General features: G+C 42.3%; 1 long non-coding RNA gene across 2 annotated transcripts; it reads right to left on the bottom strand.

The window, feature by feature from the left end:
- Window positions 1–66,256: 66,256 nt before the first annotated feature.
- On the bottom strand, window positions 66,257–124,486 carry LOC310841668. Of its 2 annotated transcripts, none has more exons than XR_014562672.1 (3): window positions 124,010–124,486; window positions 97,896–98,079; window positions 66,257–66,376 (listed from the first exon to the last, which is right to left on the bottom strand). It is a non-coding gene; the product is annotated as an uncharacterized lncRNA (long non-coding RNA). The 2 variants fall into 2 exon arrangements; XR_014562673.1 differs by lacking the exon at window positions 66,257–66,376 and adding an exon at window positions 74,983–75,103 and having other exon boundaries at window positions 97,958–98,079.
- Window positions 124,487–144,179: the final 19,693 nt, after the last annotated feature.

The raw sequence follows: 144,179 nt of genomic DNA, 5'->3' as shown, positions 1-144,179 counted from the left end.
AAATCATCCTGACCTCAGCATTCTTCAGGCATCATTAAGGACAGCCTTGCCTTCTAATGCCTATTGCAATGACCCTTCTCTATGCAAACAACCAGAAAGCTGAGCTGGCTGGTGTGAAGTTGCTAATGTTATAAAAAGTGTAGAAATAAGAATACTCACAACAATTATTTTAAAGTAAGAGAGAGCAAGAGACAAACCTTGCTCTCCCATCCTTCAAAATATAAAAGTAATATCTATGCTGCTGTGTTTGTTTATTTATTTTATTAAATTTGTATACCGCGCTTCATCTGTAGATCTCAGGGCAGTTCACAACATAAAAATACAAGCTAAAAACACGAAATAAACAATAAAAACAAGAACAACACCCCACCCCACATACACACAAAGCAATAACGTTCTTCCCCCCACCCCCTGCCACAAACACACATAAAAGGGTATAGGTTTCCCTCTCTGGAATCGTCCATACAAGTGGACTAGGACCACCTCAAAGCAGTGTCACTCACTTCTAACTCACTTCAGAAGGATACCATGTCCAATGGTATCAAAAGTCACTGAGAGTTCAAGGAGAAATAACAAGGATATATTTTTCTTGTTTCTCTACCGACAAAGGTCATTATACAGAGTGACCAAAGCAGTTTCTGTGATAAAACCGGGCCTAAGCCACAACTGAAATCTAGAAAATCAGTTTCTTCCAAGAGCGCCTGGATCTGGTCTGCAGTCACCAACTCAAGAAACTTGCCCAAGAAAGGGAGATTAGCAACTGGCTGGTAGTTACTTAGATTTTCCGAATCCAGGGAGGGTGGTTTTAATTGCCCTAATAAAGTTATTCCCTAATACTGATTATGGAGGAAAGTGAATTCTTTTTTAATCCCCTAGAAAAGCTTCTTGACTTGCAATCTGGCAGAACTAATCAACTCTGGAGGAACTCTTGTGCCTGCAAATTTCATCTGCTTTTGCCCAAAGGGGAAAGGGTTATAGCCATCATATTGCTTTCTCATAAGAATGAATGGAGAATGCAGAGCTTTGTTTTACAAAGAGTGGGTTAGACCTGAAATCACAGGTTGAAGATGACAAAACTCAGAGTGAGCCAGAAACAGATCAGGTTACAGTGGTACCTCGGGTTACAGATGCTTCAGGTTATAGATGCTTCAGACTCCGCTAACCCAGAAATAGTACCTTGGGTTAAGAACTTTGCTTCAGGATGAGAAGAGAAATCGTGCGGCGGCAGCAGGAGGCTCCATTAGCTAAAGTGGTACCTCAGGTTAAGAACAGTTTCAGGTTAAGAACAGACCTCCAGAACAAATTAAGTTCTTAACCCGAAGTACCACTGCATATATAAAAAAGCAGAGGTACAAATACAAGTGGTGCTTGGGGCCCACGCACACCTCTACTAAGTACAGCCTGAGGAATTCCAAGCAAAGGCAAAACGATTTGAAAGGACTAGCAAATATTATCAATGAGATTCTGCACATCTCTCCCTTGGCAATGGATTGTCATGGCATTTCAAGCAAAGGAAAAAATCCAACACATGTGAGTTTCCCAAAGGCATCCCCAAAGATGTTCTTTCTGAGAATAGGATACTGGATTAGATGGGCCTCTGGTCTCACCCAGCAGGGTTCCTCGTATGTTCTTATGAAGTAAAAAAAATCTGAGGAATCTCAATGGAAGCTGAAAGATCAGACTAGATAAAATATAACCATAGTTATCCCTATGTTATCAAACGGATTCACCTAAAGTGAGCATTCAAAATGAATTTGGAGAATCCTTTCAAATAATTTTGAGAGGCATTAAAAGAATTTCAAGAAGATGAGTGTAAGTTTATGGAAGGAGTTAGACATCCCTATTATAAAGCACTTTATGGAATAAATATGCTATATAAATGATTGACAATCTTCTAACAAAACTCCCACCATTATTTTTTTTTAACAGCGTTACTCTCTCTAGGAGCATGAGAATAATGCATGCCACCATCTATTGCTGTCCTAGACACTCTTGCTCTTCAGATCAAATGTGGGAGATCCACTTTAGACAGATTATTTTGAGAACAAGAAACAATCAAGCAATGACAAAGCCATTGATGTTCAGGCAGAGTAGTTATTGACAGGCTTCTATCCTGTAAGCGCTTGAATAATCCTATAATCTATGAAAGGGGATTGAGGTCATCGACTCTGATTTCCAGCCTAGATGTCTTGGCTTAATGTCTTTCAATAACTGGTTGTATCAGTATGGGACTGTTAGCTTTAAATTATGTTTTAACAGTATCCATTTGTTCAATAAAGAAGGCTTAAAGAAAGCCAGGCATTAGGTATGGGTCCCTGTAATACATCTAGGTGAATAAACTGTTCTTAAGGCAGTACATATTCATTGCCTGCAGTCTAGTAGTTCCCCCCCCCCTTTCGATTATGGGATAGCTCTGAACCCTGTGCTCATCTGACTATGTCTTGACCAGTCAAGTACTATTAATTACTCTATTTATTGGTCTTTTTTAAAAGAAAGAAAGAAAGAAAGAAAGAAAGAAAGAAAGAAAGAAAGAAAGAAAGAAAGAAAGTTAAAACATAATACAAAAATTAGGAACAATATAAGGCTAGAACAGAATAAAAACTTAAAACACTGAAATACATAAAGAGCAGTCTCATGCACACCGCCCACTAAAAAGACCACATTATCTAACACTCTCCAAGCTAAAGTCCAAAAGCCTGGCTGAAACATGTTTTTGCCTGGCAAAAAAGAAGCTAGTGATGGTGCCAGGCGCCTCTCCCTGAGGAGAGCATTCCTTAAACAGGGAGCCAACACTGAAAAGGCCTGTCTTTGTTTTGCCACCCTCCCTTAGAAGGGACCTACGGAGAAGAACCTCAGATGTCGAAAGCAGGGTCCATGTTGGTTCATAATGTTTAAAAATGTTGTTGGAATAATTCATTTTACAAACAAAAACAAAACCCTTTATTTTTCTCTGTTTTTCATCCAGGAAGTTGATTTTGCCTGCTTGACCAAGTTCTGACAACATCTGTTGATCTGTAGACATATGGTGGGTTGATATTTCTGCCTTGCTCCACGGTGTTGGGCTCAGTAACAATAACAATACCTATACAGCAACAGCAAATAAAGCACATTTTCAACCCACAGTAGCTACATGCAAATCCTGCAGAACAAATTATACTTTTATATATTTATTTATATATATATTATATTTTATATATTTCTGCTCAATTTCTTTAAAAATCTAAATACATTTCTGCCCATTTGAATCTCATCTTTCAGTATTGTTAATTGCTGGCTTTAATGAATCGCCTTGAATTTTCATCAGGGCTGCCAGCTGATTCAAACAAATTTTACTTGAATAACCATTTCCCTTCAAATCTATTAATTGATTAATGAGTTTATTACATTTAAATCAGACTGCCTTCACTATGGAGGAGTCAGACTGCATGAAGCTGCTGTCTACAGGCATTCCCAGACACTAGTTCACCATTTGGAATGTATATCCTCCTTTTCAGAGGCAGGGAGTGGGCGAAGCCTGAACTTTAGGTTGCCTTTATTAAGGCAATTCATATGCAAAACCATTTTTTCCAGAGCAGTCCAGGGTGCTCAGAAGCTGTCACTGCTGTAGCTCAGATTTGATTCACAGCTAGTGAAGAGCCCTCTTTGCAAAGTCTCCTGGTTCAGTAGCGGAGATCACTGTGTGTATGGATAAATTTATGTATGGGCAGACCCTCCAATTGCCCCTGTTTTCCAAGGACAGTCCCATATTTACAGAAGCCAGCCCAGTTTCTGATTTGATCCTAGAATGTCCTACTTTTCCTTAGGACATCCCTATTTTCATTGGAGAAATGTATGAGGGTATGGAGTTCTCCAACCCCCAAGCCGTCTAAAGACAATCCTGTATAGGGAAGTTTTTTCATGTGTCATGTTTTATTGTGTTTTTATATATGCTGGAAGCCGCCCAGAGTGGCTGGGACAACCCAGTCAGATGGGTGACATAGGAGGCATTTCCTAGGGGCAGTGGGGGCTTCCACACAGTCACAAAAACAAATTAACCAAAAAAGCCTCAAAAACAAAAACACAAAATAAATAGCAAAAACAAAAGCGCTAAAAATTTAATCCATCTGGAAGTTCGTTTGACTTCCAAAATGTTCAAAAACCATGGCGCAGCTTCTAATTGGTGCCCCGGAAACAATAGCTGACAGCCGCATTAGATGTTTGGTTTCCGAAAAATGTTTGAAAACCGGAACCCTTACTTCTGGGTTTTTGGTGTTTGAGAACCAAGGCGTTTGAATACCAAGGTGTTTGAGAACCAAGGTACCACTGTTAATGGATGGCAGCCATCTTTATCCTGCATGGATAGATGGAGCCATGCATATGCATCACCAGCAAATGGCCAGCAATTGTGTGAATCATCTGATCTAGCAAGAATCAAGTCTCTTACTTCCTCTTCACAGTTCTCAAACAGATGATCAGATTCAGCACTAATCTGAATAGCTGGGGGGGGGGCGGGGTGACATAAGATGTCGTAAGGCAAGTTATATTATGTGGGAAATATTCATATCATTACATGGGAGAAAGATTCATATTCTTGCATGTTGCAGGCAAGCTATTGCCTTAAATTAGAATAAATGCTGTGGTTAAGCAAATTAAAATTTAAACAGGAACACACAGTATTATTAAAATCAGTATGCTTCAAATGTTTCTGCCAGCCACTGTGCTTTCTTCTCTCACTTGATTTACAATTTACATGGTTAATTTTACAACCCAAGAGTGGTCTCTAAAACAATGCAAAAAAATTTACTAGTAGCATAAACTGCCCTAATATTAGTATAATAAAATATTTTACTTGCAAATCAACTTCTAAATGTTTTCGTAAAGCAAGCAGTATAATGTGGCTGAAAATTTGATTACAACTTCAAGCAGAGTTTCTCCAGATAATCATTCCCCATTCCATGTGCCTTCTAAACCAATTCCAGAGAACATTATGTTGTAAACCAGGTATGATTGCACTAGGGATTTCATATATAAACCAATATGACCCACAGCTATATATTATAAAAGGAAATATATTGAGTCATCTTCAGAGATGACTTCAGGTCTGAATGGATGAGTTGGGATGAGGTCCCACATTTTCCAGGACTTGCCATGAATTGGCTTTGACTTAAAGGTAAAGGTAAAGGTACCCCTGCCCGTATGGGCCAGTCTTGCCAGACTCTGGGGTTGTGCGCCCATCTCACTCAAGAGGCCAGGGGCCAGCGCTGTCTGGAGACACTTCCGGGTCACGTGGCCAGCGTGACATCGCTGCTCTGGCGAGCCAGAGCCGCACACGGAAACGCCGTTTACCTTCCCGCTGGTAAGCGGTCCCTATTTATCTACTTGCACCCGAGGGTGCTTTCGAACTGCTAGGTTGGCAGGCGCTGGGACAGAGCAACGGGAGCGCACCCCGCCACGGGGATTCAAACCGCCGACCTGACGATCGGCAAGCCCTAGGCGCTGAGGCTTTTACCCACAGCGCCACCCGCGTCCCTGGCTTTGACCTACAACATTATTATTACTATTGTTCTTGTTTGTAATAATAATAATAATAATAATAATAATAATAATAATAGTTTGTATTTTTCCAAGTGCTATACAGTGCTACCTCAGGTTAAGTACTTAATTCATTCTGGAGGTCCGCACTTAACCTGAAACTGTTCTTAACCTGAAGCACCACTTTAGTTAATGGGGCCTCCTGCTGGTGCCACGCCACCAGAGCACAATTTCTGTTCTCATCCTGAAGCAAAGTACTTAACCCGAGGTAATATTTCTGGGTTAGCGGAGTCTGTAACCTGAAGCATAGGTAACCTGAAGCGTATGTAACCTGAGGAACCACTGTACAGAAATTAAAAGGTAAGTCGGTCTCCACCCACCTTCCCACAGCCTAGTATTTATTAATACATTTATTTATTTATTTATTTATTTATTTATTTATTACATTTCTATAACCACCTTCATCTTCCAAGGATCTCAAGTTGGTGTACATGGTTGTCCTCCTTCCCATTTCGTCCTCACAACCACCCTGTGAGGTAGGTCAGACTAAGAGATAGCAACTTGGCCCAAGGTATCTTCATGGCTCAGTGGGGATTTGAACCCCGATCTCCCAGGTCCTAGTCCAACACTCTAACCATTACGCCACACTGGAGAGAGCAGAACCCCACACTTCACACTCAATGAGTGTACCATCTGTGTATTTATGTACAAGTGAGCTGTGCACTCTCACAGTAATTTACACGCAAACTTCACCAAATGTAGAGTCTGTGTTCCTGTGTATGCAATAGCTGCACTGTACAAAACAACAAGCGGACCCTCTGACACACAGCCATGTACATGTAGGGACAGTATGCACCCCTGTTTAATGTAACATGTGAGCAAGCCTGTGGTGACAGTCACAAGTTTATGCAGCTTTAAAAGAGGCGGCTGTGGGGAGATATATTCTTTTGCAGCAAACCTTTGCAAAAACAAAATAAGCATTTCTTTGGTTTAAGGAAGAACGGAAAGCAGAAGAAACAGTGCCTGAATCCGTACCAGTTACGTTAATTAAGCATGCAAAATATTTCAGTCACTTCAGGTAGATAATGCCTTAACAACAAGCTTTTATCTACTTGAAGTGACTGAAATATTTCCATTGCATTATTAATGAGTCTGATCTGCATGTAAGCCTCAGATTTAAGCTACTTTAATTCACTTCCCTGTCACTTCTGTTTCTGCCTTGGGTGCTTCCCTGAGGTTCTGTGCCACTGATCTCTTTCTCCAACAAATGGGGGCCTCCCTAGAGATGCTTCCTGGTCTAGGTCCCCACCTTTGCTCAGTCCCACAGTTCTGAGGTCAACTGTGAAATACAAAGCCACAACCATAAGGGAATTCAAATGGAAATGTTAGCATTACAGTGGTACCTTGGCTCTCAAACTTAATCCGTTCCGGAAGTCTGTTCCAAAACCAAAGCGTTCCAAAACCAAGGTGTGCTTTCCCATAGAAAGTAATGCAAAATGGATTAATCCGTTCCAGACTTTTAAAAGCAAGACCTAAAACAACCATTTAACATGAATTTTACTACCTAACGAGACCATTGATCCATAAAATGAAATCAATAAACAATGTACTGCAGTCACACAATCAATCAATCAGTAGCTGAACTGGGTTCCACACAGGCACAAAAACGCAGAATAAATAGCAAAAACAGACAGACGTCAGCGTAACACTTGAAATGGAAGCGTAACACTCAAAGCAGAGCATGTTCAGCTTCCGAAAAACGTTCGCAAACCGGAACACTTACTTCCGGGTTTGCAGTGTTTGGGTTCCAAGTTGTTTGAGTACCAAGGTGTTTGAGAACCAAGGTACCACTGTATACAGGTGGAAATAATCTTACCACACGAATTAGCCACCATCATTATCCATGGCTCACTTTGCAGTGAAAGAATGTGTTTGCTCATTAACAGGACTAGAATCAAATTGCTTGAGGCTGGACTCCTATATTTACATACTGGGAGCAAGCCTTATTGAACTCTATGGGAGTAACTTGTTTTTGCTTTTGTTTTTTGCAAAGCGTTTCCTCTTCTTTGGCCACCCTAAGCTGAATTGCTGACGGAGCTGGTGAACCAGCAAAGCAGTGACTGACTGTGAGTGGAAATGTTGACCAAGCCAGAAAATGGTGAGCTCCTGTGAATCCACTGTTGGTTTGAAGGCACCCTATGAGAGCCAGCAGACCATGAGAGCTGCAATCATTACAGTTTAAAAATGATCATGTGCAGTTACCCTTAGCAACTAGATGTGAAAAACTAGAAAAATGTGAAAAACTGTCCGTAGAAAAGAAGGGGGGGGGAATCATATAAATACAGTGGTACCTCGGGTTACAGACGCTTCAGGTTACAGACTCCGCGAACCCAGAAATAATACCTCGGGTTAAGAACTTTGCTTCAGGATGAGAACAGAAATCGTGGAGCGGCGGTGCAGCAGCAGCAGGAGGTCCCATCAGCTAAAGTGGTGCTTCAAGTTAAGAACAGTTTCAGGTTAAGAACGGACCTCCAGAACGAATTAGGTTCTTAACCTGAGGTACTACTGTACCCTAAATAGATGTCTGTTAGCAATTAGGGGTTAGGAAAACAATAACTGTACTCTTGCTTTTCTAATTACAAGTGTTTATTTTAATAAACTACTTTTGAAATCCATTTGCCCAAATCCAAAATTAGTCAGGAGTGGGATATTTATTAGATCAAGTGTGTTTTCCTTATGCCATGTATTTCCTTTACCACCAACTCCATCATTTAATATGTATTAAGACTGTCCAGACAGGGAATACACACACACACACACACACACACACAGAGAGAGAGAGAGAGAGAGAGAGAGAGAGAGAGAGAGAAACTGTTCAAAACTCATATCAAAACCTGCATGTCAACTCCACATCATTCCTTTGCAGATCCCACTCATCCAGCTCCAATTGTAAGGATGATTGAATTTTCTGGAATTTCTCGTTTATATTCTAATGGTTGACAGTTATAAATACTGGGCTTGCTTCCCTGTACATGTAATATGAAATAAATATAAAACATGATAAATATGTGAAATAAAATTTAAAAACAGCCCATTTGAGTCTGAATAATTTGTGCTGAGAAAATGGTTGGCTTTGCAACCCAGGATTATGGATTATTATCCATGGAAGTGGCTGTTGGCAGGCCAAGTCCAATACATGGTCTGCTGTTTCTCAAGTACACCACCCCTGAGCCTTGTTTGATGCTGGATTTCCTGTCAAGCTGACTAATCTAATCACCGCTGCCTCAGGCACCACTACACTGTTCAAGTAGCCATTGAGCTCACTAGAACAGACTCATGCAAATGGATGGGTACTGCAAATCCGCACAGCTAGCAGATGAGCCAGTGAGATGTTTCGACCAGCTGTCTGCTACTGTGCTGACTAGTGTCAATGAAAACTCTAGTCCAGGCATAGGCAAACTCGGCCCTCCAGATGTTTTGGGACTACAATTCCCATCATCCCTGACCACTGGTCCTGTTAACTAGGGATCATGGGAGTTGTAGGGCAAAAACATCTGGAGGGCCGAGTTTGCCTATGCCTGCTCTAGTCCAAAACTTCTGGAGGGAACTAAATTCAGCAAGGCTGCTTTAGGAAATTTCTGGGAAAGTACTCATTGAAAACTGGGGGTGGTTAGAAAGAGAAGGACTTCCATAGAAACAAATCCAAGCCTACCCAACTCTTACTAAAAAGATTAACCTGTTATTAAAAATATTAAACCTGCTTTTGTTCAACCAGATCCTGTGCTTAAATGTCACATTGCTGCACAATTGTATACAAAGAGCTTTCACTGCATATAGCATTTCCTTATCGGGAGCCATTCTTATAATAAAAGCATATGAACACCTTTGCATTGCACAGATCTCAAGATACAGGCTAGAAAAGTACTAACTTCTCAGCTGTGTGCAAATCAAAGCACTGTATACAACCTATTTCACTTGTGAGGCACGTAACCAACCTTAGGTGCCCAGGCCACATGGTTTTGCAGCACTCCTGGGTTGACATCAGGCCTGCTGATGTCAACGTGATGGAGGCGCCTGTGGGCTCCATGGTGGCTCATCATCATCTTCTTTTTCCTAGGGCTGATAAGAGTGAATTTGTAGCTAATCTTCTGAATCTTTACTCATATGTTGCTTTTATTAGTGAGTGAGTGTACAGTTTTCCTTTCCACACTAATGATACGTCATTCCCAAATTGAGAAAAGCTCCATGACTGCAGTCACAATCCTAATGAGCCCACATGTTCCTCCAGCCAGTGAATGTCAACGTTATGAGTATGGACATGGGGACAACCCTAAGGTAAAGGTAAAGGGTCCCCTGACCATTAGGTCCAGTCGTGGCCGATTCTGGGGTTGTGGTGCTCATCTCGCTTTATTGGCTGAGGGAGCCGGCGTATAGCTTCCGGGTCATGTGGCCACCATGACTAAGCTGCTTCTGGTGAACCAGAGCAGCGGACGTAAACGCCATTTACCTTCCTGCCGGAGCAGTACCTATTTATCTACTTGCACTTTAACGTGCTTTCGAACTGCTAGGTTGGCAGGAGTAGGGACTGAGCAACAGGAGCTCACCCCATTGTGGGGATTCGAACCGCCGACCTTCTGATCGGCAAATCCTAGGCTCTGTGGTTTAACCCACAGCGCCACCCGCGTCCCTTAGGGGACAACCCTACTAGGGCTTTAAAAAACTGTATTTAATGCAATAGGATACTACTCTTGTAGGTGTGTAGGAGATTAAAAGAGGGACTACATGTCTGCCTGAGATATGGTGAACCTCAACAACTGCAGTCTTGTCATGACTTTTTTTCCTGATTGCTGTCATGGGCAATACTTTGACTCAGTACCGTCATCTCTATCTGTCACATCTGTCCTCTGAACATAGCTAGCAAAGTGACAGCTCGCAGCAGTCAGAGGGAACTGACATGAAATGGACGTCTTCCAAATCACCCCCACCAACCACTGCCTTCTCCACACAAAAAGTGGGATGATGCCACACAACTGAAAATATTGAGGATCGATTCCAGATCTTTCGCAAAAATAAGATTTATTTTCCCCCAGGAAATGAAAAAGCGAGCTTTCGAGTAGGTTTTTTCTGGAATATGAGCTGAATGGCGCCAACTTCATGCGGCCCCATGCCAACCCCCAACCTCCCAAACCAGCAGCTATTCCACTATAAATAGTAAGTGTAGAAAGGCACTCTCCCAATCAAATGTTTTAAGACCACCTTTTCACTTTGCATTTGAAGGCAAGGGAAGTGTGCTATTTTCCCAAATCACCTGTTGGGCAACACAGTAAAGAAAATCTCCACCAATATTTTCATGAGAATTATGAAATTCTCATGAAGTTACATGTGCGATAAAGCAATCTGACAGTCCTTGACCACATTTGATTGTTGACTACCAGAGTCACATTAGACATCCCTGTGACAGTCTCATTATATTGTAGAGAGATTATATGAAATGCGTCATACATTTTTTGTCTGGAAGAGCCGCTAACCATGGAGACAGTGGAATCTTTGATGATGAGGTATTTCCCTTCCTTCCTCTATTCATGAGCCCAGACTTGTGCAAAGTCATTGAGCTTTTCTGACAGCCTCCTTTTGACTGTGTTCTTTTGCGTGCCACATAAGCCCACCCCACGGTGACCCACATTCTCAACCAAAACCTTTTAAACACAAGGCCGCTGGCTGTGCCATTCTTCCCCATTCCATATAGGGCCCTGAAAGAAAGGACTTGTTTTGCTGAGTTAATTCATGTCAGATGTTCACAGCCTGAATTTTTGTGCCTAATTAGTCAAATTAATATAGAAGCATTCCTGGACAATGTACACACCTGCATCTTTTGATTTATTTCTAAAGTTCATCCTCTAACCCCACAAAGTGAGATCTGCTAGAAGTGAGAAATGCTTCCTTGGTGTGTAAGCGCTTAAGAGTTGGCACTTAACTCACGGCTATTAGTAGCCACCTTTGGATAGCCACACTGACTAGCAAAACTCTATTCCTTATTCTGTAAGCAAACAAACAAAAGCCCTTGCACATGTAGCCCTTTTTCTTTGGAACCACTTTTGTGACATACTCCTGGACCAACTGATAATCTAAACTAACACAGTGTTCTGCTTCCAGCAATGCCCCAGAACCAGTGAACCTGGTAGCAAAATGGAACTTCCACATGCAGAGGCAAACTACCTCGGAATACAGATTCCATGGACAAGCAACAAGGGAAGGCCGTCACTTTCAGGCCCTGCATGTGAAAGTTAAGGGCACAGCCCTTCCCACTTGGAGTATTTTGCTTAGTACTTTTTTGTCTTTGCTTTAATAGGGCACTTCCAAAAAATCTCTAGTTTCCAAATGAGATCCACTCATATACCAGCAAATTTGGGTTGTTCAGTTACAGCTGGTTTGGGGACTCTTCTTGCGCTGCAAACATGCTTTCTCAAAAAGCAAACAAACCCTGGCTTTTTGTGATAAGGCAAGCGATGGAGAAATCCACTGTAAAGTGTTTGCTTGATGCAATGCCATCTAACTTTAGATGCAAACAAATGAGAATGAGTAGCTGGCTTCCTCTAACCTCCTCACAAATTTTGTGCAAACGAAACAGGATGAATTCTTGATAAGGAGAAGTGGCCATAGCGTCTTTTTAAAAAGACAAATATTTCATCTAAATCTAGAGCCTTAAAAACACTTGCTTGAAAGCAAATTTGACTGAAGTCAATTTCCCTCTGTGCACCAGTCTGCTACATCCCCTGCCGCCACAGAGCTCTCTCTTTGCAGAAGCTCATGTCCATGTTCAGATTATTCACACAGGTTGACAATGGACGGGGTGTGAACACAACCTCAGTATGGATTAACTCTTCCTGATTGACTCCCCCCACCCCCACAATGTGATTCTCCACAGGGGCGTAGCTAGGTGCTCCGGCACCCAGAGCGGTGGGGGCAGGCCAATCCACCCACAGGGGCAGGGCGGCAATCCGCCCAGGGGGGCCCTGCTGCGAGCTGCCCATGGGGTCTGCCTGGCGGACGCAAGCCCCACACTGCTGTTTCAGGCAATGTGGAGCCCTGAGCCGCATCCCTCTTTCCTATGCCCTTGATTCTCCATTCTCTCATCTTCAAATATCTTAAGGGCTGCCGCATGGAAGATGAAGCAAGCTTATTTTCTCCTGCTCTTCGGGAATCTTTCAAATCTATGATTCCCCTTTTTAATATTCCTTCCTTATATGTGATGATTAGTACTAAACGGAACTGTGTTTATATGAAACACACAGTGGCTATTGCCACCAGAACAAAACATCCCATTGGTGGGCACTTCAAGGTACAGTAGTAGCTCGGGTTACAGATGCTTCGGGTTACAAACTCCGCTAACCAGGAAGTGGTTGCTCCAGGTTAAGAACTTTGCCCCAGGATAAGAATGGATCTTTGTGGATCCTAAAACAAACAGACCTTGATCTTTGTGGATCTTTGTGGATCCTAAAAGAAACAGACCTGATCTGCACTTCTTAGACTTTGAACACAAGAAGATTGCATCTATTATTAGCTGTGAAGGCCATCTTTAAAATGCTTTTAGAAGTTCTTAATTGTTTTTAATTGTTCTAAATTTGTTTTTATTTTATTTTAATTGTGCTATTTTTACTACTTTGTGGTTTCCTGCCCTGGGCTCCTTTGGATGGAAGGAAGGAAGGAAGATCAATAAATGATGTAGTTCAGCATCCTGGTTTTTAGAGTGGTCAATAAGATGCCCATTGGTAGCTCACAAACTAGAGTCCAACAGTGCTCTCCCTGCATAGGATTCTCAGCAACTGGTATTTAGAGGTCTATCATCGCCAGCCGTGAAGGTAGAACATAGCAAATGTTTATCCACTTGCTTCTGTCCTTCTTGAATATTTTGTTCTCAGCTCAAAAAAACAGATTAAAATCTGATTTAAAAGATTCATCATTTAAGGGGAAATGTGTTTAGTAATGCACATATTGACAGAAAAAAATGCATTAAAAAGACATTTAAAATACAAATTTTCATGCAGGTTTTAAAATATACATATCAACAGCAGTTTAACGTTGAAACGGGATGGAACATGAGTGACACAGGCTGAAAATAGACTGGTTTGTCTCTCCTTACTTGAAAGGAGTGATTCTATAGAAATCAATGGTTCTGTCTGTCAAGAGACTCTCAAGGTGACTTTGCAAAGAACTAGCACTGCCCATTGAACTTTTGGTCACCTAGCAGGTCTTGCAGAACAAGACTATTCATGCCATTCCAAATCCCTGAATTACATAGGGCATGATTATGATACCTGCATTAAAAGTGTGTTGAGCTAAACAAATGCTAAGGAGTGTCAAACGTTACACCTACCAAACATGCCTCTCGTCAAATAACCATCTGTTGATTAAGTAGCAGGCAGCATTTCCTGTACACACACTATTTTTAACATGCACATTTTAAATGAGATTAAACTGGTTGGTGCACATTTCTTCCCCTTTCAAAGGCTTATTATTACCCTAATTTGTTCCACAGTAAAATCAAATATTCACTAATATTTTTCTTGTCAAAATGACAGGGTGGGGGGAAATGCTATTTTAGCACTACGGAAAATTCTGTTAAATGCCAGAAGAGTTTAAAGTCTTGTTGTGTAGCTCAAGCTCCCACTTCCAATTAGATCTCCAGTATCCTTATTTTTTTCCAGGGGGTGTGGGAATCATTTAGAGCCAAACCAGCAAGGCATAAGCACAGTGCTTGCTCATAGACCATGGCCTTATTAGATTAATGCAGAACTGTTGAATGTCACTGTGCACAAAATAATGCATCAGGAATGTGGCTCTGCCCTCCCCCATCAATTGTTCATTCCGCTGCAGCATGAATATGCATTGCACACTCTCCTATTCCTGCCCTAGCCAAATATCTGTGCGGCCGCCACAATGGCTTCCTTATTCCACCCTGAAGGGAACAGCTTTTTCATTCCCGGAAAAGAATGGCACACATTTCAAAAGTGCATGGAGATCACCCACAGGGGAAAAAGATTTTGCTTCACAACTTTCATTGCTATGTTGAACTGCAGAAAACTGGGGAATAGCCAATACCAAAAATAACAAGGGAGCCTCCCAGTTTCACCTTAGTCTTAGAAACACCCCTCCTACGATGTTGCTCCTGCAATGGGACCTGCATTTTTTTCCTGAGATGATGATAATGATGATTAGGCAGCTCTCAACAGAATATTTAAAACACGATTAAAACATTAAAACCTTCCCTAAAGAGGGCTGCCTTCAGATGTCTTCTAAAAGTCAGATAGTTGTTTATTTCCTTGACATCTGACAGGAAGGCATTCCACAGGGAGGGCGCCACTACTGAGAAGGTCCTCTGTCTGGTTCACTGTAACTTCACTTCTCACAGTGTAGGAACTGCCAGAAGGCCTTCGGAGTTGGACCTCAGTGTCCAGGCTGAATGATGGGGGTGGAGACGCCCCTTAGGTATACTGGGCCGAGGCTGTTTAGGGCTTTAAAGATCAGCACCAACACTTTGAATTGTGCTCGGAAACATACTGGGAGCAAATGTAGGTCTTTCAGGACAGGTGTTATATGGTCTCGGTGGCCACTCCCAGTCACCAGTCTAGCTGGCGCATTCTGGATTAGTTGTAGTTTCTGGGTCACCTTCAAAGGTAGCCCCACGTAAAGCGCACTGCAGTAGTCCAAGTGGGAGATAACCAGAGCATGCACCACTCTGGCAAGATAGTCCACAGGCAGGTAGGGTCTCAGCCTGCACACCAGATGGAGCTGGTAAACAGCTGCCCTGGACACAGAATTGACCTGCGCCTCCATGGACAGCTGTGAGTCCAAAATGACTCCCAGGCTGCACACCTGGTCCTTCAGGGGCACAGTTACCCCATTCAGGATTAGGGAGTCCTCCACACCACCGTGCCGCCTGTCCCCCCAAAGCAGTACTTCTGCCTTGTCAGGATTCAACCTCAAACACATTTTCATCTCTGCTTTTCAACACAGCGCAGAACAGATCCATCTCTCCTTCTCTCCATTTTATGTTCATTTAGGAAAAGGTTAGACTCTGGCCTGAAATCGCAGCACAGACATTTCATAATTCAAGAACCATACATGTTGAATTAGGAAGGGCAAAGGAACACCAGTCTGTTTCTCATGTTAAATTTTACATTCATGTGAAGACTGTCATGAGCAATTCATGCAGCCTCAAAGAATGACATGCATCTTGCTCTAAATCAATAATAAATGGAACTGAATTTCCATCAGACCCATGAAATATGAAGATGTTTCCAGGGTATTACAGCTCACGGCTATGTGCAGGAGCCAGACATGCACATCTGTTGTTGAGACAAGAGGTTGTCTTGTTTTTGTGGACGTGAGAATGATATGAGCCCCCGGCAGCAATACATTCTTTTAATGGGATTTGAGCAATCTAACTCGATGTGGGAATGCAGCTGAAACCTTTAAAATATTATGTCTGATGCTCCCCTCAGATGATTAAGACCAGGTTGGCTTGATGTATGGGATAATGTTTTCCAATCAAAGATGGCTCAAACCTCAGGCGAAAGCAGAAAGTATCAGTGGAACCAGTTCTCAATATAAGGCATTAGGTGTAAAGGTGTGGCATCAAAGAGACCCAATGCCTAATCAATGGAAATAATTCATAATAACTGAAAATGCATATTCTTTGACTCATTAATTTAGGAAGTGGAAAGTGGTCCCCTATACTCTGAAACAAGTATTAGAGCTCAGGGTAGATAGGGAGGAGTTGACCCATTAAATCTCAGTCTGTTCCAGTTACACATGGGGAGGATACACAGAGCACTCACTGCCTCTGTTCTTGAAAAGGCTATTTGCTGCTTTTATAAAAGGATCAAAAAACAGAACATCCAGCTGCCCACAGTCTGGAATGGCTAGTAGGTTTCACAGCCACAGCCAGGAGCAGTTACCTTGTGCTTTGAATATAACAAGTTCCTCTGGCAGGATATGTTGCTCTCAGGGGAAATTGTATGGCTGCCCTAATGTAAAAATGTATTCAGAAGGGCAAGGAGCTTCGCATGCTAGCAGCAAACAGGTTCACACAGCCAAGGCAGCATGATTTAATCCCCTCTCATCAGCTGATAGGAAGGGGTTAAAACCCTTTTCAAAAGTGTTCTTTGAAACTGCTCCACTCTTCTGCTTAAGCTAGTGGAGAATGAAGACTGTGCAATGCAGGCTTCTTTCTACTCTTCTTTTTTCCCCCCATCACCACCTGCCCTTCCACTTAAAGGAGTATATTGGAGCTGCTTCAAAGAGCCCTTTTGCACAGAGCTTTAAGACAGTCCCATCAGTTCTATTTGAGTCTCCAAGGTTCAAAAACATGACTGCCCTCATGTAAAACATGGTGGTAGGCCTGCTATCCCCATACACTGCCCACTGAAAGTGACAAAATATCATCAAGCCCAGGCATAGGCAAACTCGGCCCTCCAGATGTTTTGGGACTACAATTCCCACCATCCCTGCCCACTGGTCCTCTTACCTAGGGATCATGGGAGTTGTAGTCCCAAAACATCTGGAGGGCCTATGCAAACTCTTCCAGGACTGTATTGTAATCAAAGTATGTAATGGGAGGGAGACACACATGCCAACTACTCCTGGCTGTGGGCATCTGACCAACTTTTTGAAAGGCAATAAATAGCTTTGACAAGGGCAGGGGCAGCCCTGAAAGCCAGACAGCCTTGTAAAAGTCTCCACAGGACTGTGGGTTCTGATGTAGACTCATAATCCAATCATGATATACCTAGATTGAATAAGATGTGTCTTCTTTGGCATCTGATTTTGGCATCCTTAGAGGCACATGACTGATGACTGGTGGAAACAGAATTCTGGATTAATGCACCTTTGGTCTATCCTAACAAGGCTCTTCCAATGTTCCTCCTTTAAAAAAAACAACCAGATTCAGAAGCTGGAAATTCATTTTGTTAAATGAAAGCCTTAATAAATGCATCAGAATCTACAAAAGCAGAGCTAGAGAGAGAAAGAGTTATGGCTGGAATGGTAAACAGAAAGTAAGGGACATGTCACTGTGTTAAATGCCACCCTAACAAGAAGAAAGAGCAAGTGTTATAAGATCATTCACCTAAATGCCTCCCAGGGTGTCTTCTCTGATTAAGGGTTTGCAAGAGTTATTGAGTTTTGAATTAGATACACTTTAATAAAACAGTAGAATGTTCTTATCTGATTGCACCTGTATTGATTATGTTAAGAGGTCTATCTTCAGATCAAGGTCAATAGTTTTGCATAAACTTAGAAGGAAGATGAATTCACTGTTATTATTTAGGATTCCTGAAGTGTGCTTTTGCTCAATGAATTTCAAAAATCATTTATGGAGAATGTAAACATAGAAATTGCATAGCATTCTCTCTCTCTTCAATTTCCCCCCACTTACCCACAAAAGCACATTCTTGCACTTATATGATGTGATCCAGAGATGTGCATGTGCTCTAGAAAACTTAATAGAATCAAAATATCTGCCAATAATGTAATTGTCACTGTCCTTATTGCCTGCATTCATTTCCCTGTGACCTCACTGTTTAGAGCCCTCCCCATACCAGTAAATACCATTTTGAGCATCTAATGGAGTAGATTTTAGACCAAATAACTTGTGCTGTGTATCTAAGTTGCCACAAGATTCTTTGATACTTTATCAAGTCTGCAGTACAGTAGGGCTGCCAAACCTATCCCATTCCACTGTGTTTCCTGAGGCTCAATGGCAGCAAAAGATCTGTCAGTGTGACTTGTGACTCACTGCGGCACTGCAATTAGAAAGAGCCACACTTGATGAACTTTTCCTGCCCACAAAGCTCTGAAAGACACCACAGTCTTCTTGTTCAGCATGGGCTCCCTTCCCTTTCCTGCAAACCCAATATATCATTTCCCTTTGGGTGTGGCAGTATCTCACAAAGTATCTCCACACACACCCCCACCCCACAAATACCAAGGTAAGAGAGCATTTTATTTGTAAAAATTATAGGTCAGGAACAAAGATCACAAATGATCCATTTCAGCCTGTGGGAGTCACTAGCATCCTTCACAGAAATGTCCCTCTCATTTTCTTCAAAGCCTCAGGTGGAAAAATGGTTGCATGGTCCCATCAATATTTAATTGCAGCATCCCATTGAAGTTAATGCTACTTAAGCATTTAAGTGCACCTTTGAGTCCCATTTAATGATGGGTGAACACGTCCTAACATGTCTTGTAATTAATTTGGTTTTTCCTAAGCTTTCTCAGTAAAGCTTGGAAATGACAAGCATTGGGGAGCTTGCCCCCTGCCCTCATCAATCCTTCCAGTGCCACACTTTCCAAAAAAAATTACCATTGAAATGCATATTTTGTTTGTTTGGTTTAATATGATGCGAGCTGTTTTACAATGGAAATATTTCAATAAAATATAAATATTTTAAATAATAATAAATAATAAAAATATTTCAATAAATATACTAGTTGTGTGGAATACAGGCCACAGTACATCTACTTTATTGCTAAGATATTTCAACGCCTGATGATGATGATGAATTTATTTAATATTTGATTATTTGATTATTTAATAATTATATAGTCATCTTCTACACAAATGTTTCATGACTATATACAATAAAAATAGCAAAAACAGTATAAACAACAGATTATGCATGTGTGTGTGTATCTATATCTAGCAATACATAAAATAGACATGATGGCAGAGAACCACTCATCCAATTGCAAAAGCCCATGAAAACAAACATATGTTTAGTTGTTTCCAGAAAGTGCAGACAGTGCACACCTGCTATATTTAAACAGGAATGCACAGCACAGAGGCAGCTACATTGAAAGTCCTGCTTCTTAGCAATTATGAGAATGTTCGTGAGCATTCCATTGCATGAAATAGCCACGCTTAATATTTCAGGATTCTGGGGATTTTTAGTTAAATGGTTAGATGTTGTAATTTATTGTTGCTTTGATTGTTGTTTTGCTATTTTAATTGGAATTTTAAGTCCTCTCAAGTACAGTGGTACCTTGGTTTGCAACCACTTTGGATTACAACCGTTTTGGATTACAACCACGTCAAACCCGGAAGTGTGTGTCCCTTTTTTTGGATTACAACGAATTTGGTGGGGGGGAGGCCCCAATGGTGAAAGCACGCCTTGGGTTACAACCTGTTTTGGTTTACAACCAGACCTCCAGAACAGATTATGGTTGTAAACCAAGGTACCACTGTAGTTGAAGATGCAGGACAGCAATATTTCTTAGAGTGAGGGAGAAAAATAGAAAACAAGTTGCAGGCAACAATCCATTTCCATACGGAGGCACTATTCTATGTATGACAAAAAGGCAGGCACATCTGAGAGAAAATGAATCATTACACTATGGAAATTGCTTCCACAAGATGTGGTGATGGCCAACAACTTAGACAGCTCTAAAAGGGCATTATGTAAATTTTGGGAGGATGAGGATAATGAATACTATTTCCAATGGCTGCATGCTACGTCAGGGGTCAAAAGTCCCATGTCTCAAAATACCAGTTCCTGGGGAACAGTGATGGGAGAGTGCAATTGCCCTCAGGTCCTGCTGGTAGGTTTCCCATAGGCTTCTCACTGAACACAGGATGCTGAGCTACATAGGTTCTTGGTCTGCTCCAGCAGAGCAATCCTTATGTACTCGTGATGGCAAGAAAATCCAGTCACTTTCTATTTCTGTTGCAAGAACTGACTGACTCTAGAATATACTTCTTTAAAGCATTGTGCCCAGTTGTTTTGCCACAATCTTCTGCCCTTCATCTGAATGGAGTTTACAGAGCAACATGACGTTTTTCACACACCACACATTTTCCTCAGATAATATTGAAACTTTGCAGCAGTTAGCCTAGATCATGTGAAACGGAAGCAACAGCTGTTGGTACAAATACGCCTTTCTAAAAATAGAAAGGTGGATGTTTTTCACAGAGGTTACTTGCTGCAGTGTCCTCAAGGGCCATGGTATTGCTCAACAGAGTCGCAGAAATGTTCAACAATTACTTTTGATTCAATTATTTTAATCTGACACAAAAACGGCACCGGGAAAACCTTTATATAAACATCATTTAGAAATGAAGGTTCTGAGGCTACAATCCTATTATGGCATAGTTTTTAAGGTGCCACGCTGTTGGAATTCTGCCTCGGTCAGAGGGATGCGCCAGTCTTCCAGGCACCGGCAGAATTCCTTTCCAGACCTCCCTCCCGCGACTCCCGGCAGGAAACAGACGAGGTCCGTTTCGGCGATTTTTCCCAGACTGTGAGAAAAACACACCACTGCTTCTCCTCCTCCCTGCTCCCCAGGGAGGGGAATCAGACTCAGACAGAAACGTATTTACATGTCTTTATTTCTGTCTTTCGCAGCCATACAGATAAAGATGTCTGCACTCTTCGAACAACAGAGAGAATCTCACTCCACCCATGTACATCCTGTACAGGTCATATGACACACACTGAGCTCACATCCGGTGCTCAATAAGGAGAATGGACTGCCCCTTTGTTCCCATGGCAACAGTCACAAACATCCTGTTTGGCTTTGCAGCCACCTGCAGCTGACTGAGCTGCTAGAGCCTTTGCTTGCTGCAGCATTGCTGCTTTATGGTAACACACGCAAGATGCTTGCAAGTTGTTTCTGATGCAACAGTATAGCCTGGTGAAGAAGAGGTCACCTTAAATAGCTGTGTAGAAAATGGAATTTCTGCAAGCGTTGTTTACAATTCAGTCTGAAATCCCCTCTTCGACACAACTTTTGAAGATGTAGGAACCTTTCCACCCTGCTTCTAGAATGGCTACCCTCTGCAACTAAGCCCTGAATATGGAATTCAACATTGCATTAAGGTGATTGCTCCACCAGTTGAAGTATTCCTGCACGCCTGATAGAATGATCCCCCAACACCATTCTGGGGGGGTACTCCTGACACACACACCCCAGAATGGATTTGAATGAGGCATGGGGACATGAAGGAGGAAAATTCCATTGCATTAGCAAGAATCCTTGTGCTGGCTTCTGCTAGTGCACCAGGTTAGCTGAATCTGTCTCAAAGCTCTGAAGGTAAGCTCAAAGAGGAAGCTCTTCTTAAAGTGTCTTCAAAAAGGACTTGGGCTTTCAAGACTTGCTTTTTATCCACTCCTGCATAATATTCTAGGGTCCATACTTAAGATGTGTATTATAATATCTAAAATCTACCAGCCCAAAGGCATTCCTGAGCACACTCCTTTGCATGTCTGCTCAGTAGCGAGTCCCACTTAGTTCAGTAGGGCTTACACCAAGTAAGTGTGCACAATTGTCTAAAGGTTCACACAAAACCAAGACCCACTGAATTCAATGGGACATACTCCCAGGTAAGTAGGTATAGGACTGAACCCTAAATTAATATGTCATTTTGGAAGATTAATTCATACATTCTTAATATGTTTTCCAGCTTCATGGTGACTCTGCATCTCCTTCCTTCTTGAAAAATCTCCCTCTCATTCCTATCTTTTTTCTTCTTTTTTGCAGTCTAAATATTAAGTAATGCAGAGCAATTAGTTTGAATGTGATCATTTCTATCAAGGAGAAGTGAAGAGCAAGGTGTGGTTCCCTTTCTTGGAAAGAGAGAGCAAATGAAGATGGAGAGAAATTAGGCAGTCCACATAATATTGACGCAAACCAATAAAAATGGGTAAATTTATGCAGATCAGTTTGCCAGCCATCCCCCAAGTTCCCTACACTGTTTCCACAAGTTGGTCTCTTGTTTGGTGTTAATTTTATTAAGGCTTGAAAATATGGATAATGATAGCTAAAATTAGGCTTGCTGCTGCTGTTTTTTTTTAAAAAAAAAACAACAACAGGGGTTTTTTCAGCCAAAACTCATGGGGAACTCAGTTCCGACACCCCTCAAGTGAGTGCCATTGCTATTATAAGAGAACAAAAGAGGCATTCAGGTGCATTCTGGCACCTCTTTTTCTAGAAAAATAGCACTGAAAAAACCTATTGTTTACCTGCCTCCCCCTTTACTGCTGATCTACAAATCAGATAGTGTAATTCACATCCCATTCCCAAATTGAGTAATTCCAGGCAGAGGTTCTTCATTGGCTGATTGTGAATCAGACATCCCAGAAGGACCGAGGAGCCACAGTTGTGGTTAATTTGAGCCTCTCTCCCTGCACTTAAAAGCAGCTTCATCAATTTGTACTTAGATTTCAGTCCTAAGTACTGGGATGAAGGAAGGAAAACAACAGCAAAGACATCCAGAAAACTCTGAGTGATCCTGCCAGACCTTGGGAAGTTAGATCCAACCACATTCAGCGTTTCTCAGAGGAAACGGGAAATAACACAGTAGCAACTTGAAAAGATGTCATCCTGGCTCTTTAAATTTTCTTGTTACAGTTACTTTGGTAGCATGACCTTCTTAGAAACTGACGTATCCAGCTGCCTGCACAACGGGCTCATTCATTGCTTCGCAGAGAAGGGAGTGTGCAGGGGAAACACACGGCAGAATTGCAAATGCAGGAACTGGGAAGCTACAACATGTTCCCAAGGAAGCTTTGTACACCTGCAAAAACTTGACAGAGGGGATCTGCAGCTCAGAGCATATAATAGAATGCAAATGAGAGGAGCTGGGCAGCGGCAGAGCAGTGATGCTTGGTGAAAAAGTAGAGGCATTGTGCCTTTCTTTCAAAAAGGGGGGGGGGCACCACACAGCTCTCCAGGGCTGAACAAAAATAGAACAGACAGCTACTTCCTCTCTCCCCATTTCTCCCTGCTGAATAATTTTTTTCCTGTGAAATCTTGCATATGAAAAAAAAAATTCAATGGACTTCTGAAATCAGTCAGTGTGTGAGTCACCACCCACAACAGATATGAGCATTTGCTTTTTGTTTCAGTTTGTTTGTTTGGGAAAGGAGTGATGGGCAAAAAAGGGGGAAAGAACAATGAGATGATGGGTATCTTTGAGAATGGGCCACTTTCAATTATCCAAGGACACTGTGGCTTTCTGTGGAAGCCTATGTTTGGGCTGCCAAAAAGGAGAGGGTGGGAAGAACAACACCAGGGGAAGGGGAAAAAGGGAATAAATCCAGCTAATTGTAAAAGGCATGAGAAAGTGTAAGCAGTCAGCAGTGGCTTGGGAGCTGGGGGTGGAGGGGAAGGAACTTTGGACAAGTTAACTAGCTTCCAAGTGAAGGGAAGACTGATGTGTGGTGAGAACAGGAGGGCAGTTACAGACATATGTCCACAGTGATTTTTTAAAAAATGAAATTTAAAAATGAAATTAACAGCATAAGCAACCCTCAGTGGAAAACAAAAATTGAGGCTGAAGCCTGATCTGAACATTTTCATGCCGTCTTCCAACCAGATCTCTTGGGACCGTTTTACAGCCCCACAAAGGTCAGAGGTTATTCAGTTAGTAGCCTGTCTCTGGAATGGCTTTGGCACTTGTCCTCCATTCCCACCGGGAGGCTGTTCAGATTTGCTGGGTCGTTTACTTTTATCATACATTTCATGAATTTAGAAAGCCTGAGCGGCTGAAACTGAAAATCTCTGTAAAATGCCCAATCCTCAGCAAAACAAGGCAAGCCAATCCTCTTCTTCAACCCCCCCCTTTCACCATTGAGTAAAGAAGGGGCTGATTCACGTGTTTTGACTTATCTTGTGCAATGTAAGCACTGTCCCTTGGCTGTTGATTCATCAACAAGGACAAAGTGAGATTTTTTTTAAAAAAAGAATGAATGTGTTAATCCTTTTTTCAAGAATATATTCAGTGAGAAGAAGACATTCATTGAGAAGGGAACAGTTAACCCTTCCCTTTCTAGCTATGCCCACCCCTCAATGCCCATCCCTAAACATGTTAGGACTTAAAATAGCATCCCATTGGAGTAAATGAGGTGCTCTTTCATGTCTAATTCATTTAAGTGGTGGGGGGGTAGCAATGAGGGATTAGAGACTTAACCTCTCTTTCCTCTGCTGTGGCCCCTCCCCCACTGAAAATCATTACTCATGTGGCAATTAGAAACCAATGGATTTTTTAAAAAAACAAAAAACCAAGACTAATTTAAACTAGACTAATTTCTGCATGGGGAGGCAAGGCAAAGCATCCAATTGAAGACACCCAACTGAAGCCTGTCAGACTTTTTTGGGAGTATGGGGTTGGGCTGTATCTTCTCCCCCTAACCATAGCCATGCCCCAACAATCTAAAAAAAAAGTTTGCATTTCACAAGATTGATCTGGGGGGGCTCCCTCTCCTCAGCAGTTCCCTAAATTCTACCCAGGATTCGATACAAAGTAAAGCTAAAGGGACTGGAAGGCAAGAATGTTTTAATTTCAGGCGCTCAACCAAATCAGGAGTTAACGTATTAGTTTTATTTTAACAGCCGTTCGGTCATTTGCTTAGCCAGTATTAATGAACACCTTCGGCATGTTTCCCCAGATAAGGCTGTGATTCATGTAGTACATGTGACTCAGAGGCTCAGCGGGGCAGAAAGGTGGCAACGAAGAATTGCTATTTTTCTTTTTTTAAAAATCAACCCAGAATCCACTCTGTTCCTGTGGCTATTTTCATATCAGTAAATAACTATAGGTTTTCTGACCTAAGCAGTTCTGTTTGAGATGTTTGCAGCCTCAACGTTTTCTAAAATGTTACCAAATGATTAAACACAAAATCCTTAAATGAAGAGAGCAGGTTTTATTAAATATCCCAGAGCAATGTTGTTTGCCCGCTCTCTTGCCTAAGTCTGGCTGCTAGCTGATAAACGCCTTCGCTTTAAGATATTACTTATTAGCATGCCTGTATATTTCTACCTCACACAGTCACCCAAGGGTGATTGCTATCTGTTAATTGAATTCTGTGCCAGCAACGACGTCTTTGTGTGCCTGCCATTATAATTTCTGAGGATTGTAACTTCATTTCCTATTTACAAGCTGCAGAGACGTGTGTTGTCTGCATGTACATGATGTGTGGTTCTGTGTAGCGAAAGGGCAGGGGAGGAAGAGACATAGATACATAAAATGTGGGTGTTTCCAGATGGGGGCCTCAGATTGTAAATGGGCATAGCGATCTTTATTATTTTACTGATTTAATGCCTACCCTGTCCTTCTTCCCAGGGAAGCTATGGGTTGTTGACAACAGTTATTTTTTAAATAAAAATATTTTAAATAAAAATATTTATTTATTTTTTAAATAAAACAGTTATTTTTTAAAAAATAAATAAAGTTATTTTTTAATAGCTTTCCCCCAGAAAGATTAAGGTAAAGGTAAAGGGACCCCTGACCATTAGGTCCAGTCGTGGCTGACTCTGGGGTTGCGGTGCTCATCTCGCTTTTTTGGCCAAGGGAGCTGGCGTACAGCTTCCGGGTCATGTGGCCAGCATGACTAAGCTGCATCTGGCGAACCAGAACAGTGCACGGAAACGCCATTTACCTTCCCGCTGGAGCGGTACCTATTTATCTACTTGCACTTTGATGTGCTTTCAAACTGCTAAGTTGGCAGGAGCAGGGACCGAGCAGCGGGAGCTCACCCCATTGTGGGGATTCGAACCGCCGACCTTCTGATCGGCAAGTCCTAGGCTCTGTGGTTTAACCCACAGCGCCATTCAGATTAAAGAGGAGGAGTGATGCAGGGTGGCATTCTGATGCCAGCGATGTCCCATGGATGCTGCAAGAAACTTGCATGTCCCGAAAGCACTGACCACCATAATAAACACCCATCTGGAAGCACTCTCTGTGTGTTGGGAAAGGAGAAACATTACATTTTGGGATAAGCAAAAATAGCAAATATAAAAATATGCTGAGTCGATGAATATTAGGAAAACGAGGCGATCCCATTCCAGAGATGCTTTAGCAGTTGCTCGGAGCTTAATTTGAGCCATGGCTTAACCATGTTGCGCTGAATGCAATGCACGTGAATGACTAATGGAAAATGATGACCTGAAGCATGTTCAGAATTTCCCATTGCAGCTGCCATACACACATCTGGGATTAGCGGCAGAGGCTTCCAGATAGATCTGCCCCCCTCTGCTTCTTTGCCTAGAAACTCACCACTCTGAACACAGTACATGTGGCAAGTTGGTGCTTTTGCAAGCAGGAGGTGCAGCGCTACGGCCTCGAAGGCAGTTAGTAAACTGCTTGGCCGGTGGACAGGATTGATGAAGTTCCAAGCACACTGCTGGAGTTCTCCCTCGATTCAACTGCTTAGCACACCTCATCCATGCTACTGCATGGAGAGAAGACCCTGACATTTTAGCACATGTGCCGCAAAACAGGGAGGTGATGATGGGTGAGGACTGGAGACTGCTAAGCCACCAAAAATGTGTGGTTTGTGAGTGATTTATCTGCTGCAATCAGGGAAGCGTCACATGCAGGGGTTTAAAGCACCTGTGTTGAATGCAGTGTGTCCTGGGTTCAAGCCCTGGTATCTCAAGGCAGGGCTGAGAAAGATGCCACTCTGTGTGGACCAGAGGTAGGAACCTGAGGCTCAGAGGCCAAATGTGGTCCATGGGCTCCTGAATCTGGCCCTTGAAACTCTCTCTAGGCCAGGCTCCTCCCCAGCCCTGCTCCATACCACTTCTCAAGTGCTTTGAACTATGATCGTGTTCCACCTTGCCGGCCTCAACAGAGGATGGTGAAATGTGTGTGATGCATGTGCAGAAACCTCCCACTTTTGGATGGATGGACTATGGCCTCCTTACAATACAAAGAGAAGAGTCACAAAGAAATCTGGGTGTTTTGCCCTCCAACAAAATCTGAGAAAGGAAAATAACGAAATGAAATATTGCAGCCCAGCACTAGTTTATACACTGAGAAATGTTGGTGTTTCATTCTCTGTGTTAAGGTGCCCCACTCCCACCATGCCTGTTGTTGTTTTGTGCTATTGTTTCTATAAGTTTTCAGTTGTCCTTTCATTTCTCTGTTTTAACCATCGATGTGAGCACCCTTGGCAGCCGTTCCACTGATAGAGCATGAATACTTTAATAAATGCATACAAGCATTTATTATTTATTTACTGTTTATTACATTTCAGTCTCGCCCTTCCTCCCAGCCCAGGGCAGCAAATAGCAAAGCATGATCAAATGATACTTAAAAATAATAATAATCAAACCTTTTAAAGCATCTAAAAGCAATCTGAAAACAAGCACATGCTCTCACAGAACACTGTATTTCAGCCATCAAATTCCTCAGTGAATGGAAATGTTTTGGGTTCTTCTTGAATATTAAGAATGAAGGAGACAGGTGCACTACAGCAAGGGAAGTCTTCCATACATGGGGAGCCACTACCAAGAAGGCCCTGCAGTTGATCAGCCTGAACCGGGCAGCACCCGGTTTTGGCACCACCAACAGAACCTCCCCTGCTGATCATAGGCCCCAAGATGGTTCAACAGTAGGGGTCTCCTAACAACTTTCAGCACTGAGACTACAATTCTCAGAATGCTTTGGGGAAATCCATGACTGTTTAAAGTGGTATCATAGTGCTTTAAATGTATGGTGCAGATGGGGCTCCAGTCCAGTTTAAAGATTAAGGACCATAAAAAGAGAGAGCAGGAGCTTTGAAATTTCACATCCACAATTCACACCTGGAGAGATTCTATTTAAATAATAGCAATTATTTCCACATTTGCATCTATGCATATAAATTAGCATACACAAATTTTATACAGATATGTGTCCTCTTTTGTCCTTTTGGGGATGGACATCTGACTTTAATATTGTATTGTTCCTCTTTACCTCTATATATGGAAAGATGGGGTCTATTTTCTCCCGACAAATAGACTTCCGGAGGCGGCGCAAAACAGCAATGGCGGTCCTCTTCGCGCTGTGAAGAGGGGCTCCGCGAAAAAGGGTCGTCCGCTGCGGCAAAGCGGAGACCCATTAAGAAAAACCGCAGGCAGAGCGAGCCTGCGGCCGTGGGACTCGGCGGGCGCCTGGAGCCCCCCCAGAAGCGGGGAAGGAGCCTCGTAAGAGGCTCCGGAACGTGAAAGGGGGAGCGGCGCTGTGAGTTCATCGCTCTTTTCGTGGAAGCAAAGCCGCGCTGCTGCTGCTGATGAGCGCTGACCTTTCTTCTTGAAATTATCGGAATTGGAGCAACATACCCGTGAGTAAGGGACCTAAATTTTTTAACTTAAATTGAAGAAATTTGGCTGAAAACGGGAGGCGAGTAACAGGAAGTCCGCCTCCCGACTCTGCTAATTAGATCAAAGCAAGGGCTCGGAAACGAGCTGAAGTATCTAAAAAGGGATTGTAAAAATGGAAGAAAGGGTGCATTGATAGACTCTGCATTTTGAAGATAAAAAGGAAAGAACTGTGTGATTTATAGACTTTTATTCTTTGGAACTATCCTCCTATTTCTGGGCTAAACGGGGTTGAAAGAGATAACCCCGTCATCGGGCTGCCAGTGCATAGAAAAAGAACTGTCAAACTGCTGTCAAACTGACGACATTGTTGCAGAGATTGAAATTGTTGCATAGACTGAGATATTAACATTAAACATTATCGCATGGACCTATATTGATACCTTGTGGCTGGATTTTAAGAGATCAGAAGTTCTGGAAACCTTCCTCTTGCGTTTGGGAATTACAAAACTTAACATGGGGAATTGAGGAACTTCAATGGCGGAAAATAGTTCCTTTCTTTTTTGAAACTTTGAAATACTCCCCCTATAGGACTGTGGAAATATAGTGGCATGGGAATTGAGTTTTATTGAAACTTTTTGTGGTTTCATTAGTTTATATTTGGGACTTGTTTTTCCCATGGGACAAAAGACCATCTGACCTTGAACAGAGGCAGGTGTGGAATGAGCGGCACAGGGAGAACAAGAGCAGCTAAAGCCAAAGATAAAGAAAAAGAGAAAAAATCTGGGCAACTTTTGCAAACAACTTTAACTCATCACCGCAGATCATCTGTCCCAACTGTGCTGACAGCACAGGAGGTGGAACTAGTGCAGCCTGCTGCAGAAGATATGGCAACTGGAGGATCTGAAACAGTTTTAAAACAAATTTTGGAACAATTGGCAGTTTTAAACCAAAAAGTGGACAATCAAACATCAAAGATTGACCAAGCTACATCCTCTATTGGCAAATTAACTGAACAGGTTTCGCAGCACACTCAGGCAATTGAGAAATTGCAAGGAGCTACGGCAGAAAACTACAAATTAGCTGTGGAAGCCAACCAAAAAGCAGAACAGGCGAATTTAAAGGTTGATGAAATTAAAGGAGAGGTAAGACCTCTGAGAAGGCAGGTAGGGGAACAACAAGCCTACCTGGCATTGGTCGAATTGAAAAGTAAAGATAGTAATCTCAGGATAAGGGCTATCCCGGAACTGGAGCAAAATAATTTAGAGGGATTTTTGACACTTTTGTTCTCCAAATTCTGGGGAATTGAGGAAGAAAAGGACTTTAAAATTGTGACAGCCTTTAGACTGGGAAAATCAGTAAAGAAAGACAAGCCCAGAGACTGTTTGGTTGCTCTGAGATCAAGAGAAGAAAGGGATAAGATATTAGGCCTACATTTTAAGAAATCTTTGGAGATAGAAGGCAAAAGGGCCGAAATTTACAGAGATATACCCAAATATCTCTTGGAACTTAGGACTACCTATATAGATCTGACCAAATTGTTGAGACACAACGGAATTCCTTATAGGTGGGAGTTTCCACAAGGACTTTCATTTACTTACAAAGGAAGGAAAATAAAGATTAACCACGAGGAGGACCTGCAAAAAGGAGCAGCAGCTTCTTGGCCTCCACCACCACCGGGACCACCTCCAAGAGCTATACCACCTGGATCAGGACCAGCATTACCTCTCCCGGGATCGGGCGGAAGCTTAGATACCCCATTGTAGAACCCGTCAATTGATTCAGGATGTCTCTGCAGCTTCTTAGTTGGAATATAAATGGCGGAAACTCCCCGGAAAAAAGAAGAAAAGTCTTTCACATCCTGAAAAAGGAACAATTGGACGTTATCTGCCTACAGGAAACACATGTGACAAGGCTCCATAGAAAAGTGTTAATTAACAAAAGACTAGGCCAAGAATTTATTTCTTCGGACAAAGTTAAGAAGAGAGGAGTGGTGATTTATGCAAAGGAGAGCCTGTCACCGAAATTTTTATTCAAAGATGAATATGGCCGAATTTTGGCGATTGAAATACAGACACAAGGAGAAAAATTTTTGATATTAGGAATATATGCTCCAAATGAGGGAAAGTCGGAATTTTTCAGGAAGCTGCATGAGACTATGCTGGATTATTTGGACTATAGTAACATCATTATGCTGGGTGATATGAATGGGGTTGTGTCTGTAAATATGGATAAGTCACAAAGTGCCAACATATCGAAAGACGGCAGACTACCTAAAACTTTTTTTGAAATGACAGACAATATGGACTTAGTTGACATTTGGAGGGTTAAGAACCCTCTAGGGAAAGAAGGGACTTTCTTTTCTGAAGCTCATCTGACATGGACACGAATCGACCAAATCTGGACAACTAGAGGACTGGCACCTAAGACTAGAAAAGTGGAAATCTGCCCAAAAACCTGCTCCGACCATAGTGCTTTGAAAGTGGAACTGAGACTTAATACAACCGGTTCCTTTAGATGGAAAATGAATGACACTTTATTAAGAGATCAGGAGATTGTGAAGAAGGCCCAAAAAACTTTAAAGGACTATTTTGAGATAAATTTGAATACTACCGTGGAAAAAAGAACAATCTGGGACGCAAGTAAGGCAGTCATGAGAGGGTTTCTAATACAACAAAACACGATTAAGAAAAGGCTCTGGAATGAAAAGAAGGAGAAGATATTGGAGAAAATAAGAGAAGGAGAGAAAAAATTAAGATCTAGGCCTAAGTCGAAGGATGTGTTAAGAGAAGTGAAATTTTTCCAGGCGCAATATTCAAAATTGATAAATCAAGAGGTGGAATGGAAAATTAAACAAATGAAACAAAGATCCTTCAAATCGGCGAACAAGTGTGGGAAACTGCTAGCCTGGCAGTTGAAAAAGAGACAAAAGCTTAATACGGTTACAAATCTAGAGATCGAAGGGAGAATGGTTCAGAAACCCGAGGAAATCAGAAAGTGCTTCCAGGGGTACTTCAAAGAACTTTATTCACAAGGGCCGCAAAAAGCTTCAGAGGTGGATCAATTTCTTAAAACTAATGGATTACAAAAAATACCCCTGGAAATGAGAACAAACCTGAACTGTAACATTACACAGCAAGAAATTGAAAGTGCCATTCAAAATCTTCAACTTGGCAAGTCCCCAGGCCCGGACGGCTTAACCTCCAAATACTATAAAGTTTTAAAGGACTATTTGATACAACCTTTGATGGAGGTTTGTAACCAGATAATGGAGGGAAGGAAGGCACCGGAAACGTGGAAAGAAGCTTTCATCACATTGATACCTAAATTAGAGACTGAAAAGACCCAACTTAAGAATTACCGCCCCATTTCACTCCTAAATGTGGATTATAAAATTTTTGCTGATATTTTGGCAAATAGACTTAAAAAAGTACTAAATGAAGTGATTCACAAGGACCAGGCCGGCTTTCTCCCTGGTAGGCATTTGTTTGACAACACAAGAAACATTATTGACATTTTGGAGCTTCTACAAACAAATCTGAACACCAGAGCGGTTTTGATTTTTGTTGATGCAGAGAAGGCCTTTGATAATATTTCTTGGATGTTTATGAAGAAAAATTTGGAAGGGATGGGAGTGGGGCGGGGGTTCGAAAATGGTATAGAAGCAATCTATACAGAACAAAAAGCTAAATTGATAGTAAACAATGTGGTGACAGAGGAGTTTAAAATTGAAAAAGGGACACGTCAGGGGTGCCCTCTATCCCCCCTATTGTTCATCTCAGTTCTGGAGGTGTTGCTAAATATGATTAGAAAGGATCGGTTGGTTCAGGGAATCGAGGTCGGAGTGAAACAATACAAATTAAAAGCATTTGCAGATGACTTGGTATTAACACTTCAGGAACCAGTCTCCAGCACTAAAAGAGTGCTAGAATTAATTTCTGATTTTGGTCGGGTGGCGGGGTTTAAGTTAAATAAGCAAAAAACCAAGGTTTTAGCAAAAAATTTGACAGTTACAGAAACAGATGAGTTCTCCAAAGAAACGGAGTTGAATGTGGTTAAAAAAGTAAAATACCTAGGGGTGTACTTGACCTCCAAAAATTTGAATTTGTTTAAAGATAACTATGAGAAATGCTGGTCAGAAATCAAAAGAGACTTGGAAATATGGTCAAGATTGAAACTTTCCTTGTTAGGCCGAATAGCTGCTGTAAAGATGAATGTATTGCCGAAAATGTTATTTTTGTTTCAGGCCCTACAGATCGTGGACAAGGTGGAATGTTTTGGAAAGTGGCAGAAGGATATTTCTAAGTTTGTTTGGCAGGGCAAAAAGCCCCGAATAAAGTTTAAAATATTAACTGATGCGAAAGAAAGAGGGGGATTTGCCCTGCCAGACTTGAGGTTATATTATGAATCTGCAGCCTTCTGCTGGTTGAAAGATTGGATTATATTGGAGAACACTGACGTCCTAGATCTGGAAGGGTTTGACAATGCGTTTGGGTGGCATGCATATTTGTGGTATGACAAGGTTAAAGTGCACAAATTGTTTAAAAACCATATTGTCAGAAGAGCAATTTGGAGGGTCTGGATAAAATACAAAGACTTATTGGAGAGTAAGACTCCGAGGTGGCTCTCACCGGTGGAGGCCAAGGCACGTAAGAGACTCAACATGGAGGCCCATTGGCCTAAATATTGGGAAATAATTGAAAAAATTGGAGACAATTGGAGGTTGTTAAGTTTGGAGAAATTGAAAACTAAGGTACGAGACTGGCTGCACTATGCGCAAATTCAAGAGGTATTTAAAATAGATAAAAAAGTTGGATTCCAGGTGGAAAAATCGAAACTAGAGACTGAATTGTTAGAGCCAAAAAGTAAACTACTTTCGAGAATGTATAATTTGCTGCTTAAGTGGAATACACAGGATGAGATAGTCAAATCCGCCATGATAAAATGGGCGCAGGATGTGGGGCACAACATTATGTTTGTAGACTGGGAAAGGTTATGGAACACCGGTTTGAAATTTACGGCATGTACTGCCCTGAAGGAAAATATTATGAAAATGGTATACCGGTGGTACATGACCCCAGTCAAGCTAGCTAAGATATACCATCTGTTTGACAACAAATGTTGGAAATGTGGAGAGGCGGAAGGGACATTCTTTCACCTCTGGTGGACCTGCCCGAAAGTGAAGGCCTTCTGGGAAATGATCCATAATGAACTAAAAAAGGTACTGAGATTTACCTTACCTAAGAAACCAGAGGCCTTCCTACTGGGCATGGTGGACCAGGAGTGCTTAAGAAGGACAGAACCTTTTTCATGTATGCTACCACAGCAGCAAGGATCCTGATTGCAAAATATTGGAAGACACAAGATTTACCCACGCTGGAGGAATGGCAATCGCAGTTGATGGACTATATGGAATTGGCTGAAATGACTGGCAGAATCCGAGACGTGGGAGAAGAAACAATTGAGGAGGACTGGGAAAAGTTTAAGGACTATTTGAAAAAACACTATAAGCTGTATGAATGTTAAAAAATGCACCTTTCAGGAAATTCTAGCTTCAGCAAATGTAAGTTAAAGAAATGAAAACTAAGACACAAGAATTCAGAGGTAAAATAATGAAACAACTTTATTGTGTTTAATACAAAACATATAAGAATTGAGTTACAGTAAAATTGAAAAAAGGGAACATGATAAAATGGAAGTTACAATAAGTTTTGAAATAAGTTAACAAATTGCTGATGTTTTATAAGACAGAGAACGCAGGGTTCGGAGGATGTGGGGAAGTCCTATAGCTTAGATGGAAAAAGAATATGGAAATTTGTTAGTTTTCTACTCTATTTTCTTATAACCACTCTTTATTCTTTTTTCTGTATTTCTGTATTTCTAAAAAGCAATAAAAAATATTTTTAAAAAAAAATATTTTCTCCCGACAAATAAATAAATATTGTCTGAGACTCACAACATCCTGGAACTAGGCTGGTTACTGGAGGGGAGGGGGGAGGAGAGTCCTGCAATGGCAAGGTGATTTGGAAGAAGCAGCAGCTGGGCTATCAATGGAAATAGCATCTAAGGGAAGCCTTATGGGACATCTGTGGGGAGATGTCAGATGCAGAAACACACATTGTTTTGAAGGACAGGTGGCTAGGCTAAGTATGAGGATTGACAGATGCATTTTCTGAATTCAGAAAGAAAGGCATTTCTACAGATAAGGATCTTCAGGCACCCCCTCTTCAGTGATTGCTAAGTGCATGCATATGGTACATTTCCAGCAAGATATTTGGGGAACACCAACCTGCAGCCATTTGCCCCTGTCTTGTCACTGTGCAATATGATCATGGAATCTGTATAGTTCTTGACTTTTTTTTATTTAGTTGATAGATTTAGATCCTTTCCTTCCACCCACCCTTAATAAGAAAGACCCAACAATGCGGAAAACCAACAAATCAAATAATATACAATGAACAGCATAAAAGAAGCCAGGGTTCAGCTTCCCATTGTGTGCAAACCTGGAAACTATGGTTAATGGGGAACAAACAAGCCAGGAAATTAAGATACTTGAGAACTGGCATGTGTATGGTTGATTATCCACAGTTTGGGGGTTTGCATGCAACAGGAAACTCTGACTAAGAAATGCGTCCTGTTTTCTTCAGCCGCCTATATGGAAGCAGAAGCAAAACTCCATGCCCCACCACCCACCCACCCAGCATGTGCACATCCTGGCTTACTAAGTCAGAAATTGATAGTATGAACCAGGTGCAAGTGTGCATTCAAAAAGAAATAGCCGCAGCCCCAGCTCTCTCATGGTGTCTGCAATACATGCATTTTTCGCACTTTTTGTGGTTTGAGAACTGCATTGCAAAACTTTAAGAGGTATACATTTTGAAGGATAACTGTGTTTCTTGTTTTGGAAAAGGATAATTGGTGCATTTGCATTGAAATGTGAACCAACATTCAACTAACCCGATGTGTTAGCAGAAGCCAGTACAAGGACTCCCACAAGCACAATAGGGCAATCCCCTTCTTCTTCTCCTGTGTGCTGCCAGGGACTTCCTCAATGCCACTCTGGGGTGTGGGAGAATCCCCCAGAAAACTGCACAGAGGGAAGAGAGGGGAGATAGTTCCATCTGGCCAGCAGAAATGCTTGTACTGATGGTAGTGTGGTATTGAATTCCAGCCAACATTTCTCTCCCATCTCTTATACGATACCAGCTGTGTACGCACCATACATTTAAAGCACAATCGAAGCTGGTTAAATTTTGTTACAATTAGTTACAACCCGTTAAAACTTGGATACAAAATGGCGAAAACATGGATAACATTCGGACTTTTGGACTAGAGAAAACAAAGTTACAATAATCCCCTAGAGGAGCTTCGGGACATTACAAAGAAGGTCGTAAGTGGAAAAATACCATCGGAATTTTACAGGACTGGTTATCTTCTGGGAAAGCTGCAAAACGGAAACAATATTGTGTCTACAGGGTGTCCAGCTAAAGGAGACAATAGAATTTTCTATTGAAGAAAGGAAGGGACTGAACGCAAGTTTTTGTTCCTGAATAACAATAACCCCTGCAGACTTACTAAATTTCTGAACTAGAACGTTTTAGCAGCGGAACAAGAGGAAACTGGACTACAACTTGGAAAGAACAATAGGGGGAGCGTTATTAAAGATTTGATGCTAAATGGTTTAAAAATAACTCTAAAAATAATTATAAAAAGAAAAAACCAGCAAGGAGTTGGGGGGAAAATGTGATTTATGGACTTTAAAAATTCCAGGCAGACAACATGGATTGGTGGTCAGGGGGAAACTAAACCGGGGACGGGGGGGGGGGGGAGAAATAGAATCCAAAGGCCTGTCAACTATTTTCTGAATTGGTTTTCTTTTACTTACTATACTTTCTATTTTTTATTTTCTTATATTTCTATTGTGTGGGGTGTCTTTATCATTAAAAAAAAGGGAAATTGTGGAATGGAAAGGGGGTGGGCCCTGGGGAAAGAACTTTTCTTTTGTTAGTAAGGGTATTGATGGGGATTGTACAAATTTAAACTTAAATTTGACTAATGGTTTAAACAAACTAAGTTTTAATTAGAACTGAGAGCTTGTGGAGCCAACAATACGATAGGGGAATATGGTAGGGGTGGGGGAAAGAGGGAGTCCCGGAAAGTGGGTGTATGAAAATAAGGCTTTGAATGTACTTTAATCTTTTCTTTCTGTATTTTTGAAAATCTTAATAAATATTATTTAAAAAAAAAATAAAGCACAATCGAAGCACCTACCTTCTCACAGAACTACAATTCCCAGCACTCTTAGTAAATTATGCTTCCCAGGAACTGGGTGTGTGTTTTAAACGGGTGGTGCATACACAGCCACACATGTTTTCAAATCACCCATTTTTCATATTCCCGCTGCGTATTTTGAAGTGTACCTCCTGAGTGTGCACTCAGAAATGTAAAGTGTGAAGAGGACATCAGAGGAGATAGTTCTGTTGTTGTTGTTTAGTCGCTTAGTTGTGTCTGACTCTTCGTGACCCCATGGACCAGAGCACGCCAGGCACTTCTCTCCTCCACTGCCTCCCGCAGTTTGGTCAGACCCATGCTGGTAGCCTCGAGAACACTATCCAACCATCTCGTCCTCTGTCGTCCCCTTCTCCTTGTGCCCTCCATCTTTCCCAACATCAGGTTCTTTTCCAGGGAGTCTTCTCTTCTCATGAGGTGGCCAAAGTATTGGAGTCTCAGCTTCAGGATCTGTCCTTCCAGTGAGCACTCAGGGCTGATTTCCTTAGGAATGGATGCGTTTGATCTACTTGCAGTCCCTAGGACTCTCAAGAGTCTCCTCCAGCACCAGAATTCAAAAGCATCAATTTTTCGGCGATCAGCCTTCTTTATGGTCCAGCTCTCACTTCCATACATCACTACTGGAAAAACCATAGCTTTAACTATACAGGCTGGATGAATTACTAATCTGACTCAGTATAAAGCAGCTCCTGATATTCTAAAATCACTAGGAAGCCAATCCTCTTCTAACCTAACCCTTGCATTCGTTTTGAAAAGAAGGACATTTGAATAATTTCTCATCAAAACTGAATGTTATACATACTCAGTGTGCAGCTTCAGAAAAACCGAAGGCCATTCTGAGCTGCCCCATCTCTTGCAACTCGGTACAGTATCAGCATGCTGTCTACAATTTTCGCATTGCAGGCAATATTCACTCATACGTCATTACAGCACATTTAACATTGCAGACAATGTTTTGACGTTAAAATCTCAGCTCAGTGACTGACTGGAGGTTACAATAAATAAATAAATATCCACATATTTTATAAATATTTGCATAATGAGCTATTTAAATGCAAGAGTTTCTAAGATATGTAAACAATTGGAAAAACTGTTTATCTGCGAGGCTAAAGGAAGCATCAATATATAAAACCATACCCACAATTCCTTGGGGAAAAGCACACGTGTGATTTAGGGGGTTAACCACAGCACACATTGCAAAAGTTTTCTTGTCTTCGGGAACTACGGTTTCTAAATACATGTTGCATTTCAGACAATCATACATTATTTAGGAAAGATTAGCAACTAATGTCATTGAGCTGAAACAAAAAGCAGGGTTGTAATAAATGAGCATTAATTACTCTTCATTGACAAATGAAATTCCTACTGAATTCTGACATTGAAATGCACAGGAAAAGAATTCTGTGGAATCAGTACTATTATCTAGTAGAAACATCAAATGAATTTCTCATTGTTAAAATGATAGGTTATATAGTATAGCTCAAAGGTCTGAAAGCCACTTAATCTAGGCTTGCAAACAGTTGTTGTTAAGCACTGTATATACTAAAAATAACAATACAAACCTGTCCCAGTAGCAATTTGGCCACCGGTGCAGCTCTCTGAATTATACGCTGACCATATCTTACTCCTGTCAGCAATTGTATTGCAGCATTCTGCACTAACTGCTGCTTCCAGATCAAGCACAAGGGAAATGGCGTTCTTGTTATATGGCCAAAATGTTGCTTTGTGTTCCTTGGTAGGATGGCAAGCAGATCTAAGGCAACAGGTGCACAATAGGGTCAACCTTGTATCTGCATTGGAAGAATCGTCCCATCGACGCAGGGAAGATGATGTATTTCAGATGAATGTACAATACCCCTGTGGGAATTAAATTCAGAGGAAAGGGCTGTGCAGTTATAAAGTAGGTGATACAGTTCTGCACCACTAGCTGTTTATAGTTCAGTGATTGAGGGTCTAATTGAGACTGTATAATTATCTCCTCACTGTATAAGGCGAAAAGTGTGTTTACTCAGAGGAGGCTGTTGATGGAGAGCCATGTGGGGAAAGGCTGAAACGTGCAGACAGATCAAATTTATTTTTAATAGCTTTTTAACATTTTTTCCATATATTTTTAATGATAGAAGCAGATGGCAATGAACGCCATGTCAGGTGCTGTGTTCTATGTCATGGATTGTGGTGGCGACTGTTTCTGGTCTTCTCAGTTTAAGAACTTTACACCCGAATATTTTATGACAGCTGTGATACATTTAAAGGAATTTTAATGGTGGGAATGTGTGAAAATAAATATTTCATTAAGGGGAAGAGAAGCCTTTATCTTGAAAGTTTCTGTCTACCTGGAAGCAAAAATAAATAAATAAATAAAAATAATCAATTTGCAAATAACAACAACAACAACAACAACAATTTATTATTTATACCCCGCCCATCTGGCTGGGTTTCCCCAGTCACTCTGGATGGCTCCCAACAGAATATTAAACAGAATAAAACATCAAATAATATGGAAACCAGGGATAAACTTGTCCTAATATGCCACAATAGCTCAGCTACAATGTGGAAATTAAGCTGCCATGGGAATGCTACCTCAGAACAGTCGTACCTTAGAAGTCAAATGGAATCTGTTCTGGAAATCCGTTTGACTTCCAAAACGTTCAGAAACCAAGGTGTGGCTTGTCAGAAGTCAAAATGGACGTTTGGGTTCCAAAGAACATTTGCAAACCGGAACACTCCCGGGTTTGCGGCATTCTATGAGTAATAATAGTAGCATTATTATAATAAGGATGTTTGAAGAATTCAATCTTCCTATATAAAACATCCTGATCTGAACCTCTCAGACAAATGTGTAGTTCCAAACTGAGATTTTCAACAGATTTTTCACTTCTCTCATGTTGGAAGACAGTTCTCAGTACTGAAACATAACAGATATTTTGAGAGAAAACATGTAGATAAATATATATTTTGAGAGAAAATGTGCCAGTAAATATGTGTGTTAGAAGGAAATAGGCATTTAAATACATGTTTAAAGAATATGTCTGCTTTATTTTATTTTATTTTTAAAATTGCAGTTATGCCGAAATGGTACAGAACAGAATGGAATTATAGTTTACATGAGAAAGTGAAACATACAAAAAATAGTTTTGTACATCTCTAAGCAATATAACAGGGACGTGGGTGGCACTATGGTCTAAACCACTGAGCCTAGGGCTTGCCGATCAGAAGGTCAGCAGTTCAAATCCCCACAAAGGGGTGAGCTCCCGTTGCTCAGTCCCTGCTCCTGCCAACCTAGCAATTCAAAAGCACACCAAAAAGTGCAAGTAGATAAATAGGTACCGCTCCGTCAGGAAGGTAAACGGCGTTTCCGTGCACTGTTCTGGTTTGCCAAAAGCGGCTTAGTCATGCTTGCCACATGACCTGGAAGCTGTCTGCGGACAAACGGCGGCTCCCTTGGCCTATAGAGCGAGATGAGCGCCACAACCCCAGAGTCGTCCACAACTGGACCTAATGGTCAGAGGTACCTTTACCTTTAAGCAATATAACAACTAATCATTTATATAGTACTTTTACTGTGCTATGCAATGATCAGGGGGGAATATTTTTCCAAAATGGAAAATTTCCAGGGAAAGGAGAATCCACTGCTATTTGTCCGCAGAAAATTCACAAAATATATTGAATGAATATCATTCAACCCTGACCAAACATAAGGAATAGATGCAAAGGGAAACAAATAGGGTAGTTTCAAACTATCCTTATTAACAAGAAGAAGAAGAAGAAGAAGAAGAAGAAGAAGAAGAAGAAGAAGAAGCCGCCACCCCAGCCACTCTGGGAGGCTTCCAGCAAAATACAAAAAGGCATTACAACATTATACATTAAAAGCTTCCCTATATAGCGCTGCCTTCAGATGTCTTCTAAAAGTCATATAGTTGTTTATCTGTTTGACATCTGATGGGAGGGCATTCCACAGACCGAGCACCACTACCTCCGTTCAGAACAGAATGTCCAATCCTATCTTGCTCTGAAATGTGGGGGTGTTGAAGGGGGCATATTCAATTTAGCAGAGGCTGAGGCACCGCAAACAGGAACTGAGCAGGAAAAGCAAACCATCTCTCATGGGTTGTGGATATTTATGGGAGTATTTATGGAGATCTTCACAAGAGCCAAAGGATGTACTGGCAGGAACACTGGCATGCACAAGCATTACATTGCATCCCCTAAAGTATATGAACAGAATAATAATAATAATAATAATAATAATAATAATAATAATAACAACAACAACAACAACAACAACAACAACAACAACAACAACAATTTATTATTTATACCCCACCCATCTGGCTGGGTTTCTCCAGCCACTCTGGGCGGCTTCCAACAAAATATTAAAATACAATGGTCTGTTAAACATTAAACATTAAAAACTTCCCTAAATATGCACTGCATTTCACCCAATCAGTTTAGAAAGCTATAAATGGACATCTGCTTGGCCACTTAGAGAACAGAATATGGGACTCTTCTCAAGTTTTTTTGCAGAGAGGTGAAATACAAATTATTGTAATCAACAACACAATGACAAGAAGTATTCTGACAACCTCTGCTGCTCCATTATTCTGGTTTAAATATACGTTATGTTTCCACTGATTTTATTTTGTCCTTCATAAATAGATTTTGAAAGCATGAATGCACATTTATAGCTCAGCGTGGCTCTTGATGTCACAGTGAAATGAGTGCTTAATTTGAGCCACATAACTACATATCTTCTTATGACATGGATCTTTGGAATACATTATGTCCTGGCAAAGTTTAGGCTGTGTTTGCTGGTTTAATCACGAATTGTACAGTTGACATTTCCCCTACTTTATTTTCTCAAATAGGCTTATGTCTCTTTGTTTTGCATGAATACATTAAATCTTAGAAGGATCATCAGTGCCCTCAGATCTCCTATCAGATGTTGCTATTAGCTCTGACACCAAATCATTAAGGAGTTGTCATGAGGAGACACAGTGATCAGAAATGTATTGGCCCATATGCATACTTGCATTATGTGTGTAAGTAATTAAAGAGAATGCATGCTGGGAATATATCATGTATGAATAATGACACAAAATGAAATTATTCTGGCTTCCTGGCAATTAGGTACTCTCCATTTCAACTTTATAAACTCTCCAGCTGATGGGAGTGACAGAAACTCCCAGTGCAAAACTGCAGTTACTGCTGCATTTATTTAGTACGGGAGACTGAAGCAGCAAAACGAATATGCGTTAGCTTGCCAACAAGCTTTTTTACTTTTTTTACGTTTTTACTTCACTTTAGGCCTTGCAGGACAATTACTTATTGTCCAAAGAGATAAATGGTATTTTGCTCTTGCCAATTTCAAATCTCCAAGGTTCCCAACACGAAAAGGTTGCCTGCTATTAAAACATCAGCACTGTTACAGAGTGCTGAAGAAAAATAATTAACCTGAGAGTTCTTGGGTTATCTTCGTCCACCCCCAACTGCAAAGGGTAATTATTACCAATCAGTGCACAGGAACAGAGAGTGGGGATTATAGCGCTTTGTATGTGTTCTCCTAATTTGATGTGCAACGCAGAGTCAGGTAGCTTTGGGTCAACATGACAGCCTACTCCCCTGCCATCAGTGGCAAGTGCATGCTTCCTAGCTAATCAGGCTCGTTTCTCAATAACGACTGAAGAGGAGCTTATATTGCCTGCCCTCTCTAAAGTGTCCAAACACTTGTTCGTCCCTGCCAGTGACAGGCCTTACTAGAGCTGCTTCCTTCCTCCTGCAGTTGCCTCGCAGCTACATGCAAATCCATGCTATGTGCCCATTCATTTAGCCTGAGCATATGACATAAGCAAAGTTCTCCCAAATGCAACAGCTGGCTCTAAAGGATCATTCAAAGGACAACTTCTGTGGGTGGTGGCTGTGCAGAGTTACAGAAGATTTGAAACATCAAATCACCAATTTTTATGCCCAGAGACTGGTGTCCGTAATATAGCTTGTACAGCATCAGTGTATGTTACTGGTAATGGCTGGAATATTCCATGCTATCCCAGAATGCAACGTATGTGGCCCTCAGTCCACAAATGTTGACATAATAATATCCTTACTAGTCTTTGAGGTGCCACAAGACTGTTCCTCTCTTTTTTTTTCCCTACAAGAGACAAACATGGCTACTCAGCATCAGTTCTGTGATGCGGTCACACCTAAATAAATCGGCATGTGTCAGAAGGAATGAGTTCTTGAAGCCTCTGATGAATCAATATTTTCAGCAGAGCATAACACGCCAGCTACCTCCTCCCTGCCCCCACTGGCTGAGGCTCTACGCCTTTAATAGCTACAAGTCACTGAGGATTTCAACAGGTACAGTTTTCCAGCATTATATGCATGGGAAATATTATACTACATGTTGGAGAAAATGGAAGTGCCTGTCTACTATTATTAAAAAAATGGGATCAAAATACAAAGTGGGTCTAAATGAATCCCCAAGCGTTCCATTCTTCCATTCCAATCCAGGCCTTTCTTCCTATCTATTAGCAGATAGGTCAAACTTGTAAGCATAACCTAGAGTTATATATAGCATCTGCCGCGTGCATTGCAAGAATCCATTGATAAAGTGCAATATATTATAAGTACAGCACGTGCCTCTAGAGATGGTGTCATGGAAAGGTTTCAGACAGAATGTACTACATCTTTGTAGGGGAAAGGCCCTTAAGTAAATAGAAGCATATAAGCCTTCCTTCAAAATGAGCACGTATAAATTCACAGGGAAGATTTGCTATGTCAATAAATCCTGGATCACCATAAGATTCTGAATGCATAAATGTGGGCAGCGTTTTCTGAAGGCACTCTTAGGGTGGAACAATTTTAAAGTATACAGCGTGCACAGGGTCTATTCTCTTTTCCCCATTTCTAGAGTTGCTAATTAATTTCTTCAAGTTACCATACTCTGTGCCCATTTGGGACATCTATAGCAATCCTTTTAAAAGAAGGCTTGAAGATGAATTAGAATTATTACAGATTTCCCTTACAACTTTGAGATATATGGACCGAGAGAGGATAAAGTGAACAATGGCAAAAGGAGGGGGGTGAGGAATGAGGCTGTTTCCTGAAGAATCCCCTCAAAAGGCAGATTGGTACAATAGCCATCCTTCACCTTTTCAGAATTTGACAGAGATAGCAATCTATATATGAAACACAGTGATTTATTGATTTAGTTGACAGATCTTTATACATACTTGAATTTGCTCCCTCAAAAAGTAGCAATGGCCACCAACATGGATGGCGTATGGAGGATATGAAGTGGGGTAGGGGAGTACTGGTCTTAGTTTGCCAGTAGTAAAATTCTTGCAATGTGTTTTTAGGTTGACAGCAGCCACTCAGTCCAGAAAAAGACTGTGATTACAGAACCAGATCATGGTTCTTGTTGGGGGCACAATACTGTATATATGTAAGACCTCTTGTGTTAAAATTAGTTATCTCTCTGTAAAAATGCTCTCTCTCTCTCTCTCTCTCTCTCACACACACACACACACACACATACACACAATTGTTTTGAATATGAAAGAAGCTTTGTTATAATTTTAGGCACCTTATAAAACAAGTTCTCTAGGCATCATGCAAAGTTATACAGTGGTTTGCTGATAACAGATATTTTAGAAGCACTGAGATAATGCAGCTATGAAAACTGATGAAAAACAGTAAAGATTTGTAAATTCAGTAGACACATACAGTACTACTTTGTAAATAACAAAATTATTTAGCCTTGCATACATAGTTTCCAAGTCATCTCCTATGTCCAGATCTGCTGAGCTTCAGAGGTGGATATACACAGTGCTTTTTTCGGGGGTGGGGGTGCAGGGGGGGCGCATACCCCTAAACATTTTGTGAATCTAGGTTTGGCTTCATTGAGGTATTGGTATTTCAATGAGTAGGAAAATGAGAGTACCCCCAAACATTTTTTTAGGAAAAAAGCACTGGATATATGTACATCAGGCAACTTATCCCCATAGTTTTATTTGTACTGTAAGAGTCATCACCTGTTTGGAAAATATGTTGCTTATTCCAATACTTTCAGTCCTACGGAGCAATGAGCTCTGCTTCTGCCCTTTCATATTTTTCCAGCCCCTGCCCCCTCTCTAATTTCATTTCCCATCATCAGTCCAGAGTGTCCCTTACCTTTGAAGGATTGATCAGCAACCTATTATTTGGGCCCCATGGTAACTTACTTAGTTTCTAATTAAGAGCTGATAATAGGAATCATACCCATGCCAGTACCACGTCAGTGTGACCAAACAACCTGGAGGCCATCTCAGATTTTGTGGCATAGCATAATTCACCCCCCCCAAAAAAAACACCCCACCAATCTATTCTGAGTTCTTCCTTTCCTCCCACAAGTCCTTAGCTCTCAAATCCTGTCTCAAAATAATTTCCGTCCCCCACCTTTCTTTTTTTTTTTTTTTTTCTTTTTTTTTTTTTGGTCCTCTGGATGATTAATGAGAATATGACCCTCCCACGCTCTCAATGCATCACACACATTCCTGCTGAATAATACATTTCTAGGTCTGAAAAAGTTCAAAGCCAGTTTAATTTAGCATCAATTCCCCCTCCCCTCCCTTGCCACCACCACTTAAACTATGCCTTTGCTACAAAACCAGCATGTGTTATTATGATATGATCGCCAGAAGCCCCGGCTCATGTTACCATCCCTGCAAGCTGTCCATGACTTTCAGAGGTCAGGATCATGTTATCCGTCATCTCCTCCTGTCTGAGCAAAAGAAAATTGTGTTCTACTCCGTGCCCAGTTTCACCTCTGCCTGCAGAGTTGGTGGCTGACAAGCACATGTATAATGGGGACGTGATCTACTAGCAGAAACTGCAGCAAACAGAGGGGGGAATGAAAACCTCTGTGGCCATATGTGAGGTTCTTTGCTTTTTCGGATGAAATTGGATTGAAAAGAAAAGCCGCCTGCATTTTTATCTGCAGAAAGTAAAACAGTCAACAGGGGAATGCGGCGAAGATGCTCAGTATAGCTTTTGAAAAAGCACACACACATTTTTAATAGACTTTTAACTGGAAGATATATATTTCAAGCCAACGCTGCCCGGACACCTGGTAGCATGACATAAAATATCTGTACAATAAAAGACCACCTTGAATAGAGAGAAAGGCAATTCTTTGTAGCAGCATATTTGCAAAGGACGTCCAGAAGGATTTAAACAGGGGATACCCAGAATAATGAGCTGCGATATACAAAGGATGGTTAAGGTCAGCTGACAAACAGCAGTGGCATTAATGATTAACAGCCTTAGCCAGGCCAACAGAGGTGAGTCAGTGTGGCCCACAATATCAGGCTTGTGACAATCCTGCATCCATTCTGTTCATTCTAACATTGATTTTAGAACCTGAATGTGATGCCGTGACTCCCTCTTGCTGGGCACCAGCTTCCAATCCAATCCATCTCACCCCATGGATGGTCAGGCTAGGAGCAAATTAATGTCATTCCATGCAATTCTAGTGCTAGTTCCAGAACAAAGTATTGTGCAAATCTGAAATCTGCAATGTCAGCATCTTCACACAAGTTTATTTAAAAGTCCAGATCATTTCCAAGGCTTCAGTGGCAAGTGTTAATGTGCGGTTTCGAACTTTGTACCTTCTTGCCTAAACATCCTCAGATCCAACAGCATCCACAATGGCGAATGTTGTGCAATATCAAAATGTGATGGGCTTTCAAAGCTCTTTAAAAAAAAAAAAAGAGCCCGAGAATACGCTTGAGGAAATGTTTTCGTCCAGATTTGGTTCAACTTTAATCCATTTTGCTTTGAGAAGGTCCGTAAATCAAAGGTAGAAGTGACCCTTTGAAATCAAAGGATGCTGCACTGGAAATGAAGATCATTCAAAACTGTTCCTAATGGCAAGTGTTAAAGAAGAAAACAGGTATTGTCGTGCTGGATCAGATCAGAAAGATCCATTTAATTCAGTATTATGTCTCAAACGATGGTCACCCAAATGCTCAAGACTTCACACATGGTCCCATGATAGAGAAGGACATCTCCTGTCCTTTGTCCCCATAGTCTGATAAACTGAGGTAGAAGTGGGACCTGTAATTCTTTTACAGATAGGTAGCTGTGTTGGTCTGCCATAGTCAAAACAATTTTTTTTTCCTTCCAGTAGCACCTTAAAGACCAACTAAGTTAGTTCTTGGTATGAGCTTTCGTGTGCATGCACACTTCTTCAGATACACAGTATGAAGAAGTATCTTTATCTGAAGTATCTGTATCTGAAGTATCTGTATCTGGCTCATACCAAGAACTAACTTAGTTGGTTTTTAAGGTGCTACTGGAAGAAAAAAAAATTTTTTGTTTTGACTGTAATTCTTTATGATGGCTGAAGGGGGTGTTGCAGATGGAAGGGGGAATTTTATTCTTCTCCTTTGTTCTTACCTTGCAATTAACATCTAGTGAATTTATCAGTAAACCAAACTTAATTGTGCTACCCAAAATTGAGTATATATGTTGCTATTTTCTTTTTCTTTTTTAAAATCAGCTTTCCCAATTAGAGAAGTTGATGGTAATGTAAGTTGTAAGATGGAAAAATATTGAAGTTGATTCTAAATACTCTTACTTCAAAAATGCATTTAAAATATATTCTGAAGGATGGTATTGTTCAAGTGGTTATTCCTTTATTTTCAGTACACAATGATAATTTTGTAATTTACAAAAAAAGGGAAAATTGTTTTATCAAACTTTAAAATAAAGAATCTTTATGACTTGTTTCCCCTTCAAAGAACCTGTCCATTGTTTTAAAAGCAAAATTAAAAGGTTCAGAATTTAAACATTCTGAACATGTTTCAATTTTTAAAATGTGTGCAAAGTTCTCTTTCCACTCTAGAACATTCTTATAAGTGAAATTCAGTCTCCTGGAATCATGCCTCTAGTTTAACCAGGCAACTGTCACAAAACACCAGTGACTGAACAGAAAGTTTTAAGACCTTTGGGAATTTCAATCATTCATATAGTCAGAGGCAAATGAATCATTATGGCAGAAGGATCAAGGGTGGAATACTGTTTAGAAATTACCGTATTCAGAAACGGTGATTTTCAGAATGACTTCAGTGAGAATCAGTCTATAGAAAATTATAGCAATTGTCTACGGCCATTTCAGTTCTTTGTCTTGGAGATTTCTAACAGCAGAAAAGAAGTCTTACAATCAATGCCACCTATACAAAATCTTGCCCTATTTTAAAGTCAACTGTTTGCAAAAGAAAAGAATTATTTGAGCATAATAAACATCATAGACAATAACCTTATAGATAAAACACAACTATCGTCACAGTTTGAAACATATGCATTGCAGTTAACCACTCATATCAAAGCTGGTCTTGTTCCCACTTTCACAATTGCTTTTTATTAAGACATTTGTCCTGCTGCCCTGTGCTTACCAAAGAGTATGTGCCATTGAATACAGCGGTAGTACTAATTTCCAAGTAGCAGAGTTGATACCACATTAAAGAAATCATGCAGTGTAATCTTCTGCACATCTGCTCAGAAAGTAGTCTCATTGAGTTGAATGGGACTTGTTCCCAGTTAAATATGTATAGGATTGAATCTTGGACTGCAATCCTATAACTACTTACTTGTGAGCAAGCCCTGTTTAAACTGGGATTTACTTCTGAGGGGACGTGTAAATGTTTGCACTTTTAATTGGTTAAATTTGGATGCATGTAAGAACAATATTACTGAAGCAAAAAAGGATATTTTCTTTACTTCCAGATGATGAACACACGTGCTTAAAAGATGCATCGCCAGCTGTGTGAAAAATGGAAATGTCTCTTCTGAAATGTGGCATGTCACCTGTAGGTTTTTTGAATGACTTCTTTTTGTTTGTTTTTAAATTTAAATTAAAGGGGAAAATACCCTAGTTAGTTGGACACCTTTTTAATTGTGTGTGTGTTTTACAAGTTTACTCCCAGGTAAACATGCATAGTATTGTATCAGTCAGATAGACTATGCTAGCTTAAAGACAAACTTGCGCCAATGTTATATTCAGTGAAAAAGAAAATGTCACTGCCTGGATGTTGAGACAGCCATATGGATATTGCATGACTTAGTAGTAGCAGTAGCAGCAGCAGCAGCAGCAGCAGCAGCAGCAGTAGTAGTAATAGTAGTAGTAGTAGATTTATTACTTGCCCTTCATCTTCAAGTCCCAGGCTGAGTTACAATAATTTAAAATCCAGGATCAAAAAAGCAGTTAAATCACAGTTGCAGTAATATGGTGGGTCCTGAGGTCAGGGTAACGAGGTGCATCTAAAGCATTCATTGAAAGTTGTGTAGTGAAGAAAACAGATCAAGAAGAATTCCAAAATTTAGGGGCTGATACAGAGGATGCGATCTCCCAGGTCACTACCACCCAGAACTTCTAAGAGAGATGGAACTTCCAAAAGGGCCCCCTCTGCTTGTCTTAAAACCCAGGAGGTTCTGTAGGGAAGGAGGTGGTCTTTCAGATATTTAGAGTCTTGGTCATTTAGGGGTAGGCACTAACAGGAGCAATTAGAATTGTGCCCAGAAATGAACTGACAGCCAATTGTTGATGTCAGCACCGCCCACTTTAATGACAGTGAACGCAAGCGATTTGTAGTGGGATACGAACAGCGAGGCAGACGTTCTGTGAATATGAGTAGTCCCTATGAATGGGGAAAATTTGCCTGAACTGAACTACACATGTGTATAAACAAGAAATATTTCAGGTGGTTTTATCTGGGAAAAATTAAAGTGTAAAACACTTGCAGTGAAACTGCGAATGAAAGATCTGGTAATCAGCTCTGAGCTGCTTAATACTCAGTGGAAGAAAACTGCAGGAAGAGATTATGTTTTCAGCCACAAATAACGGCCCCCTCCCTCAAATTCTCCTTGGAAAAATTAGCCCGCTAAATTGCCATAAATATGAGGTGGTGGGAGGGTGGGGAATCTGTATTCAACAGGAGTGAGATTTATGCATGAGATGCAAATTACTATGTGTTATTTACACATCTGAAGAAAAACAAATCTTGAATGTAAATGTTTAGAGGGCATATTATTTTTTAAATATGAAAGTGGGGAAATTATTATAGTGTTTATAACTCCCACACTGTTAACAAGACATTTAAAATCAAAATAAAAAAGAGTCTTCTTATTAAAACTATAGAGGGTGTACCAAAGTAAGACCAAAAACAAGTTTTAAAATTGCAAGTATTTCTTCTCTTGATAATTGGATGGCACAATTTGTTCCCCTAAGATTTTAGCCAACATAGGGAGAATTTACTTAAGAGTAATTGCTGAGGGAACAACTTGCATAGTTCCACTGTTTCAATTAAACATTTCATCAATAATACACATTTAATAACACCATAAAGACTAACAGATTATGAAAAATGGCAGCAGTCGCTGAATAATTAAGGCCACACAATGTATTTCTGTTGAAGTCTGATAATTCCATGTCCCTGATGCTTTTCAAGAACTTATAGCCAAAACAAATGCAGAACCATACAAAGTGACTTTAACAAGTGTATTTGCTGCATATTATGCTAGGCTGTATCCAGTTGGTATCCTTGTCTTAGTACAATAACATTTGATCCAGTAGACCACTAATGGAAGAATAGTGGAGAAAAATTTTTGCTCATTCCCCTTCCCACCTCAGTGACCCCACCCCTCTTAAAATCTATGGTAGAGGGTTGCGGGACCCACCATAATAGATTTTCTGGGGTCACTGGGGTCTTCAAAAGGGTGGCAGGTTAGCAAAAATCACCCGACGTATCATTAAGCATGCACCTTTGCTTGAGCAATTGGAGTCTATCCACTGATTTTAAATGCGGAAAATTCAGGTTTTTCCCCAAAATTGGTTAAAATATATTACCATTCCTTGAAAGGACTCAACATTTTGTTTATATGGAAAGGAAATGTGAAGCAACCCACATTCTGATTATACTGGGAGAAAGGTTTTGGTTCAAACTGCACCTGCAGCAAAATAAGATAGTAGCCCCCTAACCTCGGTTAAAGAATGGACTGCACCACTTCAGAGTTCAACTAGGGGTCACATTTTTAAAATATTTCCATTGGTGCAGGAAGCTCACATTCAAGCTGTTGCTCAGCTACGAAGCCAAAAGTGCTTTAGAAATGGCAAACAACATTAGATCTTTAAAGATAGGCTACACTCCCATGTGTGACCCTGTGCTTTTTGGAAGCCATGTGAGAGACACCTCACAGTTATAATTTCACTTGGGCCAAATGCTTCCAGTACAATTAAAAATGAAGACGTAAGAACAAATCACTGAAAAACCTATATGCACAGCTAACATTTGATGTCATTATTGTTGTTGTTGTTCTAATTCTTATTACATGATTTCTTTAGTGGATTTTTATGGTATACTCCTTTGGTAGCTTTGCTTAAAAGAAGCCTCTAGTCAGGTGAGAGTTGATAGGAAAAACTGGACTTTATTCATTTCTAATAATTCCTCTGTACTGGTAGTACAGATAACAATACTGTCCATTCTTTATCTAGAAGGTCTGGATTCCACAATGGGTGTGGAATGAAGACCAAAAGCCAAAACTATCATAAGTCAGACCCAGGATCTACTTTTAATCCAAACAGGCATGTGGGGATCCATTTCTTTATTTGCATGGTAGTAATGCTCCTGTTGTGACCTACCTCTGATCAGGCCACAACTCACCAGAGTGCCCCATACCACAAGCTGAAGACAAGCTTGTAAACACAAATGAGGAAATAAACCTCCACCATTAGCATATAACAAGCATTCCCCTTTCTGTTTGTTTTCAAATGTTATGCATTCACACTCACTAAAGGTGAAGTTACACTGTGAAGTGTCTGTTTATACCAGTGTAAAGGTAGAGTATAATCTAATTTAGGCCTGCACAGCACACTGATGCAAACACAGTGCATGAGTTATGTACTGGGAAACACAATCCTTGTCCCAGGCAAGTGGCAAAACCAGGAAGCATCGCAACACTGTTTGTAGGCTAACCACTGAGGATGGATGGATCTGTCAGTTTCAGTTTCTCATTTCCCCCCAGTCTTAAATTCAGTTCTCCACATGTCTGCATCAGTTTACTTTTTTTTTTAAGTCCTCATGAAAATTTGTCAACCTTTAATGCAAATTTCATTTTATTTGTATGCACATCTTGGTCTTTCCCCCTAATATAATGCACTTTGTATGGTACTTTCACTAATGTAAGACTTTTATGCACACTTTCCCTTCGCATAAACATTGTTGTACACGTTATTTGGTATGGGAACTGCATCACAAAATTCCAAGAAGTGTAAATTTTAAAGGATAACTGTTTTTCAGTTCCGATATTCTTTCAGAAGGCGTGAACTAGGCCAGTTCACATTAAAATCAAAACTCAACCAAATTTCTCCACGCTCCCTAGTAGCCTAGTAGCATTTGGCTTGATAAATCACAATACCTAGAACAGCTATCTCATAGGAGCTGTGCAGACACTGGCCAGCAGGTCAACAGTGCTTTCCCGCTCAATGAGTCAGCCCTATTAATATCACCAGAAAGAACTGCATTCATGCAGCAGGTTTTGGTTTACTTTTGCAATTCCTCCAGCTTTTTTGTCTTCAAAATCATCAGAGTTCAAACAGAACTTCAAAGTGATGCAAAGGGGACAACTTTTCCTCAAAAGAAAAGAAAAGCAGCCCTTTGCTCACACAGATGTCCTCTTATTAAGATGTCCAATTATTAAGGTCAGTAAGTCAAAATGCTTGGATTATTGGGTGAAGTGGTTTATAAATTGAGCAGTAAGGGATCTGTGTCTAAACCTTCAGGTTCCATCTTGTGAACTCATACTATACCCCAGTACTTTGAAACAATACTGGGGCTGGATGGGAAGAAGGCAAGATAACAACAGAGATTGATTGTACACCTTTGTTCTCTTATTTTCAGCATCAGACATACAGTTGTGCTGTTCTTCCCCTTCTGTTGCTTGGCATTTGCTGATCATTAGCCTAGGGTCAGGAATCCATCTCTCTGATGGCCCTTCTGTATAGCTAAGGCCTTTTGGTATTTATGCTTTCCACCCCCTGAAACAACTGACATTGATCATTGTCACAGACAAGATAATGAACTAGATGGACCATTCATCTACTTGGAGAGAGCTGATCACGTGCAGTGATGACATCTGTCAGTAACATTTCGTTACAGCCTCCATTTTGCCGTCTTTCATTTCCGCCCTAGTAATGCTCATGCAAAGTGGCATCTGAAATCTGAAGTTCAGGCTTCATTTGATATGTGGTGATGGACACCAAAGTGCCTTTTTTGACATGCTGCCATCCTCAAGTTTGACAGAAAAATATAGCAAATCCAACTGGCAAATCCAAAATGCCCAGAGACTGGAAAGGAGACTTGCATGGATCTGTCCACAACTCAGCCCTTTTCTCGTTCTGAATGTGTAAGTATTGTTTTCATTTAATTTTAGAGCTGTGAGGGATCTAGTCCAACCCTCTGCTCAGTGGTGGATCAGGCACACTCATTTCCTACTTCCTTTGCCTTGCTCATCAGTAGGACTTTAGTTTTGAGTAGCATATGACTTGTGAGGAGTTCTTGCTCAGAATCAACAGAAACAAACCTATGGAGCAGGCCACTGATGTGTCAAAACTGTCAATTGCCCCGTGACTCCCCTTTTTGCTCAACCCTCCTCCACCTCCTTCTCCTACCTTTCATGGTCTCTGGTCCTGCATCTGGGGGCTTTAGAAAGATGGGTGTGTTCCCTGAACTCTGTCCTGCAGGTATTCAATGTAACTGCTATTTCAAAATCTTCGATGACTCTTACCTTCCAGGAACTGCCATCACCAATGAAAAGGTTTACAGTACTTAGTGTTCTGTAAGAATGCTTTCATGCAGAAGATCAGCTTGAACTCGAACAACCGGTTTTGGCCTTTGACAAAGCAAGATATGATAGAATGCAACAAATTCATTTTTAAAAGTCACCATACTTGATGTTTGGTATTACATCTTAGTAAATTCCACACCTGCAACTCATTTTTGGGTGGAAAAGATTTGCTAATACCTGGCATTACAATATCCTGAAGGAGTAATAAAATAAATAAATTATTGCACAAGAACCAATGACTAGTGTTCTGAATGACCAGCCATTAAAAATACAATATCCTCTGTAATTCTTCAAAACCAATGCAATATCCATTTAAATATTAGCTTTTTTAAGAACCACCCCCCCCCAATAAAGTTAATGTATTCTTGTTACTGTTTTTCTGATCTGCAAGGAAGAATGTGATTACGGAATACAAAGAATCTATCAAGAGATAGTAAGAAACTCCTGCTTTAATGGTGCAATCCTATCCCTGGTTACTGCCTAGTAGGGCTTAATAGAGCAATGGGACTACCACTGCATCTGCAGACCTGCTGCACGCACTGGCCAGGGTCAAAGATGTGGGGAGGAAGATGCAAATTGTTCTGTAAGCCTGGAGCTGGTACAGCAATTGGACCCAGATTGGGCCTGATGGAATCTCATGATGGTAGTGGAGCTGGCTAAGGGCCCAATGGATCTTAGGCCACTTCAGGCCACTGTTACCCCCAGAATGATCTATTTGGGGGCTTTCTAGTGGACAACCTGCAGGTATCACTGCCAAATTCCTGTATGTTTGGCAAACAGAAGAGGGAGCTCCATGCTGGAAGAGTGATGCTCCATCCCTCTGCAGGCAGAAGTTGGCAGGGATTGATGAAGGTACACCTCCTTCCAACCCAACTGCCAGCCAGTCCAATGCATTGTATCTTCCATCAATATTATTGTTTAAAAAAATTGGACACAACAATGCATTCATCTACTTGTGGTGTGAATCTTCTAGCGTTCCTTCCTTGATTTTCGCCTTGTGTTTGGGTAAACCGTGTCAAATATCTTCCATTATATCGAATGGAACTTGTGGACCAACATATAAATATCATAATGAGAATGCAGCAAAGACCTCAGACAGTCCGAAGTCAAGGTAAAGTTAAGGGAGTCAAGGGAGGGAAAAGCTATCAGTGGCTACCCATAATGGCTATGTTCTACCTCCAGTATGGGAGCTGATATGCATCTGGATACCAGTTCCTGGGAATCGCATTTGGGGGGAGTGGTGCTGAAGCCAGCTCCTGCCTGTAGGTTTCCCATAGGCACCTGGCTGGTTGCTGTGAGAACATGAAGCTGGACTAGATGAGCCAGCCAGCTCTTATGTATGTTCTTTGGGTTGTGTTGGTCATGGCCAAGACACAATTGGGGCTGTGGCTTTTGAAGGTGAAGCTGGTACATTTTGAACATTTTATGAGGTGTCAGTAAGACGCCAAGGAGGAATTAGCTGCATGCTCACATTTTATATTGCTACGATTTGTTTATTTTTTAAAAGCTACTTGGCTTTCTGTTTGACTCCATGCATGTTGAATGATTTATTGGCTTGTTTCTATATTAACTGCTCTGTTTCCAGAGCTTTCCCACTAGATTCCAGTTTGCTTTGTAGCCCTTTCTGTTAAATAAAAAAACCTGAGCAGGTATTACACAATTCCGGCCACAGGGTACTACTGACTGTTTGGCAAACATAAGAAAGAACAAAGGAAAAATACTATAGTTTTTCAGGAGCTCAGATCATTAATCAACCCCTCATAATTTTTGCTCTTAGGATGGTAAGAGGCTTCATGAACACATCTCTGAATTCATATTGAAAGGCCAGGTATAAACTTTCTTCAGTAAGACAGGCTGGTCCAGATGCAGTGACCACCTCAGGCAGCAGATCCTGATGTAGATCTTTCTTCTCCCGTAGTTCCTGATGTTAATCCTCCCTTCTTCCCCAGTGGGGAGGGGGCACCATTTTGTGGTTCGTCTCGGGTGCCAATGTGTCTCGGGCTGGCGCAGATATTATATCTCCTAATATCTGACTGACCCTAAGCAGGCATCTCTTGCTTAACAAGTTCAGATCTGGTTTCAGAACTGAATCGACCTTGGTTGCCCTGTTGGGTGGTTTTTATCATGAGAGAGAGACAGGGGAAGTGTGACCCTGTCACTTCTGCTTAAATTCTCAGCTACTTTTGATACCATAGACTATCTTTCAGGACTGATTCAGTGGAATGGGTATCATGTCACCATATTATGGTGTTTGCAGTCTTACCTTCAGAGCCATATTCAGAGAGAAGCACCGGGTGAGTACTCATGGGCCCATCACTTCTGTCTTTGCATGGGTTCCCATACGGATACACAGGACAGTGCTTGTTTTAATTCCAGCTAAAGATCCTTTTTGGGGTGACCATTTTGTGACAGTTTCACACAGGGTCCCCAAATGAACATGTCTATCACCCCTGTGTTAACAGAATAAAGGAATGCATGCAGCCTGCACATCTCACCCTCCCACTTCCTTGCTGCCACACTGCCTCCCTCTTTTGACAGACTGGATAGTTCTGGGTGTACCCAATCTGAGCCAGGACAATTTGCAGCAGTCTCAACCTGATCCAGCCAAATCAGCCTTGATTTGGTTCAGGATCTGGGATGCAGCCAGATCCAGTGCACAGATCTAGTTCTCAGTCATGCTTATTTTTAGTCCAAGTCATTGTTTGGGCCCATAGCAAAGAACCCATAGCCCCAAGAGGATTCCAGAGACCAGTGGAAAAGATGGCCAATTATGCAACATCAAAAAGAGGAAATTCATCGTAAAAAATAGGGCACAAATTTCCATAAAACTTCCTCATGATAATGTATATAATTTCATATCAAATTCCATGTAATTTCCATATCACATGATACGCATTGGTGCACATTTAGAAATAATTACTATAATTTAAATAGAAACGCATTATATCTCATCATAGAAGGAAAGACTGCAACCAGGTAACCTGATACTTCTGGTCTTCCTTATGGCTCTTTAAACCAGACTTGGCCAGACAGCCTTTCAGTTAGACAAGGGGTAGTTAACCTGTGGCCCATCAGATAGTGAAGACTGGTTCACTGGGGCTAATAGGGCACAACCGTCCCACAGAAAATGTCAAATTCTCCCTAAACTCTCAAAGTGACATACTCTTTCCTGTCCCACATACATTTTATATTTACTCAAAGCTACAGAGGTATTTCTGTTAATCTCCTCTTCTCTTGCCAATCAGCTCTCTGCACCAGTCAGCCAGTCCCAGTCTTGAAGTAGAGGTATGTGAAAGAGGTTTCTCCTATGCACCTCGAAGCAGAAAAAGGCATGGGATTAAATGGGCTACCTGAATTGTAGCCCTGTTAGGAAGGCTCCTACTCCATCTGATGTTATGAGGCCTATCCAGCACAGATATGGGAGAAATTAGGACTGCATCAAGAATAGATCCATGTAGCTTTAAACTATAGCATGCTCAGAGACGTTTCCTTGAAGTCTGGGATTCCCCATAGGTAGCAAAAGGGAGCATTTCCTACTTTGAGGAGCTTGTTTTGTTATGCTTTGCATTTATTCATTCATTTATTTGGAGGAGAAATAGTGGGTGGCTTGGGTGTGTGTTGCAACAACCTGTATTAACCATTTCCTGACATTCACTCATTAAAAGCTGCAGCAGCTACTGGGTGGGGACAGAGCAGCTTGATTTGAGCCACATGCAACTCCAGACTATTTTCCAGAGTATTTCCAGGAAAGGTGTGCAGATTTGCTTCCAACAAGCTGTTCCCGAGCTTAAACTCAGAGAATACCTCAAATACAGAGAAAATGCTGTCACTATTATTTCTAGCTTACTTAGAATCATAAAATCTTAGACTTAGAAGGGACCCCAAGCATCTTCTAGTCCAGCGCCCTGCAAGGCAGGAATCTCAGCTCAAGCTTTCCTGTGAGTTTGTCAGTGAATTTCTAAAATGAAAAGTTTGGGCTCTGTGCCTGTCTGGTTATGACTTCTGATCCTTCCCCAAACCTGGAAAGATACTCTCTCTAATCTCAGGCAACATAACAGAGGCTGGTTATGATTAGACTGATGCGATACAGAGATTATTGCTTCACATTTTTAGGACAAAGGTATGCACTGCAAATATGTTCTGCTGTGCTCTGATGTGCCCTGACTCAAATGAAACAATCTTTTTTTTTGTCTGCTGGTAGGAATACTTTATTCTTTTAATTTAGAGGGGGAAAGGTGATTTTGATAACGGAAAGTGAACTTGATTTTCTTTGAGGGAGTGGAAGAAAACCGCATGGATCTGGAAGCAGGTTTTCCTCACATTTTAGAGGTTTTTGAGTGTTTGTTTTGATTTTGGCAATGGATATGTAGGTGTATACAATACACGGTTCAAAAACCTATGCCATGTGTCAGGGCAGGTTGCTGTCCCACAAAATCTGGAAGGCTGTCCTTATGGCAGCTCTACCACATAGGAAACTTTCTATCCCAGACTGATCACATTCAGCATTTTAGGCAATGACAAGCCCAAAAACCTTAGAGAATTTTTTTTTTATATGCCATGGCTGCAGCCCAAACATTGGTGGCAATGAATTGGAAAGGGGGAAATGTTCCAATTATATTGGACTGGCAAAGCAAGCTTCAGGAATATATAGAAATGGCACAATTGACTAACAGCCTGAGGGGCAATTCAAGGCAAATATTTGTTCAGAAGTGAGATAAGTATAGGAGATATCTACAAAACCACAACAACAGTATAATGTCTATGGCAGCATTCTGTTGACCCTTGTTTAAAGATATATATGAGAAAAACGATAAAAGGCACAAATTGTTGTAAGAATGTATTAATAAAAATACAAAGAGCAAGCTAATAACGAGATGTACATTCACTATTAGAAAGAGAATAAGCAGGAAGTATAACTTTATTCTTTCTGTTTAATTTATGTTAACAAATAGACAAGAATATAAGAGATATCAATATACAACTTTAATTTGATTTCTGTAAATATCGTAATGGTATGAGATTTTTGTTTATATGGTTGAGATTTTTGTATATGTAAGATGATGTACAGTATATGTTATATATGTAATATGAAAATTTCAATAAAGCATTTCTACAAAAATAATAATGAAACTTTCTATCCCAAACTGATCACATCCAGGCATACGAAGTGTGCGAAAGAGATTTAAAGATATTTTCAGCTGCCGTGTGTAAAAAAAACCCCACTGTCTCCTTGTATTGCAACAGTGGCAAGACGGAGAGCTCTGAATAGCACACCCTTGTGAAAAATGCTAATCATTTCCCTGAAAGCATGTGCTTGCATACAATCTGTACAACATTCCTGTACTTGTGAGGGCATCACAGCGTGTTCCAGTCTAAATAAAGTTGCCGTGGAACAGATAAACAATTACACTTCAACACACCCAGATGCACACTCAGAAATGCTTTCTTATCAGGCCCGAGATAATAAACACAAGGAGGGCAGCCAAGTGAATCGGACCTGATTGACAATGCATAACAGATTGCCTAGCATATTCTTTGAGAGAAGGAGAACATACAATTAAATAAAACTCGTGATTAAAAGGCAGAACCCCCTGAAAAATAGATGTCAAACCCACAGCTAAACTAATGTGGTACTTCAGGTGGAAAATTGAGTGGACTAATAGGAGTAATAGGAGCACTTGCTCCTGGTAGAGCCTGAAAAGTGTAAATATTGCTTGCCACAGATGCTGAGGAGTTGATGAATGTATCAAAATATTAGCATCCAAAGCATATCGGAGTAGGTTTGCCGATGTGTCTAAGCTCGCAAAGGGTCTTTGCCTTCTTCCTGTGGCTATGTATTAATCTCTGGGCTCTGGCTTATTCTCCTGGGGTGGCATGCAGTATAATTAGGGGATAGAAGTACATGAAGGGGGGAAGGAATGGGACTAATTAAGGTAAGCTATCTCAAACCTGTCCTCATCCTTTTTAAACAATCTAAAAATACACACATGGTGTGGCTGTTCAGCATACTGCCCTTCAAGGGGAAAGGAGCCAGACGCAGTAATTGGGAGGCCTGGACTCCTGCTCCTGGGGTGCCCTGCTCTTCAGGAAACCTATTTTCCACACCAAAATTGATCCTGCAAGGTTGTTATCTTATAATGCACACATAGAGAGAGATACTTGGAAGCCTCGAGGTATAGAATATCAGGGCCCTTAACAACTTTGGCAGTGCATTATGGGATGCCATACCCCAATCTTGAGCGACTTGATGCTGATATGGAATTAACATGAAAAAGAAAACCAAATATCTAAGCACCAGTCCTTTAAACACTGGGGGAGGAGAACCTGAACAAAGTAAACATGTAAAATTAGGTTTCATGACATCCAAACTGAAATTAACTCTGGCTTTCTCACCACCTAGGTATGTTTGGGACAGGAGATTGGAATACAGCTAGGACTTTTATTTAACTATCCCAAGCCCACTTTTGCTCCTCAGCAGACAAATTCCAGGCAGGCTGAATAAATAAAGTCATTTGTACATAATTGCAAGTGCTTCTTTGACATTTCCCCGTACATTTTTAAGGGCACTGCCTGCACGTTTGGGGCCAGTGAATAATTTAGTGCTGTTTGACATAAATTCCGTGGGTCAATTATTCAGTAAGTGCATTAATGCCTTCTGACTTTTAAAGAAGCGTGTTAGATTTTTGGCAGGCGTATCGCGTTACATCACTTCTTCCCTCTTCGGCTGCGTGGTGGAGAATGCTAATGCGATCCAACAATGTCACTTGACAATGTTATCCAAACAACAATTGAACATTCCTCAAAGCTTCTTCACAAACCCTGATTGTGTATCCCTAGACCTGTATCTATCTAGCAAAGCCTTGACAAGTCTTGTTGGCTGATCCTGATGGGAGTTGAGGTCCAAAAACATCAGAAGGTTGGCAAAGGCTGATCTAAGCATTTATCAGAAAGAGAACACACCACAGTATTTGACCAGCCTTTACAAATATGACAGATTTAACATAGTCCCACCAATCTTATCTTGTCCTAATTTTAAATAGCATCCTCAAAGTACATGGAAGGGAAGGTGTCTCCTGATGCGAAGCAGAAATTCTCTTACATGGGACATGTTCTGAAATGCACCACAGGACAAAGACACAGATCCCCTGGTTTTTTCTGTAACTCTCATCCCACCCACTCTGTGCTTCTCAGTATTTTTAATTGTCAGGATTCCTCCTGACTGCCATCATAATGGTGGCTCTGACTCACAACAGATTGCCTCCAAACTAGACTTAGCAGATGGCCTGTCTCTAGGCTGAAAGAGCTTGCATTTGCAATTGCTGCTAGTGTGAGAAAGAAGGGAACAGTGAGGGAATAGTCATGCCATCAGAAATGTCCGTCTTTTCTCTTACCCTCCATTGTACGCTGTAAAAACTATGGTGTCATCCTAGTGCTGACATAACAGGAACTGTGGCAGGGGAAAAAAGGAGTGTGAAATTATCTGTACATTTCATCAGGTGAGGCCAAAGAAACCCTGATATGCAGGGAGCTGGTTGGCAGTTGCTAACTTCTGTCAATGCTATGGAGATGATGATGACGATTGTTGTTGTTGTTTTATTATTTCTACCCCACCCATCTGGCTGGGTTGCCCCAGCCACAATAGATAGATAGATGATTGATAAGATAGATGATAGATAGATGATAGATAGTTGATAGATAGATAGATTATCATCGATGATAGATAGATAGATGATAGATAGATAGATAGATAGATAGATAGATAGATGATAGATGATAGACAGATAGATAGATGATGATGATAGATAGATAGATGATAGATAATAGATAGATAGATAGATAGATGATAGATAGATAGATAGATGATAGATAGATAGATAGATAGATAGATAGATAGATAGATAGATGATAGATAGATAGATAGATGATAGATAGATATAGATAGATGATTGATAGATGATAGAATAGTCATCAATTAGCATGGGGGTGGGGGTGTTCACTAACAAATCCAAAATGGAGCAACCATTGTTAGCAGCACCAGCAGATATCACTGCTTGTTATAACAGTAAGAAAATACTGCATTGGAGTGATTGCCTCAATTAAGATATGAGGCATAGATCAGTCACCATGAAGCTATATGTTCCAAATAAGTTTGCAAAAGGAGAAATCCATTTTAACCCATGATTAATGGATTTAGTGCCCTAATCAACTGAGGTTTTAGCATCAATATTTTGTAACTTCATTGCCAGTGAGAACTGCATCATATTACATACTCAAGAAAGAGACAGAGATGTCTCAATCCAAAGCGCTGTAGACCTCCAAAATGAAGAGTTTCAATTCAGTTCAGCTCCAGAAAACTTCTATGTACACAACCAAATTTGTGCATGGGGTTTTACAGCAGGAGTGGGGAACTCTCCAGATGTTATGCGACCCCCAGCCAGCCTGGCTGATGGTCAGGAGTGATGAGGGTTGTACTTCCATACATGTTCTGCATGATAGTGAAACTAATGAACACCTCCCACTGCATTGAAATTGCTATCCGTACATTGAAATCTCAAAACTACAACATTAAACGTTCACATAATGAAAGAAGTTCATTAACGAAATCTGTTTATTTTAATGTATTGCACACAAATCCCAAAATATTGGCTAGAGGTTGATAGATTAGCACACCAATCTAGGCAGATGTATGTCCCATTATTCAATTGGATTTTGTGCTAGATATAGGATTGCAGATTTAATGTGATATAACTTTAGAATAAAATATACGTGTATTAAAAAGCTACTCGTTTTTTCCCCAAAAAGTATTGTTAATTTTTAAAATATTTCCTTGCAGTGTGGAAATTTAGAACACAACAGCATTTTTGACAGATGGCATAATCAGTAGCTGAAAGGCCTATAGATTCTTATTGAAATCAACACTAGCGATTTTCAAGCATGGCTATCTTTTTACACAAATACCAGAACTCACAGCAAATATACCAACTAAATTTTCAAAAAAAAACATTTAAATGGCCACAATCCAGCAAAAGTTAATTACTTTTATCCCCCATTGATTTCTATGGCAGAGTTAAGCGCACATGCATAAATCTCTTGTATTGGAATCAAGGGGGCTTAGATTGCCTTAGCATTTGGAATTGTGCTCCATAAAAATGGAAAGAAAGTATTTTAGCACATTAATTTTCAACTGAATAAATTCTTCATATGTAAATAAATCAAACAAATCAATCCTATATTTTTATTTTAAGGTAATTTAAGTTGCCTGGTTTGGCACAAAACACACCTGACTTCCACATTATGCATAGATTTTAGTCCATCTTTCATTTTAATGGTGTTTTGTTTCTCAATTCCTTATGGATTTAAGAAAAGAAAAACTCTTCGTTCACCCACCCACCCACTAAGTTGCTTCGATTTAAGGCTGCATCACTCAGCTAAAACATTTTGAAAAGATCGTTGTAATAAAAATAACCAGCAAAGATCAAAGCAGTACTGAAGACTTAATTGACACATGTAACTTTATCTCCTGCTCTGGTTATAGAGGAAGAAGCCAGCTTAGGAAAAGAATGTATTCCCACTGGGTGCAAAACAGGGAGTGTGACAGGTGCAAGAGGCTTATGAATCATGGTATTTCTAGGCAAGCAGATCCCTTTTATTTCAGGACAAAACAAGCAGTTTTGTTTAGTTCTCGAGCAAAGAAAACAGGAAATTGTAAAACATTAAGCTTTAGGACAGAAAATAGAAGTTCCTTCGCTTCCTCCTCCCACATGGCTTTTATGCATGGTGACTGCAGTTTCAGAATCGGTGGTGAAGACACAATATGAGTGGACTATGTTGTGCTATTCTTGCAACTGTTTTTGTCACACACACCCAGGACATCTGAATTGCATTTCATGTATTGCAAATACTGCAAGGTTTTTCTGCCAATTAAATTTTACTTAGGCACTTCCAATCAGTGTAGAGCAGGGAGAGGTTTTCAGCACAATACTACATCCATGCATTGACTTGGATGGAATCTACAACACATATAAAAAACCATTCTGAAAATGCTTTTTTTAAGTGTTTTTTTTATAAAAAAAAATACATTGAATTTCCCATAAGGCTCGCCATCGCCATCTAGCGTCACATTGTATATTGCACTTAAAACACACTTAAAATGTTTTATTTGCAGCTGTATAGCTGAGTCCTTGGTCTGTGTGAGCATACAGAGCTGGTTCACAAGGCCCACAATTTCTTATCATTTGATCATGCCCATGCCTGAGGACCCCCAGATGTCTTTGTGAACTGAATCTGTAGAACATTGTTGTGTTTCATGGAAGGGGAGCGGGTATGAAATTTCTGTTTGTGGCCTTTTATTTGTGCTGGTTCATTTACATGTCACCACTTGGCGCTACATTCTTAAAGTGGTTATTCTGAATGTGTGAGGGGCACTAGCCCACGGCTTCAGTAACCTGTAATAAGAGTTGTTAGTGCAAATCAACACCATGTTTTCATCTTCAGCCAATTGACAGGAGTACACTTTCCCCTTCGGATCACTGATAGTGTTTTGGCATTTCTCTCATCTTTGACACCCCAGAATATGCCAGACCTTTCCCTTGGGGCACACATGTGTCCATGGAGAGATGGACTGACTTCATTCTTGTATGGTCTACCTCCTACCCACCCAAGAGCTCCTATTTGGGAACTAAAAATACATATCAATTTCACTTATTTATAGTTTCAATGTCCGACTGCTTGCAGTCATAATTCATTTCATAGGGACAAACCTCAGCATGTGCCTCAAGGATACTTAAAAGACTTTGACCTGTCACAGTGACACCTTTTGCATTTTATTTATCTTCTCATCTGTGAATAAGAACAAGCAGCTTCAGCAGCGACTACGGCACCAACTTTGTGGTGGAGCATCCAGCAGCAACGTTTAGCAACCATCGTTTCCACATCCATTCCTTAAAAGTTAATTCTGTGACAAGCAGGGCCAGCAACAAAACATTGCGGCCTGGAGTGCAGTAGTTTTTCTTTCCACTTAGTTCTCTCACCTCACCCCTGTCAGTCAGCATTTCGTGCCCTCCAAGCATGCTCAGTCCTCATTGGTCTGTTATCCCCCTAAAGTTTTTCACACTTCTTCTAATCTGGGATTCCTCCACGCCTGCTAATGCCTTTAACATTCTGTGTGGGTGGTACCTTTTGGCTAGGTAGGCAGTGACACTCAGCCTGACTGTTGGAAATAAAATGAATTTGCTAGGACGGTATTTCTGTGTACACCTATCTGAGAGAGGAGTATTGAACTATTGAACTAATGCTTCTTTTTGAAACGTGTTTATGATTTGAAGGGCAAAGTTTTCTTCATATGTTGAATATGCCACTTTCAGGACAGGTGCATCTCTAGCCAGTCCAGAAGACTAGTCCATGTGCTTGCAGCCCTTCCAACTTTGTATATATCATAGAGCATATCTGAACATTTGTTAGTCTTGTTCATGAGTGCAGATAATTGAGTGCAGGTTTGAAGCCAAAATAACCAGAGCAGGAAAGCTGGAAAATTCAAAAATTAATGTATACTAAAGATCATTAAATTAAGGGTTTGTCAGCTTTTAAATGCAAGGGGCAGGGAGAATAAGGTTTGTGTGACTTTAATAGCTACATGGCAAGTGGAAATTCAACAGCTGAATCTTATCCTGGCATGCAGATGCAATAATGGGGTAGAAATTTCAGCAAGTCACACAGCTCTGAAAAGCACAGTAGTCCTGACAGAAGAAGAAAAAAGATACCAAGCTTAACGTAAGGTGACATTTCAGGGCCCCTCCCCAACACCACATGATGGAAAGCTCTTAGAATGAATACATTTCCCACTGTAAGAAAAAGGTCCCTCAAGTTTAAGGTCATATCAGGACCTCACAAAATGATACAATAAATAAATACATTTGTCACACACTCAATATTTTGAGTGCAGTGTGATTTGTTGCTAAAGGAAAACTGTTTCAACGAGTTACTCTCTTTTCATTTCACTGACCTTTGAAAAACAACAGCACATTTTTGTACAGAGGTCACTAGCATGGCTCCTATTGTGTTTTGGTTTGATCTAAAGCCAACAAACAGCCCTTGAGAAAAGATTAAATATTAATCAGTATTTAATTCCTTTTATGGCTTGGTGATGAGAAATGTTCACCCCACCTCAAATTAGTAAGTAATGAATGTGAACTGAGACTGCCAAATGGCACCAACTTTCTTTCAGAGAATCCAGCAACATACAAGTTCATGACGGAGCAGTAAAAAACAGGGAGTGTATTCTTTCCTCACAGAGAAAGCTGAAAGTTTGGTGAGTCAGCCCAGAGCAAAATGGCTGCACTGCAGTGTCGTCTAATATTCCAAATGCAAAACCAGCTGTCTGTCCTTCAGCACATGAAGCAAGTTAGGATACGGCTCTGCGGCTGAACAGACTTGAATGACAGATAGGCCACTGAGAAAATATTGTTTTATTTATTAATAGATCACTACACCACACTTCATTGTATATGTTGAGAATAGCTGGTTAGGGACAGTCTGGTAAGATGAATGCTCCTCTCTGCCTTTTCTTCGGAGAGAGAACTGCAGTTTCTCACTTTTCTTCCAGGAGAAACCATTCCACTAACTGCAGTTCAGAAAAGGAAGGAAGGAAAACCCTTCTGTGACCTGCTAGTGGCTGATAAAGGAACAGAAGCTGAAAGATACTGGATGCTTGCCATATCTAACTAATAAAGCAGGTGCAGCTGTTGCTCTGTACCCTTCAGGATCAGGCCCTCAATCCAAATGGGAATAAGAGACTTCAAAAAGTTGTGCAAGCAATACCATAAAGTTTGCCAGTTTGTAAAATTTACATGGCATGTTACATTCTCAGTAGTAGTAGTAAGCCACCCTTCATCTGAAGATCTCAGGGTGGTTCGCAACATAAAATGACAATATAAAGGTAAAGGGACCCCTGACCATTAATTAGGTCCAGTCATGACCGACTCTGGGGTTGTAGCACTCATCTCGCTTTATTGGCTGAGGGAGCCAGCGTACAGCTTCCGGGTCATGTGGCCAGCATGACTAAGCCGCTTCTGGCAAACCAGAGCAGAGCACAGAAACACCGTTTACCTTCCCGCTGGAGCGGTACCTATTTATCTACTTGCACTTTGACGTGCTTTTGAACTGCTAGGTTGGCAGGAGCAGGGACCAAGCAACGGGAGCTCACCCCGTCATGGGGATTTGAACCGCCGACCTTCTGATCGGCAAGTTCTAAGCTCTGTGGTTTAACCCACAGTGCCACCCGCGTCCCAAAAAATGACAATATAATAACTACAAAATTCATAGTAAAAATAAGAACAATAACCTAATAATATTCCCCCTCCCAAATCAGTTTTTTCTCTCTCAGTATGTGTCAGAGCCACCCGAGGTCCCAGCTCACAAGAGACCAAAATCCAGTCCAAGTTATATACAAAAGGTTTTATTGAAGAACATTGTTGTCGTTACATCCAAGCTCCGTGGCTCAGCATCTGTTACCCTTAGACGTTAGAAGTCCCCTCTGAGTCAGTCCCGCCCCTGCACCAGCTTAAGAGGCTTGTACTGCTCCACCTTTTCCTCTCCTTCCTTTTCCGCAGGGTCTTCCTGCCCCCCTGTGCTCCCTCCCTCCGGGACTCCCCCGAGGCTGAGTCTTCTGACGCCTGCTCCCCCCTCCTTCGTGCTTTGGGACCAGGCTCCTCCTCAGGGCTCTCCTCATTTCCGCGCGCCTCCACATTTGAACTTGGCGCGCGTACGTTGCCTCTGACCTTCCTTTCGACCGTTACGCTACTCTCGGTACTACACTCCTCCCCTTCCGGCAGGACGTTCTGCTCCGAACTCCTTCCCCTCTCTGCTTCCTGTTCTGCTCTTTCTGACACACTGGCAACTCCACCCCCTTCACTCCGTTCCGACGGAGAGGCCGGTCCCGATCTCCAACCCCCACTGGGGATTCCCTCTTCGTTCCCCTGCTTCTGACTGCTTCCCTCTCTACTGCCCCTTGGCCTGACCAGGGGGGCTCCCTTTTGGGAATCCTCGGATTCACTTGACGGACTCACTGACAACCTCGGGTCGTCGTCGTCCTCTTCCTCGTCGCCCTGGGACCCCTCCCCCTCGCTCTCTGTCCCTGAAACCCTGACATCCATCCCCCCCTCGAAGCCCCCCTTCCCCCCTCCCGCCCATCGGGTGCAGGTTGTAGGAGCTGCAGCTCTTCGGAGGTGGATGCAGGATACAGGTTGTGTACCTCCATATCCTCTGCTTGCAGTTCGGTGTATGAGTGTTCGAATTCGGGTTCTTGACCCAAAGTGTTCTCTTCTCCCTCTTCCATTGGTACCTCGTCTGGTGCTGCCGGCCAAGGTCCCGTCAGCCATTTCCTGCGCCAGTCCTCCTCTGGTTGCTCGTCCCACCAATAAGAGGGTTCTGTGTCCACCCCTGAGCACGATCCCCTGGGCGGGCTAGATTCTGGCGTTCTCTCCTCGGCTGAAGAAAAACCCCGGAAAGTACTGTCTGAGAGTGTGGGCGTAAAGAGCCAGTCATCAAAGTACTCGGCTGGCATGGGTCTATGCGGGAAAAGGGCATGGAACTCGTCTTTTAGAAGAGGTTCGTCTAAGGCGTAGCCCGGCACCCAACCGTTGGCACTGGCTGGAGTGCCCTCTGTGGCTAGAAAGTATTCTACCCCCTCTTTCCCCCATCTCGAGTCCAGGATTTCTGTGACCTCGTTGAGTGGTTCGGCCCTAGGCGCCCTCTCCCTCTCCTGTGACTTAGTGTGTAGTTGCGGGACTGTTTCAGACTCCTGAAACCTGTGCGGTGCCTTGTAGGGGGTGAGCACCGACCTGTGAAATACCGGATGCACTCTGGAACCTTCGGGGAGGGCTAGTCGAAAGGCTACAGGGTTGATCTTAGCCTCCACCTGGTACGGCCCTAACTGCCTGTGCCCTAGCTTCTTCTTGGCCAACGACTTGGCTGGCATCGCTTGGGCCGCTAACCACACCCAGTCCCCCACCTGGATCTCCTCCCCCGCTCTCCTGTTTTTGTCTGCCTGCACCTTATATGCTTGCTTGGCCAGCTCCAAATGTCTCCGCAACTCTTCGTGCACCTCCTGCAGCTCCGCTGCAAACTGGTCGGCTTCTTGCGGCACCCCCTCTCTCGGTGCCCCGAACCCCGGGAAGGTTCTGGGATGACGACCGTTGTTCGCGAAGAATGGCGTCACCCCCGTGGACGCGTGCTTCGTGTTGTTGTAGGCAAACTCTGCCATCGGCAGGTAGTCCACCCAAGCTGCGGGTCGCTGATTGGCGTAACATCTCAGGTACTGCTGCATGATCGCGTTGACCCTCTCAGCTTGGCCGTTGGTCTGTGGGTGTCTCGCCGACGTCAGGTTGATCTTGACATTCAGGATACCTAAAAGCTTCTGCCAAAAATTGGAAACAAACTGGCGCCCCCTGTCGGACAGGATGGACTGCGGCAGCCCATGCACCTTGAACACGTGATCAATGAAGAGTTTGGCAGTCTGTTCCGCCGTCGCCACCTTTGCGCACGGAATGAAGTGCGCCATCTTGGTGAACAGGTCCACAACCACCAGTACCGCCGTCTTCCCTCTGGAGCTGGGCAGGTCAGTAACGAAGTCCAGGGCTACCCTCTCCCACGGTTGCTGTGGCGTTTCCAGCGGTTCCAACAGCCCCGCTGGCTTCTGGTGTACTGGCTTGGACCTTTGACAAGTGTCACACCTGGCGACGTAATCCGCTACCTCTCCACGCATCCGAGGCCACCAAAAGTCCCTTGCCACCAGTTCTATTGTCTTCTCCTTGCCGAAGTGGCCCGCACTGGGGGCGTCGTGCAACTGCTGCAGAACCTTTGCGCGAAGCTCATCGCTTGGCACGTAGAGGGCACCTTTGCGAGTTAGCAGCCCGTCGCGTAGTTGGAAATCTTCGCCACTCTGCACACCTCTGCGCAACTCCTCCATCTTGGACTGTGCGAACTGATCCACTTGCAACGCGCGTCGCACCGCGTCCAGATCTACTGTGATGGCAGCGCACGACCACGCCTGCGGTGCGAAAATGTGCCTGGCTGCTACTGGTGTCGCTTCATCGAGATATTGCGGTTTCCTGGATAGCGCATCGGCTATAACGTTGGAATCTCCGGGGATGTACTCTATCCGAAAGTCGAAATCCGCGAAGAATTCCGCCCAGCGCATGTGTCTCTGGCTTTGGAGCTTCGCCGTGCGCCAATACTCTAGGTTCTTGTGATCCGTGCGGACCTGTACTGTGTGCTTGGCTCCTATGAGGAAGTGTCGCCACGCTTTGAACGCTGCGTGAATGGCCAACAGCTCTCTGTCCCATATGGTGTAGTTTTGCTCCGCCTTGCTGAGCTTTCGGGAGTAAAAGGCACCGGGTCTCCAGTTCCCATGTGGATCTTCTTGCAGGAGCACGGCTCCAACCGCCCTGTCTGACGCGTCGGTCTCTACTCGCATGGGCCTGCCTGGATTCACGTGCAGCAGCTGCTCCTCGGAGGCGAAAAGGCTTTTAAGCTTCCGAAAAGAGCGCTCCGCCTGTTCCGTCCACACGCACCTCTTCTTCTTGGAACTCAGAGTGTCCGTGATCGCTGCCGTCTCCTTTGCAAAACCTCTGATGAATTTGCGGTAGAAGTTGGCGAAGCCGACGAATCTCTGGACTTCCTTCCGATTGCGTGGGCTCTTCCAGTCCAACACCGCGCGGACCTTGACGCTGTCCATGGCCAGCCCCTTGTCGGACAGCTTGTAGCCCAGGAAATCCACCTCCGTCACATCAAACTGGCACTTCTCTAACTTGGCGTAGAGCCTGTTCTCCCGTAGTCTTTGCAGGACTTCCTTTACGTCCCTCTCGTGGGCCTCTTCCGTCTCCGAAAAGATCAGGATGTCGTCGAGGAAACACACACATTTCTTGTAGAATAGTCCCGCTAGCACGTGATGCATAAAGGATTGGAAGACGTGAGATCCATTTTGGAGACCAAACGGCATAACTCTGTATTCATACGTGCCCAGAGGCGTGAACATGGCCGTTTTCCACTCATCGCCCTCCCGGATGCGTATGAGGTTATACGCTCCACGCAGATCCAATTTGGTGAAGATCTTCCCCTTCCTCACGGTTGCTAGGAGATCATCAATCTTAGGCATGGGGAAGGCCTTGGGTTTGGTCATACTGTTTATGGTTCTATAGTCCACAATGAGTCTCTTTTGGGGCGTGTCCTTCTTCTTCACAAAGAACACAGGACTGCCCCCCACTGCTTTCGATTCCCGGATGAATCCACGCTTCAAATTGTGCTCTATGAACTCCCTGAGCTCTTGCATTTCGTCCTCAGACATGGAATACAGCTTTGCAGTCGGCAACTGTGCCCCCGGCACCAGATCGATGGCACAATCATAAGGTCTGTGGGGCGGCAACTGGTCAGCTTCCTTCTCGCAGAAAACCTCCAGGAACCCTTCGTACTTGCTAGGTACTGCCTGCACCATGCCAAGTCGCAGCTGCTGCTCAGCCCCCTCCTCCTGGCAGGACTGGATGCAATTTTGAGCACAGTACGATGAACAAAAGGTGATCTGGCGTTGGTACCACGCTACAGCAGGACTGTGTCTCTCCAGCCAACTCATGCCCAATACTATAGGCGTGTCAGACAGGTGGGTGACATTGAAGCTAATGACTTCTCGGTGATCTCCAATCCGCATCACCATGGGAGGTGTCTGTTGCACAACTTGCCCTCCTAGCAATTTCCTGCCATCCACCGTGACTACGTTCAGAGGCGTTGTGGTGGGCAGAAGCGCTATGCGATGCTGCTTGACGAATTGCATCCCCACGAAATCGGCGTTGCTCCCCGAATCGATCGTGAGGGGCACTTCTAGGGTGGTCCCATTTGGCAACTGAAGTGTTGCAGTGAGCTGCACCGCTGGCTTGGGTGGTAAAGGGTCTGTGGGTTGCAAAGACGCTGGGGACTGTTCTACAGATTCGCCTGGCTGAGCCCCAGCAATTCTGCTTCCAGCCAGGCATTGTCGTTTCCCTGAGGTTCCTCTTCCTGGATCACTTCTGCAGCTACCGTCGCTAAAGCTGCAGTGTGTTTCTGGAGCCTCTGGGGGCACTCTTTCGCCATGTGCAGTGCACTGTCGCAGATGTAACACTTCCTGGTCCCTCTAGGAGGCTTCGCCTTTACTGCACCGGAAGCTGGGGCTCTGGCTGTTGCTTGAGCCTTAGCACCACCAAGTTCCATCGGCTCCTCCCCCTGCCTCCCCAGCGGCGAGGGATGTGACTGACTGAACTCCCTGGGGATGAAAGAAGACGTCCTCGCTGGTGGACGCACCTGACGTTCTTCCTCATTGTGCCAAGGACGTCCCTCGTGACGTACCCCAATCGCCAGAGCCCTCTGCACCACCTCCTCCAGGGTCTGAGGTCTGTCTCCCCTGGCAAGTTCGTCCTTTATGGGACCGCTGAGACCCTCCCAGAACAAATCCCTCACAGGTGTGCAGTCTTTCTCCCAGCGTAACGCAGTCAGTAAAGCAAAAAATCTGGAATGGTACTGATGCACAGTGGCTTTGCCTTGCTGCAGTCCAAATATCTCCCTGCGTGCAAGATCCAAATCTACGGTTGACTGGAAGCAGGCATCCATCGCTTTAATGAATTCATCAGAATCGCGGCGGGCAGGGCCATCTTCACGCCACAAATTGCGCAACCAGTCTCTGGCCGGCCCATGCAAGTGAGAAACAATAAACCCCACTTTCTCCTCCTCATCTTTAAAGTCATGACGAAGCAAGTGCAATGCATACAAAACATCTGCTCTGAAACTGGGGTAGTGCTTCAGGTTCCCATCGAAGTGGGTGACTAGGCTGCCCCCCCGCCTTCCAAGTCCAATGCCCTCTGATCTGGACCCTGGGAACCCTTCCCTGTTTGCACGCTCCCACCTTGTTTGCAGGTCCTGGCAGCGCTTCTCCATTTCGTCATGCTTCTTCTGAGACGCAAGGACTGCAGCGGTGAGTTCGGAAACTGTAGTTCGCAGTGCTGTCAGCTGATCCTCCGCACTCATGGCTGTCACCGTTTGTGAGCTTTGCAAAAAAAAAATTTGCGTTCTTTGGGAGGGGACTTACTGTCAGAGCCACCCGAGGTCCCAGCTCACAAGAGACCAAAATCCAGTCCAAGTTATATACAAAAGGTTTTATTGAAGAACATTGTTGTCGTTACATCCAAGCTCCGTGGCTCAGCATCTGTTACCCTTAGACGTTAGAAGTCCCCTCTGAGTCAGTCCCGCCCCTGCACCAGCTTAAGAGGCTTGTACTGCTCCACCTTTTCCTCTCCTTCCTTTTCCGCAGGGTCTTCCTGCCCCCCTGTGCTCCCTCCCTCCGGGACTCCCCCGAGGCTGAGTCTTCTGACGCCTGCTCCCCCCTCCTTCGTGCTTTGGGACCAGGCTCCTCCTCAGGGCTCTCCTCATTTCCGCGCGCCTCCACATTTGAACTTGGCGCGCGTACGTTGCCTCTGACCTTCCTTTCGACCGTTACGCTACTCTCGGTACTACACTCCTCCCCTTCCGGCAGGACGTTCTGCTCCGAACTCCTTCCCCTCTCTGCTTCCTGTTCTGCTCTTTCTGACACACTGGCAACTCCACCCCCTTCACTCCGTTCCGACGGAGAGGCCGGTCCCGATCTCCAACCCCCACTGGGGATTCCCTCTTCGTTCCCCTGCTTCTGACTGCTTCCCTCTCTACTGCCCCTTGGCCTGACCAGGGGGGCTCCCTTTTGGGAATCCTCGGATTCACTTGACGGACTCACTGACAACCTCGGGTCGTCGTCGTCCTCTTCCTCGTCGCCCTGGGACCCCTCCCCCTCGCTCTCTGTCCCTGAAACCCTGACAGTATGTTTGCTTTTAAAATAAAATAAAAGGAAAACAATACATGCTTCATGGGTTCAGCCAGATTTTAAAACCAGAAGGGCTCCTTAGGGCAATGGGAGGGAATCAGTAGCCCTCCAGGTCTGGCTGGACTTCATTACCCATCTGCCCCAGGCAATATGGTCAGTAGTCAGGGATGACTGGCTTTGCAGTCAAGCAACTTCTGGAAGGCCACAGATTCCCCATCCGTGTATTTTGTAGAGGAAAGAACAAAATGAGACTTGCTTCTCAGTTGTCATGCCTAGGATTGTAGTCTAAATCTGTTTCCTTGCCCTTCTCCCTTCCTCACATGCCAAACATATTTTCCCCCTTGCAAAAAGACACTCCTAATCCTAGGATAAGAATCATTTAAAAATAAATATATTATGCTGGTAAGAGAAAACATCTTATGCTTAACACACATACACACACTACATAATTCCATCTAATGTTTTGATCACTCTCTTATTTAAACAGATTTAACTTGGCAAAATGGCAAATACTCGATGTTCTATTAATTGCAAACTTATGACTAGGAAAAGTGTTAGCAGCTGCTTTGAGGTAAAGAGCTCCCTCCCTCTCTCTGTGTGTGCATGTGTGTTTGGTTTCCTCAATGGCAGCCACAAAACATCCTAGCAAAAAAAGAAAGGAAAGGAAACTGTCAAGAGGCAGTCTATTTATTCATACCCAAACACAAGTTTCCATGGGAATAAATTTAGTACTTTGTGTGGAGACTGAATGATCCTGATTATAATATACAGTATACTACTACTAAATTGTCCATCACAGCAAATATTATGCCACAAATATTTCCTCTGCTTCCTTCCCAGTCCCACAATGGAACCTTCCACTGAAACATTGGGGTTGCCAACTGATGGAGGGGAATTATCAAAGCCTGCTTGTATACTTTTGGCATCCTATTGATATGTAGCAAAAAGCAGATAAAGATTCAGGTAGGTACCCATGTTGGTCTGCTGCAGTCGAAATAAATGAACAAAAACACAAAATTGTCCAGTAGCACCCTAGAGTCCAACTAAGTTTGTTCTGGGTATAATCTTTCATATTTACATCATCATTATAAGCACAATTATTGCCTGGAGACCCAGTGCTGTTATAGGCATGACTAGAGACCGGCAGGCAGAGTGAGACATATGCCTCAGGTGGCAAATTTTGGGTGTCATGATTATTGTTGTTTAGTCGTTTAGTCGTGTCCAACTCTTTGTGACCCCATGGACCAGAGCACGCCAGGCACTCCTGTCTTCCACTGCCTCCCTCAGATAGGGCAGCAAATTTTTACTTATTTGATTTCTTGTTAGATAATTGCCTGGAAGGAGGAGAGGTGCTTGTGGGGTTTTCTGCCTCAAGTGCCAACATGACCTTGGGTATTATGTGCCATGACTTGGTAGGGGCAGGGACGGACTTTGGTAATTGTCAGGCGTGCCGTCAACAGTTCACTGGCTATCTGCCTAGTGAAATCAGAGAAGCAGAGAGAGCTTTTCAGTTCTTTAATTTTAATCCACAGGTACACAGGAAGACATGGAAAATACACCCTCTTCCTTGAGCCGACATTGCTCAGAGTGCCGCTCCAATCCCCAGCAAATACATCCTAGCAATCAGATCCCTCCTGCTGCCTGCTAAGGACAATTCTCTTTGGGGCTTTCTGCTCTGAGACACACAATACATGTCTTGTCCTAGGGAAAAGAGGTGGCTCCAGAGACAGCATGTCACTTGGCTGATGTACTGTTTCTAACTCCTGTCTCGGTTCACCACTACCTTGCTCCTGTTTGTCGTCACCCATTATTTCCCAGCTCCCTCTTTTTCCTCTGGGGTGTGACCTGTCTCAAACCACCACTCCATACTCTCTCCCACTTCCTCCTCTCTAGAAGGCTCTTGAGGTGGCGGTCTCCACCAGTCCCCCTCATCTGCCCAGTCCCTGACATCAAAATGGCGCCCTGAGCAAGGGCAAAATTTGGTGCATCCCCCCCCCCCATTTTTCTTTCTTTCTTATTTTCACAATAATTTCTTTTGGTACAGCTGCTTTTTCCTGCATCTTCTCAGTAGGCACCTGTATAAACATAATTTGCTTTATGATTGTTGCTGTTATGATTATTGTTATTATTAGTAGTATTAGTATTATTATTATTAGTATTATTATTAGTAGTAGTATTATATTAGTAGTATTAGTAGTATTAGTATTTGCTGCCTCAGGCAGCAAAAATGTATTGGGCCAGTGCTCTCCTCCACATCCCCACATGCACTACTTGTGGGATTTCATGCGACCCCTTGTATAAAACAAGTTTTAAAAATTGCAAATCCAGACACACACACAACAGCACCTGTGGGATTTCATGGGCCTGTAACACTAGCTGTGGGACCCTTTGTATGAAACAAGTCAATAAATGATGCGACTCATAAACATAGTGGATGCAGAGAAAAAAGCACCCATTATTGCTTGAACCAGCTCTTCTGACAAGCAGCATTAGCAAATGGTCAAACTATGTAGAGGTTTACCTGACTTGTTCTGTGCTTTAAATGACAGCACATGTCGAGCCTTTAGGGCAACAGCAGTGATATGCCTATTAAAGCTGGCACATGACAGGAGGAGAAATCTGATGACCTAAGATCAGTCGGGTCACATGAGAACTCATGGTCTGTCTACTCCATTGGATCAAAGGGCTGTAATTTGACACTCTAAGACTTTTAAGGAAAGCAGTGTGGGTGTGGGTGTCAGGGGAGAAACTGTTTAGGAATCCATTATTCAGATGCTTCCACACACACCGTTTTGGGGTAGCAGTCACCGTAATGTCCTTGCCTTGCCTTCCAGTAAGGTAATTGTGTAGGACATCTTCCCAAATATCACAAATGAAATGCTTAATTTATTCTGTTGCATTTTCCAAGGCCTTAAGTTCATAAGGTCCATTGTTTAAAGACAGTGGGGCAGAGTGATGGTAGTCATGACAACAAAGAACAGTCAGGTGACAATGCACAATGAACAAAACTGCCAATCCAAAGGATGATTATCGTTAAATGAAAACATTTTACTAAATCTCTACTGTACCTCATTCCCGGTGTGCATAGGTCATTTTTAGATTTTAAACCTGTGGGAAGGGCCATGTGATTTTCAATTCCTGGTGTGCAATGCCTAGTAATTTTAGGGACATTTCCACCCCCACCCCCAATAAGAGATGATGTTGATGCCTGCAATCCACAAACCGATTATGCCAGTGTGTTTCGACTGAAGCCAATCAATCGCATTGATCAGTTTAATGGGACTAATTCTACTTAAATTCAAGTACTTTAGCTTAGCCGAGGGAAGGATTTAAATCAGTATTCTCCTTAAAGGCTGCCATCATGTGCACTGATTTTGGAGTAAGTACCAGTGAACTCACAGGAGCATGGAAAGCTGCCTTAAACCAAGGATGTGTACACATTACCAGCTTAAAACAAACTATGTCAGAAAATGGGGTGGGGTGGGGTGGGAATGCTTCAAAATATAAAGTGTAAAGTGATGTATGCTGGGACAAAAAAATCTTAATTTCACATATACGTTCATGGGGTCTGAACTGAAGGTGATGGACCAGGAATGTGACCTTGGGGTGGTTATAGCTTGATGAAGATGTCAGCCCAGCGTGTGGCAGCTGTGAAAAAGACAAGGGATCATTTGGAAAGGAATCGATAACAAAACTACTGATATCACAATGCCATTATACAAATCTGTGGTGCGACCACCTTTAGAATACAGTGGACGCTTGGGTTGCGAATGTGATCCATGTGGGATGCACATTAGCAAACCCGCAGTGTTCGCAACCTGCAGCATCTGCACTCACACGGGTTGCGATTTGGCGCTTATGTGCATGCGCAAAGAGCAATTTAGCACTTCTGCGCATGCGCGACCCCCAAAACCCAGAAGTAACCTGTTCCAGTACTTCCGGGTTTCAGCGCGTCCGTAACCCAAAAAAACACAACCTGAAGCGTCTGTAAACTGAGGTATGGCTGTACTACGTATGTAGAGTTCCGGTCACCTCACCTGAAACAGGATATTGTAGAGTTGAAAAAGGGTTCAGAAAATGACAACCAAAATTATCAAGGGGATGGAGCAATGATCCTGTGAAGAAAGGTTGCAGTGTTTGGGCCTTTTTAGCTTTGATAAAAGATGAGTAAGAGGTGACTTGACAGAATTTTATAAAATTATACATAGCCTGGAGAAAGTGGATACAGAAAAGTCTCCCCCCCCCCCATCTCATTACAGTACAACACAGCCAATGAAGATGCACATGGGAAAATTTAGGACAGATAACAAGAAAGCAGTTCTTCATATAATGTATAGTTAAAGTATGGAACTTGCTCCCGCAGGAGGCAGTGAGGCCACCAACCTAGATGCTTCTAAAAGAGGATTAGACAAATTTGTGGAGGAATGTTGGCTGTGCTCTGTTTCCACAGTTGGAGGCAGCAATGGTTCTGAATACCAGTTGCTGGAAACCAAAAGAGGGGAGAGTGCTCTTGTGCTCAAATCTTGCTTGTGAATTTCCCACAGGCATCTGGTTAGTCACTGTGAGAACAGGATGCTAGACTAAATGGGCGACTGGCCTGAACCAGCAGACTCTTCTTAAGAACATAAGAATCTTATGCATCTCTCGGTGATTTCAAATAATAGACTTTCCTTATCCTGCCTGAAGATGCCAGGCACCAAACCTGACCTAAACCCTGTGCCTAAAGAGGACCTTGACAGAGGTTATTCTCATGTTTCCAATAGATGCCACTGCCTGCAAATCATATGCTCTGTTGCTGAGCTATAGCAGCCATGAAATGATCAGCAGCTACACACCAGCCCATCCACTACTTTCTGCAAGGGGGCATATGTGCCCTGGGCAGCTGGTTGGGGAGTGACTTCTGCAAGTCCCATACAAGGCCTATTCAGAGAAATTTCTTTTGGATTCTGCCCAGTCTCTCCAATATAGTCATTCACAGGAAACTCTGTGCCAACCATTTCAATTAGAGCTTTAGCACTGGCTTCTATAGATGGAGCATTTTGTGGCCACCCCCAGGGTGAACATGGCACGCACCTGATTTTAACAACCCAGCTGAGGCACCGAGATTTGGTTCCATGGGGGAGTTTGTCTTTAATGGGCATATTTTTCTTATTTTATTGGAGCAGGACAATCCTCTCTCTTCTGATCAGCTTCCCCAAATGACTTCTTTTCTTTATTGATTTGTTTTCCGGAAGTATTTTCTTTTCCTTCTAATGTTTTATTTATATACCAATGTTCACATTTTTATCCCTAGGAACCTTTTTAGGTCTGCTTTGTTTGCATTTGTGTTTCTCTATTGGAAGTGGGGAGGAAGTTCAACAACTTGAATTTCTATGGTAATTTTTTATAGTTCCGAACATCCCAAAGTGCTGTACATTTAATTACGCACTCACAACAAAGTGACTGCATGACAAATGTAGCCTTTGGGCTTTCCATGGAGGGAGAGAATAACAACCCCTTCCTGCAGTCAGGCGAGAGAGAGAAAGAGATGCCTGGCAGCCTTCTTGCAAATGAACCACAGTTCTTGGGTGCAATGCACAGAACAAAAATAAAACCTATTATCTTAGGAAAATCAAAAGAAGAGCATAAGGGAAACACCTTTTCATTTCCCCAAACAAAGGTAAAGCAGGAGGTCGACATCTGGCATTTGCCAAAGCTTAATTCAAATGAATGCTAAACAGTCAGCTCTGTGCTCATTCTTTTCCTCCAGCTGTACAGAAATGAAGGCAAAGTTAAAGAAACGCAGGGGCCTGCTCTAAGCCAAACCTTGGCTTAGTGTGAATCAGAGGCGCCAAGTTTCCCCCTAGATTGAGGGGTGTGACATGTGGCACATGTGTGTGACATCACACGTGCGATACACACGTGTTGTCTCGTTGTTTGGAGAAGGCTGAGCGCTCTGGAGGAGCCAGCCAATGAAGCTGCACTGCACTCATCTCCATGCTTGCCCTCCACTTCCCCCTCAACATTGAGGGGGTCCTGCCCCCTTCCAACAGATACTGAGAGGACCGAAGACACCTCAACCCCCTAGAGTTGGCATGCTTGGCATTAACACACAAACATTCTAGTTCTCAGGGAGGAGATCGTGGTCACTTTGTTCCTCTGTGGTCGTTTTGCTGCTGGGATGCCCTGAGCTAAGTCACTGCTTGGTTTAGCATGTCATCTAAACCCAAGCTTTAGCTCTCCCAAACCACGAGCTTTAACTACCTCAGGAAAGTTCATGCCAAGTGTGGTGGCTGAACCTACAGAGAACAAACAGACAAACCATTTCCCAAAATACATAATAGATATTATAGTGGAGTTAGGAAGCATTTGATCCTCCCACTTTGACGCATTTCACTGGTAGACTGTTGGATGTTATGTTAACATTCTGTACAAAGGGAGAGTCTGAGTGAACAGATGTAAAGTTTTGTATGTCTTGCTTGCATTATCCTTCACACCAAAAGCAAACACTCCATATTATTTGGGGTCTGTTAGTCCAGTTGTATTTTACAATGGGTCTATGGCCGTATAAATAAATCCAATCAGCATCTTCGTTCTACATGAATGAGCTCCTGAAAGGGGCTCATGGGTAGAGTAATCAGAAGTAGATAAGAAATGAAGTGATATAGACAGCTATCAATCCATTTGGTGAGGGGAATTCAACTCATGGAACAGGGTTCTCTCCTTTTTTAGCTCCTCCTTCTCTCTGCAGCCCCTGCAACCCTTGAACACTTCCTCCAAGGTGGGGAAGCTTCAGGAAGAAGGGGGGAATTATGAAAATTATCTCTCTCTCTCTCTCTCACACACACACACACACACAGAGAGAGAGAGAGAGAGAGAGAGAGAGAGAGAGAGATTTATGCACATTCACTCATACACTCTCATTTGCAAAAAGCTTTAAAGCATCAAAGCCTGGATGGAACTGAACCTTCTATGAATGGATGGGTGCCTCTGGAGAACAGAAGACCACCTTTAACTTCCATCTATAGTGTTTTGAGTTTACAATGGCCACATTCACACATCATACACTTAAAGCACTATGATACTGCTTTAAACAGCCCTCCAAGAATTCTGGGAGCTGTAGTTTGCTAAGGATGCTGTTAGGAGACTCCCATGTTGGCACATAAGTAGAGGAGGGATACAGAGAGCCAAAGGGTTAGCATGTTGGTACCTGATTTATCATACCAACATTGTTACATCTGAACTGTCTCTCGCTCTCACTCTCTCATTCTCTCTCACACACACTTATTGTGGGTCTTTTGACTGTGCTTTGAAAATCTGTAACTCATGTTCGAACTTGCAGCAACAACTCATTCTTCTCCTATCCATCTGAGATCGTTCCTACATAAATTAGAATTTCTGCTTCATTTCCTCTAATTTCATACCAATTTTCATATTTTTTCATCACCTCTGCAGTAATGATCTCTATCCCCACGCCATTATTACCAGACCCCAATACAGTATGTCTTCCATCTCTTCAGCAACGATGCCTCTTTTACCCACAAATTCATTCTAATCAAGACTGGAAGCCAAAATGTTGGATCTAATAGAGACGGTGATATTTTACCAAGCTTTTACTTATATGCTGAAAATCAATGCGGCACAGAGATTGCTCTGCTAAGGAGAAAGTGTATTTGTGGCTTGCCTGAGCCAAAGGAAAGTGTAGCAAAAAGAAGAAAGATTATGTAATCCAAATTGTCTCAGCTACCTTCTTTATCATTGTTATTCGCTCTGATTTCTCCAGGGGTGGAATTCAACATGGAATTTTCCATCTTATTTTTCATGAAACTTAGAATCATTTTAAAGAACAGGGTTCATGAAGGATACTTCAGTCACTTATAAATCTTGAATAACAATTAGACTGTGTTTTACTTCTGATGAATACCTGTTTCAATTCAAGTTAAAAATGATAATCAGGAAATTGACTCATCATCACTGACACATCAGTTTTTAAGGGATTATTTTCAGGGGCCTTACAAACTTGTAACATGAGCTCCAACCTACATACATACCACAGGGGGATGCGTCCCATTTTGTCAATGAGACGAAATGGGAATGTGCCCCCTGCTGCTTCCCTGCCCCCTTGCTGCCACCCCACTGCTGGCAATGCAGCTCTCGACTGCATTGTGTGGTGGCACCTGCGAAGTGGAGGTAGTGCCTGTCTGTGAAGTACTAGCAGCAACAGCAGCTTCTGGCAAGATCTCATCAGATTTTGCCAAAGTCTCACGAAGTCTCACAAGAAACCGGTGCCGCTGCTGCCGCTGCTTCACCACTGGCAGTGGAGGCTGCAGGGCAGGTGGTGGAGGCAAGGAGGTGCCATCTCTTAGGTTTCTGCCACTTGAGGCAGGTGCCTCACCCTGCCTCATCAGTGGGCTGGACCTGTCACCAAGGCTGTCTTTACCTGGGGGTCCAAGGGGTGCGTGGCACCCAGGTGTTGAATCCTGGGGGGGCGCCGGGCGCCCATCGCTGAAGCCACCTAAGCTCTTAGCTATCTACCTGTTATGAAATAATAAATAATTTTGATCAAGCTAGAAAAACTATATATATATATATATACCTAATTATTACAGAAACGTATACTTACTGTTTCACTAAAGGACTTTTGACTTTGTGCGCTCATTTACCAAAGACTCGCCGTGCCAGCAAAGGCGCTTGTCATTCACAAAGGCACCGTGCACGCGAAATTAACTCTTACATCAAACTATTATGTTATGTATTGTATTGAGCTGCTATGCGGCAGCGGAGTCAGGAGCAACTTTGACATGACTGATGTTTCTCCTAAGTAGGTGCCTAAACAATGCTTATAAGTTTAAGTGTGGTGGTGTTGTATACTTAAATATAAGTCTATTGTAAATAAACTTTCTTTCGCAAACAAGAGATAAGGCGTAAGCAGGTGTCTGACATAAGCATAATAAAAGTTAATTTTGGGGCTAAACTAAATTTGGGGGTGCTGGGCGGATCTTTGCACCCTGGCGCCACATATCCTAAAGACAGTGCTGCCTGCCACAATGCCATTCTGTACACATTCAATCTCAAAAGTCCTGAAAGAAATTTTTCTATTTTAATTCTGAAGCTACTGGGGCTTCTCTATTACGTCCCAACACATGCCTGCTGTCTCTCTCTCATGCTATTTTTGTTTAACATAACATCTAGCCTGAATATGAGTTTACAGACTACCTTGTAATTTGTTTGCTCCTAATAAAGGTATGATTATCCTGTTAAAGTTTTGATTTATTTATTTTTTTAAAAAAATATTATACTATTGCAGCTGCAAACCTTTTATAAATAAACAAATGCACTGTAAGGCTTGGGCTTTCTGTCCTTCACTGCAAAATCATGGATTATTCCCCCCAAGTCAGTTTTCCTTACAAGGTCAGATTTGATAGACAAATAGCTAGACAGCTTAACTGCTCTTGCCCATAGTAGATCTCCTGTAGTATTTGATGATTTCTAGTTTGCTAAAACTCCTTTTAGCTTCTGCCAGAAACACTGGCAGTGTGCAAAAGATCTGTAGGTTATGCACACTTCACTAAAAAAATAGTTGTAATTATTATTTTTATTTTTCTTTCTTTCTTTTTTTTGCAAATCTTATTCCAAAGTAGACTTCATTTTGTTTTAAAATTCAATATTTCACAAGGAAACCTCTCTAAAAGAGCTGTAGGATATTTGCGAAGTAGATATCTTGAAGGTTCTTCCATTTCCCCAGCCTCTAGTGTCACACATTTTAGGACTGAACTGAATGTAAGACAAATTATATGGTTGCTTTAATCTACCATTCACCCTCAGTTCTCCTTCCATTGTAGTGAAGTGGCAGCTTGGTTTTTCAAGATCTCTAGGCTTTGGGAAAATGTACCCTTCCCACATCTTTGGATTCTGAGAAACTCTTTTACCAACAGTAAATCAAAGGACAAGGAGAACCTTGTTTTGATATGAGGTTTTTTTGGCACAATTCTTAATGCAAGAAAGTTTAAAATGAAGCTGGAAATAATCTGTTTAAGATCATTTATGTTGTATTGTCAAAGGTACAAATGCTCTGAGATTCTTCATTTTGTGTTTAAGTGGGACCATTTGGTTTAGTTTAAAAAGCTCTTTAGAAAAATTCAAGACAATGTTCTGCACTATCAAACCCAACACATCTTTTGTCTGACCATCTCTCCCAAATTTATCCTTGGAGCTAGTAAGACTCCTATTCATGAGATGTACTGTAGCAGTTGGCACCCTTCTCAAATAAATGTTCTTTTCCCCGCCCCCAAATCTCCCTCCCTCTGTGTGTGTGTGTGTGTGTGCTGTAGTTCTAGGGATGCAGGTGGCGCTGTGGTCCAAACCACTGAGCCTCTTGGGCCTGCTGATCAGAAGGTTGGTGGTTCGAATCCTTACAACAGGGTGAGCTCCTGTTGCTCTGTCCCAGCTCCTGCCTACTTAGCAGTTTGAAAGCACACTAGTGCAAGTAGATAAATAGGTACCCCTGTGGCGGGAAGGTAAACAGCATTTCCATGTGCTCTGGCTTCTTTCACAGTGTTCTGTTACGCCAGAAGCAGTTTAATCATTCTGGCTACATGACCCGGAAAGCTGTCTGTGGACAAACGCCAGCTCCCCCGGCCTGAAAGCGAGATGAGTGCCGCAATGCCACAGTCGTCTTTGACCGGACTTAACTGTCCAGGGGTCCTTCAGCTTTACTTTTACCTGCTGTAGTTCTGTTGAATTTTAAGGCATTTATTTGAGAGGTTTCTAACCCCAGCACAGGGCTGCATGCCGGCAACTTGTAACGCAACATTTAAACAGGTTTGAAATTGTATTAGATTTGTACTTTTGACATGCCCTGAAAAGCACGATAATTTACTGTCCAAATGGATTATCCAGAGGCACTGTTGACTTTACTGGATGTAATGAGAGGCATTGGTACTATTACCCTAGCTTTAAATATTCTGGCACTCCTGCCAGTGCTTGGAAGTCAACACCATTGATTTCAGGAGAATGCTTTTCCTGATGCAAGTGTACTTAGGATCTCAGCCCATGTTTCATAACCAAGTCATCAATAAAAGGGGGGCGGAATCCTTTCCATACTCCACTCACTGTCCTACAGCCGAAGCCATCTAAATGCTGATTGGAATTGATTCTGACACAAATTGAATGCTCCTGATCTCGCATCTCAGTGGTAGCCTGGAAAACGGGAAGATTTAAGAGGCTATTTTTAAAATTTATTTTTTGGGAAATTCTTATTATACCAGAGTTCAATACCCTGGCAATCCATAGTCACCCATCTAGGCACACTTAGAACAAAATGTCCACTGCATTGATTATGCACGGGACTGAATAAATCAGTTTAAAGAGTGCACTTACCACTTTCCCACAGCCATTTGGCATATGTTCCTTTTACGTTTTTGACAAAAAGAACCCTCTTGATGGATGAATTCATCTCATAAGTGGGCAAAACAAGGCCCGTTTCTACAAGAGTGGAGTGTGGTTATGAAGCAGTCCCTCCAATAACTAAATCTGATGCACCACACTTGGTCATTAATCAACAGACAGCATCTCATCCCTACAAACGCATAACAGTAATTCATCACCACCCTGAAAGACCCATTTGAAGTTTCTCCTGCTTATTTAGTCATAGTGGAAGTCTCTTTTTAAAACTTCTAAATGTCTTCTCAAGTGACCTTATAATACCAAGGGGCATGGATCTTTCAGCCCAGCCCGGTTTGAATATTATAAAAGTTAAAAATGTGGTGGAAATAGAGGAGATACTCAATTCAGGGGGGGGGGGACCTGTTTTGCAGAAGTCCCACATTATCCTGTGTTGAACTCGGTTCATTTTGCCAGGATTCACTTAGATTCTCTGATCCCTCCAGACCATATAGGTCTTTTAACCATGTTTATGCTGCATCAGAGAGATCAGGATACAGAGAGATCACACAGGTATCCTAAGGTCTACAATATTCATAGCCTGTAGGGGCAGGAATTAAACTCCACAAACAACTGTTTTATTATCACATTTTTGTATTGGATTAGATTGCTGTAAGGTGTACATTCTTTGTTTCTTCAGCTTGGAAACTGCCTTGAGTATTGTAAAATAGAAAGACGGTATACAAATTAAAAGTGAAATGAAAAAAATTAAGCCTCAAAGTCCAGTGCAATGTTGCAAGTGATGAACCTCACACTCAGGTCATATCTGCATTATACATATAAAGTTGATATTCCCTCAGAGTCCCTTCCAACTCTATAATTCTATGACCCTACTTTAGACAGCCATGGCTTTCCCCAAATAATACAGTGGTACCTCGGATTACATACACTTCAGGTTACATACGCTTCAGACTCCGCTAACCCAGAAATAGTACCTCGGGTTAAGAACTTTGCTTCAGGATGAGAACAGAAATTGTGATCCGGTGGCATGGCAGCAGCAGGAGGCCCCATTAGCTAAACTGGTGCTTCAGGTTAAGAACAGATTCAGGTTAAGAATGGACCTCCGGAAGAAATTAAGTACTTAAGCCGAGGTACCACTGTACTAGGAAATGGAGTTTGCTAAGGGTTCTGCAAATTGCTAGGAGATCCCTACTCCTCTTATAGCATGACAGTTCTCAGGGTGGTTTAACAATCAACCCCTCTTCCCAGGGAACTCTAGGAATTGTAGCTTTGTGAGGGGAACAGGTGGCTCTTAACAACTCTCAGTCCTTGACGTGCCCCAGGATTGTCACCTTTCTGCCCTCTTTTCACCTTTTCTAATGGTGGGACACTAGCAGCAGAGATACTTTCCTCGACAGCTAGGAGGGGGCTTCCTAGGGCAGACCACCACCCAAAGGGAGAGAGATCAACAAAATCTCTTTGGTTCCTGAAATGCTTTCTGAGGAACCATAGGATTGCACTTTGAGGCATGTAAACAGCTAATTTCTTCTGAATGCTCTTGACAATTTATCCTTTCATGAGGTTTGCTGCATCTAATTGCATTTTCTTTCTCATCTGTTAACCATCATTATGTCAACTGTATTGCCTGTATTTATTACTACTAGCACAATTTTAAAATAAATATATATGTATATATTACATTTATCCTGATAGAGGTGAGATCATAGTGAGTCCATAGAAGCATGAAGCAGAATCCAAGGAAGAGGCTGTCGAAAGAGTTTGCGAGTGGAAACATGACAGGCCTATTAAAGAACGTGAGTCATAAATGGAAGTCATGCAGCGCTGATGTAAGGGGGGGTTGGACACAATGTATTGGGGGTTTCCACACCAGTAGCAATATGTAGGAACAGATTTACAGGATAGACCAAGAATCCTGTCAGATTTAATGAGGAACACAACAGAGTGGCGCCTGCAGCTTTGTACAGCCAATGTATTTGCTTATTCACTCAAATGGGAGCTTCTTCTCCCAATGCAAATTGCAGGCATGGGGAACTCAACCCAGAGTGGGACCACTGCAGAGGATATATGTATTTTTATGTATATTTGTATTTATCAGTAGATGCTAAATAGTGACACTAAATAGCTGTTGATTATGAGGGTTATAAATTGTGTAAATACAGACATAAAATATTTGCTTCAAGCTTATTAGGGGCTAATTTGTTATGTTTATCTATGGGGCAGTACATAGCTGCTTTATCAAGCGAGCAGAAGTGGAATGAAATGTAGATCAGGCCTGGTTCACACCCTTAGCAGTGCTACAAAGCTGCCTCCATACCCTTCATTTCACTCTACAGTTTGGGTCCCCAAGAGGGATGAAGATCAGGAAATAATTGATTGCCAAAAGATCACAAAGGAAACTCTGCTAATTATTCAACCCAAACACTGAACTCTTAATTTCCTCACCACTATCGCCCTATTCTTTCAGATGACTTGCTGAATCAACACACCGGCGAACGAAGAGCCAAAGAGTTTCAAAATGCTAAAAGCAAAATTGCCTTAGCAATACTCAGTGGGTGGCCACTAATAAAGTCCTAGATGGGACCAGACAGTTGGACCTGGGACATGCAGCCCTCCTGTGGGCTACGTTCCTGCAATGCTTAAAGTGTTTTTACTGCTAGTTTCCTTCCTCAAGCAGAGCACCAGCTGTAAGACTTGCCACCCACTGAGCATCACTAATGCAAGTTAGTTTCAGATGCTAGCACCTAGCTTATTGGGCTGTAGCTGTCAGAGGTGACTGGGACACACAAATACCTTTTCATCCAATGTAGCGTTTCTTATTTACTCATCTTAATTCTGGGTGGGTGGGGACAACCTCACAGAAGTAGACATGTTTCAATGCCATTCACAAGGCATCGTCCACTTGATTTTAGCTCCCTTCTCCCATCCACATAGTTCACATGCTTTTGAAAATTATTCAGATATTTCCATATGTGTACATATATTACATAAACAAGCACATCCCTTGATGAAAATCAACAGAATAATTTCACCCTAGTTAACAATTCTTCTGAATCTCCAGTGGGCTAAAAACTAAATCCAGTTTTCCATGTATGAGTTTATTTCCCTTCCCTCTGGAAGGCTGCAATCCTATATACATCAAGGTAAACCTACTGAATTCCATGGGGATTATATCTGAGTACATAAATGGGTAAGTTTTGCCACCAGCAATGTAGTTCATCCTCCTCCTAGCCCAGCTTCACTAGATAAAACATAAGAACATGGGGAGCTGACTTCTGTTGAGTTGGATCATCTAGCTCAGTTTTGTTGGTGTTGATTGGCAGTAGCTTTCCAGTAGATGGGGGTCCATTCTAAGCCTACCTGCAGATGGTGGACATTAAACCCAGGACCTTCTGTGTGCAAAGCAGATGCTCTACTAATGAGCTATGGCCTTTCCCCAGTCTGGTGGTACCTCGGTTTAAGAACCGTCTGGTTTAAGAACTATTTGGTTTACAAACTCCACAAAACCAGAAATAGTGTCTTGGTTTGAGAACTTTACCTCAGTATAAGAATGGAATCAGAATTGTGGAAGGGCACTGGCGGTGGGAGCCCTCATTAGGGAAAGCGCCCCTCGGTTTAAGAACGGTTTCGGTTTAAGAATGGACCTCCGGAACAGATTAAGTTTGTAAACCGAGGTACCACTGTATTCTGTTTAGATTCTGTTTCAGTCCTGGATTTTAGGAACAAATTAATCATTTATTTTTCATTTTACTGTCTCAAAAGATTCCTTCATATAACATAGAAGAACTATTGGATTTAATGAGAACTTTTGGTCTGTCTTTTATTATCACAGTTATAGCTTGCTGAAACCAGACATTTTTAGGGCAGGCCCACCAAATATAACCATTGTCTGCCTGAGGTTGTCCAAATCTTCAACAAGGATTATTTTGTATAAGATTATAATAATTAATGTTTCTTTATTTACTGCTTTTCAACGAATGCAGAGAGCCCCAAAGGGCTGATGATATATACGTATCTTTCTTGAGCTAAGAGCTGTTTGGTCATTGTTTCATTTATTTTTCATTTTTCATCATTTAAATTGTTTTTCTCTTAAAGCAATAGCTATAGACTTTTTAACCTCTTGAGTAAATATATACATATATCCAACATGATATTATAGTTCAGTTCCTTCCCCATTCAAGTGTAAATTTATGTTCAGCTAAAGATTTAACCTTCAATCCTAAGATACTTTCAATGGGCCCAGCCATCCCAGAGGGTGCTAGAAACACTAGATCTCCAACAAGATCGTCGCATTTCTATGAATCACAGGCAGGATTTTAAGAACTATGTGGGACGGAGCATAACAGGAAAGAAGATTGGAGAACGGTGAGAAAAGAGGAAAATTACTTATGACACAGTTAAAAAATGGCGTCTCGCCATGACAGGCTTGCCGGAAAGGAAGGAGGACTGGGGGAGGAGATTCAGGATTGTTTAAATGAGAAGGAATGTTGGAATGTAACTTTGACCTGACAGAACCCCCAGAATCATTTGATTTATTCGGTAAGCCTGAGAAAAATAAAGGACAGATCGGAGATTAATTTTGTTTATGGAAGCGTTGTACAGAGGCTGTCCCGGATTGATATGATTTTTGGAAGAGTACAAAACCCACATAGAATGCCAGCTTCTAACCTGCTTGTGAAAATCATCAGAGATTGCAAAGAAAGGAATTTATGATAACAACAAGAGAAAGGAAGTAACAAAGGACTATCCGGATCAAACTGGACAGAATTGTTTAATTAATGCAGTAAGACAAGTGATAGTTTTGGACTCGAGCTGAGCTTGATGTATGGGTATCCCCCCCAAAAAATTTTTTTTTAAAATTTGGCTGTATAATTTGGAATCAATGTGATGTGGATAATGTGATGTGATTGGCCTGTTAATAAAAATAATTTTTTTAAAAAAAATAGAAACATTAGATCTCCTTCTCTAAGGCCACAAAAAGTTGTTAAACTCTAGAGAAGGACAGCCAGTGTTGGATGTCTCCTCTTCCCTACCACCATGGTACTTTCAGGGGCCCTTGATCTTCTGTTGGAGCATCAATATCAGTAAGGCAGAAAAGCTACATGTCATGGGCAGATAGAGGGCATGTTGGTGGGAGGCAGAACAAAAGTAGGCAAGGATGCAAAGGATCCAGCGCTTTCTGGGTCTCCCTGACCTGTGGGAAGAAGTGAAAAAAAACCAATGGGCATTATTTACAAATTAAAATACTTACACTTCACCTTTGGAATCATGGAATCCTCAAGCTGCCTTGAGAACAGAGAAGTACATAATATAACTTTAAAAAATACATAGCATTATATCCAGGAAATAATCAAACCAAATGGAACAACCCCTGCTCCCTGTCCAAAGAACTTCAAAAATTCTCTGACATATTGCTGCCTTTCCCAGGTATCTAAAACAACAGTAAAAGAAGCTGGATGAACAACCTTTGTGAGGGAATTCCATAATTTTAACACATAACTCATCATATATATAGAACTACCTCTTATCTTAGAGTGCTCATTGAAGATATTATCATTTTTAGAGATAAATCAAAAGCAATTTTCTGCTTAATCTCATCCAAGTTCCAAAATAAGAAATATAGTATTAGATTATTATCAATATTCATTAGTCTTTTCTTTTGCTCTGACCATGAATGTGAATTCCAAGGGTATCCCCTTACCTTTTCATTCCACAGATCAACGATATCTAACCCAGCATAATAATCCAATATATGATTGCCACCAATTCCAATTGTCAGGAATATTCAAACTCCTATATTGATTTTGCAAGAATTTTCAATTCTACCCCCTCCCATTATTTATAAATTTAATACATCTTATTCCATTTTTAAAAGCATATTTTATCTGATACACTAATAGGTAATGTGGGAAACAGAAAAGGCAATTTCAAAGGGCCATTAGATTTTACTACATCTATCTGAGCCATCCATGATAAATTCATCTCATTCCATCTCCTGATATCCTTCTTGATTTCTTTACTATAGATCATAATTATTCTCAGAGTCTTTAAATCCACAGATAAGTTAATGCCAAAATGTTTATTTGAGACTTCTTTCCATGGAATTGAACAGGACTGTCTCCTGGAGCTTTTTGTATCGCAATCCTAGCTTTTCAAATTTGGTTTCATTTAATAAATAGCATGATGCTTTGCTATACTGGCGGAAGACTCTACTAGTTCTGTCTGAAATTATCGTCTGAAATTATCTGTACCTTTATCCTATCTGCTGCCTGTTGCCTGCTATAATTCTTTTTATTTGAGATTATATATATATATATATATATATATATATATATATATTCCTGCTAATGAGTTAACAGTCAAAACAAATAACACAAGGAACAAAGACCACTGTTTCCCAAACAGTCACGCTCTCTAAAGTATGTTTAAATAACTAACCATGTTGGGATTCAGAATTAGACATATTTACAAGCCCAGTGGAATGAAAAAGTAAAAGTGCATCTTTTTCTTTTCAGCTTTCAAATCATGGTGGTTGTTGTTTTTTATACACCTGTACATTATTGAAGTGTACCTTGGTTAGATGTGTGTTTAGCAGAGGGGTGGGCAACCTTGAGGTAATTTTGAAAGCTTTCTACAAGTGATTGGTTCAGATCTCCAGCAAGAGTGATCTGTTTCTCTTCCAGCAGTCCAGACAAAGAGGGAGAGCCATCATACAGCCACCATAAAACAGGAAAGCAGAACATGAAACCTCCTTTTTAATTATGAGCCTGTTACAATTCTGGAACTTCAGAGTCAGGGGTCGTTATACATATGGGAATTAGAATAGGCTAGATTTGCATTACAAACAGTTATAATTAACTGGTTTGGCATCATCATCACTGTACATAACTTCAAGAAATTGATGGGCAAGTGTGAAGAAATAACCAGTCCTCAATACTCTTCCATCAAGACTCCTTCCTTGTTGCCCTTCCTTCTGCCAGCAAGTGCAGGCTTTCCTGCTCCAACAGGTTTTGGGGAACTAATTGGTTTTAATGAAAGGGCTCATGCTTTTCCTATGTTTTTAGCTATTCTTGTTTTTATCTGTAAGCTGCTTTGAGTCCCTGTTAGGGGAAAAGGCAGACATTTTAAAATATAAAATTGTCTCTCCATTGGGGTGTATGGGGTGTTAGGGGACATGTTGTGCTCCTTTAGTCCCCATCCAACACTCAGCTCTCACCTGTGGCTCTTAGACACTGTCAGCATGTGACAGAAGCCACACCCTGGGAATGGATTCGACTGGCTGGCTAAACCAGGTGAGGGTAGCCGATGGGTCTCAAACACTCAGTGAGTTAGGGACTCCCCAAGCTCTGGAGGATTAAGCAGACAGGATTAACAGTGGGTCCAATGTTCAAGAAAGTGGTTTCTACACATGCTGCAGAGGGAAGTGAGGGGCAGATGAGGTCATCAACCCGGGAAGGTGGCTAATCTAGAAGAAGGAAAACTATAATCCTAAACCTCCGCTACCTCATGGGATATCTCTGGGAGAAGAAAGATCTAACCAGTAGACGCTACACAAATCCGGAATGGAGTCTTAAGATGGTTGGATGGCATCTTGGATTCCACCTCCTAACAGCTCCTGCAGCCAAGCTGGTACCAAACATATTGCTCTGCTTTCCTTTGAACTACATCAGCAAGGCCAAAGGGGGCAGCCCAGGACCTTCATACACACTGCCAGGGCTTCTGCCACAGGGACGTCACTTCAGTACTGCTAACACAGCAGTTTGACTTTACCCCTGTCTTTCAAGATAGATAGATGCCAACAGCAAAGATCTCTCCATCCCCTCTGCCTTTATTTATTATTTTATTTATTAAATTTGTACACCAGCCTTCAGCCTGCAGATCTCAGGGCAGTTCACAACATAAAAATATGGGACCTTTTCCCACCAGCCATCATCAACTGGACAGTTTTCTGTGTGCAAGCACAGGGAGTGGTGAGTTTTGAGAAACCATGGCTATCAAAGCCCTGCTTCCTCACAACAGTTGCTGTCTTCAGCTGCTCCAATTTCATGCACCGACCTACAGCCCCTGAGCCTACCTTCAGTTGCCAGAAGGGCTTCACGGTAGCTTGGGAAGCAGCAGGGCAGCTAAGCATAGCAGCTGTCGGAAAGCAACAGGAAAACAGAGGGGAGAATTCTAGGGACATGACTGAGTTGTAATTGTGATCAGGTTGATTAGCAAGTCTGCCACACCTGCTGGGACCAGACGTGTCAGCAATGACTGTTCCCCTACCACACACACACACACACACACACACACACACAAGGCTTTGTCCTCTGGAAGCTCATCAGCTTGGTTTTATTTTTTGTGCAATGTACATCTTTCCAAGGATATCTCACTTAAAAATTTGCATCAGTGATTTGCAGAAGGTTGAGATTCCCCAAAGAATCATGGTTTAATTGCTGTTATTATCTTCATAAAGCTGTCCAGGGTGCATGTGTGTGCTTTTATCCCGTGGTTATTTAAAGCTTATCTCAAAGACATTGATAGCAGTGGAAGGTCTAGTGGAAGACTGCAGTCCTGGATTTCCACTAGCAGAGTTATGGTAAAAATAATAGGACTCCTAAATCAATCATTGGCTTTCTCTAATTTATGGCATTGTTGTATTTTCAGGCCCAGCCGTGGCATACACAGCACATCATTATGGGGGAAAGCAGTTACTCGATAATATAAAAAAAGATAACTGCAGAGATATTTAGTGTCAGCCCTCTGAAGAAAAAAATAAAATACTTAGACAACGGGTAGAAAGTCAATATTATAAATTGAAATGACAAAAAAAACCACCCTGAGATGCCTTAATAAAAAAACAAAACACAGCCCCCCCCCCAAGCTTTAAGAGTTCACATTAGTTTTAACAAGTTGCACAATGCAGTTGATTATATGATACATAGCAGAACTTTCAAAAGCGAGATGAGATGTTGTTAGACATCTTGAGAGTTTTGTGGTGGTAGGAAATGCCCAGCTCTTGACAATGGACCCATGTGTTTTGGTGGCACCCAATTCCATCCCTCACCCACAGAGTATTTCTGCCAGATGGTGGATCTGCAGTCCACCAAGAGCAAGAACTAGAGATCTAACCACTCAAGTCAAACTTCCATTTGGAAAATGCTTTGAAATTTCATGAATTGATATTCATTAAATTCATTTCAACATTATGGAAGGTGTTGTATCTACTGCTCAAGCTGTTTTGCTAATGCCTAATGGAGCTGTGTCCATGATGTTCCTTCAAACATGTTGGATGCTTGAGCATTCCTCCAGGCCACCCTTCCTCCACCTGATGCCTTCCAGATGCTTTGATCTACAACTTCCATCAGCCCCAGCCAGCCCAGTCATTGCTTCAAGCAATGACTACCTCAGTTGTTATTCGGGAATGAAACCAGAAAGCTATCTGTGTCCAAATGAGAAGCCGTGATGACTTAAGGGTTTTCATGACCATTCCAGCATATTTGGGACACTTGGAGGGTATGAAACTGCATCACAGCTGCACATTGACAAGGAGCCCTCTGTGACTTCTAAACAAAGCACTTGCTGCTAGACACCTTGGTGTACAATATAAGAAGCCAACACTCTCCATATGCAGACCAAAGGGAAGCCACGTTAATGAAGATGGTTCTGTTTTGGGAAGCTCTGCATTGCACTTCTTCTAAGCCTAATTTCCATAGGAAATATAGGTCTGCAGCACTTCTGGGAGAGCTTCTGATTAAGTCAGTGCAAGACTATGATTTCAAAAGCATTTAGGACTATGCATTTGTTTCTTTTGCTTCTTTACATATACATTCGGATGCACAGATTTTATGGAAATTTGCATCATGGACGCATGCCCTGAGCCCTTTAGGTATTTAACAATGTTCCTTGTCACTACTGGAAGGCGATTCCTGTGGTCACCAGCTGCCTCATCTCAGACGGTGGAGCTATCTGAAGAACAGCCTTTGCCAATCATCTTAACACAGGGGCAGACTGATGTAGGAACTTCAGTACCTAAGGCTGAGTACAAACCACATATTGAAATTAGATTGAAAGCACATTTCCCCTCCCAAAGAATCCAGGGAACTATAGTCCACCCTCTCAGAGAGCTACAGTTCCCAGCACCCTTAAACTACAGTTTCTAGGATTCTTTGGGCTGGGCGTTCATCAGTATGTGGATGATACCCAGCTCTACCTCTCTTTTAAATCAGAACTAGTGAAGGCGGTGAAGGTCCTGTGTGAGTGTCTGGAGGCGGTTGGAGGATGAATGGTGGCTAACAGATTGAGGTTGAATCCTGACAAGACAGAAGTACTGTTTTGGGGGGACAGGAGGCGGGCAGGTGTCGAGGACTCCCTGGTCCTGAATGGGGTAACTGTGCCCCTGAAGGACCAGGTGCGCAGCCTGGGAGTCATTTTGGACTCACAGCTGTCCATGGAGGCACAGGTCAAATCTGTGTCCAGGGCAGCTGTTTACCAGCTCCATCTGGTACGTAGGCTGAGACCCTATCTGCCTGCAGACTGTCTCGCCAGAGTGGTGCATGCTCTGGTTATCTCCCGCTTGGACTACTGCAATGCGCTCTACGTGGGGCTACCTTTGAAGGTGACTCAGAAACTACAACTAATCCAGAATGCGGCAGCTAGACTGGTGACTGGGGGCGGCCGCCGAGACCATATAACACAGGTCTTGAAAGACCTACATTGGCTCCCAGTATGTTTCCGAGCACAATTCAAAGTGTTGGTGCTGACCTTTAAAGCCCTAAACGGCCTCGGTCCAGTATACCTGAAGGAGCCTCTCCACCCCCATCGTTCTGCCCGGATGCTGAGGTCCAGCGCCGAGGGCCTTCTGGCGGTTCCCTCATTGCGAGAAGCAAAGCTACAGGGAACCAGGCAGAGGGCCTTCTCAGTAGTGGCGCCCGCCCTGTGGAACACCCTTCCAGCAAATGTCAAAGCGATAAACAACTACCTGACATTCAGAAGACATCTTCAGGGAAGTTTTTAACGTGTGATATTTTAGTGTATTTTTGGTTTCTATGGAAGCCGCCCAGAGTGGCTGGGGAGGCCCAGCCAGATGGGCGGGGTATAAATAAATTATTATTATTATTATTATTATTATTATTATTATTATTATTATTATTTAAATGTATGGTGTATATGCTGCCTACATCCCATGATGTGTAGGCCTTTAAAGGCATTTCTATGAGGTATATACTACATCTAAAAATCCAGCTCTCTTCCCTGGCACTGTCAACTTACCTGAAGCTTCAGAACAGTATGCATCAGTCTGGTTTGGCACATAAGCATGTAATTCGTACAAATGGCTCATGAGTTACCAAAGTGAATTTAAAGTGGACGCCATGAATTGTGAGATTTATTTATAAAGGTCTCCTGATGAGGTAAGAATACGATATCAGGATGTGAGGTAATATGCAAAACAGAGGTTCTCTGCATGAGATGAAAGAAGAATCTTAGCACTAACAAAATGGCAAACAATATGAAAAGTAAACCCCACTGAATTGTTCCTAGGGCTGCATATAAAAAGCATCTGAGTTGGAAAATCTGCCCGTGCAATCCTCTGCAAACTAATCTGGTAGTAAGCCCCCTTGAATTCAAGGGGGCTTATTTCTAACCATGTCTAGGATTTTGCTGTTAGGCTTCAATTCTGCACCTGGTTTCTTGGGGGTAAGCCCCATTGGACTCAATGGGACTTCATTTTAAGTGGGGGTATATAGCATCACACTGCTAATCTGCAGTTTCTTCTTATTTGGGGAATTCCTTTAAAATTCTGCTTCTGTTTGGGTTTTTATTCTTCCCTCCTCACCTTATTGTTTACAATCTCACTTAAAGTGCCCTGTAATTCATGAGGCCCTGCTTGGATTCTTGAAGGTCACTCGGGTCTCTGTATGTAGTCATACAATTCTGTTTTTCAAAGGTCAGCAGGGGGGGAAAAAGCAAAACTCTCCTTTTGGCCTACTCTGGCTCTGGAGTAATCTGATACTCTAGGAATCAATATATTCTCGAGACAGCGTTCCATGGAAAATGTAAACCTTAATGTTATCTGATATTTGGGTTGTACAAACTCAAGCAAATTGCCGAAACTATAATCCCAGGCTGTGAGTCGCTGGTCCAGATCTAATCAGTAACATGCTCTTCTGTCCATCAGCAGCATTTCTGGTGTAGCAGAGGAAGAATGGCTTGCGCGGTACTGCAGTTATGTTTTTAGCTTTAATAAGATGTGTAGAGGACTGAATAATGCTACATAATATTAACAAATTATTAGAGCATTTTAAAGCAAGTAAACTATCCTATACCGTTAGCTCATCTGGGATGGTGATTAGCTTAGCGGTAGAATGCATTCCTGGACTGCAGGAAATCCCAGTTCATTCTCTGATAACTTCCATTAAAAGGATTGCAAGGTTTGGGAAGGCCAGAGAGCAACTTCTACTCAGTGTAGATTGCACTAGCTATGGGGGAAAGGGAGGGGGAGAGAGATGGATAGGGAACTACTGGCAGATTGCTGAATACTGTAAAGCAGATTGGTAGGGATTTTATGAGTGTTTGTGACAAGGAGTGCTTGTGTCATGGGCCAAGGGGAGATGCCTTGGTGAGAGTGGTCAGACAGGGAGAAATGGGACAAGACTGGAGAACTGAAGGGACTCAACCCAGGGGAGGGGACCAGCAGAGTGGGGGGGCAGTGAGCAGAACTCATTGGTGATCTCTGACCCATGGCAAGGGGCAAATAGGTTGCATTGTCATTGGATACTCCAAGTGCAGCATCCCAGCTGATCAAATGCTGCCTTCAGCACCACCCCCTCTGCCAGTAAAGAATCACCTTTTTCAGTGGAGAGACTAAAAGATAAATCTTACAGTGAGATGGTCTCATCGTACCTACCTCCATCATCAAGGACAAGGAGACAAGTGCACCAGCACAGACTGCCTCCTCCACACACTCACCCTACTTGGCAGGCTGCTTGCTTGCCAAGATCTGAGCCTCAGGACATCAGCCACATGAATGTAGGTGCCCACTCTGCTCTTCAAAAGGGGTGTGGGTGGGTGTATCGGGCGAACAGTCATTGCTGATGTCTGGTCCCAGCAGGTATGACAGAGAGAGAGAGAGAGAGAGAGAGAGAGAGAGAGAGAGAGAGAAATGTTGAGTCAACATCTTAGCTTCTGCATAGCCATATACTCTAGAGCTCCGCCATACTTTTTGACTTAGTAACCTGTGATCAGACTTACATTTGGACACTAGCAGATTGTGGAATAAAGCCTTCTGCATGAGTGAGAACCAAGACAGCTTGCAAAACACAGGTAGGTTTTCAGGACAAGAGAGGTGGTGTTCACCTCTTTGGGGCCTATTCAGGTTCTCCTGAATATTCTTCTGAGAGGACAATGTTGTGGTGATTGTATATAACCCCAGCCAATGATACTGATTCATTAAATATGTCTATCATGGGAGAATCACTATGCAATGAGAAGTGATGATAAATGGTGACCATCAGTCATGACATTTCATCTGTTGACTAGCAATAGGGAAGCTTGAAGAATTCAATAAAAGTCAACTCTGATGCAAAGTGACTTGATCTATAGCTCCTGGAATAATGTGTGGATCAGATCATAATTACGCTTTGGATTTCATTCTTTGAATGTTGTGGTGAACAGATCTCAACTCAAAAAATGTACCAAAATGTTATTTAAAATGTGTATTTTAGAATGAAATAGGTTATGAATGTATATATTAAGATAAGATACATATCTGAATGCATATTTTTGTGAGACAATGCATTTTTTTGAATTTTCGTGCAGATTGATTCAGAAATGGGATGAAACAGATTTGTTCATCACTAACAGCAATAGCTGTTTCACATGCTGGAAATCATCACTTGATATTGTCATCATTGATGGATGGTTTTTCATGTTCTAATTCATGCAAATTGTGAAGTCATCCGACTTTCAAAAGTGAAGTTCCTTTGAGCTATAAATATAATCAGGCTATCAAAAATAACCAGATGGAGACATTCTTTATCCAAGCAAACAAATACTAGAAAAAACCAGAAACATGCGCATATATATATATATATATATATATATATATATGAATATGCATTGAGCACAGTTTGAGGATGTTCTTAGAAACACCTGGCTCCTGCCAATAATTGCATTTGTGGACCCTTGATTGTAAAAATTGACTGGTCTGAAATCTGCTGTTGTAATTATGGTCTTCCATGGTTGCATGGATTCTCAGCAAGCTCTTTCATTTAAAAATGTCCCGCTGAAGTCATTCTTTAAATATTTTCATGCTTCAAAGAGGAAAGTGTCTTGGAGCCAATACTTTTTGGGAAAGGCTACCAGAATGAAGGCTGTGTGATTTCATAATGGGTTGTGCTTCCAGACAGCAGGAATTCAAAAGGTCCTGGGAAGAAGCAGAAACCAAAGATCTGATGAGATGAAAGCATTAAAAAAACACACACCCTTCCAAAGTGGAATAGTTCAATATGTATTCCAATATGTATTCTTTTTTAAAGGGGTGCAAAAAAATTCTTGCCCTTACCTAAATCTGCTCTTGGAAACTGAATAGAGATCCCTAAATCAGAACTACTAAAGTTTGGTTTGTAAGGAAGAAAAGTTCAAAGCTAAAATATTTCAGTCATGATGAATTTAAAAAAGGAAGAGTTCAGTATTTTTTCTGAATTAAAGTGAAAATTCACCTGTTTGGTTTTTGTCTGGTTTATTTCTTCTGATAGTGTCCCATTTCACAAGATAGATACTTAAGCAGGGAACAGAAAAAGAACCCACTAGCTGAAGTATTTTTGGCCATCTTCATCAGGCAGAAGCATGACTGCTACATGCTGAAGATAAGTAGAACATACACGGTAGGCAATGCCTGCCTGCCTGCTCTACAAGTCCTGGGAAAGACAGAAGGTGACAAGGATCTGTGAGCAGTAGATCTTTGCAAAGCCAATGTGAGAACTTTAGAAAATGAGGCAAAGCAGGAATACGTGGGGCCATCCCTCCACAGTCAATAGTTTAATTTTCCATAGTCAGTTTACTAAGCAATTGCCATTGACATATCTAACACAGCTACACAAAATTAACTTAGTGATTTTTGTAGTCAAATTGCCCTAAATAAGTTTTCATTTCTCAAAAGTGTACACGTACTGCACTCTCTCTCTCTCCCTCTCTCTCTCTCTCTCTCTCTCCCTCTCATTTGTATATACAATGGAACCTTGGCTGTCAAACGTAATCTGTTCTGGAAGACCGTTCGACTTCTGAAACGTTTGACGACTGAGATGCAATAGGCGGTTGGCAAATTCCATTGAGAAAATGGAGAAACCCACCTCAGAAGCTGTTTGACTTCCGAGGCGCATTTGAAAGCAGAAGCATTCACTTCCGGGTTTTCAGCCTTCAGGTTCCAAATAGTTTGACTTCTAAGACGCTCAAAAACCAAGGTTCCACTGTATATATAAAGTATATATAAGCATTCCAAAAACTGGAATATGCTGTAGATTAGCTTGGAACCAAAAGTCTGGGTAGGATGGAGAATTGTGTTCAGATTCCCTAGCCACAGGTGGTGAAATGTGGAAACAGCAGATTGAGTTTGATTATATGACTGAGAACAGAAAGGAACATTGTACAAAATGCCTTGTATGGGTAGAATAAAGGATAGAGGCCACAAACTGTAGATTAAAAAGAAGGCCCCTTTCAGATATCTAAGACACAGAAATGCTCCATCTGGAGCAGGACTCCCCTGTCTTTTACTGTTTGTGATGAAAAAGTAGGGAATGTACTTGTATATGAAATGCACATGTGAAAAGCACAGAAGGTAAGTTGTGTGGCTGCTGAACACCCCCCACCCCAACGCAAAAGCATCTAATGCAGTTTGCATTTGTTCATCTGAATACAGTCCCAGACTTTTCATTCTGGAAGGAACTGAAAAGACTGTTTATATGTGCTACAACAGCTGCAAGGATGCTCCTTGCCCAGAACTGGAAAGATGACAAGATACCTACCAGGGTGGATTGGCAGATGAAATTATTGGACTACGCAGAGGTGGCAAGATTCACCGGATAAATCAGAAATCAGGAGGATCAAAACTTCAGTAAAGAAGGGTATAAATTTATATCATATCTGAAAGATCACAGTAAACACTTGAACTCTTTGGCAGGTTGTAAATAATTCTTGCAATGATATATTGACCTTGGATACAATGGAAGATTGTAAATTAGATGGACTTATAATATGCAGTTTAAAAAGCTTCCTGAAGAACCCATGGAGGGGAGGAGGGAAGTCTTGAGATTCAGAAGAATCTTGTGTAATTTTTATTATTTGTGATTATGAATGTGAATGAATTTGTAAAATCAAATAAAAACTTTTTAAAAAAAGAATACAGTCCCAGACAACAAACACTTCAGGCGTAAGGGGGCAGAGACAGCTAATGATTAGCAAAATTTGCAGACTAACATCTGATGACACCACTGTGTAGATTTCAGCCACTGACCTCAAAGTTTCCAGCACTACTTGCCAATCCCCTGAAACAGAGGTTCCCAAATTGTGGTCTGAAGGCAGCTGCTTTGTCACATGATGCTGGCTCCCTTCTGCACTTTAAACTGGGACATCATATCATCTAAAATTACACCAAACAATTTTTGAATACCTTTTTTACATATAACCAGCTAGCCACTGCCACAACAGCAGTGGGAGTGCGATTATGAAAATGTCCAGGTAGGCATCATGTTTCTCATTACAGTGAACAGATATGAGATTGCTTTCCCCTGCTAACCTTGTAACACCTCAGAAATGGATCAGGGTTCTTTCCCAAAACAGATAATTTCCCTATGCAACCTGAGACTCAAGAAAACATCAGGAAAGGAAAGGGTGTGTGGGATTTGGTGGAGGCCGAATGAGAGAGAAGGGAAAGAGAAACCAAGAACCCTTTGCCAGATCAGTTTTTATTCCAAGACAGAAGAATTCCAGTACTTGTACATACATACATACATGCATACATGCATACATACATACATACATATATACATACATAATTTTATTTGTATGCCATCTTTCCACAGTTCAAACCATGCTCAAGGTGGCTTTCAGCATGAAATAATGCGTAACTACAGCATAACAAAAGGTAAAAGGTTAAGGTAAAGGGACCCCTGACCATTAGGTCCAGTCATGGCTGACTCTGGGGTTGCGGTGCTCATCTTGCTTTATTGGCCAAGGGAGCCGGCGTACAGCTTCCAGGTCATGTGGCCAGCATGACTAAGCCACTTCTGGCGAACCAGAGCAGCACACGGAAACGCCGTTTACCTTCCCACCGGAGTGGTACCTATTTATCTACTTGCACTTTAACGTGCTTTCGAACTGCTAGGTTGGCAGGAGCAGGGACCGAGCAACAGGAGCTCACCTCGTCGTGGGCATTCAAACCGCTGACCTTTTGATCGGCAAGTCCTAGGCTCTGTGATATATCCCACAGCGCCACCCATGTCCCTTTTAACAAAAGGTAGTCATAAACAATAAATAAAACATTGAAACAATACATAGCCAAACTGAAACATTTCCACATAAATCACAAGAAGATCTAAAATAAAGAGACAAAAAACGTACAGCAACTACAGCAAACAACATTACAGCCCAAGAGTCTGTTCAGCAGCCTCAGGTTTTGTAGATGGAGTCAGTCCAGATCCCCATTTTTGCAGGCCACATGGGAAAAAGGCCTGCAAGGCATGGATCAGGACTTCCAGACTCACAGCCAAGATGGTCTCACCTCGTTCATGGCTGGTTTTTTACTAAGCACCAAGTTTCTTCTTTGAGCATAGCCTGGAAGAAATGCATAGAACCATAAAACTGTAGTGTTGAAAGGGACCCCAAGGGACATCTATTCCAACTCCTTGCAATGCAGAAATCAAAACTAAAGAATCCCAGACATATTACCGCCCAACCTCCATTAAAAAAACCTCAAATGAATGAGTGTCCATCACCTTCTGAAGTAGTCTGTTCCACTGTTGAACAGTTCTCGCCATCAGAAAGTTAGTCCCAACATTACCGTAAGTTAGAATCTCCTTTCTTGCCATTTGAATCCATTGGTTGGAGCCTTACACTCTGGAGCAGCAGAAAACAAGCTTACTCCATCTTCCATGTGACAGCCCTTAAGATATTTGAACCTAGCCATCATATTGCCACTCAGTCTTCTCTTCTGCAGGCTAATTCATTAGCATCTCTAAATAGGGAATTAGAAGACAGGTGCTAAGGAGGATGTGGATCTTTGAAAAATCCAGTCTGGTGCACTGTCAAGTCTTTGAGGCTGCATTCCTAAAATTGTATTAAAATGCTAGATAATGCAGCTTATGAGACATAATGCCATAATAAATTAGTCTGTAAGGTGCTACAAAACTGGTTGGTGTTCCTGTCAACCCATCAGCACTTAGTGCTGAAAGTGGGACAGAACGGAGTCCAATGTTGCCTCGCTTTGTTTTAAAAAGACCCAAAACCATCTCCCTTGTTTTCAGATCTGGTGTAACCTAAAGAAAAACCGCCCCACAGCCCTCCTCCATTCCACTTGGAGCACTGAGACAGGGCCAGCCCACCCATGAGGCAAGGTGAAGTGACCACCTCAGGCAGCAGGATCCACAGGGGCTCTAAATCACAGAAGCTTCTCTAATACACCAGATGCCAGATTATTATGAAGCAGCAGTTAATTTCTATTCTGGAAGATGCTATAATTCAGACGTTGCTGCACCTTGTTGCACTTAACCAAAAGGCGCTCTGCACATACTCAAGGATGGCTTTGAGCACTTCAGAAATCCAAAGCTGAGAAATAAATCCTGGAACTAAACCCAAATAAACTGGCTCAGATTATGGACAGTTATGAAAGTGATTTATTTGGAGTAACAAACACCATGAACATCACATTGAAATATAGTCCTGTTCCGTGGATGCCATGTCCAAACAGGCTAGGATCTTTCAGAAGCCTGAATGGTGATATCATAGACCACAGCCTGCTGAGGAATGCTGTGGGGCAGTTCCAAGGCAATCTTAGACGGGAAGCAGGGCAAATAAAGCTCCCTTTGCATGGTTTTTTGGTAAGGCAGCTGCATGGAGTTCAGCAGGAAGCTCTTTGTACTGCACGCTCCGGTCACAGACACAAAGAAAAAGGTCAAGAGCTTCTGCATCTGTATGTGTCATATTTATGTCACCAGAAATCAAATGCTTACAAGGGGAATCTGAAATGAAGCACATGTGCTGCCAATGTGCCCCGGAGAACTAAGAATCTGGAAGGAGCGAAGGTGTGTGTGTTAAACCTCCCCTTGCACTTGGAGAAATTGCACAGCTAGAGAAACAATGGCTGAGGGGTAAGCTTTCAGCAAGAAGCACAGATGCGTATTCAGCTGTGCAACTTCCATTAAGGCTAATCTCCTTGACAGCCTGCCTTTAAGGATCTAAGAGGGCAAGGCAGCACAAGTGAGGAAGGGCTATTCTTCTCCACAAATCTAGCAATGGGAAGAGAGGAACAACAGTTGAGTGGTCATCCGAGAGAATTAGGGCAAGAGGCATTAAGATTCTCCAGGGCTGTTGTTAGAAATTATTCTACTTGCCACGATAGATTTAAATACTGAATTTGATCCAATTTGTTGCTTGTGGAATTATTACCCAGATAGGTTTGAAGGGATACGGAATGGTGGAAGTGAGAGATTCTGAAAGTAATGCCTGTTGCGCTCTGGGAACAGGTCCATGGAGAGAACACATTAATTCTATTTAGATTTCTAAATAGCTGCCCCATAAAGTGAAGGAAAGAAAACCCTGCCAGGGTCATAGGATGGGGCAGCTGCAGGGAACGTCTTCCACCTCCCTCCCAGAAGAGAAATCTGTCGTTACAGAAGCGGAGACAAGAATAGGCTAGAGGGAAATGAGAGGTGGCATCCTATAATAATGCTTTGTGCGTTAAATATTTATGCCCCGTCTCATCATCATACTGACTCATAAGGTGACTAAGAATCATAAAAATGCATAAAGCCACTGACGTTTCTGCAGTAGAAAGACCTGACATGTTATCATATGGATTCAGCTGCTGCAGTAAACGGCGCTGAAGGCCGCGGGGGGAGACAGTGGGTTGATCCAACATTGCCTCTTCATTTGCAAACAGGTGTTGGGGTCAGAAGAAGGTCCCATTCGTGGAAGGGGGCAGGCAATTTTTGCTGATCCACGCTTTCCCCTGCAGCCACCTGCACACCCCTAACAAGAATCTGCTCTGGAATGTTGGGGGACCCTCACGAACAGTGTGGGAACAACCTTGCTAGCTTTAAAAGAGGATTAGACAAATTAATGGAGGAGAAGGCGATCGAAAGCTAGTACACATGATGGTTACTATGTTCTGCCTCCACAGTTGGAGGTAGCCATGATTCTGAATACAAGTTGCTGGAAACCACAGGGGGCAACAGGGCTCATTGGCCCAATCCAGCAAGCTCTTCTTATTTCCTTAAGTGGAAAGTGACACAGAGGACAGATGGGGGAATCAGTGAAAACTGTCATCCGGTTCTGTTAGGAGAAGCCTCTGTGGGATCCAAGTCCATTCTGTGAAATGAAGAAGTCCTCACAGGTCCTGTGTTGTTCTGAAGAATGGCAAACAGGGGGGCTGGGGAATGGATGGAGGATGGATAGTCAAGAGGCCAGGCTTCACAAGACTGATTCTTTGTTGCCTGCCACCTACCATACCTCAGAAGGTGGAGAATGCTCCAAACATTATTGTAAGGGTTCATAGAGGAATAGAACAGCAGGTTATCCTGGTCTCCAGCTGTTTAGGGCATGCTTTCCATATCACCCTTAGAGCCAGGGAAAATTCAGGCAGGCCTGGGGTATTGGTCAGAGGAGCAATAGCTGCTGTGAGCTTTCTCAGCCTCCCACTGAGGGAGAATTCAGAAAGCATTCTGTCAGAATTCCACCTGCCCTGTGGCTCTATAAATGAGGGGGAAAGACAGGCTGGCTTCTGTCACTGGTCAGAGGACTAAGAGCTACTGGAAGGTTACACCACATTCCTTTCAGTTGAGAATATGTGACACAACTGCCTCAACTGGCATTGGCTATTTAGGGAGGGGGGTGTCCAGAAATATTCAGGGAGATTCCATTTCTTGGTTGTTGTTTTTCCTTTTTTTAAAAAAGAAACACACAATTTTAAATATTTAAGTAAGCCACTCAGAGCCTTCAGGACGGGAAGTGGGATATAAATCTGATAAATGAATTAAAAGGTTTAGAACGAGCAACGAAACATTAAATAGCAATCCAATAACACCAGCTGATTAAACTATCCATTAAAATACCACATACTGTATGCTAAAATAGAACTGAAATCTCCAGAGAGTGAGACCTACTTAGTTTCTGCTAGTAAAATGTTCCAGTAAAAGGGAGGGGACATCACTCAGGGACAGGGAATATGAATAAAGTCTTTGGCATCCCAAGTGAGAGGCTCTCAAAAAGTACCAATACAGCTAGCTGAGGATGGCAGGCAATTGTAAACCAGGCCAGATTTTATGGTGACACCCCCTCTTCCCCAATTCATTCTGTCAAACCAGTCGTCAGCATGGACTGCAGATCTGAGATTTCGGTTACATCCACACCATACATTTAATGCACTCTTGTGTCACTTTAACAGTCATGGCTTTCCATCAAAAATCCTGGAAACTCTACTTTATTAAGGGTACTGACAACACTACAGACCTACAGGTCTCAACACCCATTACAAACTACAGTTCCCAGGATTCTTCTTTTCTATGGCATGAGGTACAAAGGTTCATTAAAAATATATTGTGTGGAAGTGATGTTAGTCATCAGATCTTTTGGAGAGCTCGTTGAGTTACAGGATGCACTGAGGGCTGTTCTGTATTCCCCCTCCTGTATTTATAGATGGGAAGCTGCTTGGAACAGCTTCATAGAATAGTAAACATGTTTTTTAAATGGTGCAGGAAGTGACCACATGCCACTCCTGTGTAGGGCCACTGAACATACAACAAAATGGCTGCCACCAACTGTACAACATGGGGCAACATTTTGTTACACATGCAATGGTCCTTTGTTCATAGAATTACACAGGAAGTAATGTACAGTCACTTCCTGCATCATTTTTAAAAGCATTTTTTTACCTGGCATGGTGGAGGTGCTGTGATCTGAAGCTGCTCCAAGTGCTTCACACTGTTAAAAGGGTTTTTTTTAAAATTAAGAACAGCCCTTAGTATACCTTATAAGTACTCCTCAGTTGAGGCAGGGGAGTTGACCGTTTTTATGTGCAGATTTGTTCCACACAGGAACAGAGCAGAACATAGGTTAAGATGTCAACAACTAACTGTCTCATATAGAATCAGACCCTTTCCTAGCAAAAACCACCCTGCCTCTGGAGCCTGTTTGATCTTCTAGAACAGGCCAGGCAATCTGTGGCCCTCCATATATCATTGAAGACCAACTCCCATCAGTTCCAGCCAGCATGACAAAAGGTCAGGGATGAGGGGAGTTGAAGTCTAACACAATATGGAGGGCCACAGGTTGCCCACCTCTGCTTTATATAACCTTTGCCTGTCAGGGTAGCCTGTACTGGCTGTGTGGGCAATTGGTCTCCTTGTACCTCTGAATCCAAATATGCTGGACAAAGAATTGGACACAAACTAGAGAGACCTGTGTTGAAATCCTCCCTCAGCCACAATAAAGCTTACTGTGGGTCAAGAGGACCTTAGACCACTCATTCATTTTCAGCCTAATCTAGCTTGCAGGGTTGGTATGAGAATAACATGAGCATTAATTTACCGAAGGATGGGTGGAATAAGAGCAGAACTGATAAATACAGTTTGGCCTACACATATCATACTGCTTGAGTTCTTCAGCGGCACAATAAATATAGGCTGAGTTGCTTGCTGGGTATGTGATGAAACTCCTACACAACAGCTCTGTTCCATATTTAATTCCAGCACAGACCCACTCATCCCTCATTCTCATCAAAGCATTTGCTTATGTGAATTCCCCTGTAAGGTCCCCAGAGCAGCGGCACTGACAGTCAATTTTGTGATGTTGGTCTGAACCAGCAAGTAACCACCTACTGAATTAATATCTGGTGTAGCAGTGGGGACAGGCTATAAAACCAGCCGCTTATTTGACAGTCCTACTTCACAAAGAGCTGCAGCATAACGAGTCTGACCGGAATCAGAACCCAGTGAAACAAATAATAAAAGTGTATTAAGATGTGACTGAAGTTAAATGGGTTATAAAATATCGTACAGGGTTTGTTTGTTTGCTTGCTTGCTTTTTGCTGTTGCTGGATTATTACATTTTGAGCTTTTAAATTTGTTTTTCTTTCATTGCTTTATAAATTTCACCCTAGCTGCTTATTGTACTTCTGCTGTGGGACTTTTTTCATCATTTGGTAATAACAAACATTTCTAAAATAAATCCCTTTAGAAAAGATCTGGATACCTTAAACCATTACAGAGGAGGAGGACAAGGAGGAAAAGGGCTGGAGGACCTCGCTCTTCGATTGTCCCAATACTTGAAGAGCAAACAGTGCAACCAAAAGACACGTAGACCACTTGAAAATTGCCTGCTGTAGCAATTGTAATGTTCTGTGCTAGAAGTGGTGTGATATTTTTTTTATTGTATTTCAACAGGCATGTTGCGGGCCACCTGAACAAAGCTTGCAGATTACTGGTGGTCCACAGATCACTTTGGGAACCCTGGCACTAGAGCAAGAAGTCATATCTCAAAGGGGAGATCATTCCACAGACAAGGTGCCACCACACAAAAGGCCCTGTTCCAAGTTTTTGTGAGATGAACTTCCACAGGCTACAATACAGCAAATAGAATATCTTCTGAATATCTTAATGGATGGGCAGGTCTGTATGGTGGGGAGATAAGCTTGTGCCTAAATGTTTGGGACATTAAATGTCAGCAAAAAAACCCATAAACGTTTTGGCTACTTGGCAGCCAGTGCAGCTCTTTCAGCACAGGTGTCCTATATGTACAAGAGGATGTTCCACTTAGCAACCTGCTTACTCTATTCTGCACCAGCTGTAGCTTTGGAACCAACCTTAAGGGCAGCTCCATATACAGTGCATTGCAATAATCTGGGCCTGGGACTGGCCATGCAGGGGTCTGCGTGGCTAACCAACTCTGGTCCAGAATCAGTTTTAACTGGGGAATTATTATGTCTTAAATTTGGGGGAGCTACTGCAGAAAAGACTCACCCCTAACTCCTGCTGTGGAGAGGGCATCAGTGCCTTCTCCTGTCACTGAGGAGCCTTGTTCTTCTGGGCATGTGACTGAGTAAAACAGGTGTTGGGCTGGCACTGACATCACCTCTGTTTCCAAAGATATGGAGATTCCACAGTTAGAATGGGCAAACCTCACAAAACTAGCCTACACCAAGGAGTGTCTATTTGTTTGTCCAGTCCCAGGACTCTGGCTGCATGCCATGCTGAGAGCTGTGCCCACCCTGCTCTTCAAATGGAAGGTGAAGGTGAGGAGATGCCGCTCATTGGATCAATGTCTTAACTTGTGCTTAGCCATGTGTTTATACCTATGATGTACCTGCTGCACCTTGTAATCTGAGCCTTCGCTAGGTGCTGCTCTGATTTACGCATTAAAGCATTTTGCAGAAACACAGGTGGGAGTTTGAATTCTTTGTCTGACAGCGATGGCCAGGACACAGACCAGGACACAGACATAAGGGCAAGAAGTGAGGGATACATTCTAGTACACAGACCTGTAAGATAGCCAGAGAACTATGGGAACCCCCATTCTTTCTAAAACACCGATTTCTGTGACATAACATGAACTCGGAGTCATTGTTTATGCAAACTCTTTTACACATTAGTCCAATTTATATTCCAAGAGACAGAAACCAATATCTTCTCTTGTATAAAACACATTATTTTGGTTCATGTGGAAACTTTACAAATGTGCGTTGTTATATTTTGAATGATGTGAATTTTTTAAAAAAATATAAAAAATCACCTTCAAATAGAAACAGATCAAATTCCACAGGAACAGCTATAAAATGCCTCAGAAAAGTGAGAGTAAGCACTGATAATTGAATTTCCTCTCAGTTTAGAAAATGAGAACAGTGGAGAAAAGTGATGAGAACATCTGGTGTGTTCAGCGGGGTCTTGCTGCCAGAGTTTAATTGTGTTTCTGCTCCAACAATCAGTTGCAAAGCAATACATGAGAGCATGATGGGATACATTAGATATCCCATCATACATTATATATACATAATAGGCCAAACAGGCTCCCCTTGTGTTAGTAGCTAAGGTTGCAATATGGATTCCTCCTGCCCCACTCAGACCCACGGAAGCAGCTGCAGCTGCAGACAATAAGGTTTCAATATGGTACTCATTTACTGAAGAACAAACCCTACTACAGTCAAACCTCAGCTCCCAAATACATCCATTTTGGAACATTTCAGTTCTTGAACACCGAAAACCCAGAAGTAAGTGTTCCAGTTTTCAAACGTTTTTTGGAAGCCGAACATCCGACGCCGCTTCCGCTTGAGTGCAGGAAACTCCTGCAGCCAATTGGAAGCTGTGCCTCGGTTGTCGAACATTTCGGAAGCCGAATGGACAACTGAGGTTTGACTGTATCCGGCTTTCTGTGTTGGGTTGCACTGGAAATCTGATAATTTGTAACACTTCAGAGGTAGCAAAAAAGATTGGATTGTTGTTGTTTTTTTCTTTCTTTCTTTTTTCTTTTTCGCTGAACTCTGAGAGATTTGGAGAACGATGTCCTGGGGGCCAACATGGTTTTATACTGTGGACCTGGTTCACCAACACATCTAAAGCCCTAATCTAAGTCGTTGTGAGCCTCCTCTGAAGATCTTAGTGAATGGCAGGAGTGCCAACTAGGCCCCACAACTGTGGGTGCCATGTAGCATGCATGACCCTGGCACTGAAATTTGTGGATGCCCGGCTCCTTCATAGGGAACTTTGTGGGTGCTCGGGCACCCAGGGCCACAGGGAGTTGGCACCTATGGTGAATGGACCGTGCAGTGGGGAGGTATTCTGTCAGGTAACCTTTTCCCCCAGGCCTACAGCTGGAAAAACTCCTGTAAACACCAGAATTCCATAACAGGTGCAGCTGTGGACGGTGGCTCTCAAATCCACAAACTTTGAGGTTGGCCCATCCTGAATGGGGTTGCGCTCCCTCTCAAGGAACAGGTATATAAATGGGTTGATCCTTGTTCCATCAGTGTTGCCAGATGCACAAGTTAACTCAGTGGCTAGGAGTGCCTTCTACCTTGGCTGTTTGTAGAATGCTCTCCCCAGGGTGGTTCATCTGGTGTCTTCATTACATATCTTTCGGCGCAAGGTGAAAACATTTCTTTTTCACCAGGCCTTGGGCCGATTGAGATCCTATATTCTTTGAAATGTGTTTGTGGGAGGAGGGGATTGTTGGTTTCTTCTTGTTCTTGCTCTTGTTTTGTGTTTTTATTTTGTGTTTTTATCCTGAGATTTTTGGATGAAGGGCAGTATACAACATAAATAAATAATAATAATAATGTCTCTTTGGGACTGTTTCTAGAATCATTATTTCCTTCATTTCCCAGTTCTCTGAAACACAACACAGCCTTCTTTCTTTCTTTCTTTCTTTCTTTCTTTCTTTCTTTCTTTCTTTCTTTCTTTCTTCCGTGAGAGGAGCAGGGAGACTCTCTTTCACCATTCAGCTCTCAATTCCTCAATGGATTTTGCAGAACACCTGTGATACACAGCATATGTAGTGTACTGATTAATCCGGACTTGTTTGGAGGTTCACTGGTGCAATTTATTAGTGAGCAAAAAGGATGTGTCATGTTCAGAAATCCTAACTCCACTTTTGTTTATGACAATTTCATTATGACAACATGTTGAGTGCAGGGGGCTGGCCTCTAATTTATTACCATGCAAGTATTTTTAACCACATCTACCCCATAGTAAATTTGCACAGGCTGGACTTTTTGCATTACTGCCATTACGAAACTGTGCAAAAAGGGGGGGGGGGAGACAGCAAATCAATTTCATAGTCGGTGCTCACGCAGCAGGAGACAATTCATACTGACATTTGATACCTGCTGGCTGCTGCTTCCAATTATGCCAGATGCCGGGAGAGCAGGGCTGTCGAAATAACAGTGTCGACGGTGCAATCAGGTTGGTTAAGATTCGGGGAGTGTGGTTGCGCTTGGTTCAGCATGTCGTCAATTCCCCACCATAAGCAAAAGAGTGACACCTACTCCTTTATTTTGTTAACTTCTTAACTGGCAGAGAGACACCCATTAATTCAATGTAAAGCTGCATCTTTGGCTAGAGAAGTGAAATCTGCCCAGAGGCTAACAATCAAAAAGATTGGAGGAGATGTGAATGAAAAGTGAAATAAACATGATAAAAAAAGCTATAATAATACAGGCCTACTAGACGGTACAACAAGAGTGCATTGCAGCCCTTGAGGCAAGATCATGCGAAACACTTGTCTGGCGGCTCACAGAACACAAGAGAATGGCCATGTCATCAAATCAGATTCATTGTGCATCCCCAGCATTGACTTAGAACTTGGGTAGTAAGTAGGCAGGACGGAAAGTTGAATACAAGGGCAGGAAACTGCTGGGGCATTCACTGATCTGCTGAGACAGAGCAGGGCACTCATCCCTTTGCAGCAGATGCCTCAGCATAAGTTGGGAAAGGAGGCCAGCAGGGGATGTTTGACAGGAAGCATGAAACTGCACAATTCCCCTGGCTTTCTTCCTTCCTCACTGGTTTTGAGTTAGAAAAGAACAATGGAGCTGTAGAACGAAACACAAGGCCATTGTTAATCACAGCACACAATGCTTCCCTTAATCAAGCCCTTCTCAGGTGCAAGGAAAGATAATGGTCTAAGCTAATGGCTGTGCCAGTTAAGCTGGACCCAAGCTCAAAAACGTCCCCTAATTTCACTCCCCAATTCCTCTTTAGCTTCCATTAGAGTAGACCAAAGGGACGTGGGTGGTGCTGTGGTCTAAACCACTGAGCCTCTTGGGCTTGCCAATCAGAAGGTCAGTGGTTCGAATCCCCGTGACAGGGTGAGCTCCCATTGCTCTGTCCCAGCTCCTGCCAACCTAGCAGTTCGAAAGCATGCCAAAAAGTGCAAGTAGAAAAATAGGTACCGCTCTGGCGGGAAGGTAAACAGTGTTTCCATGCGCTGCTCTGGTTTCGGTGTTTCATTGCACCAGAAGCAGCTTAGTCATGCTGGCCAAATGACCCGGAAAAACTGTCTGCGGACAAACACTAGCTCTTTCAGCCTGTAAAGCAAGATGAGCACCGCAACACCAGAGTCGTCTGCAAATGGACTTAACTGTCAGGGGTCCTTTACCTTTACCTTTCTTAGAGTAGACCAAGGGTCAAGCTGGATGACAGGAACCTGATTCAATTTTACATGTCACTTTTAAAAAGAGGAAATAGCAGACACAGAGGGGAGGGGCAGTCAGGATCAGGACCACAGCATGGAGAAATGGGAGTTGGACGGGATATAAATATTAAATAATTAAATTATTATCTGCCGCAGCCCTTTTGAAAATTACTGCCCCTGTTCCTGAAACTATTTGTTCTGGGATGGAATCTGACCTTGGGGTAAGAGGCAATTTCTCTCCCAGGGCAAAGAGCAAATTCAGGAGCAGTTTTAATTGGGACCTTGGCATAGATGAGAGGAAGTTTTAACACACACATACCTTGCTATGCTCCATGGTCCTGAATGTGATTAATCATACCCCCCAGAGAAGGGGATCATTTTATCTGGCAAGCAGAAATGCTTGTGCTGATGGAGCAATTGCCATAGAGCCATACTGAATTCCTCCCTTGGATGTAACCTTAAGTGTGTTTTCAATTATCAGTTTTTACTAATGCCAATTTTGAATGGAGAGTTGGTCAATCAACTACAGTGGTACCTCGGAAGTTGAATGGAATCCATTCTGGAAGTTTGTTCGACTCCCAAAGCATTCAGAAACCAAGGCACAGCTTCTGATTGGCTGCAGGAAGCTCCTGCAGCCAACTGGAAGCTGTGGAAGCTGTGTCGGACGTTCGGGTTCCAAAGAACGTTCACAAACCAGAACACTCACTTCCAGCTTTTTGGCATTCAGGAGCCAAAACGTTTGAGTCGCAAGGCATTCGTCAACCAAGGTACGACTGTAGATCTATCTCTGTGAACTCATATAGTTGCACCCCACTCCAATCTCTGAGCAGTGCAAAATTCCAGGGGTTCCAAGTGCTTACCCATGATTTGTGTTTAGTTTTGGAAATGAGGCACAGTGGTGACTGTGGTGTCTTTATGCTTTAAGGTTTATTTACATATATATACAACCCGATCCTGTGTTGGAGGGGTTCACAGCATGAACACTCCAAAAGGGTATTGCTTCTTCCATAGCTATGGCCTTGTATTCAAAGAGAAATCTGCCCTGCCTTTCCATCCTGTGGCTTTTGCATCCAGCTTCTAGATCACATCACTCAACTCCCCCCTCTGACCTTTTGTCTTTCTAACTAGCAGACAGTTGAGAGAGGGAGGCCCACCCATTTGTTCTCTCCCACTAAGCCACTTCCTTTGTTCCCTTACCTTACTGACCCATGTTTCACAGGCCATTATCAGGATGGTCCACTTATTCCAGCAATTTAATCTGTGCCAGATCCAGGAATTAGAAGTGGCTACAGGCATTCAGCCTAACCTCTCCACACACTCAAAACAATATGTTTTGATATGTAGTGGTGGGTATTTTTCATTAATGAACAAATATCTGTCATATTAGATCTACATTAAATGAACAGTTGGGACTTTCCATTTAAAATGTTACTTTTAAACTCAAACAATGAGACCTATGGCTAATTCTAGCCCATAATAAGCCTCAATGGCTGTCACTTTGCAATGCATCAATGACTCAGTTGCAATTATACACTTGGGAAGTTTCAGTCTAAGAATAATTGGGGGAAAACAAAGGAAATCAAGCTTCTTTCCTACCAGAAGCTGAATTCAGAAATTAGACCTTAAATAAATATCAAATTTTATAGATATATTTGTTTTGCAGGGGGAACAATGCCCAAACACTTAATTGATATGCATGTTAGGGACTTTAAAAAACGGTATTTAGCATGAGCTGTCTTACAAACACTTTATACAAACATTGCTTAGGCTGGACTATAACATATTCCTTGACGTCAAACAAAAGGAAGGTTAGTACATCTAACTAGCTGGCATCTATCCATCTGCAACCCTTGTAATATTCTTCATCCCTGTTGGAATTCAGATTGTGATCTGCTTTGGACATAGGCTTGTCTTTTTTCATTTATGGTTGCCAACCCTTTTAGGTCCATGGACACATTTGGATTGTTTACCAAGTGCTGTGGGCACTACCCATTCTGTGCATTTCTCCCCGCTCCAATCAGTCTTCCCTCCATGAGTGACAGAAATAAAAAACAGTGGTACCTCAGGTTACTGACACCTCGGGTTACAGACACTTCAGATTACAGACTCCGCTAACCCAGAAGTAGTACCTTGGGTTAAGAACTTTACCTCAGGATGAGAACAGAAATCGTGCGGTGGCAACGCAGCAGCGGGAGGCCCTATTAGCTAAAGTGGTATCTCAGGTTAAGAGCAGTTTCAGGTTAAGAACAGACCTCCGGAATGAATTAAGTTCTTAACCAGAGGTACCACTGTACACACATACTTAGTTTGCTTTTCCAAGGGTTCTCTGTAAAAGCTGGATTCAGTGGAAATGATCTGAGCCTTGAAAAGCATATGGAACTGAAAAAAGAAATGGGAAAGAGTGTCACTGGGACAGAGCAATGGGAGCTCACCCCGTCACATTGACTCGAGCTGCCAACCTTCCGATTGGCAAGCCCAAGAGGCTCAGTGGTTAGGACCACAGCGCCACCCACTCCCTTCATACAGAGAGAATGTCATGGGAGTCGACAATAATTAGTCACTTTGTTATGTATTCAGTGGTCTGTGTTTGCCTGAGCTTGAGTCTGGACTAAAGATTCTGAGCCCCTGTGTTCTGATTTGATTCATGATATCCAATCACAGAACATTTCAAGGTTTGGGCTACTGGCATTGGCTCTTAAGCCCTGAGTTACGATTCGCATCTTGGGAGTTTAGACAGCCTATCACATTGAGAGAGAGAGAGAGTGGCCCAGGCCTTCAAAAAAATACATAAGCAGTTGCTTTGCCCCTGTTCTTCTGTTCTGTTAGTTCAATAAAGTCCCTTGCTGTTATCAATGTGTCTCACCTCATAGAAACTCACATACACTTCACAACACTCTCACATGGGTTACTTGATCACAGTACTTTCACAAGGGTAACTTGATCCCAAAGATCACTTGATGTGCTTTAAACTCTGACAAAAGTATTCACCAGTGCATAGCACTATAAATGTGTGCAGTTTATTTTTTAGAAGAATCATAAAAGGTTTAACACAGAACAACTGACTAAAGAACCACACAGGGGCCTATAATTCTGTCAATTCCAAATTCCCCTCTTTTTTCAAAGACAGTTTCCCATTTAGTTGCAGGTTAGTGGGCAAGGTGGACATTATTTCATGCTGATCAAATAGCACAGAAATATACTCTGGAGTTCAGGAGTGGTGTGTGATTCTCAAAGTAGGAGGAGGATCTCTAAGAAAGTTCCAAGAACTGATAAGATGGTGCCATTTTTTCCTTACTACCAGCCCCTCCACATACCGTACATATCCTGTAGGCATGCGAAGGGAAATTCCATTTGGTTCACATTTTAATGAGACCCTACCTAATTTGCACTTGATATGAACTTAGACCATTGATTTGGCCCAATTAGGTACCCTCGCCCAGGAGTTAAGCCCCAAACTCTCCTTCAATAGTTGACCCATTAGCTGAATCAACAGAGATATAAAAAATGAATTCATTTAGGCCTGAAACTCAGGAGTTCAGCTCTGGCATGGCAAAAAGCCTGATCAAGTACATGTCAAACATGTTGTACATTAACAGAACTTTAATTTATTTCTTGAAGGAAGGTCAGAATAAGTATTGTGCAGTATAACTGATTGTGCAGGTCCATTCCTTCACAAGCATGTATTCATGATGTGCGTTCATCTATTTTGCATTAGCTTGCAATCTGGCTTAGTTGCACTGATGCATTTAGGCGTAAGTCCCATGCTCCAAGAGTGAGCAGATTTTAGGCTACAGCAGGCCTCGAAATGAACTAGACAGCTAGCAAAATAGAGCCCAATATGAAACAGCTGAGATGGATGATGGAAATTTTGCCAATGTGGCCCATGAAACAGTTCATATTCTACCTGTCTGCTTGGAGCTTGAAGTCTTGTTGCCTAATTTCAACAACACCCTTGTTGAATGTGTGCCATTTCTTACTTTGTGATTTGCAGACTCCCTGGGGCAGAGAATTTGTCACTTCACTGCTCTGTGTACTGCTGCCAAGCATACTGTTAACATTCAGTGCATGTCAAGTACTGTAATATCAGCATTTTCAATAAAATACATGGTCTACATTTTTTTCCTTTGAATAATTTTTTATGGAATTAACCTTATCTACTATGTAGAAATTGGTCAGTTATGTTTTGTTCATAATGATAATTTCACTGAAGGTCATCAAATGCAAAATCATTGTACATCACAGTACCACATCAGCAATGTAGAATTAACTATACACTCTTCCTCCACCCATGAAATGAGAAACTTGTTATGTCAATCATTTTTTATCTCATTATATTTATATAAGGTGGTACCTCAGTTGACAAACATTGTGGTTTTTGAACGCCGTAAACCCGGAAGTAGATGCTTCAGTTGTTGAACTCACCTCGGAAGTCGAACATGCCACATGGCTTCTGTACTGAGTTTTCAGAACTCGGACGGTCTTCCAGAACGGATTACATTCAAAAACTGACCTACCACTGTATCTACAAGTCACACTTTTTCTTAGATCAAGGATATATTTTTCAGGAGAGCTCAAATGTATGTTTTATTTTGACCAAACACAATAAGATGTTACACTGGCATGGTAATTCTATTATCTGACCCTTTGCAAGGGCAGAATTTGTCTTTAAAGGGTGTGGGATACAAGAAACCCTTACACTGTTTTCAGAACTTCTCCATCAATGGAAGCTTCATATACCTAATGCACCCCACATATTCAACAGGGTTTTTTTTTACAGGGCAGATCAGTGAGAAGTATTTTCCCTTTCCTCTCTCCCTTGGATTTGAATGTTTTCCCCGGAGTCTAGTTGAGGAAATACAGGTAAGTAGGTGGAGATGTTGTGTTCACTGTCAATTTCAGTCATTTGTGTTTAAAACAAGATAGTGATTTCTGGCCATGTCACTGAAGCAGTTCAGCCGAGAGATTAAAAGCAAACAGTGCTCAAATTCTAATGTATTTTTTCCTGTACAGAGCAAAAGTCTGCCAAACACATTTAAGTGAAATTTTTGTAGCATTAAATGTGGAACTTTTCAGCATTTCATTTGTTCGCATAGAGGATCTTTGAATTGTAGCTGAAGTTCAATCAATTTTAAATTGATTTAAAAACAATATAATATATTAGCTCTTCTACATGCACATGCACACACACACATTTTTAAAGATTTATTGCTGTGTCTTATGCCCTTTTCTCCCCAATCCTGCATCACCAGGGGGTATAGAGCACAGAGAAAGAGAGAGATGTGGAACACGACCTTTATGACCATATTCCATGCTCTTACAGAAAAAATTAATGTCTCTTAATAAATCTGGGTATGGAGCTTCAACTGCACATATATCACTTCATATGCTGCTATAAACGCATTACTTTATAGTAAGCATGAGATCTTGTGACCTGAAAATTGAGCCTTTATGGTGGGAAATAAATGTGCCGAGTCAGATAATAGAATTACCATGCCAGTGAAACATCCCAACATGCGTCATCATTACTGGATGCAGTGTAATGGCAATGTAAAGCTTTTATGCAGACCTGGAAGAGGCAAGGAAGCAGTAAATGGGCAAAGTGTGTTCTCCCTAACAGAGAGCACGTGTTGCGGTTGGGGGAACAGGCCACTGTGTCATGACTAGGCAAATTTGGTGGAACCCAAGCCTTTAAGGGGTTAATTGGGGTGCTGGGGATTTTTGATTGTTGCCAATTCGGAGGAGGGGTCAGAGGCTTTAAATATAGGGGCCAGACGATGGGACGTCCTCTTGGCCGTTTTGCACCGGATCACCCTCCCTCCCTCCCTTTTATAGGGTGGTTTTTTGTTCACTTGACCTTGCTATGCCTGTCATGGGGTCATCCGCCTTTGAGCGGGAGCCTGGTAGGAATTTTGCCATTTGGCTGATTGGCTGTTGCCATTTGGTTTTTGCCTACTGCGTAGCAAATCGTCACAACTTGTAAGGTTGGCGGTTAGGCATTGGTTAAATTGGTGCTTGGAGGGGTAAGTGCCTATCCCTCCAAATGATGCGGAAAGGGAATTCCGTTAAAGGAATCCAGGGGCTTGCCATTCTTTCATCCTTGTCCGTGGAGCCGGACTTGGGCTGTGCAAGCCCCACCGGAACATGAGGGTGAGAAGTGTTGGTCTGATTCCCAGCTTCATTTCTCACCCAATACTTGTTTCCCACGCTGGCTTCCGGTGGTGTCCGGAAGTGCCAGCTCTGTCCTTGGGGGGCAAGGACAGATAGTCATAACCAAGGGCCTAAGCAACCACTCACATTTTTTTGTATTTGAATAAAGTTGTGGCCAAAAATTATGCCAAAAACCTTAAAAATTGAAGTGTGAAGTGTGAATTATTGGGGGGTGGCACTGTGGGACTCAACATGCAAGACGTTCTGAGGGCTACAGAAAACCTACCTATTCTAAGGCCTTCTAGATGTTGAGCCAGAATGGCTAGTATTGCTGTATGCAACTATGATACCGTATAAAGCTGTATAGTGTAGGATGCTGCACAGCAGACTTCCCTAACCCAGGACTCAGCTAGATTGGTAAAGAAAAAGTGCTTTATATGTGTTTTATATGTGATACCAGACAGCGCTGTGGAGTTCCGTTTTTGCCAACGCGATTTCTCATTATAAAGGTTACAACACATTTCTCTGAAGCACTTCTTTGATGTGTCTAGATCTAGCCCCGGTATTCTACAGATGTTTTGAACTTGTATATCTCTGCCTGGACCTAATGCATATTGAACCTTCTGCATGCAAAGCAGATGTTCTACCAATGCAATACAGCCTCAGTTTGCTAGAACCCACTGCTGTACTCCCTAACTTTTGCATACTTTGACTACAGACTCTGCAACTGGCAAGCCAAGACAGGTGCCCTGTGTGCTGTCACTATGCAAGAATAAACAGACGATTAGAAGAGCCCTGCTGGATCAATGCAGATGCCCATCAAGTCCATCATCCTCTTTCCAACACTGGCCATCCTGATTTACTTGCAGTCTTGGACCAAGATTGGTATAGAGCCCATAATTAAAGCAGGAAGGCAGCCTCCTTCCTTGCTGTTTGCCTCCCAGCAACTGGTATTCAGAGGCCTATGGACTCTGAACCAATCAGCTGTCATCACTAATAGCCCCTGATACACCTCTCCTCCATCAATTTCTCTAATTTTTCTAATCCCCTCTCAAGATCATCTTTGCTAGTGGAGCGGCCATTATTGTCTTGTGGCAGCAAATTCAGAAAGTTAATTATGTGGACCTGTGAATACGTATTTTTCTTCAAATCCAGTGCTACTCAATTTCATTGGGTCACCCTAAGGTCTAATATTATAAGAGAGGGAGAAGATTATCTATTTTTCTCCACACCACACCATGCATAAACTTTTAAACATCTATCACATCCCTTCTTTAAATACTTTAACCTTTCATTGAAGAGAGAGAGAAGAAGCCTTCATCTGCCCCAACTGCAACAAAACATGTCTCTCCCCTATCAGTCTCTACAGCCACAGCAGGTCTACAACCTTGCAACAGTTTGACTTCATCCCTAACGGTGCACTCCTCCATTGTCTCCCAAGACAGACGGATGCCCACAACAATCCTTGCAGAGAAGATGTCCCAACCTCTTAATCATCTTGGTTACTCTTTTCAGCATTTCCCCCAGTACTATGCACTGTATACCAGCACTAACTAAGACCCTCCAATAAGGTAAACACACACACACAAAACAACCCTGCTGTTGCTTAATCTTGATGCCCAAACAATTATTTGAATCTTGGATCTTGAATATTGACCTACTATGGTTTTGTGATTTGAATCTTTCTTACACAACTTCTAAAGTGAGAAACAAGATTTTCTTCCTTGGTTTTTTTCTAAATGCTAATCCAGGCGACATGGATAGGGGTTGTCCCCATCTTTAGCCTGTAGATGGCGCTCACGTGTATAAAACCATCACTCAACTGACATTTGGAAGAATTTACTAGTGACAGCAAGCCAAATTGCATTCTGTGCCCTCAGATGACCACTGACTTAGACAAGCTGCCAGTAAAATGGAATCTGGACCCAAAAAGGAAGTGAGGAAAGTAGTTGTGCAAATTGGCCCTCTATGACTATTAAACTGGTAGGTAAAAAGGTTGCTGAGGCAATATTTATTTAAAGATAGCAAAAGAAACAGGCAGAAGCATTTACCAGATTGCTCAAATACCTTCCTGTGCAGACGGAAAGTGGCAGAGGATCCAGCTGTCCAGCTGTCCTGGCTTTAATGCAATCTGAAGCTTCTCAAACAACTTATTTGCTGCGTCTAAGGGTTTTTCTTGCTCGCTGCTAGGTTACGTGTGGGATTCGTTTTAAGATCCTGTTGATTTTTAAAGCATTGCTCAATTTGGACTCCCCAGTACAACTAATTGAGGTTTTGGTTCCTTGTTGCCCAGGTCATGCTCTGCACTCTGCAGATACTGGACTGTGGCTTTTACTGTAATTCCAGACTGCTGGCATCTTTTTGCAGCATGTCCTTTCACCGTCACATGTCTCTAGGAAATACAATCATCACACATTAAATGCTGCAAATTCAACATTTTGTGCTAATTTAGGAATAGCACACACAGTACAGCTGGCAGATGACTACTTCAATTGTGTCACATGATGGTGATCACTTCTGCATTGTAACGAAAGAATGTCGGCATCTGGTTTTTCAAACAACAACAACAACCAAAAGTATATGAATCCAAAAATATTTTAATATAGAATTTATAATAAAGCATGAAAACCCCACTGCGTCATTACTTTGTGTTTATGGTCAGAAGTAAGATGGCATCCGATTGACCTTGATCCACTTCCATTCTTGAAAATATTCATGGTTCATTGTGCTTTTTCAAAGGAGGGGTGGTGGGTGAAGCAAAGAAAACTATGCCGGGATGATGGCAGCATTGGCAGGAAGAGAAAGATAAGGAATGCCTGCAGAGGGGAAAGCACTGTTGTTGTTGTTGTTGTTGTTTAGTCATTTAGTCGTGTCCGACTCTTCGAGACCCCATGGACCAGAGCACACCAGGCACTCCTGTCTTCCACTGCCTCCCACAGTTTGGTCAAACTCATGCTGGTAGCTTCGAGAACACTGTCCAACCATCTTGTCCTCTGTCATCCCCTTCTCCTTGTGCCCTCCATCTTTCCCAACATCAGGGTCTTTTCCAGGGAGTCTTCTCTTCTCATGATGTGGCCAAAGTACTGGAGCCTCAGCTTCAGGATCTGTCCTTCCAGTGAGCACTCAGGGCTGATTTCCTTCAGAATGGATAGGTTTGATCTTCTTGCAGTCCATGGGACTCTCAAGAGTCTCCTCCAGCACCATAATTCAAAAGCATCAATTCTTTGGTGATCAGCCTTCTTTATGGTCCAGCTCTCACTTCCATGCATCATAATGAAGACTAAGTTACATGGCATCCCAATGTTAGAGGAAGGACCATAGCTCAGTGGCAGAGCATCTGCTTTGCATACAGAAGGTCCCCAGTTCAAACAATGGCATATCCAAGTAAGGCTCAAAGAGACCCCTGTGTTGCATGCCAACCCAACCTCTGAGCGGTGTGAGATTCCAGGGGTTCCAGGTGCTTATTTCCTTTGAATAAGGGACAGCGGAGACTGTAGTATATTTAGGAAATATGGTTTGTTTGCACATGTATACAACCTGAGCCTACGATGCAAGGGGTTCACAGAATGAGCACCCCAACAGGGTCTTGCTTCTCCCATAGCCACAGCCTTGGCTTCCAGCAAAAATTAGGCATGCTTCTGTCTCCCAGCAGCCTTGCTTCTATCTTCTAACACACACACACCTCAGCTCTCAGCACTGGCCTTTTTAAACTACCGGCGAATTGAGGGAGCGGGACCAACCCAATTGCTGTCTGGCACAGAGTCATTCCCTTTGTTGCCTTAATGGCCCATGCTTAGAGGGCCATAACCTGAACCAGAAGCTAGCCTGGCTATTCTATGAATTGAATGTTTGCTGGATTCGAGAATTAGAAGGGAGCTCAGACATACAGCCTATGCATTTCCATTCCCCCCCCCCCCAAAAAACCCTCATAACAGTTGTGTGAAACCTTCGAGTATCTTTGTAAATAATACAGAGCTAAGTCTGATAAAGCAGTCTTCTATGGTCCTAATGTCCAAGCCAACCCTATAGATGCGCTCAAAGCTTCTAGTTTCCGCACCTGAATTGATATCCTCTGCAGCCCCTGGCCTTGGTAGATGGTTATCCTCTTTCTTATTGATTTATGACCTTCAGTTTCCCATCTTTCCTCTCGCCTTTCACACTACAATACCCAAGGCAGCTTTTGAGGCAAACTTAGTTTTCATGGCAACGGCTCTGCCTTCTTTTTACTCATTGAGTTTGGCTGCTCCTGAAGTCTGGTGCCAGAACTGGGAAAGGATTTGCTGACTACTGAAAGGCATTGAGTCATCCCTCTGCAGGACTTCCACAACAAGCTGAAAAGAATACCATTTCCGGCCACTCCCGGTGGCAAGGCATTTCTAAACCCAGGCTTTATTTCCGATCAAAACCAAGACTCTGGACATTTTCTTGCACTGACACAAAGACATTTCCAACGAGCAAGAAAGAATGCCAAGGAATACTTACTGCACGTAGGCCTCACTCCAGCAATAAGAGTATCAAGCCAGATGCAGTCTGCAGGAAGTCCTCCGTCTGTAAGTGTAAAATGCCAAGTTTAAAGAGCCAGGCATTTTACTAGTTTTCTTCCCTAAATGAACTTGGCCCAGATTGGTGAATTGTAGACTTGAGTTGGAAAAGTGCTAGAGAGAGATTGTCAAATGAACCAGAATACAGAACAGCAGAAGCTACTTGGAAAGACAATTACAGGCCAGTGGAAGAACTGGGGGAAGACACCATATGGTGAAGAACCCTGCCAGTTCTGTTTCAATGAACAAAGACTGAAGACAACCAAGTTATTTTATTGATGCCTGGCCCTATCCAGTTTTCCCTTGAATCCAGACATTAAGCCGGCAACTTCCTCTGAAGGATATCCACAAATGGCCCCTAATCTCATCCCAGGGGCAGCTAGAGTGGAATAACAATAGACACTGACATCTGTCCAGTGGCACTCAACAACCCACATATCTGCTTCCGGAGGTAGAGAGTCAGCCTTGCCAAAGTTAAAAATAAGAGTCATTTCCAGGAGGAAGTGCAGAGAGCAATAATAAATACATCGGCTCCATGCCAGAGCCAGGCAGACATACACTTATGAGCTCAAGTCTAGAAAGGGAATTGTATGCCTCCCACCTATACAGTCCTAAGCCCGATGAGTCAGAGAACGCGTGACAGAAAGCAGCCCCTCCCACATGCGCATCTCCATTTCCCTATAAATCACCACCTTCTCCCCTTTGAGGAGAGACAAGAGTGCCACTCCGATTGAAACAAAAACTAACAAGCGCATGCCTTATTTGAATGATCCCTGCCTAAATTACCTTCAGCATTAGCCATAACAGATGAAGAGACAAGAACAGATTGTTCAAATTAATTTGATTCTTCCGTTTCCAATTTCAGTGCTGCAGAGACACACTCAGAGGGCCAGGGAATGTTGTTTCCCGAACTTCAGTTGAAATGGTGATGTACATCCATAATTTGGAATTAAAATCCTATCCGCTCACAGAATTCATTGCACGGATTTGAGCTAGTCAGTAAGCAGCTTCACTAGGAGGGAAAGGCGCTAAACCAGGGCTTCCAGTTGCCAGTCTGTATGCATCCCTGCCTCTTCTTTACACCTTACCTCCTGGATCTGGTCACTCAGAAAACTGGGGAAATTCTCAGGGCAGAGGTACTCCACTGCTAATACGTAGACTGTACTGGACGCATGATGACCGCATGCCAAACATACAGGCAACCCCCATGTTAAATGTTCCGAGTCACTGCATACGTTAGTGAAATTGTGTATATTTGAAACGCCAATAAAAAAAACCTGCAAACACCCCATTCCACCTCCACCCTGCCCTGCCCCGTTCTGCCTCTTTTTGTAACATTTTTGTGACATTTTGGGGTCACTTCCAGGTTCAGTGCAATGCACATATACAAAGCCATGTTCATACTGAATGTGCGTATGTGAGGGGGGGGTTGCTTGTAAAATGAATCTGAGGGCTGTATTCAACTAGCTTTCCCAATGACCCCTCCCCAAATGTGCTCCGGAGATTTGAGGGTGAACCCCTAGAACAGATTTAGGCAGGGCATGAGCAGATTAGGCTCTGTGGATCAAGACGCTGAATTTTATACCTGAATACAATTATGCATTTATTATTATTTGTTAAATTTCTGTACTACCCTTCATCCAAGGATCACAGGGCAAGTTTACAATAAAAATGAGATGCGCCCCCCCCCCACAGTCTTAATACTGTCAGCTGGCCTATGAGCCAATTGTGACATGCCAGGCCTTTTTGCCCCAAAGTCAGATGACTCGCTGCCTCATCTTCTTGATCTGCTTGATCCAAAACCTGATCACCAGCCCGTTTTCAATGATGCCATTGGCTTCTGGCCCTTTGATCCTCAGGCCAGACCTAAGGGCCCAGTTGTGGTCTCTGCACTGTGATTGGAAGGAGAGGAAACAGTCCACTCTTCAGAGATTGGTCTCGGAAGGGCATAGTAAACATTTTCCCTGCTCACCAAAGCATTGTGCTGGGTGACTAAGAACCTTTTATCTCAGGCCAGCACTGCAATGGGGAGGAAAATACATCCCCTGCTTCTCTGATAATGTGTGCTGTGTGTGTCTTATTTCTGGTTCTGTGTGTATAGAGTGTGTGGTGAGTGTGCACATGTGGTTTACAGGGGTATGTAATCCTTATGTGTTGTGACAGCCATGTGACAACTGTGGCCACAATCGCCGCTGGCATGTGGCCCCAGAAGAACTGGCCAACCTTGAATGCATCCCTCAGGCTGTAAAAAAAATGTTACCTCACCCTTGATTTGCATGCCTGTGAAATTGCCTCATCCACCAAAGAACATCTGCATATGCACTCAAGCACTTGTGTGGCTTTGGATTGGGGTACAAGGATAGACATGATGCAGCAACATCAGTCAAACTCCGTTATTCCAGTGCTACTTTATCTGTGTCTGGTATACAGGAACTCATTAATATCATTGTCTCTGTGCAGACAGCCTTGGATAAACTTGCATGCCGTTTTTCATACCCGCCCATTCAGAACACCTCCCCACACAGCTAACCTTACATCGGGGGCGGGGGAAGCCAAGCTCCACACTGGTGCCAGAAGTTTTCAATTGAGGCTATTTTCATCCAGAAATCCCCTTTGTGGTTGTGTCAGTTCTAATTTAATGTCAGCAAGCTCATACATCTCTCGGCTTCCAAGTTGTATTAAAAAAACAGGAAAAAAACGCACACTGATTTAGATGAGCTCTGACAGAAAATCAATCCTCAGGACTACGCTCTGACCACACCTCCGCACGGTTTGCAAGGGGGAAGTCAGTACTAAAATTAAAAGTGTTGTTAACTTCCAAACTGTGCTCTTTGTTGTTTTATGTTTGGAATAACTGACCAAATGGGACATGTTCACTTTTAATGCTGTTTTATTTATTTTTCCTACAATATTTCTTTAGTGCTTTTTCCTTTTATATGACATATTAATACATAATTCAGTGGTTTTTATGTCTCCCTGCACAGTCTGCATGATTTCTTGTGCTAGTGAACTCTACTATTTATGATCAAATGGCCCAAATGTCTTTTTTTATTATCAATCTTTTTTTTTTTTTTTTGGTGGTGGTGGAGATTGCTTAGTTTAGGTTTCCAGCCATTTTTCTAAACCCGCCGAGAATACTTAACTCTTGAGATTCCAGCATGGCTTTTGCGGAAATAACCACCTCCTGCTCCTGGTATCAGAAGAAAACTCACCAGATGAACCAGAAGCTGAGCAAAAGGCTTGTGGTTGAGATTATGGATTTGTTTGGTGCTATTTAATAACCTCAGTGCTGCAAGGTGCTATGGAAGTGATGTGGTCTGCTCTCTCTATAGGGACTGTTAACCATTCTAGTGTTTAACTCAGATAATGCATGTTAAAATAGCTAAACTATTATTATAACAAATTAAAAACAAATTGTCCAGTAGCACCTTAGAGGTATCTGAAGAAGTGTGCATGTACACAAAAGCTTATAGCCAGAACAAACTTAGTTGGTCTCTAAGGTGCTACTGGACAATTTTTTAATTTTTTTTGACTGCGTCAGACCAACACAGCTACCTACCTGAATCTATTATTATAACACACTCTGATATTATAACATACTCTTGGACTGCTCTTGGGTCTGGCCCAGAAGCTTCAGCCAAAGTAGACTGCTGATGCTAGACTGGTGATGGAAACAGACTACAGACAACACCTGACACTGGGGTTAAAAGAGCTGCATTGGCTTCTCATCTGCTACCATGTCAGGTTCAAAGTTCTTATACTAGTGTATAAAGCTGTGAATAATACCTTAAAGACCACCTTACGTACTAAAGGACTCTATTGTAGTGAGGTAGGAGAGCTGACAAAATATTCATCTGGCATCCAATGTACCCCTTTGGTTTCAGATAGTACATGGGTAGACAAGTCTAAAAAGCCCGGGACACAAATTTTCTCAGCCCTCTAGCGTTAACTCTGGAAGTGGATATTGTGCCCTAGGAGGCTTAGTTTGGTCAGAATTGAGTATACACTTCTAAATACATTACTTCTGGTAAATGAGCCACTATAGCCACTAGAAGGATGAAAAAATTGATGTCCCAGGATTTTTAGACTCGTCTACCCATGTGCTATCTGAAAGAAAAGGGGCGCATTGGATGCCAGATGTGAAATGTATTGCCATTATTTTCAGCTCTCCTGCGCTACTATTGCAGGCTACAGCACATAATAATATAATAATATTTTTGTTATGCCCCACCCATATGGCTGAGTTACCCCAGCCACTCTGGGCAGCTTCCAGCACATATAAAAACATAATAAAACATCAAACAATCGTAATAATCTGATCCACTAAAAAAGGTCACAATTACTTTAAAATAAGGAACTTATATCAAATAAAGCAATATTCAATACTCCATTAAAATCTGATAGTAAACAGTAAAATTCATCAGCAAATAATAATTAGATAGTTTGCACTTATCAGTTACAATAAAGAATTACTAATCTATAATCAATAAAAATAACAGCAAATCATAATGCATAAAATACTACAAAGCATACAAAACCATGTAAAAGGATCAAATTGAGAAACAAGGACACACAACATGTAAAATTATTTTTAAAAATATATCCCTGAACTCTTCTTTTCCCAGCTGCCTCTGCTGTTCTCAAAGTCATGGTCAGGGAAAGGCTCTCAACGGTTGGAGGATGGGGCAAGGCAGGTGGAGAAGCCATTGCCTGGTGGCCAGCAGAAATTCTCTCTCCTCTTACAGTTCTTCCTCTGGAGCAGCTCTCCTACAAAGCCTCCCAGGGCTGGATGTTCTCTATATGTCCAGTGCAGCAGTTGTTTTTCTCTCTTTCTACTGAAATGAATGACAGCAACTTACTTACGGAGGACCAAGGGATGTGGTTCAGGGAAACATGGGTGTGGGGCCTGGTCCCCGCCCCTGCTTCCTCCAGCCATTGAGAATCAGCCTGCCCATTTTCCATAGCCTGTTTTCCATCTCTTCATCTGAATAACTTTGTTCCTTCATCACGCTGGAATCACTTAGCTGTGATTCCTGCATTTCAGGGGCTTGGACTAGATGAATTTGGGGTACATTTCACCGCTACAATACTATGATTCAGGAGGTGGATAACATATTAAGGATTTATTATGTTTTCTGAATGTATTGGAAAACATATAGAAAGGTTTATTGTTTTGTGTACATTCAATTGTAAGATAAAACATATGCAAAGGGACTTGACAGGAACTCAAAACTGAAGAAAAGATTTTTTAAGATAAAATGGGGAAAATATTTATTTTCATTATTATCATTATTATTCTTTGTGTGTGTTTTGTATGGGATGTTTGGGAGGAAATAAGATGGTAAATAACAAATAACAAACAAAATATTGATGTATGTAATTTTTATATCTCAATTGTATTTTGTAGTAGTATGGTTGTAATTTTTTTGTAATATAAAATCATTCAATATAATTTTTTTTAAAAAAATACAGTGCTATGATTCTGTGCAAACAGAATATGAAAATGAAGAGCTTTAATGACGAGGGGGACAGGGGCAACAGGACGTTCACACACACCAAACAAAGCAGGTATATTTGAGGTTGAAAATAACAAAGAAAGGGAAGCAATTTTTATCAATTTCATATTTTTTCCCCTTCTTGGCTCTTATCTTATCCATTTTTATTCCTGTCTCTACTGCATTTTATTCTTAAGTATCACTCATAGTTTGACTTCACCCCCGGAGGCGCACTCCATTGTCTCTCGACACAGATGGATGCCAGCAACAAATCCCTCATAGCTTTCTTCCATGGCATCTGATATATAAAATAAGTAAGAGAAAGACATATTTTAGCAAAGTCTTTCTATCCTTCTTTAGATACTTTTAAATAGCAGCCCAATACAAACCATTTGCTGCTCAGAAAGAGTTGAAGCTAGTGTTGCTCTGGCATGATCTGAATGAATGCCTGCTCTCACAAGCTTAGGCTGCCTCACATGGAGGGATAAACAAATCTCTCCATTTTAGTTACTCATTTTTCTAGTCTTGAATTCACCTCGGCATGTTTCAGTATTAGTTTGCGGAGAACTATTTGATCATATTTAAATGAGTGGATATAAGATTGAAAACAAGATGATAATTTGCTTGGAAAAACTTTTTAACAATGTAAGTGGGAGCGGGAGACGTGAGGAAGTCCAAATGAGTTATGGAATTTTGTGTATGACATAAGCATGTTGTTTGTTATTTATGCTTTTTTCTTATAAAAATCTTTAATAAATATTTATTTAAAAAAATAGTTTGCAATTGGTAATTTTAAGAAGCCGTCGCCAAAAAAGGGGCATCCTTGTATTGCACATTTCCTCTGATATGCACATTTTTGGATGCCTAGTATACCAAATTTGCAATCAGTTTCCTGTAATGTAATGCATCTCTGTATGCTACTTTCACTGACATATACATACTTAGGCACACTTTCCTATGATATGCACATTTTGGGAGAGCAAAATTTGGAGAAGTTAAAATTTCAAATTTTGGTTTGTGTATTGTTTTGGGAAGTACATATTAGGAACTGAATCTCTCCCCGTCCCTACCTACACATGGTGAAAACGAGCAACTTAAAATAACACCAACAACTTATATTTATTTATTTATTTACTTACTTATTTACTTATTTATTTATTTATTTATTTTAAATGCAGTCTGTCAGAAGACTTTCTGCTTGTATTCTTAACAATAGATTTACTGGGGAAGGAGCTTACCACACCTCCAGTTTGTACCCCCTGTCACTACTTATGAAAGCAGGAAGTCTCCTCAGAGACTGCAAATCAGTCTCAACTGTTTCCCATTTTGCTCTTTCCTCTGTTGTCCTCTCTTCTTGATTCTGTTATAGATAGCCCAGTGGTGTGGGTAACATGATGAATTGTGGTGGTAAAGCTCAGAGGATACACTGAATCCTCTCTGAGGATTACTGGTGTGTAGCTGCTACAGTGAGAGGTATCTGGAAAGCGCTGCTTGGCACCTTACTCCCCCTCCCCATAATGGAACGGCAATTTTTAGCATCCTGTGAATGTAGCTTTATAGTGTTGGCAGTTCAAAAATAGCTACAGCAAGAAAGGTAAGCTCCCAGGGACGCAGAAAGGTGGCAGCTGGCTATATAGAGAGGGACAGCCAGGCACCTGGAATTTTATTTCAAACTCCAAGGACTGAGCCCAACTCCCACTGCCTGTGAAAAGTCCTAGCATCCGAGACCAGAAAACCCATCAGTTGATTAGAAGTCTTTGCAGTTGTCCAAAGAATTGGTTATTTGCTTCTTTAATGGGTCACCTTTAAGAGAAGCAAGCAAAAGGCTGTCTGGCAACGTGCTGTGTCAGTGTGCAAGGGGAATTCAGAACACCAGGAGCCTCCAAATTAAATTATGTCTTCATCCTTTTAGAGGAAGATAGTGAATGCATTAACATGATTGTGCCTGGCTGCTAGCGCTTTTACTGTTATTGGGAAGCCTCCAGTAGTTCCCAAAAAGAATTTTCTTTGTCGATGAAAGTTATTGTGGTGCTCATGAATCTTTTTCTCTCTTTTGTGGGCACAGGCATACATATGCTCATGTGCATACAATGGAGACCTTCTAAGAAATGGCCTTATTTTGATGCCCCCAATGGGTCTGCCTCTTTTTCTTTCTTCTGTCATAAACTGGGAACATGATGGAACAAAGATGCGCAGTCACAGTAATCACAGATAAGGATTTCCATCAGGCCTTGGAGAATGTGCAGATCTCAACTGCATTTGCTACACTTACCGGGTAAAAGGCACATTCTCCCTTAAGTATAATTGTCTCCAAGAAAAATGCCTCCCCCCTCCATTTATTTTTCAAAAGTGCGCCATCTGTGTTCCCCAGGCTGCTTTTGGCATGCTGTGTAATCTTACATAGCTCACAACAAACACTCCCATTGGGCAGCTCAGTAGCAGGAAGAAAGGGCCTAGCTAAAGATGGACTTTCTTCCACCATCCAACCCTGTTCTCAACACTCTCAGCTGGGGATTTCTGGGAGAAGAAAGTTTGAAACCATCCCTCCCCCTCCCACAGTTCTGATGAAAACTGTCCCCACCTCTGTTGCCGTTAAGGTTAGGAAGAAGCTTATAGTGGCATGCAGGGCCGGCCCACCCATGAGGTAGGATGAGGCAGCCACCTCAGATGGTGGATGATCAAGAGGCGCCCCACTGCCTTTGAAGCCAATGGAGAAGCCAATGCTGGCTTCTGGAGAGATTATATATATATATATAGGAATAGGAAATAGGGAAAAATGCATGTTTTTAGAGACTATGCGTTCTGACCAGAGAACGTGTCTATTGTAGATCCTCAGAGAATCTACAAAATGCAATGGAGATGTGCATATTCCTCTGAAGAGAAGCTGTTTAGCTCTGTCCTCTACAGCCAGCCAGTGAGGCACCCTTTTCTGCCTCCAAGTCCAAGCCCCTCCCCATGGAAAAGGTTGCCTCACTGGCTGTGGAGAGGAGGAGGAAGAATAGGAGCCACCCTCACCGCCCACAACATGGGCACAAGATATCACACGCACACACTTGCACGTCATGTGTGTCACATCACAAGCACGACGCGCAGGTGTGTGATGTCACACGACTGCATTGCAGTGGCAGGGACACCCACAATCCCAAGGGCAAGATGGAACCCCTGTTACATTCCCTTTAGTTCGATATCATCTGGGGGTTGGAGGGCACAGGTTCCCACTTCAGCTTCAAAGCCCTCTCTGAAGGACTACCTCCTCTCATATGGTCTTGCCCACTTCCTTTAGGGTGAGAATATATATATAGTAGGTAGATAGCATTGCAGTTTTGTGCCACACAGCAGGATATTTAATGGTTATATTTTGCCTTATGAATCAGTTAAGCTCAATTCTGCACAGAGCATAAACCATGCCACTCAAATAAAGCCACAAGATTAATTCTGTTTGCCTTTGTGTATTTCAAGAAAGCAAATACACACTGATCAGTCGTTTCACAATGTGCCCTCCCTGTATGGCACACCATTACTTGACAAATACTATCAAACAACTGACTTGTGTTCTGGCACCTTTTTCTGTTGTTCACCTCCTTAAAATGCTGTTTAGAAAGGCACTTGCACTGCTATAATTAAGGTTTGTCAATGCCTCCATTAAAAATACAAACTTCCAGGGGTTTATAACTGCCATAAAAACCCTGCCTCAAGCTAATTTAGATAAGAGGTATTTTCCCAAGTTGACAGTAGTACGTTGACTTCAATTTAGCGCAAGTGTCACAGCCTGTCTGTGCTTTGACGCCATTTCCTCCTTTTCTCCACCTCTCATTCTCGCTTGCCCACCAATTCACTGATTTATTTATATCAGATAAAAATTCATTTTGCCTGTTTCAACTAGCAGGAATCAGTCGGTCCTGCACCATCGCTGAAAGCAAAGGGAAATGGCCAGATATGTAAAACCAGCAGTGTTGGCTGAATTATACAGACTCTGTTTGGTATTAAAACTGAGGTAGCTCATCTGTGGTCTACCAGATGTTGCTGGACCACAATTCCCATTATCCATGACGAGGGGTCAGGCTAGTTAGGGCTTATCAGAGTTGGAGTCCAAAAATATCTGGACAGTAAAAGTTCCTCACTCCTGTTTTAAAACCCTAAATATAGCCTACAAGCAGAGTATCTCAAGGATTACCTCCTCTCATATGAGATTGTCTGCTTCCTTTAGGGTCCTCAGATGAAGCATGACTAAGCTGCTTCTGGCAAATCAGAGCAGTGCACAGAAACGCTGTTTACCTTCCCACTGGAGTGGTACCTATTTATCTACTTGCACTTTGAAGTGCTTTCGAACTGCTAGGTGGGCAGGAGCTGGGACCAAACCACGGGAGCTCACCCTGTCGTGGGGATTCGAACCGCCAACCTTCTGATCAACAAGCCCTTGTTGTTGTTGTTGTTGTTTAGTCGTTTAGTCGTGTCCGACTCTTTGTGACCCCATGGACCAGAGCACGCCAGGCACTTCTGTCTTCCACCAACAAGCCCTAGGCTCTATTTATAATATCCCCAGCCATATTCTACACCGCATATTAAACATAACCAGAGTGGCCATTTTCTAACTTTCCCACAGTCCAAAAACCCAAATGGGCAATTTTCTGTGAAGTCAGCTAAAACCTCCTTTCTCTGTGGCTTCAGATCTGTTTCCCGTTATCTTCAAATTTATTCAGCTCTGTGTACATTTTAGTGCCTTGTTTGGCAACCTAGAAAACAAAGACGAGCCTGCTGTTAATGTCATTTTTCAGTCTAGATGAAAAGCAGCGATATTAGATGTTACTTTCCCCCTTCCGTTGCTTGAAGGCTACCTCAGTTCCTTAAAAATAAATGGGGGAAGGGAGGGGCTGCGCCACATCTTTCAGGCACACTTTAGTGCCTTCTGAATGATATGTGTATTTTTTTATGTTTATGAATATACCATCTAGCAAAAAAAGGAAAAAAAGACCAGCAGCCTAATACTTTGACATGAAGGTCATTTGAAAGTTTTACTGCCTGCGAGGCAGATCCATTTTGTTGACAAAGAGCTCTCTCAGGACTCTTTATGCTGGCCCAGCCTCCTTTCCTTTCTTTCTGTCTAGCATTTCTCTCCCCCCACCCCTCGCCCCCTCCCTCCAGACTAATTATCAACTCATTAAAGCTGTCCTAATGAATTATGTTACAGCATTAAGGAAGGACTCTGGGAGAGACGCACATTTAAGTGTAGGGAGGTAGGGGACAGGGAGATCTCGACTACTGTCAACACTGGCAGCTTCAGCTAACTTGATCTGACTGAGCCGAACTCCGGCGCTGCCCCCTCCCTTCCAAAAATCATAAATATTTCAGCCAAAATGAATTTTAGATTGATATAAACGTGCTCTTGGGAGGAATTGGCTTCCTAATGTTCCTTGGCTCCACAGAAACTGAAATTCTCCAGAAGGTTATGGCTTGCGAATGTCTGAGTATACCGCTCTTTGAACTGTGTTCTCTGAGCGTGCGCCTGCATAGATAGGTATTCGGATGGCGTGAAATGAGGTGCCCAAAAGGAACTTGTACAGTTATCAAGCGCCGACAAAGATCAAGCAACAATGCTTCATCCTCATTCTGTCCTTGGGTATTTAAAATTGTCTTGATTTACATTTGGATTAAAATGAAATCCACTGTGAATATCTCTACCTGGCATCCCATTGAAATGCATAGGAATTGCATGGGAGCACACAGTGAATAACTCTCATATGCATCACTGGACCTTGTGCAGGAGATAACCCCTCTGGACAAGTGCCCAAAGTCTGCAGTTCAGCACACTGCAGCAAAGGTCAGTTCCACATGACCTGTTTATTGAGCATTCATCCTGATTTGCCTGTGTGGACATTAGTCAGACTGTTTATAGAAAGGTTAAATGACATTGTGTGAAGCAAATGTTATCCCACGCTTTCCAGTGCCTTCCCCCGTCACTTTCCTTAAGGCAAAAGTCTGAGTTTTGGAGGAAGAAGTGGGTCTGCTGCACAAGAGCAGCAAATCAGCTTTGATTATGCAACCTGAATTTGTCAGCATGTGATCGGATCCCATCCGAAAATAGCGACAGTCTGAAAGCACCCAAAATCCCAAGGATGTGGTTGGAATTTGTTGTGTATATGCATATATCTATCTGAAACAGTGAGGATTATAGCCAAAGAAATTAGGATTCATGAGTTTGCATAGTCCTCTCACTGATATTAATTAGCTGTCCCTTTTTTCTATTAGCATTGTCCAGTTGCTGGCAGCACTTTTATTTGATTTCCGTATTTATATACTTGGAAGGAAGGCTTTCTCATTTCAAATACTCATCAAATAGAAGAGGCTTTATCCCCCTTAATTTATACTAGCGGGAATGTGGATTTATTACTTTGCATCTATTAAAAATAAAGGACAATGGCTGTATTTTCAACATAAATTCTCCTCCACCACCACAAATTAGAACTGTAATATGAAACTATAGCCCTTTTTAAGCATTGTGAGCGGAATTCAACATTGTGCTAAGGCAATCATTCTGACAATACAAACATTTGTGCTTTCCAGACAGTACAATCTCCTCTCTCTCCCCCCACTGTTCTGGGGGTTCTCCTGGACCCCCCCCAGCTTATTTGGGTGCACATGGGGTAGGAGAGTGACAGAAGCCACACTGTGTTAGCAGGACTCATTGAAGGACACTGAATAAGATTAATGTTATTATTTATGAGCAGCTCCCAACAAAATATCAAAAACACAAGTGCAGCTATTTAGTTGAATCTGGCCCTATATATGTGTGGAGAAATGAATATACACACAAATGGTCGTGGTGGTGGGAGTCCATCCTTGTAGCCACCATCTCAACTTAACCAGATTTTGTATCAATACCTGAAAACAACTTGTGTCTATACTTGTACCATCCAATAAAACATTAGTGCTTTTTTACGATTGGAGAGGTGGGGGTTTTTGAGAATAGAGAACCATGAAAATCTGGGAGTGTGTTGTGTTATGGTAGTGGTACAGAGCAGAGTATGAAGCTTTTTGAGATTTCTGAAATGAGGGTCCATTGGGTATACTTTGTCCATTGGGTATACTTAAGCTGATTAAACAAACTCCTTAAAACTACAGAGGCCTCCTATCTGCAGATGGTTGGGAGCAGATGAAAAGGTTATAGGGTGCAATAACTAGAAGAGGCAGGGCTCTTGCTTAAGAATATGTAGTGTTGCATATCAGAAAGGACTCTTACCTTACCTGATGTCAGGGAATAGTTTGGATCTGAAGATGGGGAAATGCAGTCACAGGCAGATCAGCTTCTCTCAGAAGAGGAGGGGGAATATTGCCCTGCTCCCCGCCTCCAGTGTTTTCAGAAGCAGAGAGACAGGCAGACACAGAAACTGAACAGATTAGGGAGGAGCTACCCAGCTACGAGATAATGACAAGAGATGCAGAAAGGAGGGGGCAGTTGGGAGACAGATCAATTGAGAGTGTGGGGAAAAACCCTTCCCCATGGACTCAGAGGTCCAAACGTATCAGGGAACAAAGGAGCAAGGGGGGGACAACTTCTCATTGGTGCGCTCTTGCTGCGGAAGTAGGGAATCAGATTCAGAGTAGAGAACTGCCCTCCTTGCGGAGAGCTGTGTATTTTGTGACCGCAACATGAAACTGCAATAAAAGGACTAAAAACCTATCAACTGCTCATTAATTATTACCTGTGAAGTTACCAAAGGGAGGAGAGGACTCTCCGAACGTGACAACTTACTAGTTTTGTACAAGTGACTAGCTGTGTTGAGCATGCAGTGAGGTGTTTGTAAAATCCGGAGCTTTCAAGCAGATATAGAGCCAGAAAGTATGGACTACTTTGATAACTGCTGTCATCTGCTTTACATGGCAGTGCTCTACATATGCATGTATTAGTAATCAGTAGCTGAAGGCTCTGGGGCCAAATCCTGCGCCTGAAGATTACCAGTTGACTTCAGACTGACTGTTGCCAACCCAAAAACATGTGTGGAGAGAGCAGTCCTCTGAGCTCACACACCTCCATCTTCTTCTCAAGGTGGCCTTCTTCTCTTAAAGCCTAGTTCTGACTCAGCATACCCATCAACTGGAAAAAAACAGGACATCCCATTTTTTCCTGCAAGAGCATGGTGGGCATTTTGGGCACCTTGCTCTCGTGTGATTTGGGGCCAAGGTCTACCCCCAGAAAAAAACATTTTTGGGGGGAGGAGGTCTGTGATCTTGTGTGGCAACCGAAAATGAGCCAGATCATGTGACTCACAAGGGACTTTGGACACAGAAGATGGTGTCCCAGATTTGAGCCACGTCGTGTTGTAGGCTATCTGGGTTGCACCACTTCAGACTGAAGACAGGGACTTGCACGATAGATTCTCCAAGTGGTGCAACAACAAAACTGCTCACACATTTTCAAAGGTAAGCAGGGTCAGGTGTGGTTTCAAATTGGGTGGGGAACCATGTGCTGAGATTCTTGCTTTGCAGGGGGTTGGACTCACAGGGTCCCTTCCAACTCTATGATTCTATGATTAAATGTTCATCTGTACAATCCTGTAAGGTCGCTCCTGCTGTCTGAAGTGGTGCTATCTAGATCCTACTTACTGTATTTTTCTGTGTATAAGATGCCCCCATGTATAAGATGACCACTTTTTTTAAAAAAAAACCCAAAATCAATAAATTTAGTTGTTTAGCTTTGGGGAGGGCATCATTTCCGCCAATTACTCACCCGCCTGCCCGCAACTGCCGATCACTTGCCACAGCCACTGCTGATTGCACACCTCACTGCAGCCGCCAATTGTCTGCCCGCTCACCGCTACCAACAGCCCACCCGCCCACTTGTCGCAGCCACCAATTGCCTGCCCACCTCACCTTACCACAGCCACCAGTCACCTGCCCAGTTGCTGCAGCCATAGCCAATCGCCAGCAGGCCTTGCTGCAGCCACCAATCACCCACCCAATCACTGCTGCCAATCTTCTGCTTGCTACTGCCATTAATCGCACATTCCCCCTCTGCATTCACTATCCGTGTATAAGACAACACCCAATTTTTGCCTTTTTTTTTTAAGCGAAAAGCATCATCCTATACATGGAAAAATACGGTAGTTTACCACCTCAGGGAGGCCTAAAATTAATTGTTGACCTGAAGTGCAGTCCAATTTTAAGCATTTGGTACAGAATAATTTACTTATAGTCAAACAATACCAAAGACTTAATCTTGTCACATTTTTGAGGGGGAGGGTTGTTTTTGTTTTTTTATGCATTTTGATGCATGCATTTTTAAAGTACATTTGTCCTGCATACATTTTCTGTGGCACTTTCCTTGATGGCAGTAGCAATTCTCTGCTAGAGAAATATTATACTCTAGCCCATACTACATATACTGGTTTTTAAATGGATTCATTATCACTAAGGAAAAAGTAAATACTTCTAGGAAAGCCTACAAGCTGACATTTCCACGTAGACCTCAAAACCTTTCACTACTGCAGGTAATAATTTAAGCTGTCTTTTGAAATAAAAGGCCACAGATAACTAAGGTCTTTGTACTTTAAGAGCTGTCAATAATTGGTTACTTTCTTAGCAAATGCATAACTCCCTTGACCCCAAGAAGGGTTTTAAAAGCTGCTGCTTTCCAGCAGGAACTAGATTTTAGTTATTGCTTTTCCTCTTAGAAAACTATAGTGAGTCACTCCTGTTCTAAACCCTCAACTTCATGTGCGTGGATTACCGTATTTTTCGCTCTATAACACGCACCCGACCATAACACGATCAAAAACCTCCTCAGTTTTTAGAGGAGGAAAACAAGAGAAAAAAAATTCTAAACGAAACAGTGGATGTATGAGTTTTGTGGTTCATGCTGTGGCCACAGACATGTGATCTGACAGTGAGTTTGGAGTAGCCCAGTGCAAAAATCCTGAGGATCCATGTGGATCCATGCTTTGTAACCACGTTTTTGCACCACTGCGGCCCCAGGTAACAGTGGTGCGTGATTTTTTTTTGGTGCAAAATGTAGCCATGGACATGCTATGTGATCTGATGGTGAATTTGGGGTGACCCAGTGCAAAAATCCTGAGGATCCATGTGGATCTGTGCTTTTTAACCACGTTTTAAGTGGGGAGGGAAGGAAAAGCACTCAAGGGACAAGGAGCATGTGTGAGGTGTGTGGAGAAGGATGCTGCTAATAATGCAGGCGAGGGGTTCAAGGGGAGAAGAAGCACGTGTGGGGTGGGTGGAGAAGGAGGCTGCTAATAATGAAGAAGAGGGGTATAAGGGGAGAAGGCTCCTCTCCTCTCCCACTTTGCTCCTTTAAAGCAAGCAGGCTCTACTTTTCTCCCTCCTCCCCGCTCATCCCCGCTTAGTGAGCTGAAAAACTTTGCTGCTATGTAGCGAGCTGAGTGGGGAGGAGAGAGGGACAGAGAGCCTGCTTGCTTTAAAGGAACTAACCGGACAGGAACCGCTTACACTCGTGTAAGTGGCTCCTCTCCTCTCCCGCTTTGCTCCTTTAAAGAAGCAGGCTCTCTGTCCCTCTCTCCTCCCCACTCAGCGGCTCTTCTCCCGCCTTGCTGTTTCAAAGCGAGCCACGGAGGAGGGAAGGAAGGGGAACCATGGATCCTCTGCTCACGACTGCAGCAGATCCCCCCCCCCCCCCCGCCATCCGTAGGCATTCCCTCCATAACACGCACAGACATTTCCCCTTACTTTCTAGGAGGAAAAAAGTGAGTGTTATGGTGCAAAAAATACGGTACTTCCAAATGTTCTTGGGAAATTATCAACCTGTGTCTGCATTAAGTGCACCATCATCATCTCTACACACTGCCAAGGCCTACATGCACCGTCTGAAAGGTTGAAGGTAGAAGTGTAACATGCATCCAAATGTTCCACTCTTGACTGCTCCTGTTCTTGGTTTCAGACAGCCTCACCCTTCTCCAGAAAACACCGTTACTTTCCCTTTGGGGTAGCCCACCCCACCCCCCAGCAACTGAGGGGTTTTGTCTCTGGAGACTTTCTACATTCTTGCAAAGCTTGGGTTTCTCCCAGGTTAGCTGATATCTCTCAGGATCCCCTCCAACTCTACAACTCCATGATTCTGTGATTCTCTCAGCTCACCAGCAGTATTTAGGATGTAAGAAATGGCTGTCCTAGGGTCAGAAGGTCCCACCCTGAGTATTTTCCACATGCCATGGTAGACCTTTTATCTCGCAAAGCATTTTGCAAGCAGGGGTTATTTTCCTTGCTGGTTTTCAGAAAAGGATTAACATGTTTTAATTTTGTATCTGTAAATGTTGCTTTCTGTCCTGAACCTATGGAGACAGTGCGGGTTAATAATCCATATAAATCCAATATTGGCTGTGTGAGCCATACAGTCCTGTTAAGCAAAGTGTCCCCCTTGAGGTTTCCTTATGGCCTTGCTGCTGATAGGGACCATAAACACCAAAGAGCCTTCAGCTATTCATACCACATGGAATGCAGGTCTCATACAAGCTGTAGTCTGAGATAAGGAATTGGGGGTTTCGACTGATGAATCTATGAATCTGTGACTGCCTGTGCATTTGCTTCTTCGGGCCCATAATAATAATAATAAAAAATTATAATAAGACTACAACTACAGATTTCTCTCCTACAGTAAGGCTTCCCTGAGCTTTCTTTTGCAGGAAATGTGGGGCATAAAAGTGTATTCAACTTTGCTTCTCAAGGGAAAGATACAAGGGAATAGATCCTCCAAGTATCCCAATTTTCCAAGGACAGTCTCAGATTTACAGAAGCTGTCCCGGTTTCTAATTTGATCCTGGAATTTTCCTTTTCCTTTTCCTTAGGATGTCCCAGTTTTTACCTTAGAAATATTGGAGTGTATGGAGTTATGTGACCCTTAAACCAAGGAGATGATACTACCTTTAGAAGACATCTGAAGGCAGCCCTGCATAGAAATGTTTATATTGATATCTGTTTTATTATGTTTTTATATATGTTAGAAGCCATTCAGAGTGGCTGGGGCAACTCAGTCCCATAAAATAAAATTGTTGTTGTTGTTGAAGAATAGGATGTCCCTATTTTCATCAGAGAAATGTTGGAGGGTGTTTAGAAAGAGAATGCCTTTGTTGTTTGGACAAGAAGTGTGCAGGATCCACTATCTCTGGCTGATTGCAGAAATCTCTCCCAAAGAAGGCAGTGATAGTCACCACCTTAGTTGGTTTCAGTGCTTTTTTTCTTTAAAAAAAATGTTTAGGGTTACTCTCCCAAACATTACATAAATCGAAATGCAGCTAGCCTTCAAAATTCATACTTCTCTGAATATAGTCATGCTATTCTCCAACAACAACAAACATTCATTCAAAATGGTGTATATTGGGGTAAACTGTGCATAATGATCCACACATTAGTGAAAATAACATACAACAAAGCATTATGTATGGGGAAATTGCTTGCAAGAATGTGCATATGAAGTAGAATTGCATACAAAAATGTGTACATTAGGAGAAATCAATAGTAGAATGCTGATATTTTTCATGAGGATTTTTTTATTAAAAAAATAAAGAATTCACAAACTGATGCAGAAATGTTACTAACTGAACTGAAGATTGGAAAAAAGAGAAACCAAGATAAACAGAAATTGACAGATTTATCCATCCCTAGCAGCAACAAAATGGGGGTTTTTTTGCACCTGAATTAGTCAGCTGAAATGAAGATAGCTAACCAGGAATAGATCTTTATCTAAAATGACTGGTTTCAGTACTAAAAACAAATTCCAAGGCTCCAAATATTCTTTAACACCCTGTTCTTTAATTCTAATATTTAATTTAAAATATTGATTTTTAATATTTGATCTGTAGCAATTAGTTTTACAGGGTATGTGATATACCTGCTTGGTACTTGACAAATGATACGTCTTTTGATACCAACAATAAAGACTTGCCAATAAATCTAAGACACTTGAATTTCACATTCGAAAACAGATTTCAAATTTAAAAACCTGCATTTTAAAATGGAATGCCAAAATGGCCAGTTCTGTAAAACAGATATTTTTCCAGGCCTTCCTTATGACTTTTGTTGCAGCTGCAGAGAACAGTAGTTCACAGTTTCTTAGGATAAGTATTTCTCTACTGTGGGTTGAAGGTGCAAAACACCACTTTAAGGTTGTTTTGGAAATCTGGGAAGTGGTGTGCGTGTGTGTCCATCAAATCACTTTTCATTAAAGCCGAGGAGTTATGAGTTGGCAAAGTCAGAAAGGTCCCTTTGCTCAAACCATGCTGCCCTTGACAGGAACATTACGTTCTGGTTTGCCTAGACTGAACTGGAAGGGCTAATGGGGATGCTTTGGGACATAAAGAGACCCCCCCCCAATTTTTCATTTTATTATTCTTTGTCTATACACCCACCCACCCACCCATGCACCTATTAACCAGCAGGTCTCTAAAAGCATGGATATGCATTTCAAACGGATACCTCATGTGATATTTGTGTGGGTATGAGAGTATACATTATGAAATATTAAACGGAAGCATTTTGTACAATAAAGGACAAACTAGCAGTCGAGCTGTAGATTAGTCTTATCACTCTTCTGCAGGAAACCAGGAAGAGATGGAGAGAAAAAGAGGGAGAGGGAGAGAGGGAGAGAGGGAGAGAGGGAGAGAGGGAGAGAGGGAGAGAGAGAGAGAGAGAGAGAGAGAGAGAGAGAGAGAGAGAGGTGTGTGTGCATAAGTCAATTTCTGCCAGAGGAACAGCGCAGGACAAAGCTGAGGTAAAAGCAAGTGACAAAAGGAAGAAGTCAGGCAGATTCCACCCACCTTCCTCTCTCCCATTTGCTCAATACCTCTCTTTATTTTTATTAAATGGAAGGGGGTTGCTTTTAAACCCTGAAATAGCTGTGTGTGCGTGTGTGTGTGTGAGAGAGAGAGAGCAATCAGCCTGGAAAATGCCCTCTCCCCGTGTGTTTCTTTTGCCCTTTTCCTTCCCGCTGAGGCCGGCAGAGGTGTGTCAGCGACGGAATGACAAGAGCCATCAGGCCCCTGCCACCGAAGCACGTGGGTGAATTGGGCAGTCGGCTGTATCAGCAGAGGCCATCGGCACGTTCAGCCGCCTATCAGGACTGCGCCTGGCAGCTGGGGAGATACATTTAGATAAAGCAGGCAGCAATCGTTGATAACAAGTCCCTCAAATGTCAGGCAGCATAAAGGGCAGTATTGATTGCTGCCTCACAGCCCGCCTTTCCTTTTCTTTGGTGCTCTATTTCCCTCCTCTCTCTCCCCTCCCACCGCTGCCGCGCACACACACTCTTCTTCTTTATTATAGGAAAGACTGGCTGGGATAATCTGCCTGCAGAAAAAGGCCATTGTGCTACAACGCACATTGTGTTAGTCGCTAAATAGAACTTATCAGCGTTCCTCCAATTCCGCTAGCCTCTGTTCCAATTCATCCCTCCCCACCTTCTCCCTGCTTCCTTGCTCTGTTTCCCAGATGATCTCGACCCTTTCGCCTTCCATTTTGGTTATCGTGATTAAAAAGAGTGTGAGGAGGCAGGCCGGTGACTTTCTGACCACCGGCTAATCAAAGCTAAAGTCTGCAGCCCCCTCATCATCCCTTCCCCTGTCCTCACCCAATGAAAATTCATCTCAAATTCCACAT

This window comes from Podarcis gaigeae (genome assembly GCF_964106915.1).
Source record: "Podarcis gaigeae genome assembly, chromosome: 3".
Classification (NCBI taxonomy): domain Eukaryota; kingdom Metazoa; phylum Chordata; class Lepidosauria; order Squamata; family Lacertidae; genus Podarcis; species Podarcis gaigeae.
This window is presented reverse-complemented; position numbering and strand designations above follow the sequence as displayed.